This window comes from Heterodontus francisci, chromosome 16 (genome assembly GCF_036365525.1).
Source record: "Heterodontus francisci isolate sHetFra1 chromosome 16, sHetFra1.hap1, whole genome shotgun sequence".
Lineage (NCBI taxonomy): Eukaryota > Metazoa > Chordata > Chondrichthyes > Heterodontiformes > Heterodontidae > Heterodontus > Heterodontus francisci.
The window spans coordinates 65,312,846-65,449,940 of record NC_090386.1 but is presented as its reverse complement, the minus strand read 5'-3'; the positions used below and the strand labels follow the sequence as shown (position 1 = coordinate 65,449,940).

At 42.3% G+C, this 137,095-nt stretch overlaps 2 protein-coding genes across 4 annotated transcripts; one reads left to right on the top strand and one right to left on the bottom strand.

The window, feature by feature from the left end:
* Nucleotides 1-20,902: 20,902 nt before the first annotated feature.
* LOC137378160 (glucose-induced degradation protein 8 homolog) lies at nt 20,903-59,653 on the bottom strand. 3 transcript variants are annotated; one of them, XM_068048298.1, is made up of 5 exons: nt 59,524-59,653; nt 48,294-48,421; nt 42,908-43,104; nt 29,547-29,744; nt 20,903-25,173 (listed from the first exon to the last, which is right to left on the bottom strand). In XM_068048298.1, exons 1-5 carry the CDS (start codon nt 59,598-59,600, stop codon nt 25,000-25,002), a joined length of 774 nt encoding a protein of 257 aa, XP_067904399.1. In that variant the 5' UTR covers nt 59,601-59,653; the 3' UTR covers nt 20,903-24,999. The 3 variants fall into 3 exon arrangements, with proteins under 3 accessions (XP_067904399.1, XP_067904400.1, XP_067904401.1); XM_068048299.1 differs by lacking the exon at nt 59,524-59,653 and adding an exon at nt 58,924-59,156; XM_068048300.1 differs by lacking the exon at nt 59,524-59,653 and adding an exon at nt 50,159-50,213.
* LOC137378161 (dnaJ homolog subfamily C member 5) lies at nt 59,351-134,495 on the top strand. The gene is made up of 5 exons (XM_068048301.1): nt 59,351-59,480; nt 106,084-106,200; nt 124,772-124,985; nt 128,246-128,420; nt 133,393-134,495. The coding sequence occupies exons 2-5, from the start codon at nt 106,094-106,096 to the stop codon at nt 133,482-133,484; spliced, it is 588 nt and encodes a 195-aa protein (XP_067904402.1). The 5' UTR covers nt 59,351-59,480; nt 106,084-106,093; the 3' UTR covers nt 133,485-134,495.
* Nucleotides 134,496-137,095: the final 2,600 nt, after the last annotated feature.

Genomic DNA, 137,095 nt, shown 5'->3' with positions numbered 1-137,095 from the left:
CAAAACTCATTGCAATTTGGAAAACAGTTTATTGGAGTACAGGAGTTGGGAATTTTAAAGGTGTAGCAACATCTCTAGGATCGGTAAGTAGTTGCAGCATTGCACGTTTATATAAATGATTTCGATTATAAATGTGGACATAGCAATTTAGCGTGGAAAAAATGGGACAAAATCATAACAGAAATTAAGATTTTGTAAACAAGAACTACACACTTTTGTTTTAGTATTCTAGATATATCAACAACAATTACATACTCATACCAAAATCTAATGACTGCTGACCCCTGGGATCCTCTCAGGAATCCATTAGGGTCCAGTGACTACAGTTTGTAAATGTTGATATAAGTATTGTAAATTTAAGCATTCAGGTGAAAGATTTGGTCATTTTAGAATGAGTGGGGGTTAAGTTACTTCAGTTAGATATCTGTAATGTGGAAAATATTTCAAGCTAACACAAGGGCTGTACTACTGAACCCCTGGCAGCATAAGAAGGAAGCCAAACTGTTCTCCAAAGGGATAGCAAGGGTATGCGGGAACAGCAAAGTTACTTCAATCAACCAAATATAAACCAGTAAAACCCAAGTGTTTTAGAATCAAAGTTGGTAAATGAAATGAATGACTCTTTTATCACCCACAGAGTCAAGGAAGTAACAAGGGGCTGTTCTCATCATGGTCTGCAATTCTAAAGAAATTCCAGATAAGTTACAGGAAATTGAAGCTACAGCATCAAGTCTGATCATATTTAGCATGATTTGGCAATCAGAAATACCTGAGGCAGGCAATCACGATCAAGTATGAATTTAATGCAAATAAAAATTAAGATGTAAAATGTGTTGCCAATTATCACCCATTTTACATTATTGCACAAAGATTCTGACCTTCCCCCGTGGTGTGGCTTCTTCCTTGATGATTTGACAAGTAAGAGTTAAATCACTCACTTAGCAGCTTGAGGGTAACCTAATTGAGGTTAGTAAATTGAATTAATTTTGATCTGAACTGAGTTAAATTTAAAACAGTGCGATGAGCCGATTCTGGCATCATTCATTCCAAAGCCTATATTAGGAAGTAAAACCCCAGACAATTCTTTAGTGAGGAGTTAAAGGAGGGCATTAAGGATTCATCAGGTTCTTCGGCCTATTTTTGTTAGGATACCGAAACCAAGCATTCTTCCAGCTATTGAAGCAAAGGTTACAGTGTTTGGTCTGGGAGCTCCCTACAATAAGAGAAAGTGTCCAAAAGCCATCTACACAGAGAGAAATTGAGAGAGGGAAACAAAAGGAGACAAATAGGAAAACGGAAAGTGCCAGGGGTAGAAAGAATTGGGAGAGAATGAGATGAGCAGAGACAGTTACAGGAAAGGGAGATACAATTTTTGTTTCGTCCATGAGCATCAACACAGATGTTCAGCAGGTTTTGATAAATAACATGGGGGTGACCTTTGAAGATCCCTATCCAATGGTGACATCATGTGTTGACATCATGATGCAGCTTAGAGCAAACCACTAACATATGACGGACTCTTTGTGGGCTGTATTGCAAGACAACATCAGACTTATCCATGCATGGGGATCATTGTTTGGAAATTTCAATGCTCTTCTCAATTAGGGCTGTAGTTGAGCCATGGATATGATTGTAGCAAAGTACAGCCACCAAAACTGGACAGAACCAAAACAAATGTTTGTGGTTGAAGAGTTGATTGCTGCTTGGTTTTTGCACAGTTGGATTTTCAGGCTTTGATAAAGGTGACAAGAGCCCAGCCAGGAACCTCATTCATAAATGCAAATTGGGGTCAGTTGACATAGTTACAACTTCAATACATATTTGTCTCTGCCTACAGACCATGGGAGCGGCCCATTTTCAGCAATATTTAATAAGATTTCAACTGCTGCCCAGTAAAACTATAGAAAGATTGGGGAGAAATTTGTCTTGTATAAGATTGTGCTTTTTTTTTTCTACTTAGACAGTTTCAAATTGCTTGTAGGTGTTGTAGAATATTCTGACTCTTTAAGCGTCTTTGGCATTGCTCGTCCCAGGAACCCACATGGTGGCTGTACTTTGTTACAATCATATCCATGGCTTAACTACAGCCCCTAATATCTTGACATTTTTGATCAAATCACCCCTTAACTGTCTAAATTCTAGGGAAGACCAGCATTCCATTAGTCTTTTAAATTATTTTCTGTACTTGTTCATGACATTTAAATGATCTATGTATCTGGATCCCCAGTTTCTTTGGGCCTCCACTGTTTCTAGCGTTTTACCATTTAGAAAAACTTTGTTTCATCTAGGTCTAAAGTGGATGATCGACATTGAAATCCATCTGCCACAATTTTGCTCATTCATTTCATCTATTAACATCTCTTTGTAATTTCATGCTTCCATCTACCCTGTTTTATTTGGCAAGTAGAGCTCTTTCCGTAGGGGTAGGAACTGGTTTCTGTATTACACTAAATTGTTCTTTGAACACCTCCCACTAATCTTAAGAACAAAGAACAAAGAAAATTACAGCACAGGAACAGGCCCTTCGGCCCTCCAAGCCTGCGCCGATCCAGATCCTGTATCTAAACATGTCGCCTATTTTCTAAGGGTCTGTATCTCTTTTCTTCCTGCCCATTCATGTATCTGTCTAGATACATCTTAAAAGACGCCATCATGCCCGCATCTACCACCTCCGCTGGCAACGCGTTCCAGGCACCCACCACCCTCTGCGTAAAGAACTTTCCACGCATATCCCCCCTAAACTTTTCCCCTTTCACTTTGAACTCGTGTCCTCTAGTAATTGAATCTCCCACTCTGGGAAAAAGCCTCTTGCTATCCACCCTGTCTATACCTCTCATGATTTTGTACACCTCAATCAGGTCCCCCCTCAACCTCCGTCTTTCTAATGAAAATAATCCTAATCTACTCAACCTCTCTTCATAGCTAGCGCCCTCCATACCAGGCAACATCCTGGTGAACCTCCTCTGCACCCTCTCCAAAGCATCCACATCCTTTTGGTAATGTGGCGACCAGAACTGCACGCAGTATTCCAAATGTGGCCGAACCAAAGTCCTATACAACTGTAACATGACCTGCCAACTCTTGTACTCAATACCCCGTCCGATGAAGGAAAGCATGCCGTATGCCTTCTTGACCACTCTATTTACCTGCGTTGCCACCTTCAGGGAACAGTGGACCTGAACACCCAAATCTCTCTGGACATCAATTTTCCCCAGGACTTTTCCATTTACTGACAATCTTCTGTCTTTTTACTCTGTGACAGGTTTGCCCAGTTTACTGTCTCATTATATTGAAGTCAGCCTTGCCTAAATGTAGAATCTTAATAACTTTTGTGTTTCTTCCGGTCGAACACTATGTTGATTGCAATCATATTATGATCACTGTTAGATAAATATCATGCACCATTAGACTGGTAACAGAACCTGGCTCATTACTCATTACTAAATCTAACATGGCATGCCCCCTTGTTGGTTTTAGGACATATTGTTGCAGAAAATGATCCTGGACACATTCAAGAAATTCATTACCTTTCTGACAATCGCAATCTATATGAAAATTAAAATTCCCATTAAAACCACTCTGCCTTTGTTGAATGCTTGCCTAATCTCTGCATTTATACAATCTACCACTTCACAGCAGCTTCACAGCAGCTACCAGGGGACCTATATACAACCTCCACTACAGTCCTAAATACATTTTTATTTCTTAATTCTACTCGTAGTCGTAGTCTATGCTTACCTCTCATTATTTAAGAATGCAAGAACATGAGAATATAAGAAATTGGAGCAGGAGTAGGCCATTTGACTCCTCGAGCCTGCTCCATCTTTCAATAAGATCATGGCTGATCTGATTGTGGCCTTACCTCCACATCATTTTTTTAAAATTCATTCATGGGATATGGGCATCGCTGACTAGGCCAGCATTTATTGCCCATCCCTAATTGCTCTTGAGAAGGTGGTGGTGAGCTGCCTTGTTGAACTGCTGCAGTCCATGGGATGTAGGTACACCAACAGTGCTGTTAGGAAGGGAGTTCCAGGATTTTGACCCAGCAACAGTGAAGGAGCAGTGAAATATTTCCTAGTCAGGATAGTGTGTGGCTTGGAGAGGAACTTGCAGGTGTTGATGTTTCCATGCATCTGCTGCCCTTGTTCTTCTACGTCACGGGTTTGTAAGGTGCTGACGAAAGAGCTTTGGTGAGTTGCTGCAGTGCATCTTGTAGATGGTACACACTGCTGCTACTGTGCATCGGTTTATGGATGGGTGCCAATTAAGTGGGCTGTTTTGTCCTGAATGGTGTCAAGCTTCTTGAGTGTTGTTGGAGCTGCACTCATCCAGGCAAGTGGAGAGTATTCCATCACACTCCTGACTTATGCCTTGTAGATGGTGGACAGGCACACCACAGAATTCCCAGCCTGGACACGAGCTGTTTCTGTATCTGAGGAGTTGCGAATGCTGCTGAACATTGTGCAATCATCAGCAAAATATCCCCACTTCTGACCTTATGATGGAGGGAAGGTCATTGATGAAGCAGCTGAAGATGGTTGGGCCTATGACAACTACCATGAGGAATTCCTGTGGTGATATCCTGGGACTGAGATGATTGACCTCGAACAACCACAGCCATCTTCCTTTGTGCTAGGTATGACTACAACCAGTGCAGAGTGTTCCACCTGTTTCCCATTGATTCCAGTTCTGCTAGGGCTCCTTGATGCCATATTCAGTCAAATACTGACTTGATGTCAAGGGCAGTCACTCTCACCTCACCTCTGGAGTTCAGCTCTTTTGTCCATGTTTGGACCAAGGCTGTAATAAGGTCAGAAGCTGAATGGCCCTGGCAGAACCTAATCTGAGCATCTGTGAGCAGGTTATTGCTGAGCAAGTGCCACTTGATAGCACTGTCGACGACCCCTTCCATCACTTTGCTGATGATTGAGAGTAGACTGATAGGGTGGTTATTGGCTGGGTTGGATTTGTCCTGCTTTTTGTGCACAGGACATACTTGGGCAATTTTCCATATTGCCGTGTAGATGCCAGTGTTGTAGTTGTACTGGAACAGCTTGGCTAGGTGCACGGCTAGTTCTGGAGCGTGTCTTCAGTACCTTTGCTGGAATGTTGTCAGGACCCATAGCCTTTGCAGTCTCCAGTGTCTTCAGCTGTTTCTTGATATCACGTGGAGTGGATTGGATTGGCTGAAGAATGGCATCTGTGATGCTGGGGACCTTAGGAGGAGGCCGAGATGGATCATCCACTCGGCACTTCTGGCTGAAGATGGTTGCAAATGCTTCAGCCTTGTCTTTTGCACTGATGTGCTGGGCTCCCCCATCATTGAGGATGGGGATATTTGTGAAGTCTCCTCCTCCTATTGTTTAATTGTCCACCAGCATTCACGACTGGATGTGGCAGGACTGCAGAGTTTAGATCTAATCTATTGGTTTTGGGATCATTTAACCCTGTCTATCGCATGCTTTTTACGCTGCGTGGCATGCAAGTAGTCCTTTGTTGGAGCTTCACCAGGCTGGCACCTCATTTTTAGGTGTGCCTAGTGCTGCTCGTGGCATGCCCTCCTGCACTGTTCCCCCAGCTTGATGTTGATGGTAGAGTGGGGGATATGCCGGGCCATGAATTTACAGATAGTTGTTGAATACAATTCTGCTGCTGCTGATGGCCCATAGCACTTCACGGATGCCCAGTTTTGAGTTCTGTTCGAAATCTATCCCAGTTAAAATGGTGCTAGTGCCACACAACATGATGGTGGGTAGCTTCGTCTCCACAAAGACTGTGCGGTGGTCACTCCTACCAATACTGTCATGGACAAATGCATCTGTGACAGGTAGATTGATGAGGACAAGGTCAAGTTGGTTTTTCCCTCAACACTTGCCGCAGACCCAGTCTAGCAGCTATGACCTTTAGGACTTGGCCAGCAGTGGTGCTACCATGCCGCTCTTGGTGATGGACATTGAAGTCCCCCACTCAAAGTACATTCTGTACCCTTCTTCCAATTGGAGTTCAACATGGAGAAGCACTGATACATCAGCTAAGGGTGGGCAGTAGGTGACAATAAATAGGGGCTTTCCTTGCCCATGTTTGACCTGACGCCATGAGACTTCATGAGGTCCAGAGTCAATGTTGAGGTCTCCCAGGGCAACTCCCTCCTAACTATATACCACGGTGCTGCCATCTCTAGTGATGGTGGTGTCAGGGACATTGTCTGTAAAGTATGATTCTGTGAGTATGACCATGTCAGGCTGTTGCTTGACTAGTCACAAGCCCCCCGAAGTTAGAAAGGAGGACTTTGAAGGGTTTGCTATTGTTGTTTCCAGTGCCTAGCTCGATGCCAGGTGCTTTCATTCCTTTTCTTACCTTGTAGCGGTTTGATACAACTGATTGGCTTGCTAGTCCATTTCAGAGGGCATTTCAGGGTCAACCACATTGCTGTGGGTCTGGAGTCACATGCAGGCCAGACCAGGTAAGGACAGTAGATTTCCTTCCCTAAAGGACATTAGTGAAGCAGATGGGTTTTTACTACAATCGACAATGGTTTCATGGTCACTATTCTAGATTTATTAATTGAATTCAATTTCACCATCTGCCGTGGCAGGATTCAAATCCATGTCCCCAGAGGTTTAGCCTAGGCTAACTGGATTACCAGTGCAGTGACACTGCCACTATGTCACTGCCTCCCCCTCTTAGCTATGAAGTGATTTCATCCTTAATCGCTGAGGTTACTACTTTTTATTTCCAAAAATATATTATTCATAAAAATCCGTACAAAAAAATACATGACAAAACAGTTCAAAACAGTTCCAAGTTGACATTCCAGAAAGTGCAAAGGAAATCAGTTTTCTTCAATACAGAACGTGAGTTGCATCAAAACCTTTCCATTCCATTTTACATGCAAATGTACATTTGCATTACACAGCAAAACCATATTTTGGTGCATACAGCCTGAGGGGTTTTACACAAGTTCCAGCTCCTTGGTTCACTATGGCAGGAGGATCTTACACCGTGGTCTTTCCCTATTGAGCCTTTGCGGCGGCTGCCCCAAGCTTTAGTGTGTCCCTCAGCACAAGTAGTGGACCTTGGAATGTGCCAGTCTGCAACACTCAGTCGTGGACAACTCTTTGCACTGGAAGACCATCAAATTTCGGGCAGACCAAAGAGCGTCTTTCACTGTTGACGGTCCTCCAGCAGCAGTTGATGTTTATCTTGGTGTAGGTTCCTGGGAACAGACCGTAGAGCACAGACTCATGTGTTACCGAGCTGCTCAGGATGAACCTCGACAATAACCACTGCATCTCTTTTCATCCCTGCTTTGCAAAGGCACATTCCAGAAGGAGGTGGGCAACAGTCTCTTCCCACCACAGCCACCTCGAGGGCAGTGTATGGAGGCGGTGAGATTCCAGGTGTGCAGAAAGGTTCCAACGGGGAGGGCTCTTCTCACCACCAGCCAAGCTACGTTTTGATGCTTGTTTGAAAGTTCTGGCGATGAGGCATTCTGCCAAATGATTTTGGCAGTCTACTCGGGGAACCATCCGACAGGATCCACCATCTCCTTTTCCCTTGGGGCCTTGATGACCAGTGGCTACAGCAGCTTGGCTACAGGTGCCAATGCCAAAAACAACTCACAGCATCACTTGGCAGCTTCACATGTGGCACTCGTAGCAGAACCTACCTCTCAAGGATCGGCCTTCACAGCCATCAGCAAAGGTGCACCAAGAGAAGACACCCCATCTAAATGGATTGTTTGCTGCATGTCCATTATCTTTCTAATGGAAGGATGGCAATCAGTGGTATTTAAAGGGAATTAATGTTTATCCACCTGAAGTGGGTAAGGAAAACATGTCATATTTGCATTCATCTGTGAGCTACTTGTAGATCCCTAGCTTCTCTCCACATTCAAGTTAATGTGCACAATATGATTTCCCTTTATTTAAAGTGTTACAGAAGCTTTGGATTTGTGGCACACAAAAGGCAATAGATCCATTCCAAAACTATCATATATAATAGCAATAAAAACAAGAAATGCTGGAAATACTCAGCAGGTCTGGCAACATCTGTGGAGAGAGAAGCGGAGTTAACACTTCAGGTCAGTGACCAGACCTGCTGAGTATTTCCAGCATTTCTTGTTTTTATTTCAGATTTCCAGCATCCGCAGTACTTTGCTTTTATATATATTAGCAAACCTGCCGCAGCCTGCTCAATGCAAGTTGGATGACTAATTTTATAGACAGGAATGTGTTATTAAGCAATGCATGTTGTATTATTCTATTGCTCTGCTACTAAGCTGGAGTTGCATGCCTTTAAGGCCATGAGATCTAGCTGCTGTTATGCAAACAGCTTCAGGTCAGTTTGCTTTTTAATGCAGGGGCAGGAACTTTACAGATTAGAAATTCTTTGTACATTTCAGCCTCCCAGTCAAGGCTGGGCTTTCTCTCTTTTATAGATTACTTCAGTTGCAAAACAAATTGATTTGCTATTCACCCATTTTTCAGCTGTAAAATGGGCGCAAAGCATACCAATTTAACAGTGGGACTGTCTGCGCCCAATCTTCAAAGGCAATGTTCCCACTGCAAAATTCGTGGGGCACTTGTTTTAAATGTCTAAGCTGAACATCTAAAACAGACCTAAAAACAATGGCCTGGATAGTATGGTGGTAATGATGGTGAGCATTTGCAGTCATTATTCCTCTGAAACTGACAGCAACTTCTGGAGTCTGCACATGCACAGTTAAATGTGGAAATGCAGAAGTTACTGTCAGTGATTCTACGCTTCTCCACAGGGTGTGCTGTTGAGGTCCTCCCAGAATATAATCAATTATACATCTTTGAACTGATGAGCATGTCCACTGTTACACTATTAGTTTCATTGTAAAAACACTTGAAAAATTTACACCTTGTTGAATGAGGAGGGCAACTGGGTTTTTAAACAGTTTAGTCTTTCATAATTACGAGCCAACCAGCCTGACGGCCCTGAAGGAGCAATTTTGCATTTGTTGAGTGCCAAATTTCTCCATGGTAAAAATTCTATATATTTAAAATTTTAGGATATTTTAGCTTCTACATTCATATCATCTGCATGTCCCAGTCATTTATTTCGCTATCAGTAAAATCTAAGTGAACGGACTCAGTGGTTTATGCTTCCTGGTTTGCTGTCTGTGTGACTACTTCAATGTGATTGGCTGTTTACCATGCTTGATGAAATTGTTGCTGCTGGATGGCTAGAAATCCCCTTAACTTGATAGCAGATTCAAATTGAATTGGGGAAAGATAAAATTCACTACAAAGATTACTAGATTTTTGTGCGCAGCTTTCTTCAAGGTCAGCTATGAACACTGTTGCTTCAGCGCTGATGGTGAAATTCAGCCCATTGTATTAGGGACCTATTATCTGTTGAAGGACTCCTATTCAAAATGAGTCAGTAAACAGCAGAGCAAGCATCAGGCCTGCCCCACTCAGGATTGTTCAGTAATAAAAACAGAAAGTGCTGGAAATACTCAGCAGGTCAGGCAGCACCTGTAGAGAGAGAAGCAGAGTTAATGTTTCAGGTCTGTGAGCTTTCATCAAAACTGGCAAAAGTTAGAAATGTAATAGGTTTTAATCAAGTGAAGTGGTGGTGGGGGGGTGGGGGTGGTGGTGGGGGGGTTGGTAGTGGGGAAGAGAACAAAAGGAAAAAAAGGAAGGTGTGTGATTAGGGCACGGGTCAGGAGAGATTAATGACAAAGCTGTCATGGGACAAAGGCAAAGGGAGTGCTAATGGTTGTTTTGAAAGACAAAGCATTAGTACAGAGAGAGTGTTAATGGCAGAATAATGAACAGTTCTGTCCAAAAACATGAAAAAACAAGGCAGGCACATGGTTAAAAATAAAATATTTAAAAAATTAAAAAAGTATTGCTGAAGATAGAGACATTTTGTCGAAGCTTGTCTTGCACTCATCAGGACAATTTGCAAGAATACCAATGTAAGGGAAGCAACAAAGTTATACTGTATGAGAAGAGAGTGCTGATTGATTGGCAAGTGGACTCTGATTGGTACAGAGAATGGGGAATGGAGAATGCACCAGCTTATGGTGACTGACAGTTAACTGCCAAGCTTTGTTTGAAATTGAAACCAGGCAGCTTGACACTAATTGGTCAAGGCATTGCCCTGAGGAATGAACCAACAGATGGCTGTCACTTATTTTGCTTAGCTGAAATAGGTGCAATGTGTGTTCATGTTCTTTCTGTCTGCAAAGAAAAGGGCCCTGTGTATTAAAATATGCAGCTTCCAGTATGCGTAAATGCACAACACTGTGAGCCTGACTGACAATCTGAAATTAGAAATGAAAAATAAGTGACAGTCAAATAGATGGTCCAATATCCATCTAGTCTCCTTATAATTTTGGCATTTTCCAATTCTACAGTAAGGGGTTCAATTTGAGAATATTCTGGGTTCCCTTCCTCTCTTAGTTCGTCTTCACTAGTGTTGTCCTCCACTGCCTGACACACACTCATTGGTTTATCTGGTTCCCGACTGTGGTATCCTTTTCAGCATATTTACATAGCAGTCTTTGCTTTTCCCTCGTCTGGTGTGTTAATCAGGTAGTTCACTTCAATGACCTTTTTCCCTACATTGTATGGGCCACTGAATCTGGCTTTTAGGGGTTCACCTTGTAATGGTAGCAGTACCAGAACCTGCTACCAGAATGGCCCACTAGGTGGAGCACGACCTAGAACTGTACTCCAGGGAAAATAATGTCAGGTACCGCCCTCAATGCAGCCCAGTCTCTGCCAGTCATGGACGAGCTGAATGAACAGCCAATAAAATCGGAGCTCAGTAATGCCATTGATTCTCTAGCCAGTGGAAAAGCCCCTGGAAAGGACGGCATTACCCCTGAAATAATCAAGTGTGCCAAGCCTGCTGTACTCTCAGCACTCCATGAACTGCTTTGCCTGTGCTGGGATGAGGGAACAGTACCACAGGACATGCATGATGCCAATATCATCACCCTCTATAAGAACAAGGGTGACTGCAGTGACTGCAACAACTACCGTGGAATCTCCCTGCTCAGCACAGTGGGGAAAGACTTTGCTCGCGTCATTTTAAACAGACTCCAGAAGCTGGCTGAGCTTGTCTACCCAGTGGCACAGTGCGGCTTTTGAACAGAGAGATCCACTATTGATATGCTGTTCTCCCTTCACCAGCTACAGGAGAAATGCCGCGAACAACGGATGCCCCTCTATATTGCCTTCATAGATCTCACCAAAGCCTTTGACCTTGTTAGCAGACGTGGTCTCTTCAGACTACTAGCAAAGATCGGATGTCCACTAAAGCTATGTATCATCAGCTTGTTCCATGACAATATGAAATACACAATTCAGCACAATGGTGCATCATCAGACTCCTTTCCCATCCTGAGTGGTGTGAATCAGGGCTGTGTTCTCGCACCCACACTGTTTGGGATCTTCTTCTCACTGCTGCTCTCTCATGTGTTTAAGTCTGCAGAAGAAGGAAATTTCCTCCACACAAGATCAGATAGCAGGTTGTTCAACCTTGCCCGTCTTAGAGCTAAGACCAAAGTACGAAAAGTCCTCATCAGGGAACTCCTCTTCGCTGACGATGCTGCATTAACATCCCACACGGAAGACTGTCTGCAGTGACTCGTCGACAGGCTTGCGGCTGCCTGCAATGAATTTGACAGGACGTCAGAAAGGCTCCATCCATCAGTATTGGTGACCATATTCTGGAAGTGGTTCAAGAGTTCATCTACCTGGGCTCAACCATTACCAGCAACTTGTCTCTCGATGCAGAAATCAACAAGCGCATGGGAAAGGCATCTGCTGCTATGTCCAGACTGGCCAAGAGGGTGTGGGAAAATGGCACACTGACATGGGAAACAAAAGTCCGAGTGTTTCAAGCCAGTGTCCTCAATGCCTTGCTCTACGACAGTGAGGCCTGGACAACATATGTCAGCCAAGAGCGACGTCTCAAAGCATTCCATCTTTGCTGTCTCTGGAGAATCCTTGGCATCAGGTGGCAGGATCGTATCTCCAACGCAGAAGTCCTCAAGACAGCCAAAATCCCCAGCATGTATGCCCTACTGAGCCAGCGGTGCTTGAGATGGCATGTGAGCCGCATGGAAGATGGCAGGATCCCCAAGGACATATTGTATAGCGAGCTCGTCACTGGTATCAGACCCACCAGCCGTCCATGTCTCCATTTAAAGACGTTTGCAAACACGACAATGAAGTCTTGTGACATTTACCACAAGTCGTGGGAGCCAGTTGCCAGCGATCGCCAGAGCTGGCGGACAGCTATAAAGGCGAGACTGAAGAGAAGTGAGTCAAAGAGTCTCAGCAGTTGGCAGGAAAAGAGACAGCAGTGTAAAGAGAGAGCCAACTGTGTAACAGCTCCAACAACCAACTTTACCTGCAGCGCCTGTGGAAGAGTCTGTTATTCTAGAAATGGCCTTTATAGCCACTCCAGGCTCTGCTCCACAAACCACTGACCACCTCCAGGTACTTACCCATTGTCTCTCGAGAAGAGGAGGCCAAAAGGAGGAAGGAGGAGGACCAGAACCTGGTACCCTGGTTAAATTCTATTGCTGTAGCCTTTTTTTCTGCCTGCCTTTTCATGTTTTACTGAGATGCTTTCAAGTGTTCTTCAGCACAGGCTTAAAAAGTCTCTCACGAATTGTAATTTAGCAATGAGGTTTCCCCACTTTGATACAGGAATTTTTTCTTGATCAATTTCAGGGGGCCTCTTACCTCATGTCCAAAAACCAATTCAAATGAGCTGAAGCGTGTAGATTCATTTGGTGAATCTCTAGTAGCAAACAGCAAAAAAGCTATTCATTTATCCCAATCATGGGAGGAATTACAGCAATATGCCCTGATCATGGTTTTCAGGGTTTGATGGTATTGTTCCAGAGCCCCTTGTGACTGTGGGTGATATGCTGAACATTTCAGTTGGTCAATATTAAGGCTGCGCATCACTTCTTGGAACATTTGGAACATGAAATCAGTTCCTCGAACAGACTGAATTTCTTTGGGCAGCCTGTATCAGGTGAAAAACTGGGTCAGCCCCTCGACTACAGCTTTAGCTATAATTTTCCTCAAGGGTATAGCTTCTGGGAATCGGGTGGCCATATCCATGATGGTTAGGAGGTATTAGTAACCTGTCCTAGTTTTGGGTAGAGGTCCCACGCAATCGATCAGAACTCTGCTGAAGGGTTCCTCAAAAGTGGGATTGGAGATTAGTGGAGCAAGTTTGATTGTAGGTTGTGGTTTCCCAACAACCTGGCATGTATGGCAGGTCCTGCAAAATTTAACCGCATCTTTGTGGATGAAGCCTGTAAAAGTGTCGATTTATCTGTGCCTGGGTCTTTCAGATACCCACGTGCCCAGCCATTGGGATTTCAGGGGCAATCCTCAAAATCTCCCTACTATATTTGGGGAAGGGGAGTGGGGGGACACTACAATTTGGTGGACCACTGTCCACTCCTCCTCTGCAGGTCGCTGCAGAGGTCTCCATTTCCTCATTATTACTCCATTTCTGAAGTAATAACATTCAGTCATTTTCTCTGCAGTTGCCTCAGAACAGGCAGTCTGCTCTATTCTTTTAAAATCAGAGTCTGCCTGCTGGGCTTCAATTAAAGAGGATCTACTATATACCTCCATCTCCTCCCCTAAATCTCCAAAAGATGTTTCAGCCAGCCAAACCTCAGGGTCATCTGGCTGTATTAAAGGCTCACCTTGCTCTGGTGGAGCTTGCTTAGTCATGGACCTGGTTACCACCATCAGGAAATATTTCAGAGACATCCTCCTGTATTTGTTCTATCTCCTTGGCCTCATTTGGCTTGTCCAAGACCACTGGAGCTGCAATCACCATACCTCCCGCCGAATCATTGCCTAGCAGCTAATCTATTCCAGCCACAGTGTCATGCTAGGCCCCCACCTGCCAAGAATGAGACACATTAATTTTGCCATTAAAACATTGATTTTAAACTGTTACTGGAGTGAGGGGAGGACTTGTAGAGCAGATCAGCCATGGCTGGGAATGACATTTGCATATTAACAGACAGTGGTTGGAAGGACAAAGCAGCCATTCCCTGACATTCATCCACAATGGACTTTTGATCACCAGATGTTGAAGGTGGGGGAGCTCGCATTCCAGGTTGACTGCTAAGTTGGCCGAATACACAAACGGACATGGTCAAACCAGCTAGTCACATGACTAACCTGCTGGGCAACTTGAGTTTTTTGAATTTGTACCAACAGTTTCGGCAGAAAGTCTGTTTGCTCCTGGTCTGAGAAGATCTCTCTCCTGTCTGCTCCCATCTCTTTCATACAAGCCTCTAAGTCCACTGAAGACACAGGAACCCCAAGAGAGAAAAGTCTCCTACAACAAACAAGGCTTAAGAGGAATACTAGGCCCCAACAAAAAGCAAGATCTACCTACAAACAAGGACTCTACAGTGAGCTCGAAGAACCATAACAACAACTTTTCAGATATTGCCTCAAACTTTTCTTCTGCTCTTTTCTGTCTCTATTTGCATGTGTGTATCGCAAATGCATGCTAGCATGGGCGTGTTGTGTATCCGTAGGCGTCAACCGAATTAGAGTTTAAGTTTAATCAATTTCAACTTTTCTTCTTTAAACCTAAGAAAGCCTGTTGTGCTGGTTTCTTTGCCTTATAATTGGAAAGCGGTGAACAAGGATTCACCAAGGGTGAGCTGAAAAAAACACTGTTTAATAATAAAACCCTGTTACAGGAAGACCAGGTGAAGGCTGAAAGGGACCCCTAGACCTCTTTCTCACCTGGTCGTAACAACAGGCAGAATAGAAACAATCCCTACTGTACTCCAGACTAGATCACACTTCAAGTGGACCATATATAGGGATACGGACATGTACTCACCTTCAATGCCTTTTAACGGGATCCTTTGTTTTTGGCGAGCTCTCTGGTGGAAAGGTCATGCCTTTATCCAGCATTAAAGACTGAGTAGCACCTGTATCTCTGAGCAGGACAATGGACTTGCCTGTCTTAGCTGAGGGGCACAGGGATAACTTTCTATTTAAAACAAAATCCTGGCAACGATCAGGAATTTTTTCTTTTTCTGCCACATCCATGGCAGTATTCTTTGAGAGGACCATCACTGGGTTAGGGCCATATGCATGTCTGCTTTGCTGCCTGCTGAAGAACGCTTTTCTAGACTAGCCTTGTGAACTCCCACAAAACTCACTGGCTTCTCCTTCAATTTCCAGAAATCATCTTTCACGTGCCCTTCTTTGCTACAATAGGAACGCATGGGTCTGTGGAAAACATTCCTACCCTCTGCGTTTCCTTTCCTGCCTGCTGGCCAGCTCCGTGTTCTCAGCCTTAGTTTCCTTTGCACTAGCACCCCATCTTTTCTCATTATCCTTTCTGTCCTTCCCAGACCTCAGGGGATTACTATGGAAGGATTTTCCTTGATAAAAGGAATTATGCATGAGCTCATAATCATCTGCAATTGTAGCAACTTCTCTCACCCTTGTGACCCTTTGTTCAATATGTGTCGTTCTGTTTGTGGGAATACTGTTTTTAAATTCTTCTAATAGAATCACTTCTCTCAAATTTTCACGAGGGGCTAAATTTTAGGAACGCGCAGCTGATCGCAGCAGTGCGCTTTGAAGATGGCGGTCTGCCCATGTGGACTGCCCGTTGCGGAGCCGCTGCGATATTTAGTACGACAGATCATGAGCATCGTGACGACACGTCGCCCCACCCCCTCACAAATTACCTGGCGGGAGGCAGGACATCTGGCGCTGTAACGGACATCGGCTCAATGTGCTGGGGCCCTATTAAAGGGCAGCCAGCACATCAGTCGTGCCTCTACTTAAACTTCACATAGAAGGGCACAGCTTTCTGGTCTGCTGAGTGTGTATCCTGAGAGGGCAGCAAAACGTTACCTTCATGGCAACAGAGGGGCATTCCAGGGTGCCCACGGTTCAGTGATGTCTGCCTGCTCACTCTCCTCCAGGCTGCGTGGGCAAGGTGGGAGGTCCTCTTCCCAGTAATGGCAAGAAGAGGCCCTCCCGCCTGACTAAGGCAGCCTGGCTGGAGATGGCAGAGGAGGTCAGTAGCCGTGGGGCCATGCCGAAAATGGATGAATGACCTGCTTCAAACTGCAAAAGTAAGTGCCAATTTACATCATGACTCTACTGAAACTGGGTGTGCCACTGCTATGCTGAAGAAAGGGAGATTGGGCAGGGAGGAAAGACATGAATGCAGTAATGTATGATAGAACTTATCCTTTTCTGCTGCTCAGAGCATGGCATCTACGAGTGGCTCACTCAGTAGTTCGCACTGAGCATCCCCCCACCTTTATGCCCAGCACCCCTCTTATGACATGTCGTATGGTTGAAATACCACATGTATTATCTGCCTCCTTGCTCCTCCAGGGGAAGAGGGCCCACAATGTGAGGGAGATCACCCGTACCGGTGGAGGTGTTGCAGATGTATGACGGCTCACAGAAGCTGAGGACGCAGCCCTGGAAATCTTAGCAACCCTGGAAATCTTAGCAACCCATTTGATGTGATCATTTGGTGAAGTAGACTTTGAGGTCATGGTGAATATACTTCCTCAATTGATATAAACAATTATCAATGTGGAATTTATGTGATACAATGCTGTTTTAATTGTGACATGTGCTACATCAAGACTGAGAGTGTGCTCTTCCCATTCTGTCTTCCAGGTGAACGCTCTGAACCAACCCCGGCTGCGAAGGACACTTCCCACACCTCGGAGGAAGAGTCACCCTCTGAGGAACCAACGTCCCATGGCACTGAAGCACCTTCCACCAGCGCAGATACAGTCACCTTGGTGGGTATCTGTTCAGCCTTAGAGTGTGAGTCAAAAGCTGGTGAGAGCACTGCACATGCACCTGAGCAGCTGACTGAGGCTGAGACAGCCGAGGCCCCTGACAGTCGGAGGGCTGTGAGTGGCCAGGCCTATGCTACTGCTGATCTTCTGCTGTCAACAGCACAGGGCATGCGGGAGGTGATGTAGCAGAGATGCCACAGGCTGTGTGCAGCCTTGAGCGGACGATTGGGGAGTCCATCCAGACCATGACAGCTGCCATGTCCCAGGCAAATAAGTGCCTGGCATCATCCAAGGAGAGGATGGCAGCCCTTGTGAAGAGTCAGATCCATTAATATGCGCTGACCTGCAATCTCTCGCTGCTGCCATGACATCCATCAGCAGTAGCTAGGTGCGAGAGGGACCAGAGGCACGAAGACTTTCCCTGCCCCGGGTCCTTTCCGGGAGAGCAGATGGGTTCAGAGCAGGCGAGCCAGCGTGCCATAGCTGGCGGTTCCCCCTTCAGGGTGATTCTAATGTGGACGCCAACCCCTCGGCCCGTGAGTCATGCTTCAGCAGCCACGAAGAGAGTTCTGTGCTGAAGCAGGATTCTCTCAGCCAGCCAGGGTGCTCCAGGCCTTATGCGCGCAGAGAACGACCTCCAAAGGTCAATCAGATCAGCAGCCTTCCTGGAGTCAGGCTGCTAGGTTCTTAGGTTGCACGGAGAAGCGTTTAAAGAAAACAGACTAACACAAATGGGAATGCACAGTTGTTACCATTATGTAAATAAGTACTGTGCTAAATGTTCTTAACTAACTTGTGTTTTTTTTTTGTCTGAATGTAGTGTGCCGGGATGTGCCGCTCATGTCCCATCCCTTTTTATCATTGGCCTTGCATGAATGCCAATGTATGCAATATCATTTCCATGCCATTACTCGTGCGTCTCTGTGGATGCAGTAACACAGTCAATGGCTGAGTCTTCTGGTGCCTCCAGTGGTCGAGACAAAGATGTTGCAGATGCAGACTGCTGCACATCAGATGAGTGAGGGTGCTGTGTGGCTTGCAGAGCTCACGTTCGTTCGTATGGATTGGAGACCCTTTGATTGATAAGCTGCTGTCGTGCATCCCTAGCTCGCTGTTCACCCTGCAAGAGGAGCCTGGGTGCCCTCTGACCTCCCATGCACCTTTCCTGTTGTAAGTCCTCAGCGTCCTCGCAGTTTGAGGCGGCTTCCTGCTGTGTGTCTCCTCATTATGCCAGGCCTCCTCCTATTGAGTGCATAGTTGTGCAGAGCACAGCAAGCAGCGATGAAAGGAGCTGCCCTTTTCGGCTCATACTATAGGGCACCACCCGATCTACCCAGGCAACGGAAGCTCATTTTCAGCATGCCGCTCGCCTGCTCAATGGTGGCTCTTATGGCACCGTGGCTGGCGTTGCATCTTTCCTGCGCAGCAGTGGTGGGGTTTCTCACTGGCATCAGGAGCCACGCCTGCAAGAAGCCACCCCTTGATGTGAGTCAGTTCAATGAACAACAATGGCACCTGGGAGTGGCGCAGGATGCAGACATCATGGCAGCTGCCTGGAAAGCGAGCACAGATTTGCATGAAGCGTTTCCGGTGATCACATATGAGCTGTAAGTAGATTAAGTGGAATCCCTTACTGTTATGTATGCAGCTACTAGCCTGCCAGGAGCCCTGATGGCTACATGGGTGTAGTGACCTGTTGCACCTGTGGGAATCCCGCAATGGTGCTGAAACCGATGGCCCTCTGGGTCTGGCTCTCAGAATCCGTTCTGAAGCAGACATGGTCTATGGCCCTCTGGTACAGGGCATCAGTGACCTCCATGATGCAGTGGTTCACTGCTATCTTTGTGACCCCACAAAGGTCTCCGGTGGGCCCCTGAAATGATGCAGAGGCGTAAAAGTTAACAGCTGCTGTCACTTTGACAGCCAGAGGTATAGGATGATCACCAAAGTCCCTGGGCTACATGTTTTCATTGAGCAGGGCAGAGATGTGTCACCACCTCTCTCAACATCCACGGTCACCTCTGACACTGGTGCTATGACATTTGCAGGTATGTCATGTGGGACCTGTAAATGCACGGTGATCTGTAGTGGCAAGCTCTCCTTGGGGGCTGCTGCTGCTTACAACTGGGGGCTTCTATGTGGGCTGCACCTGTCTGCTGGTTTTGCTTGCGGCGCGTATGGATTCTCATGAGAAGCGGATCAGACAATAGGATACCCATCTCCACATGACAAAGTAATTTCCTTCACTTCTGAGGTTACTAACAGGGCAGACATTGCTGTTGACTGTTACATCAGATGCTTTCATGCATCAACCATGCGGCGTGGCATGGTATTGCCTGTCTAGCTCCCACTGAGAGGCACAGCATGACCACAAAGATTCTACCAGCTGCATCGAATGCCCCACTAGCCAGGTGGCCTTTAGACGCCTACCATTTCCACCACCCTTCCCACACAGGGTCACTGGCATCCTATTGCTCCCTCACTCACACGTACAATGGCGCAGAGTGGACACTGTTTATGGAGAGCGGGTACGCAGTACCTCCCTTCATGCCTGCAGAGTTGAGACCCCCATAACAGCATCCCTCCTCTCACGTCCCTTCAGGTATGCAGAGTTGAGACCCCAGTATATCCAGACCTACCTGCACCGTGTACACTTTCTCCTACTTTTGTTGTTTCGCTGGGTCTTCTTATTCATGAATGGGATGGCACGTGACAGTCACCCGTTCAATGAAAAATGTCAAATTGTGGAGCAAGAGGCAGTAGGATGCAAAGTCAGGCAAGGCAAGTAGCGCTTTACATGTTAATTGGGGTGCCGCCACTGAGTGGCGGGGTGGGGGGGTGCCCACACCGAGGTCCTACCACCGCCGACAAAATGGGGCAGGATATACCCAGCGTTGGTGGTCATATTGGGCCTCTCCAGGAAGTATTTTCTCGGCACCCCCCGCCAAGACCACCAGCATCAGAGAGCTGGTAAAATTCAGGCCGAGAGGTCTAATTTGAGAGATCGTATCGAGCAATCAAAAGCCATGTGTTTACGTTTCAAATTCAAGAAAGGTTTGGACAGGTCTTTTCCTAGCATTCCTAAACTTTTGCAGATAGACTTCAGGGACTAACTCATATGCCTTTAAGATAGTTTTAGTCTGTTCATAATCGAGGGAGCTTTCTTCTGATGACATGGAATGAGCTTCACGAGCTGTGCCCACCAGTTCGCCTTGTAAAAGGAGAGTCCAATATTCTTTTGGCCATTGGAGTCTGGTAGCTATTTGCTCAAAGGAGATAGGACTCTACCTCTTCCTCATTAAATTTTAGTACGAATCGTTGAGTGTCTCAAAACATCAAAGTTTTATTCTGAATGGGGATAATATTTGAGTTGCTGGTGGCATTCTGACCTTGTGCTTGCAGCCTGTCTAACTCAAACTGTCTCACTGCTGCCTCTCTTTGCATCCCCCTTTCCTCTTTTTCCTTTTGAAATTATAATTCTCTTTCCTCTTTGCTCATTTGCATCTTCTTTTCCTCTTTTTTTCCCTTTTGAAATTCCAATGACCACGTTTCAAATTGAATTCTAGCTAGGGCTTTTTTTTTTTAAGACTCATGTCTGTCTCCACTGGTTCTGGGCTAACATTAAAACAGCTAGCTATATTTTTAAAAAAAAGTATTTTGGGTTTCTTTGTTTTTTGCTTGAAAGTGACGCCCAACTGGGTAGCTGCAGCTTTTGAATCTTCACCATTTAATTAATTTAAATGCATCATAATATACCTCTCCTTGCTCTACAAACACTTTAGCATTGAACGTGGCCATGTCTTTTGTTTTTAGCACCGTAGAGGAAGAAAATACATGAAAGCGTGTTTCCAAATCTCTCTCATAATCTGATTGTTCAGAATCCCAGACGAGCCCCCAATCTGTTAGACAGGTGGGAAGCAATGTGGGTTACTCCATTTTTCACCTCTCAACTGACTGCAGATAGTGTTTTAAAGTTTTAGTCCCTGAATGTTTTAAAAGGTCAAATAAACAGACAAACAGGTTTTCTTGTAGGTTAAAAAGATATTTATTTATACACAATAACTGAAAAATATTCAGTTCACCCACTCACGCATTCACACACACACAAAATAGAGTACAATGTAACATGCAATTAGAGTCCAATGTTGTAAAAGAGTTTGTTGTTTTAAAAAAAAACCTTTAGAAGCTTTTGGGGAGGAAATCTTTCACTGGTGCAGGCCTGAATGTTTGTTGTCTTGAAAAGGATGAAGCGCTGTAGGCTGCTTGTGGTTAAGACTCAATCCAAAGTCGATGGTGGGAAATCCTGGTTCACCTTCGCAGATGGGGAGTTCCAAAGACACCTTGCAATTTCTCTGCTGCAGTAGTTAAAAGATGTTGTCAGCAGGGTTCTGGCTTAGCTGGAAGTGTCTTAGCTTTTCTGGCTGGAAAAGATTTTCTCTGGCTGTTCTCGCTCTCTCTCTCTCTCCCCAGAGATACCTTTTGAGGTAGAAACTGGTCAGGTTGGGCTCTCTCCCCTGGGGTGATTCATACTATGTTCCAGGTTATGGGAACCATTGTTAGCGGATGACATCTGATTATGGTCCATTCTGATAAATAGGTGTTTTTCACACCTATTATTTTGCCCTTGGCTTCAGAGTCAGTCTGTCTATGAAAGTCTTTGTTAACTCCATTCCTGTAGCTAGAGGTCGTTAGCATGGAATGGGCTATTTTTCCATTTCAATGGGTTTTCCACAAAGCTAATTCAGAAGTGAATAATGGGATTAGTTTTCAACAGACAAACATGTTTATTGACAGTACAGGAGGGATCACCTTATCTCTACTCCGTTTTGTCAGTGGCAAAAATATGTCCTTTTTTTGTAGCTCAGTGCATTAATTGACTTTAATTTCTCCAGTCTATTTCATGTTTCACCACTGTTCCCTTCATGAGCACACCACCACGAAAAGGCCTAGCTCTGCTAAAAGCCAGGAAAAGTATTTACACCATAATTGTGCATAAGAACATGAAAGAACTTAAGTATTTAAGATCATTGGTCAGTCAAACATAAAACTTTTATTTGTAAATAGTTATATTCAAATGGCAAATTATGAAATCCAAAAGAAAATTAAGTAAATTTTAGAATATCTTTCATTTACTATTAACTTTAAGCATTCACGGAAATTTTGCCACCAAAATAAAGCCAACATGCCTTTTTTTTTGAAGAAACATTATAATCTCTTCAGTTAATTCTAATGAAGTTTCTAATTGTTCAAATTGTACGTTAAAAGTAGTAGTCCACAACGCACAAGATTTCACAATATCGTTCTCCCCACACACCAATCGAATTAGTGCAGAGAACTATGTTAATTCGTCCAGATTTTAAAAACATACATTTCTGCTCCCTCACAATGTCCATCTCTCCAATGAGTTTAAACCCTTTTGCCTCCATTACTCTAGCTAGAAGAGCAATCTAAGTGGAAATCACTCACTACGTGAAGAAATTCCTCCTGACCTTTCACAAATTGCCCTTTCGCCTGTTTTTGTGTATGCCCCCTTGTCCTATTGTTTTCAAGTAATATTCTGGCTTTACCTTATCTCTATATCTTGTGCAATGATAAGATGTCCCCTCTCAAGGCTAAAAGCCTGTTTCTCTATGAAAACTGGGAACAAGACAAAGAAAGAATGAAAGATTAGAATAGAGTAAGCAGGGAATTTGAAAAAAGGAAAAGAATGATTGAGAGAGTTTGAGAATAAAGATCTCAAGTAAACAGTTGTAAGAAAAGCAAGTTAAAAGTCACATTTATGAACAAGGTTGTAATGTTTCTTGTGATGAGGTTGATGAATAGATGGAAAGGCTGCCCAGGAAGGTAGCTGAGACAAGTGTCATCAAATTCAAGCAGCAGCTGGATAGTTTTTCTTGACAAAGGATTCAGGGATATAAATGATATGTGTTAACTTTGTATTTGGGAAGATGAATCATAATAGTCCTTCTGGCTTAGTGCATTCTTTAGGAGTTCTGGCATGTGGTCAGCGAAAAAAGCCTTCATTCTACACACTGCTTGAGACAATACGTTACACAACACCACTTCCAACAAGAGGTGATTAGAAACCAAGTTTTCAAATTTTTTCATTATTCCATCAAATTAAGTCCTTACAAAGAGTAATTTACTAATTATGGACTTTCACTTTTTTGTATTTTAGCATTTGCTCTTTTTTGTGCTTTGCATTAATTTAACTGTAAAGTAGTTGCTTTAGTCAGCAATCTATAAGAGGACATCACCAATTGTGGGTTAAGTTGTCAATTATTTAGGTCATGATGTATAAAGGCTAATACTGTAGTCACCTTGCTCAATTGCTTTAGGGAGCTTGGAAAAAAAATTCCCATTAACTTTTGCTGAATTAATCAAAGGACCTTTAAGTCTCTCGTACAAGACAGCATTACTACAGAGATAGAAGAATTGCATGTATGGTTGTACCATTTACTACATGGAGAAGGGCGATGGAGCTGATGGGCTTTTCTATTCATTTGTAGCCCAAGTCTATGTAAGCAGTACTTGCCACTTGGTTGAGTAGTAAGCAAATTACTGTAGTAGGAGATTGTTAATCCCTTTGTTACGCACTTCAAAGACTGAATAGGAAAGCAGTACAAATTTTAGATTGAAGGAGACAACATATGCTTGCAGAGGTGTTAAAACTGCCCAGAAAGGGAAGATTTTCCACAAAAAAAATCAATTTCAACAGCTTTCCCATAGGATCTTAAATTTTTACCAATTAATAATGTTCAAGATGCAGTGCTTTCTCGCTGTTGTGCTAAGCTGCTCCTGATACAAGACCTGAACGTATTAATCTATTGTGAGGAAACCTTGAAAACAAAGGGCTTGGTGAGGGGGGGGGGAAGGGAAGAAAGAAATCAAAGTCCATATTTATTTCTATACAAATGTTCTCATCATTCTTGGACCAGCATTCATTCCATCTGCACCTCAGTTACATTTTTAAAGTCAATGTAGGGAATATTTACATGACAGATGACTGCATCTGGAATTTTCCTTCTGCTAAACGAACAATAAAAAGTTCTGAAAATTACATAAGTACTTTCAGCTACTTTGTTTGAAAAGTACCCGACATACAGAATCTGCATTCCTAAGCTATAAAACTAATTAAAATAGTTGTCAATGACTTTCCATTGTACACTCCCAAAGTATTCGCTGATATATGCAATGATAAATTAACATCTTAGTAATTTCATTAAAAGAACATATCAATAAGCTCAACACACACATTATGCACACATGGAGAAAGTGTTTTAAAGCACATTAGATGAATTTCAAAGTGTAAAACACTTCTGTTTTGGGAAATCATTATACTACTTCCTTTCTGCAAGGAATTGCATTATATACAAACAACTCATATCTAAGTAAGTCATTGTCACAAAATATATAAAACCTTGAGATTAAATACTATGACTTACAAGTTTGTGGATTTTAGTTTGGTAACAAGGCTACTTAATGAGAATTAACAAACAGGTGAACTTCTTCCTGGACAGTGGAAAATTTTAATGAGACTGAAAAAAATGTAAAAGGAATAGTTATCTTCTACTAATTACATTCTTAGTATCCATGTTACATCCACAACTGGCTCCAAATAAATTTAATAGCAGTAAGATACTATATTAACAATAAAGTTGCTGAGGATATTCCATCAGAAGAAATAAAGTGTAAGGTAGTTTCAGATGCAAGATGGATATTAGTAGAGAACAAACAGGCATTTAGTAAAGTTGTTTTGAAAATATATAAACATACACTTAAGAACTGATGGCATATGAAGCAAAGAAACTGCGAGTAGAAACTCTGTACAGCAGCCAAAAGTAAATACCAAATACTCAGTATTTTCAGTCCAATGTGCGAAGTCGGTAAAGTTATAAGTTACCATAAAAATGAATTTAGGACTGGGGTGAATCTTGCAATCCCTTGACCCTTCAGCAGCCATTTGGTGGCATTCCCCGATGTAATGCGTTGGTGATGCTTTGGACTGCATCCCAGCCTTAAATGTGATTAACCATAAAGTCATATTCACATGTTCTGTCATTTATTAGTGAACTTATTATAGTCCTGTCTGATATACTGTAACCAGCAAATGTACAGCAAGACACTTCATAATCCTGTTCAGTCCATTCATACAGCTTTTACTTGGGTTCCTCAATTGTTCCCTTACTGAGGTCTGTCATCTTAGGATATTTAACTTTCTTGTGGTCCAGCTCATTCTGTGCCCATAATAGAAGTTTCAGCAGTTTGGCTAGCTTAGGTGTTGATTCACGATTTTCATAATCCAAAATGGCCTGATTCACTTCACTCCAAACCTAAACAAAAAGAAAAAAAATAAATAAGACAGTAGTCAATTAAATTTGACAGTCAAATTTAGTTTCTATGAAAACAAATTCAGTAGGATTCCAGCAGTTTTCCATTCAAGATCACATGTTTAATGGCAAAATGAAAAAGCACCAGCTTTCCACAATTAGCATCTTTATATGCATACCCCCAAATATCTAAATGAAGACCCTGGATTTTATATTAGAAGTCATCAACAACTGGGTGGTTAAGACAATTTGTGGACTCTCAATGAATAGATAATATCCTTTTCATTATTTGATACACTAAACTTGACTGCTTCAGATTGACAGCTGGGAACAAAAGAAAAAAAGGACAAAAAAAATCTTCAATTTTTCTGCTGTAACTACTCAATAATGAAAGTGAGAATGTGAAAATCTGAAATGTGAAATTTCTGGGGATACAATTTTGTAGGTGTTCCATTAAATACAGGGGAAAAGTTCTTTGATAAAAGTCAAACTTAATTACCCCAGAATTGCTGTGCATCTTGTACCCTTTTGTAGCTCATTACTGCCTGAATAGCATTGTAACAGTAATAATGTAATTTCCAATGCATACTGAATAATAGTTAGACCAGAAACCATGAAAGCAACTTGTATTTATATAGCATTGCTAAGGAAGAAACATCTAATGATGCTTTATGGAGGAGAAACAAAAACCAAGTGGTAATAGAGTTAGGAGAGAAGGCCAACATAGGAAGATTTGCAGGATGTTGCCTGTTCTGGAGGGCATTAGCTATGAGGAGAGGCTGGATAAACCTGAATTGTTTTCACTGGAATGACGGAGGTGGAGGGGCGACATGATAGAGGTTTACAAAGTTATGAGCGGCATGGACAGAGTGGATAGTCAGAAGCTTTTTCCCAGGGTGGAAGAGTGAGTTACTAGGGGACATAGGTTTAAGGTACGAGGGGCAAAGTTTAGAGATGTGTGAGGCAAGTTCTTTACACAGAGGATGGTGAGTGCCTGGAACTTGCTGCCGGGAGAGGTGGTGGAAGCAGGTACGATAGCGACGTTTAAGAGGCATCTTGACAAATACATGAATCGGATGGGAATAGAGGGATACGGACCCCGGAAGTGCAGAAGATTTTAGTTTAGACAGGCATCAAGATCGGCGCAGGCTTGGAGGGCCGAATGGCCTGTTCCTGTGCTGTACTGTTCTTTGTTCTTTATTTGAGGTGGTTTTAAAAATAGAGACTGAAGTAGCTAGGCAGAGCGGTTTAGGGAGCAGTCCCAAATGGAACCAAGAAGGTTCTGTTACTGAACGGGAAGTGGAGAGAACAAACAGTGGCAAATATCAGAAGTCTGAACTGGTCAGTTCGAGACAGTATTAAGTAATCTTACATGCAAAATGTTTATTAAAAGAGTTTAATCCTAACCCAAATTGAAGAAAATCTAAAATAAAAACAGAGTGCCAGAAATACTCAGCAGGTCAGGCAGCATCTGTGGAGACAGAAGTAGAGTTAACGTTTCAGGTCTGTGACCTTTCATCACTGGCAAAAGGTTAGAAAATAATTAGGTTTTAAGCAAGTGCAGGGGGAGGGGTGGGTTGGTGAGGAAGAGAAAAAGAAGAGACGTTGTGTGATAGGGCAGGAGAGATTAAAGAACAAAGCTGTCATGGGACAAAAGGCAAAAAAACTGCGTTAATGCTTGTGGTGCAACCTTCCACAACAGCGCTTCTGACATGTCTTCCTTTTTCTTCAACCGAGGATTCTCCTCCCCTCGCCACCCCCACCACCGCCCCCCCCCCCCCCCCCCCCCACTCTGCCCATGGTGGTTGACAGGGTCCTCAACCATGTCTGACCTATTTCCTGCACTTCTGCCCTCATCCCTTCCCCTCCCAGAATGGTGACAGGTTCCCTTTGTCCTCACTTTCCACCCCACCAGACTCCACATCTAAAGGATCGTCCTCCACCATTTCCGCCACCTCCAGTGTGATGCCACCACCAAACACATCTTTCCTTGCCCTCCCGTCAACATTCCAAAGGGATTGTTCCCTCTGTGACACTCTGGTCCACTCCTCCATCACCCCAGACACTTCCTCCCCTTCCCATGCAATCACAGGTCAAACATCTACCCTTTTACCTCCTCTCTCCTCACCATCCAAGGCCTCAAACAATCCTTCCAGGTGATGCAGCCATTTACTTGTACTTCTTTCAATTTAGTATATTGTGTTCGCTGCTTACAATGGGGAGACCAAACACAGACTGGGTGACTACTTTGTGGAACACCTCTGCTCGGTCTGAAAGCATGACCCCGAGCTTCCAGTTGCTTGCCATTTCAACACAACTCCCTGCTCTCATGCCCACATTTCTCTCCTTGGCCTGCTGCAGTGTTCCAAATGAACATTAACGCAAGCTCGAGGAACAGCATCTGATCTTTCAATTAGGCACTCTACAGCCTTGCAGACTGAACATTAAGTTCACTAATTTCAGAGCATGACTGGCCTTTAAAAGGATTTTTCTATTATTTTATGTTTTAACCATGTACCTGTTTTTCATGTAGGCAGAGCTGCTCATTATTCTGCCATTAACACACTCTCTGGACTAATGCTTTATCTTTCATCACAAGCATCAACACACTCTTTGCCCTTGTCCCATGACAGCTTTGTTATTTAATCTCTCCTGCCCTCTGCCCTATCACACACCTTCCCTTTTGTTCTCTTCCCCACCAATCTGCTCCCCCACCCCCCTTCACTTGCTTAAAACCTAATTCTTTTCTAACATTTGCCAGTTCTGATGAAAGGTCATAGACCTGAAACATTAACTCTGCTTCCCTCTCCACAGATGCTGCCTGACCTGCTGAGTATTTCCAGCACTTTGTTTTTATTTCAGATTTCCAGCCTCTGCAGTATTTTGCTTTTATTTTATTGAAGAAAATCTACATAGGTGATCTGTTTCTATTGAATACAATTTAGTTCCTTCCCAATGTTACCATTAGTCTGTAAAGTCATAGAATTATGCAGCACAAGAGGCTGTTCGACCCATTATGCCTGTGTCAGCTCTCTAAAAGAACTGCAAATTAGTCTCCCTCCCCTGCTCCTCACCCAGAGCCCTAAAGATTTTTCATGTTTGAGTAGAGATCCAATTCCTTTTTGAAAGTTACTAATGAATCTACTTCCACCTCCCTTTCAGGCAATGCAATCCTGATCATAACTCTGAGTTAAAAATCTCTTATCTCCCCTTTGGCTTTTTTGCCCATTATTTTAAACCTGCATTCTATGGTCACTGACCCTCCTGCATGTGAAACAGTTTCTCAGAGGAAATGGCAAGTGTTTAGTTTCATGGCTCACTTAGACGTGCGCCTCGGGGGACTACATATAAAGTTTAAATCAATGATCTCATTAAGTTGTGCATATCTTAAGATGTGGATATTAACCAATTGTAGTATCCTAATGTAAAATTTATCTATCAATGGGGTTAAGAGCTATGAACAGCCATTAATGCGCACAAAATTTGAACGGGATAAATTAATGCGTTATTTGCACTCATAATTCTTGCAGTCATCTGGGGTTTCCTGACAAGATTGTAACAAATTACTATGCCAACAGCAAAACACTTCCTGTAAAAGTGTGGAAGACAAAATTTTGGAGAAGTTGAAATTTACTATTACCAGACATATAACCACATCCTTTCACATGTAAGTGGCTAAAGTAAGTTGTATGTCTACAGAACAGCTCTTCACCAAATAAATTGGCTGTAGTTGATGGCAGAAGTAGTTTTAAAAGTACAGTTTTTGGGGCGGGGTGATGGGGATGAGTGGTAATGGTGGTGGGTGAGGGGAAAGAATGCTGTATTATAGCTAGTAATTCTATCTTCCCCCTATAACTGCCTAGTTGCATAAATTGCTAGTTCGTTACAGAAAATAAATTCTACTGGCCTTAAAATGTAAAAGTTGCCTAAACAATTTTTACAGAGCAAAAAGTAGAAAAACCCAAGCAATGAAGGTAGACGGAGACTGGAATTCAATTAAAATATTCAAGAAACATACTACAATTAATGTAGAGGATTACATTTTTTAACAAAGGTTTTAAAAATTGATTCACAATTTGTATGCTTAGAGCCACTGTACAAAATTAAACACTTTTCTATCTATTTATTCAATAAATTTTGTCCCAATGTATAAATTTTTCAACTAACTTGTAGGTAATTATATGCAAAGTAGTATAATTACACTTGTGTCTAACATGCGATGTGACCATTTTATAGAAAGTTTTACCAGACATTTTAATTGCACAGAAGGAAGGAAATTAAACACCTCGGCATATTTACTATAATACATTGTTCTCAAACTATCTTACATACCTTTCTGCTATCAATATTTAATTATCAGATATTGAAAGAGTTACCTTTTGCCTCTGCATCATATTAAGCAGATCCCCAAATGGCGATTCTTCTGGATTATCAAAAGCTAGTAGGGCCAGCGTACGTTCCATCTCAGTAAGACACTCTCGACTCTCCTCACCCTGCTCAGCAAGCTGAGTTTGGGCAAACTCCAGAGCTGCTTCTGTCTCACGCTGGCGAATCAACTCAATCAAATGCTGTTGCTGTAGAAAGCACATTTACTAGCATTAACCAAACTATGCAAACATACAATCAATAATTTTATTGATCCACAATTTTTCAGCAGGGATATCCTGGTTCCAGTAGCTTTCTTCTTTTCTTAACCCCTTTGTTATTAGTTGTGTTATATTTCAAAAGTTTAGTTTACATGCTGAACCAGATTGTACTATCAAAATAACGGATAAAATTAACAGTGAATGCCATGAGCAAATGGTGGAGCAACTTCAGATGAGCAGAAGCATAGTTAAATGGTAACATCCAAAAGTTGCATTCAGAGTTATGCTGCTCCCAGCTAACTTTGTGAAAATGGAATTGCACTGTCTGCCTCACCGCTGACGCGCATTGAATGTCATGAAGTTGCTGTGTGTAGTAGATATGAACTTAAACTCACTGCAGAAATTTACAGCTTCTGATAAGCAGCAAGTACCCTTTTAATAACGTGATAACTGTTGATCACTGCCAATTCACCTCTCTAGCACTGAAAATTAATTACAAGTGTAGAGTCTCATTCCTTCAGATTTTGAATTTGAGGAGTTTTTTTTTTGAATACAAACTAACTTATCCCCTAGCTTTTCCTTTCTTTTTCTTCCCTCTCTCAATTCAAGCTTATTTTCCCCTCTTTATCTCTTATTGTACCTGAATTGACATTGAAATCACTTTCTTTAATTCAACTTCCTTCTCACACCGGCTGTTTATTTCCCAATTCTTAAATCGGATTGGTTAAGGCGCAGTGGTTAGCACCGCAGCCTCACAGCTCCAGCGACCCGGGTTCGATTCTGGGTATGGCCTGTGCGGAGTTTGCAAGTTCTCCCTGTGACCACGTGGGTTTTCGCCGGGTGCTCCGGTTTCCTCCCACAGCCAAAGACTTGCAGGTTGATAGGTAAATTGGCCATTGTAAATTTCTCCTAGTGTAGGTAGGTGGTAGGGAATATGGGATTACTGCAGGGTTAGTATAAATGGGTGGTTGTTGGTCGGCACAGACTCGGTGGGCCGAAGGGCCTGTTTCAGTGCTGTATCTCTAAATAAAAAAATTTAATAAACTTAGGGGAGGTGGTGGCGTATTGGTATTGTCACTGGGCTAGTAACCCAGAGACCCAAGGTATTGGGTTCAAATCCCACCACAGCAGAAGGTGGAATTTGAATTCAATGAATAAATCTGGAACTAAAAGCTAGTCTAATGATAGCCATGAAACCATTGTCAATTGTTATAAAAACCCATCTGGTTCACTAATGCCCTTTAGGGAAGGAAATCTGCTGTCCTTACCTGCTCTGGCCTACATGTGACTCCAGACCCACAACAATGTGGTTGACTCTTACGTACCCTCTGAAATGGCCTACAAGCCACTCAGTTGCATCTAACCGCTACGAAGTCAATAAAAAAATGAAACTGAATGGACCAACCGGCATCGACCTAGGCACCGGAAACGACAACGGCACACCCAGCCCTATCGACCCTGCAAAGACCTCCTTACCAACATCTGGGGGCTTGTGCCAAAGTTAGAAGAGCTGTCCCACAGACGAGTCAAGCAACAACCTGACAGTCATACTCAAGGGATCAAACCTCACAGACAATGTCCCAGACTGCCATCACTATCCCCAGGTATGTACTGTTCCATCAGCAGGACAGACCCAGCAGAGGTGGTGGCACAGTGGTATACGGTCGGGAGGGAGTTGCCCTGGGAATCCTCAACATCGGTTCCGGACCTCATGAAGTCTCATGGCATCAGGTCAAACAGGGGCAAGGAAAACTGATTACCACCTACGGCCCTCCCTCAGCTGATGAATCAGTACTCCTCCATGTTGAACACCACTTGGAGGAAGCACTGAGGGTGGCAAGGGCGCAGAATGTACTCTGGGTGGGGGACTTCAATGTCCATCACCAAGAGTGGCTCGGTAGCACCACAACTGACCGACTCCTAAAGAACATAGCTGCTGGACTGTGTTTGCGGCAACTGGTGAGGGAACCAAGAGGGAAAAACATACTTGACCTCGCCCTCACCAATCTGCCTGCTGCAGATGCATCGATCCATGACATTATTGGTAGGAGTGACCGCCTTATGGAGACCAAGTCCCGTCTTCACATTGAGGATACCCTCCACTGTGTTGTGTGGCACTACCACCGTGCTAAATGAGATAGACTGCGAACAGATCTAGCAATGCAAAACCGGGCATCCATGAGGTGCTGTGGGCTATTAGCAGCGGCAGAATTGTACTCAACAACAATCTGTAACCTCATAGCCTGGCATATCCCCCACTCTACCATTACCATCAAGCCAGGGGACCAACCCTGGTTCAAGAAACAGTGCAGGAGGGCATGCCAGCAGCAGTACCAGGCGAACCTCAAAATGAGGTGTCACCTGGTGAAGCTACAGCACAGAACGACTTGCGTGCCAAACTGCGTAAGCAGCATGCAATAGACAGAGCCAAGCGATCTCATAACAAATCAGATTCAAGCTCTGCAGTCCTGCCACATCCAGCTGTGAATGGTGGTGGGCAATTAAACAACTAACTGGAGGAGGTGGCTCCACAAATATCCCCATCTTCAATGATGGGGGAGCCCAACACATCAGTGCGAAAGATAAGGCTGAAGCATTTGCAACAATCTTCAGCCAAAAGTGCCGAGTTGATGATCCATCTCTGTCTCCACCTGAAGTCCCCAGCATCACAGATGCCACACGTCAGCCAATTCGATTCACTCCCCAAGATATTAAGAAATGATGAAGGCACTGGATACTGCAAAGGCTATGGGCCTTGACAATATTCCAGCAATAGTACTGAAGACCTGTGCTCCAGAACTTTGGCTGTGCCCCTAGCCAAGCTGATCTAGTACAACTACAACACTGGCATCTACCCAGCAATGTGGAAAATTGCCCAGGTATGTCCCATACACAAAATGCAGGACAAGCCCAGCCCGGCCAATTACCATCAGTCTACTCTCAATCATCAGTAAAGTGATGGAAGGTGTCATCAACAGTACCATCAAGTGGCACTTGCTTAGCAATAACCTGCTCACTGATGTTCAGTTTGGGTTCCGCCAGGCCTACTCAGCTCCTGACCTCATTACAGCCTTAATTCAAACATGGACAAAAGAGCTGAACTCCAGAGGTGAGGTGAGAGTGACTGCCCTAGACATCAAGGCAACATTTGACAGAGTATGGCATCAAGGAGCCCTAGCAAAACTGAAGTCAATGGGAATCAGGGGGAAAACTCTCTGCTGGTTAGAGTCATACCTGGCGCAAAGGAAGATGGTTGTGGTTGTTGGAGGTCAATCATCTGAGCTCCAGGACATCACTGCAGGAGTTCCTCCGGGTAATGACCTAGGCCCAACCATCTTCAGCTGCTTCATCAATGACCTTCCTTCAATCATAAGGTCAGAAGTGGGAATGTTCGCTGATGATTGCACAATGTTCAGCACCATTCGCGACTCCTCAGATATTGAAACAGTCCGTGTAGAAATGCAGGAAGACCTGGACAACATCCAGGCTTGGGCTGATATGTTGCAAGTAATATTCGCGCCACACAAGTGCCAGACAATGACCATCTCCAAGAGAGAATCTAACCATCTCCCCATGACATTCAATGGCATAACCATTGCTGAATCCCCCAGTATCAACATCCTAGGGGCTACCATTGACCAGAAACTGAACTGCAGTAGCGATATAAATACCGTGGCTACAAGAGCAGGTCAGAGGCTAGGAATCCTGCGGCGAGTAACTCACCTCCTGACTCCCCAAAGCCTGTCCACCATCTACAAGGCACAAGTCAGGAGTGTGATGGAATACTGTCCACTTGCCTGAATGGGTGCAGCTCCAACAACACTCAAGAAGCTCGACACCATCCAGGACAAAGCAGCCCGCTTGATTGGCACCCCATCTACAAACATTCACTCCTTCCACCACCGATGTACAGTGGCAGCAGTGTGTACCATCTACAAGATGCACTGCAGCAATGCACCAAACCCACGACCTCTACCAATTAGAAAAAGACAAGGGCAGCAAATACATGGGAACACCACCACCTGCAAGTTCCCCTCCAAGTCACACACCATCCTGACTTGGAACTAAAGCGGCGTTCCTTCACTGTCGCTGGGTCAAAATCCTGGAACTCCCTTCCTAACAGCATTGTGGGTGTACCTACGTCACATGGACTGTAGTGGTTCAAGGAGGCAGCTCACCACCACCTTCTCAAGGGCAACAAGGGATGGGCAATAAATGCTGGCCTAGCCAGCGACACCCACATCCCATGAATGAATAAAAATAAAATACCTTGTTGGTTGCCCTATTCACTCAGATCCCAGATTTCTCTTGTCCCTCGCTGAACTGTTGCCAGCTTGTACTGCCAGCAGCTCTATGAGCAAAAATCACTTTCAACTGAAGAGGTGCAGGAGCAAATCTAACTAACAGCAGGCACTGCAAGATGCCCTGCTATAGAAAAATCTGACCACTAGGTATGTCCTCATTTCTAGTAATAGCACCATGCCACCTAAAGGGCTGGATTTCAGTTTTATCTTTCAGTATATAATTGAAGTTAAAAACTAATGAGGTCATTGGGAAATATTAATTTATGGATGAATTAACTTAGAACCTTGTAGTTACAATGCACGGTAACAGCTTTAACCGGCAGGAAACAAAGAACAGTTGAAAACTGTGCTTGAAAGGCGGCTACTAGGGATACATATTTCTTTTTTATCCAGATTATTTTAAATGGAATTTTTTAAACCACAGAGGCAGCCTGACCAAGTTTGTTTTGCATCTGCAATGCTGTAGCAGAATAACCTTTATATCACTTCCAAAATAAATCTAATCTGGGGTTTGACTGGGCTCCTAAAGCTGCTAATGAGATATTTTGAAAAGCTTTTCCTTCAATGCTTTACAAGAAGTGTGAACTGTTAAACTTCTGGTACTGACTGTTAAAACAGTGTTTAGCCATAAGCTTCATCTCCAAAATGGATGGGCAGCACAAACAAATGTGGGTTTTTTTTTTTAAAAAAGGATAGAGAAAAAGCAGTTCAAATCCATACATAACTTGAAAAAATATTAGTCCCATTTACACAAACTGAACAAATTCGTTGTTAAAGTAACAACTAAAGATAAGAAATAGGAAGATGAATTTAAGAGAAATAGAAAACAGAAAATGATGGAAATACTCAACAGGTCTGGCAGCATCTGTTGAGAGAGAAACGGTTTCTTTCTCCTACTCTCCACCCCACGATAGTGTTCTCCTTGTTTTTAAACCTTCCACCCCACCAGCCTTCACATTCAGCGAATTATCCTCTGCCATTTCCTCCATCTCCAGCACGACGAAGGACCGTTCTCTCCGCGACACCCTGGTCCACTCAAGCGCCCCCAACATCTCTTCCCCTTCTCATGGCACCTTCTCATGCAAGCTCAGGAGATGCAAAACCTTCCCTGTTACCTCCTCCCTTCTCACCATCCAAGGCCCCAAACACTTCTTCCAGATGAAACAGCAATTTACTAGTAGTACTTTCAATTTAGTACACTGTGTTCGCCACTCTCAACGTGGTCTCCTTGATATTGGGGAGACCAAATGTAAATTGGATGCCCGCTTTGTGGAACACCTCCGTTCAGTCTGCAAGCGTGATCCCAAGCCTCTGGTCGCCTATTATTGTAATTCTCTGCCCACTCCCACTCCGACCTCTATGTCCTCAGCCTCCTTACACTGTTCCAATGAAGTTCAATGCAAGCTTGTGGAACAGCACCACAATCTTTCGAAAGACTAAAGTGTCCATTCAGATACATTGAGTTCAACAATTTCAGATTATAGCCTCTGCTGCTCCCCCCTCTTTTTTTTTTTGTGTTTTTTGCTTTTGGATGGCAGTTGTTGGTCATGATCCTGCCTTTCCCATTTACACCTCCTCTACACGTCTTTTGTTTCTTTACTTGTCCATTATCTTTTTTTTGCCATGTACCATCAACATGTTTCTCATTTAATCTCTCCTGCCTTCTTCCACTTTATCACGGACCTTACATTTTGTTCTTCCTCCACACCCTCGCTCCAGTGTCCCTGCCTTAAGCCTATTACATCTCCAAGTTTTCCAGTTCTGACGAAAGATCATCAACCTGAAACATGAACTCTGTTTCGCTCTCCATATATGCTGCCAGACCTGCTGTGTATTTCCAGCATTTTCTGTTTTTATATCAGGTTTCCAGCATCCACAGTATTTTGCAATTTTTTTTAAACAAAAAAGTAGTTGCATTACAAATATGCTTGGATAGCTATAAAGAAAAGCTTTTCTTGTTATGTTCCATGTTAACCGATATTGTTAACAGTTCTGTGTCAGGTATTGTCCCTCTCTCCATTAAATCTGCCATGGTTACCCCTCTCCTCAAAAAAACAACTCCTGACCCCACCATCTTTGCAGACCACTACTCCATCTCCAACCTTCCTTTCCTCCCCAAAGTCCTTGAACTTGCTTTCACCTTCCAAATCCGTGCCCATCTTTCCCGAAACTCAGTGTTTGAATCCTTTCAATCAGGTTTCCTGCCCCGCCACAGTAACAAAACAGCTCGTCACAGTTGCAAATGACATCCAATGTGACTGTGACAAAGATAAACTACCCCTCGTCATCGGTTTCGACTTGTCTGCAGCCTTTCAACACCCTCAACACCTCTCACTCTCATCCAGATGAGTGGTTCAGCTCTCACCTGGTTCCATCCTTATTTATCCAATCGTAGCCAGAGTATCACTTGCAATAGGCTTCTCTTCCCACTCCTGTGCCGTTACCTCTGGTGTCCCCAAAGAATCTATCCTCTGTTCCCTTCCATTTCTTACTTAGAATCATAGAATGGTTACAGCACAGGAGGCGGCCATTCGGCCCGTCTTGTCCATGCCAGCTCTCTGCAAGAGCAACTCACCTAGTTTCACTCCCCTGCCTCTTCCCCGTAGCCCTGCAAATTTTTTCTCTTCAGATAATTATCCAGTTCTCTTCTGAAGGCCTCAATTGAATCTGCCTCCACCACACTCTCGGACAGTGCATTCCTGATCCTAACCACTCACTGCATAAAAAACGTTTTTCCTCATGTCGCTGTTCCTTCTTTTGCCAATCACCTTAATTGGTGCCTCTGGTTCTGATCCTTCAGCCAATGGGAACAGTTTCTCCCTATCTACTTTGTCCAGACCCCTCATGATTTTGAATACCTCTAGCAAATCTCCTCTCCTCCAAAGAGGACAGGCCCAGCTTCTCCAGTCTATCCACGTAAAGTTCCTCACCCCTGGAATCATTCACATGAATCTTTTCTGCACCCTCTCTAATGCCTTCACATTCTTCCAAAAGTGTGGTGCCAAGAACTGGACACAATACTCCAGTTGAGGCCGAACCAGTATTTTATACAAGTTTATCATAACTTTCTTATTTTGGTACTCCATGCCCCTATTTATAAAGTCTAGGAGCCCGTATGCTTTATTAACCACTTTCTCAACCTACTATGCAACCTTCAATGATTTGTGCACATATAACCTCTGCTCCTGCATCCCCTTTAGAATCATGCCTTTAATTTATATCGTCGCTCCCTGTTCTTCCTATCAAAAGGAATCACCACACTTGCCTACATTAAATTTCATCTACCACTTGCTGCCCATTCCACCAGCCTATGTCCTCTTGAAGCTGATCACTATCCTCCTCACAGTTTGCAATACTTGCAAGTTTTGTGTCGACTGCAAATTTTGGAATTGTGCCCAAGTATACACCATTAATATATATCAAGAAAAGCAGGAGTCCCAAGACCGACCCCTGGGGAACTCCATTATATACCTTCCTCCAGTCCAAGAAACCACCATTCACAACTACACTCAGCCAATTTCATATCCATGCTGCTATTGTCCCGTTTATTCATGGGCTCTAACTTTGCTGACAAGCCAGTTATGCGGCACGTTATCACATGCCTTTTGGAAGTCCATGTACACCACAACAACCACATCAAGCCTCTGTTATTTTCATGCTCTCCCCTCGGCAACATCATCTGAAAGCACAGCATTAGTTTTCACATGTACGCCAAGAACACTTAACTCTACCTCACCACCACCTTGCTCGACTCCTCCACTGTTGCTAAATCATCAGACTGTTCAGTATTGGATGATTTCCTCCAATTAAATAAAGGGAAGACTGAAGCCATTGTTTTCATTCCCTTCTCCAAGCTCCATCCCCAAGCTACTGATTCCATCCCTCTCTATAGCAACAGTCTGTCATTAAACTAGCCTGTTCACAATCTTGGTGTCATGTTTGACCCCGAGATGAACTTCCAACCACATATTCATGCCACCACCAAGACCGGCTATTTCTACCTCTAACATCGCTCAATTTCATGCCCTCCCCATCTCAGGTCACCTGCTGCTGAAACTCTCATTCGCGCCTTTGTAACCTCTAGACTCGAGTATTCCAACATACTCCTGGCTGATCTCCCACATTCTACCCTCCACAATCTTGAGGTCATCCAAACCTCTGTTACCCATGTCTTACATCTCACCAAGTTCCGTTCCCCTATCTGCCCTGTGCTTGCTGACTTACATTGGCTCCCGGACAAGCAACCTCTTGACTTTAAAATTCTCATCCTTGTTTTCAAATTCCTCCATGGCCTGGTCCCGCCCTATCTCTGTAATCTCCTCCAGCCCCACAACTCTGAGATAGCTGCATCCATCTAATTCTGGCCTCTTTTGAGCATCCCGATTTTAAATCGCTCCACCAATGGAGGCCACACCTTCGGTTGCCTTGGCCCCAAGCTCTGGAATTCCCTTCCTACATCTCTCCACATCTTTAAATCACTTTCCTCCTTTAAGACACTCCTTAAACCTACCTTTATCACCAAGCTTTCGGTCATCTGACCCAATATCTCTTTATGTGGCTCAAGTGTCAAATTTTGTTTGATAATGCTCATGAGAAGAACCTTAGGACATTTCATTACAGTAAAGACACTATATAAAGGTGTATGACAATCTGTTCCTATAGATTGCACTGCAAATTAGTTCTGTACCATATTTGCATTTTTTTGACACGGTATGCACAACTCTATATGATAAACATCTAAACTACAGGCAGTAATCATTGAAAATTAACACTGTAAATAATCATCATTTCAGTAATGATGCAGTCTATTGTCACAACAGTTCAAGTGGCAAAATTGTACAGGTCTATGGAATGGACGGTTTAAAATAAAACTGAAGTTTGGATTAAAATACAGAATTTATTGCTGAAGCACAAATTAACCCAATAAATGACATTTAAGTTGAAATGCACACTTGTAAATTTTAAGTACATTGTGCCTCTAATTACGTAATTTGCTAATCAGATAACATAAAAACAGTAAAGCAAGTAACTTTTACATAAAATACAGATCAAACCCTTCATGTCAACATGAAAAATTGCTGTTGTCCCCATAACCAAGTCAAAATGTTCTAATTGTTCAGCTTTAATTTTTTGCAGCAAGAAACTAGCTGTTTATACTATAGTACAACCGTACGTAGAAATAAATACAAGTTGTATCTGTTAAGTTTCCACAAATCATGATGACTCAATATTCAAATGCAAATATTATATGTTCAAAAATAAGAATCAGATTTGTCTGAACTTCAGCATGTAAGCTTCAATGAAGTGCAATAAATTCCGTATATATGTGAAAAAAAAAGTCAAATATTTAATAACACTTAAAATATTTTTCCAGCGTATTTTTACACTTCAATGTGAACAAAAAGTCAGTGCAAATTAGATCAAACACTCACACATCAAATTACAATGTGAATAAGAAGATTTCTTTACATTGCATCCTAATATGTCTTTAACCCACATCAAAATAGCAGCAACTACTTCCCCATTCAGCCTCTCAGCTTCTCGAAAGAAGGATATTGCCAAATTGTGAATAGTTTTGGCTGATTGTCCACAAGCACTAAGAAATGGATGGACATTGCCCAAACGTGTATAGAACCTGTTCAGTTGCCTGTTCAGGCAACATGGGCGGCACAGTGGCGCAGTGGTTAGCACCGCAGCCTCACAGCTCCAGCGACCCGGGTTCGATTCTGGGTACTGCTTGTGCGGAGTTTGCAAGTTCTCCCTGTGTCTGCGGGGTTTCCGCCGGGTGCTCCGGTTTCCTCCCACCTCCAAAGACTTGCAGGTTGATAGGTAAATTGGCCATTGTAAATTGCCCCTAGTGTAGGTAGGTGGTAAGAGAATGGTGGGGGTGTGGTAGAGAATATGGAGTTAATGTAGGATTAGTATAAATGGGTGGTTGGTGGTCGGCACAGACTCGGTGGGCCAAAGGGCCTGTTTCAGTGCTGTATCTCTAAATAAAAAAATAAATAAAGGCATAATCCCAGAGGTGAAGGGATAATGCAATAAACTAGCTCTACTCCTTTCCAAACAAATAACATTAATGCATCACTAAATAATTATTGCAATTAAGGAAAATGATTTACTGAACACAAGTCAGATATACTGAAATCTAATCGAAGGGAATGAATTACAATGTAAAACAAAACTGAAGTTTACTATTGGTGCTACCATTCAAGCAGTAAGGACTTCTCTATCCCACCTCCATTCCATTTAACCAGCTACTTTAAAAAAAATATTTGGCTGAGACAAACAGACCAAAAAGAGTTGCCCAATTTTGTCAGAGCTCATATTTTTGTTAATGAATGTGGAACAGGCTGAAGGGACTGAATGGCCTACTCCCTTTCAGACTAATCTTAACAGTTTAGGTCAATTTCACCATGACACTCTGATTGAACGAGGTCTCGCAATGAACACAGAAGATTATCTTTTTTTTTTGCTGGCCAAAAACACAGCACAGTTTAGACTTATACATTTACTTGCCTTGATGCAATTCGGGCTCCCACTGAGCAAGATTATGTACAGCAACTTGCATTTATGTAGCGCCTTTTATACAGCCCACAGGCATGTTATCAATCAAAATTTGACATCAAGCCACATAAAGAGATATCACAGCAAATGACTAAAGCTTGGTCAGAGGTAGATTTCAAGAACATCTTAAAAGGGGGAAAGAGAAGTTGGCAGGTGGAGAGGTTTACGGAATGGATTCCAGGAGCTTAGGGCCGAAGGCACAGCCGCAAATGATGGAGCAAATAAAACTGGGGATGGTCAAGAGGACAGAATTAGAGGAGTGCAGAGGTCTTGGAGGGTTGTAGGACTGGAGGTGATCACATCAATTCGGGAGGGAGGTGACCATGGAGGGATCTGAAAACAAGGATGACAATTTTAATATTCGAGCATTGCTTACCCTTATCCTATGTGGGTCAATTAGTTAGTACAAGGGCAATCAGCAATGTTCCATCTAAATTTTTTTTGTCTGGGTGACTACAAACTCCTTTGAGCACTACATTTTTTGTCCATGGGCAGCTTACATTTTAAAAGTCTCTGAAATTTCACTAAGTTGTGAGTGGTCTGTTTACTTCAATACGTGGTACATTCCAGATTGCTCTGCAGTTGCACACACCTTCGAGGAAATATTGCTCTCCTCACTGGTCCCATTCCGTCCTCTTCCTCCTCCCCCTCCCGTCCCATCCCACCCTCCTCCTCCTGCCCCCCACCTGGCCCATTCTGCCCTCCTCCTCCTCCCACCCGTCCTGCCATCCCTTTATTCACGCAAGCCCCATTCTAACTCTCCAGTCATGGGTTGCATTCTTCTTCTTTTCATACATTACGTTTTACCCCTTCTCCCATCTGTCCCATTCTTCCCCCGCCACCTCCCCCCACCATCCCCCACACATCCCATATCCGGGCTGTTAAGTTCCCCTTTCCCGACACAAGAGTTCACACTTTCAGGAGAGATGATGAAATGTGAAAGAAGTGGGGTCACCGACAGAAACATTGGGCAAGTGGGGTGAAAATCTGGGCTTTGAACAATTTGAAAAATCCATTCCTCTCGCCAAACAATGAAAGGAAATTCACATAATCTGCTCACTCACCCATTAACCTAGACAGCTTCAATTAACCTGCAGTTTCCAGGCTGGTACATGTTGCTCAGTCAGTGCTAAAGGGAGGTGTTCTTCATCATAAACCTGCACTGCAGACAATGAGGTACTCACTGAGACTAAATTCATTAATTTCATCCAGGCTGTGTGTGTTTATACACCCATAATGAGCTGTGTCCACTGCGTTGTGGCTAATAGTTGCTGTGGGCCTTTCTGGGTCATTCAGCTCCAGGTTAAGTTGCAGGGCATTGACAGCTGCTGAATAGGGAGCAATCCCAAGTCTCATTCTAATCCAGGACTCACCAATCATCACTTTCATCCAGTTCAGCCCCTCCCCCCACAAGCCAACCAGTAACCAGCTCTGGAATCCATTCCCTAAACCTCTCCACCTGCCAACCCCTCTTTCCTCCTTTACGATGCTCTTGAAATCTATCTCTTTGACCAAGCTTTAGTCATTTGCTGTAATATCTCTTTATGTGGCTCTGTGTCAAATTTTGATTGATAACACGCCTGAGGGGCCTTGGGATGTTTTTGCAATATAAAAAGGCGCTACATAAATGTAAGTGGTTGTATGTATTGGTTAGGCCACAACTTGAGTACCGTGTGCAGTACTGGTCACCTCATTACAGAAAGGATGTAATTGCACTAGAGAGATTACGGAGGAGATTTACGAGGATGTTGGCAGGACTGGAAAAATGCAGCTAAGAGGAAAAATTGGATAGCAAGCAAGGTGATTCCACCCAGCTGGATTACAGAGAGGCATTGGACGAGGATGGTGTGATCAGCTGTGTCAAAGGCCGCAGATAGGTCAAGAAGGGATAGTTCATCATGGTCATTGTCACAAAGAATGCCATTTGTGACTGATGAGGATCAATGCTGGGCCAGAAACCTTATTGGAGGGATTCAAACATGGAATTACATGAAAGGTAGGCATGGATTTGGCAGGCAACAACACTTTCAAGGATTTTGGAGAGGAAAGAGGGGTTGGAGATGGGACGGTAGTTTACAGGGACAGAGGAGTCAAGGAGCCTCATAAATAAACATTCATAAATTTAAAAATGTGCACTGCGGTTTAAATTATGGTTGAAAATACATGAAATGTAAATAAATAGTTCATCAAATGCTACTAACAGTTTTCAAATAAATAGGACCTGGAGTTCCACTACCTTCTAAAAAAAATATATATACTTGGATGTGAAGACTTCCCTACCTGTAAGTGGAAGTAAAGATAACGATTTGTGTCCAACAGCTCTGGGTGCAGACTATTGATTAGTGCAATGGCTTCTTGAATTTGTCCATTAAGTATCACCTCACGAATTTTAATACGTTCATCAAGGGTGTCCAGATCAACACTAGGCTCTATCCCAGATTCCACTCGAAATTTTTCTGCTGCTTCCTTAAATCCTTCTGAAACAACATTATACATAAACCAAAAATAGCTGTATTAGCCATTAAAGACTGCAAAATATACTGGAAATTTTCACAAAATATTACTAAATTTTATTATTCCTAAGGTTTTCACATGCAGTTTCGTCATTTTCCAGCTTACATTGTATGGGAAGCAATTAGTGATTTTAATTCCATGCACCTCAGGCAGCAACACTTTGAAAGAATATCTAACGTGAACTGCAGCGTTTCCCTACTCACCACTCCACATCTTCATCATAACGTAAGTAACAAGAGACTCTCTGCTGACTTTGTGGTGACCAAATGACATTTCCCATTCATTTGCTAGTGCACCCATAGCCTTTTTGTAATACTTAACTACGATATCAAAGCATAGCCAATAAGACTTCAATTACATTTAAATTTAGTAATCCCAAAACAATCTAGACTCAAAGCAACATTAGGTTCTTTTCTATTCCATCTCAAATCCTTCATTATTTTTTCTTGATGAATCTGAGCTTTATTTTGTGCAGCATACCTTGGCTACTCCATTGATTAATTCTCTGCCCATACGAATTAGGAACAGGAGTAGGCCATTCGGCTCCTCAAGCCTGCACCACCATTTTATAAGATCATGGCTGATCTGATTGTGGTCTCAACTCGACTTTCCTGTCTACCTGCTATACCCTTTGTACTTTACTCCAAGTAAATTTTTTTTAAAAACAGTAACATTTGCCGAAAGAGACCAAAAACATATTTTTTAAAAATCAATTTCTGATGGGTTTCAAAATACCCTTGGCCAATCAAGAATCTAATAAGCTCATCATAAAAAATATTCAATGACCCTGCCTTCACTGCTCTCTGGGGAAGACAATTCCACAGCCTAATGATCCTCAGAGAAAAAATTTCTCTTCATCTCCGTCTTAAATGGGAGACCCCTTATTTTTTTAAAAGTGTGTCCCCTGGTTCTAGTCTCTCTCAAAGGAAAACATCCTCTCAGCATCTATCCTGTCACGTCCCCTCAAGATCTTATATGTTTCATACTGAAAGGTAGCTAAAAAGGCATCATGTTCCAATCTTAAGTCTTGGTGCACAGCTTATTCTAGTGAGATTTAAGCTGTGTTCTCATTCATTTCTGAGTGAGATCATTCTATCTCCTATAGGATTGATCATATATTGGCCTGCCTCCAACTTTAACCTCAAAAACTAAGTATTGAGGATGCATAACTGAAATGCAGTACATATTCTGAAAGTTTGATATTAAAAATTTGATTATGTTGCAATCAGAATAATTAAGTTGACCTCATTGCAGATCATTTTGGATTGGTGGAGGCAGGTGACGGCTGTGATCCTTCTGCCAAAATAAAATGTAGCACAAAACAAATAGCTTCCACTGTTCCGGTCTGGCAGCATCTGTGGCATGAGGAACAGAACTAACGGGCTGGATTTTGTTTTCCCACCTCCGGGAGAAGAAAATGGCTACTGCCCCGCGCGTTAACCACGCTGCCGTGCTTCTGCGGTGAGCAGCCTCTTAGCATATTCATGGCGGCCAACCCCTCCCCACCCCAATCACGTGGAAGCAGTGGCATTGGTGATGCCATTCACAATGTCATCTGATGCAGAAGCAGCTGCTGGTCAGCCTTGCAGACAGTTCAGCAAAATGCAAAGTTGACCCCTTCTCCTCCTTCCCTATACTAAAACTGCAGAGTTGACTGCTTCCCCACCTCGGGACGGGAAAGCGAAGGCGCGCGAGTGCCGCACATCACACTAAAGATCAGGAACTGAAGGTAAGATTGCTGTGGGTTACATCTAAATTAATGCAAACATTTAATTAGCATATGGAAAGCAGGGTTCTGTTGCAGAGTGGTGGAGGGGCCGCCACAGAGCTTCCCCGCCGCTGGGAAGATTGGGCCCGGCAATCCTGGCATTGGGTTCCGTGGCAGTCCGCTGCCACTCCGATTCTCTACCCCCTACACCCTCACCTCCCCCGGAACCTAATATCATGCTGGAAACAAAATCCAGCCCAATGTTTCTGTCGGTGACCCTACGTCAGAACTTCGACAGAACTGATGAAGGGTCACCTACCTGAAATGTAAACTCAATTTCTCTCTCCACAGATGCTGCCAGACCTGCTGAGTATTTCCAGCATTTTCTCTTTTTATTTCAGGTTTCCAGCATCCACAGTACTTTGCTGTTGTAGCTTCTACTGCTTAAGTGTGATCTAAAAGAAACAGCAGCATAATTATGTAAAAGAAGTTCTTTCAATTATAACATGCTCCTCCAGCCAATCTAATGGTTATAAACAACCACAGAACTAAGAACTATTTTGCAATACTCTGAAGGGTAGCAGCAAATATTTTATAAAAAGTGTATTTTGTGTTTTTATTTGCTAAATCTTCAAAAAGCATTGAAAAAAAAAATCACTAATCAAAACCACACGAGGAGGAACAAGAGGAACACTGAGCTATGGTCATTCCTGAAATAAAAAAATGGCACAGCTGTGATATTTAAGTGCTTACTGATTTCAATAAAACAAACCTTATGAAAATGCAACTATAAATTACCAATGTAAAAAAAAAGCTAATTTCATTGGACTAAAAGAAATTTCCGAATTACTTTCTACAGATAATTTTGTTTAATCAATCTTGAGTCCAATCTTTTGTAGAATAAGAATGATATAGCACAGGAAACCTGTGCCTCTTTAAAAGACTATCCAATTAGTCTTACTCCCCTGCTCCTTTCCCATAGCCCTGCAAATTTTCTCCTTCAAGTATTTACCCAATTACCTTTTGATGGTTAATAATGAATCTGCTTTCACCACCGTTTCAGGCAATGCATTCTAGATCATTACTGGCAAAACCCTTCATGATTTTGAACACCTCTATCAAATCTTCCCTTAATCTTTTCTGCTCCAAGGAGAACAATTCTAGCTTCTCGATCTATTGCAGAACTGAAGACCCTCGTCCCTGGTACCACTCTAGTAAATCACCTCTGCAACCTCTCCAAAGCCTTGATATCTTTCCTAAACGGTGGTGCCCAGAAGTGGACAAAATAGCTGCAGCCTAACCAGTGTTTTATGAAGAACTAGAATAACTTTCTTGCTTTTGTACTGTATACCACTATTTATAAAGCCAAGGATTCTGAATGCCTTTTCAACAGTTGTCTCAACTTGTCCTGCCACTGTCAAAGATTTGTGTATTGTTATGAAAGTGTTTCCATTTTTTAATATTTTTTTGAGGACTCATGTTTAAATTGCGGAAATTGATTCATTTGAAAGACTGACGAAATTCCATAGATGCTAGACTTGGCTATTTTAAAAAAAAAGTCACTGAAAGGACTACGGGCCTTTGTTTAAAAACACACACTGGAAATCACATGCCTTCAGCGAAGTAAACAGCAGGAGCCTTTTGTCTAAGGGAGTTGTTTACAGAGAAGTGACATGTCAAGAGTTACGGTGGTCAAGAGTTAGCTTTGTTTTGGATATTGTTTTGTTTCAGTTGGGGGTAAGCCTGCTAAGAAAGAAGTCACCAGCTCATCCTTTTTCCACCTCTTCGAGAAACCCTGAGAATCCAGTGTGTGATAGTTGAAACCCTTGATACCCCATTTCTCCTGGAAAGCCTACCAGATTAATCCTAGACGCCACCTGAAGAGAACTGCTCCAAAAAAGATCCAAGTGACAGCAGTCTACACGAATTTGGAATGCCAGAATAAAGGGAAAACTCATTTTCCTTTTCCTTCAAGAATTAACAAGTATTTGGCCAAAGTATTTTTTTTTTTGGGTCTTTTTATAGAGATCTCTGCAGAGAAAACTTCTTTAACTGGTGTGTGTGCGTGCATGTGTGTAGAGGTGTGTGCGTGACTAATTTAGAAGGAAAGTTATATATTTCAATCTGTGAGGTAACGCTTTGCATTGTTACTGAAGTGTCTTGTTTTATAATAAATTAATAAATAAACAACAAAATTAAGAAACCTGGTTGGTGAATTTTATTCTGAAATAAAAAGAGAGTATATAATTGGGTGCATCTGTAACTGGGTAAAACACTTAAATATATGTTGTAACCTGTGGAGAGGTGGAACTAGAAAAAGACAGTGCCCTCCTTCAGCTTCGGTTGTAACAGTAGGTACATTTACGCTCTTGCACCTCCTTTAAAATTGTACCATTTAGTTTATATCACCTCTCCTCATTCTTCCTATTCAAATGAGTCAGTTCACACTCCGCGTTAAATTTCATCTGCCAAGCGGCTGCCCATTTTACCATTCTATGCCATCTAAGTAAGTTACTATCCTCATCACAGTTTACTAATTTCAGAATTTTGGGTCATTTGCAAACTTTGAAATTATGCCCCAAATATCAAAGTCCAGATCATTAATATATATCAAAGAGAGCACTGGACCAAATACCAACCACTGAGGAATACCACTGCATACTTCTCGTTTGAAAAACTGTTCACTGCTACTCTCTGCTTTCTGTCCTTTAGCCAATTTTGTATCCACACAGCGATTGCCCCATTAATCCCATGAGCTTCAATTTTACTAACAAGTTTATTACATGGTACTCTATCAAATGCTTTTCAAAAATCCATTTACACAACATGAACTCTCTCCTTTTGAGGACTATACTATTTCTCTGACAATGAAAAGCTATTCAGAAATGCTCAATACAATTCTATTGCAGCATCTTACCTTGAAAGGAAAATAAGGAAAAATGCATTATTATGCACAGGTCCTCTAGATTTCACATTCATTCATGATGGCACAGTTTTAGAACCAAGTGTTCACCATAAGCTATTCCAAACAAAACTAAGAAACACAGCAATACTTCTAATCATTAATAGTATTACATTATTTATCACAGGTGTTAGTAGCAAAATACAATTTTTTTCTTTTTCCAAATTACAACTACACCCAAAACATTAATCTGCCTTTTCTCTTTACAAATCCTGACAAACTTGTGTATTGCCAACTTTATCCAGTTTTACTATTTGGAACTGCTTATTTTAAAAGTTATTTTTGTCTCAATGTAAAACTTTTAGTTGTCCCAAATGTTTAGGTAGTTTCAGTACTGAGAGAATTGACTTCCTCTTCAGATGTAGATGCTTTTTGGCAAAATAGATTTGTTAATAAAATGCTGTCTGCAATATGGCCTTTCTATTGCAAGGCTCTTCCAAAATCATGCATAAATCCTATACATTCCTTTGTATTACTCTTACCGGTAACTAGATAGTTCATTATGAGACGATTCATGTCAGCCCTTTGGATGTGTAAATTATTGAGTTTTTCCATCCATTCATCTTTAGTAATTTCATCAGGCTTTTCTGTATAACTCATTCTGAAACACCTGAGGAATATAAAGCAAAGAAGTATGTCACTGACAACCAATTAAAACAAGGTAAGGTAAGCTATACTCTTCAAAACTAAACTATCTTTAAATTGACAATTAAAGTGAACAAAAATATTTGATGGAAAACAAAGCAAAAAAAAAAACAGAAAGTGCTGGAAATACTCAGCAGGTCTGGCAGCATCTGTGTAGAGAGAAACAGAGTGAACGTTTCAGGTCTGTGACCCTTCACCACAACTGACAAACCATTCTGATGAAGGGTCACAGACCTGAAACGTTCACTCTGTTTCTCTCTACACAGGTGCTGCCAGACCTGCTGAGTATTTTTAGTACTTTCTGTTCTCATTTCTGAGTTCCAGCATCTGCAGAATTTTGCTCTTACCATGAAAAAAGAACTTGCATTTAGAGCATCTTTCACGACCACAGGACATCCCAAACTGTTTTACAGCCAACAAAGCACTTTTTGAAATGTAGCCACCAAAATTCCCATGGGTGTGTGACCATGTAGCAATCAGGACTGGGTTGCATACAAGACCAGCAGGTCGCACACAAGCAACAGTCCCTTTATGATGTGTGCATGTGCAGCACTATTTTAAAGGGACCAAGCAGTGCAACAATCAGGGCATGCAGAGTGAAAGAACATTAGAGAGAACATTGGTAGTCACTGTTGCAACGTAGGAAACACGGCAGCCAATTCGCACACAGCAAGCTCCCACAAACAACAATGTAATAATGACCAGATAATCTGTTTTTAGGATTGAAATGTTGATTTCCTCCAAATAGTGCCACGGGATCTTTTACAACCAGCTGAAAGGGCAGACGTGGCCTTGGTTAAATGTTTCATCCGAAAGACGACACCTCCGACAGTGCAGCACTCCCTCAGTACTGCACTGGAATGTCAGCATTGATTTGTGCACTCAAATCCTGGAGTGGGACTTGAACCCACAATATAGAAACAGCCATATAAATGTACTTGCATTATAGACACTCCCTCAAACATCTTTTGGGCTCCATCAAAATAAATGATTACTAGAGAATAAAACACTTCTCCACCAAGTTTTATATGAAGTTTATAGTACTGTAATATGGGTTTTTATATATTTTTCCTTGTACTATGAATTTTAGATACTGTACCTTTATATATGTGCTGTGGGTTCCTTTAGTAAGCAGTGAGTTAACTGCTGGTACATGAAAAGTTGTTTGATTAGGTTGGACGTAATAATTAGGGATAATATGTTGGATGAAACTAGAAGTTTATAGAAACAAAGAGCAGGATGTTAGAACAATTCAGGAAGATTGAATGTAAATGAGAACAGTTTAAAATAAGTGTCTGAGGAATGTACAGTTCAACAAGGGACAGAAAAACGACAGTCAAATGGTTATACTGTTAAAAGATCCCAACTGTGAAGGACAAATGTAAGCCCTTAAGGTGTCTGCATGCTAACTTCATCTATTGTAATCCAGGAGATGGCCACGATTATGTGTAATGGTCTGCTGATATAAGTGCGATTGGACTACTGATTGTATTAATTATGGTATGAATGGTGAGAGTTAATGAGTTAAACAGTATGAGACCAGAGACGGAACCACCAGAATACGTGATCAGAACTGTATAAAAATCCCCAGAGCCTGTCCGAGGTACTCTAGTTACTACTGAAGACCAGAAGAAGAGGAACAGAGGGGAGAATATCGCCTGGAGTCCAGCAAGGACCATTGCTCATTGCCTGTTAAGCATACCTTAATAAATTCTGATTGATTGACTATACTTTAGCTGCTACCCCGTCTCACCAAGCTGGTTGTTGTCTTGTCCAAACTAAAGTAAAGAAAAGGGATATTTTTCCCCACAGTACAGTAATAAGAAAAATGTTTTATATTTACAGAAACAAAAATGTTTTGACAACACAATTTACAATAAGCCATTCACAAAGATTGGAGTATTAAAGGCAGCTGTAATTGTTAGATTAATATCTATTTTTATATTTGTATTTATAATGTAATGAAAAATTATAAATCTCAGAACATATCCACGCAGTGTTACATTAGATAGAGAAAAGTTACTGTATACACTGTCAATCTTTGATTACTGTAATTTCAGCTGAATATCTTAACTGGAAAAAACCTCTCTCTTCACACAAGTGAACCAATGCTGCACACAAGTGAACCAATTCTTGCAGTACTGGTCAAGAGATTTGAATAAGCATGTTAAAATTATATTGCTCCATATTCTGTGAGAATGACTTTGATAGGCTAATGTCTTCTCATTTAGAAGAAGTTGATCAGAATATAAGAAACAGCAAATCAGAGGATGATAAAACTACATCAAAAAACATGCAAAACCAAAATATTGCAAATGCTGGAAATCGAAAATAAAAATGGAAAATGCTGAAAATAGCAGGTCTGATAGCGTCTGTGGAGAGAGAAACTGAGTTAATGTTTCAGGTCAGTGACCTTCATCAACTCTGTTTCAGGTTGGAAACCCTTAGTCAGAACTTCGACAGAGTTGATGAAAGGTCACCAATCTGAAACATTAACTCAGTTTCTCTCTCCACAGATGCTCCAGACCTGCTGAGTACTTTCAGCATTTTCTGTTTTTATTAAAAAGCATGCATATATTAACAAGAAATGATACTATCCAAACCAAATCAGAACATTACCATAGAAAAGTGTTGGCAACAATAAAAGTACATCTATAAATATGCAGGCACATTTTCTGTAGGATTCTGCACTGGAACTTGAAGTTATTAAAGTCAAAACAGCAGTGCCCTTACAGTTGCAGTCTCCTTAGCCAATTAAATTGAAAAATCTAAACCATTAAATGAAAGTTAAATAGTTTATTCCACATCAAATCAGGGGAGGTGGTGGCTTAGGAGTAATGCCACTAGACTAGTAACCCAGAGCCCCACGTTAATGCTCTGGGGATTTGGAATTGAATCCCACCACGTCAGACGGTGGAATGTGAATTCAATTAAGTGGTGGTGGTGGTGGCGGTGGAGGAGGAGGAGGAGGTGCCATTCTAAATTGCTATGCCAGAATTTTCTGTTCAATTCTATCACAATGCAGACTCTGTCACGGTGGAGGCCAACTTAAAAGTTGGGTCGAGCCAGCCAGGCCTGGAAGTGAAGCAGCGATCTTGCGTGGTCCAGGCCGGGACTGCCGCCCCTCTGAGGCGGGAAGTTTCACCTCCAGGAATTGCTGGCCCTCTACAGTGCCACCAGGAATGGTGGCCACTGCTGGGACTGCACCCAGCGTGAGGAGCAGCATGGATGACGGCACTAAAAGGCGAGTTGGATTTTGGACCTTGCTGGGGAAAATTCAATGGGCTCTGGTAACGGGGGGCAAGGGTCGATTGGGGGGGGGGGGGGGGGGGGGGGTAAGAACAGGGTGCCCAGAGGGGCTCCACAACCCCTCACCCAGCAAGGAGGCCTCCAGGTTTTACCAGGCAACAGAATCAGGTGAAGTGCCCGGCCACCACTGGTAAAATACCAGCGGCAGTGGGAGGAGGCCCTTAAATGGCAATTATTTTGACCACTTAAAGGCTTCAATTGGCCTGGGGCGGGCGAGCAGGCTGTTTACAACCTCCCTCGCTGCAGGTAAAATGGTAGTGGGGGCAGGTTGGTGACAGAAACAGCACCTCCCGCCTCCGACCTGATTTTACGCCCCCTGCCTCCTACTCGATTTTAGGCAAGCCCCACCCACACGCAGACACAGGGCGAACTTGCAAACTCCACACAGGCAGCACCCAGAATCGAACCTCGGTCCCTGGAGCTGTGAGGCTGCGGTGCTAACCACTGCGCCGCCCATAATAGTGGGCAACTTACTGGTATCTAAAACTTAAACCAAAGAGTTCAAGTTAGAACACAAATCTCATAGATGCTGCAAAAGGGAGGTTGCTTTTGAAAGATCACAATGGTTGCGTAATTTTAAAATTGTACCAATTAGCTTTATTTTATTTTCTATAATTTGAAGTCAGCATAAGATAATTATTTTAAATATTGTGTGTACCATGCCTCTTACTTTGAATTTTGCCCATCATCCTTCTGATTTTTTACACCAGTATTGGTGAAATATTCAGCCTACCTTGGATCCTTTTGTAAAATGTAGGTAAGCCTACTTATTTTCTCACAGTGCCCTTCTCAATGCTCAAAATGTACAGAAGCATTAAGAAATTTTAGCTGTTGCACAAATTAACAGATTTCAACCAGTGAAACTCAACAGCAATTATCAGAATTAATTTTGCTCAAAGGTTAAGTAGAATATGAAGTAAATTATAACACATTCACAGTTTTAAACAATCTTCTATATTTTAAACTGATTTTTAGTCAACTGGCTACACCACTTTTTTTTTTTAAAAAGTGATCTAAAAAGGAAAAACTTCCAAGTCACATCCCAAACTTACTTAATATATGGTACAGCCTGCCAATATTTGCAAGATAAATGTTTTCCACCTACTTGATGGCTGTCATTTATCTCTTTGTAAATTAACTGCATTGCATCACTGGGCGGCGCAGTGGTTAGCACCGCAGCCTCACAGCTCCAGGGACCCGGGTTCGATTCTGGGTGCTGCCTGTGTGGAGTTTGCAAGTTCTCCCTGTGTCTGCGTGGGTTTCCTCCGGGTGCTCCGGTTTCCTCCCACATGCTAAAGACTTGCAGGTTGATAGGTTAATTGGCCATTATAAATTGCCCCTAGTACAGGTAGGTGGTAGGGAAATATATAGGGACAGTTGGGGATGTGACAGGAATATGGGATTAGTGTAGGATTCGTATAAATGGGTGGTTAATGGTCGGCACAGACTCGGTGGGCCCGAAGGGCCTGTTTCAGTGCTGTATCTCTAAACTAAACTAAACTAAGTATTTGTAGATCTATTTGGAGGTTTGTGCCTCCTTCAATCTTAAGATCATCTTAATATGGGAATTCTAGATTGATATCTTACAAGAAGGTCCCCAAAACAGATATACAAATAAAAGCACATTCTGATAGGGTTAAATGAAGGTGGGAGGAGGTTCATATGAAGCATTGGCCAGTTGGGCCATTAGTTCCATTTCTGTGCTGTAGACTCTATGTAGTTATTGACATCAATAGTGACAAGAATCACTGGTCATGCTAACTGGTGCTTACAACAGAACATGCAGTATAACGAAATCCACAGGCAGAACCATATTTAGGCAATAAAAACAGGCTGCGTTTTCTGACAACGCAACCACTAGGTGGCACAGTACTAGCACATGCGCAAATGCAGCCTCTTCCACTGGAACATCACTTTCTGCAATTTTCAGGCAGCTGCCAGGATTAAAGATGGCGCTGCTCAATTTATCACAGGAAATGCTTATGGCTAGTTAGTTCTATCAAACTAACCTTACATTAAGTTGGATGGAAGCTCAATAATATACTAGTATATAGAATAGGATACTAACTGTAATCCTCAGATCCATTTAATATTCCAAAAACCCTAAGACAAAAGGAATTTTATGATTGAATTTCTATGTTCTGATATTTTTGGGAGTTTGTGAATTGGCACCCCGATCGATGGAGAATAAAATCGGGCAGAGTACAAAAATGTGCTGCCAATTTGTTATCTACATTTTATATGACTGACCAGGACTGATTTCACCCCAACTCAGGCTACTCGCTCCCGCCCCACTGGCCGCTCTCCTACCTTCTACAACTCGCTCCAGGCCTTGAGGCTTTCTCCCCCTCCCCCACCAGCCGCATCCCTCCCTCAGCCACTCGCTATTGACCTCGCTGCTCCCACCCGCCCATCTCCTGGCTGGCTGTTCCTCGCTTCATGCCGCCCTGCTCTCCGGCCGCTTGCTGCCCCCCCCCCCCCCACATGCCACTTCCCTCCTCTTGGCCACTCGCTCTCCGCTCGTCGCCTGAAGAAACTAGGCAGGCCACGAGGGGTGACGGGGCGAGGTAGGAGCGAGTGACCAGGAGGAGGGAAGCGGCATGGCCTACAGCTAGCAGCTGGAGGTGGGGAGCGAGTAGCCGGAGAGTGAGTTGGCATGAAGCGAGGAACAATCAGCCAGGGGAGTTGGGGGGGGGGGGGGGGGGGGGGGGGGGGGGGGAGAAAGAAAAGAATGGCCGGTTGGAGGGAGGGGGAGAAAGCTTCAAAGCTTAGAGCGAGTTACGCATTTGTGCAGCTTGGAGCTCTCTGATGTTGGCGGGCCGCTGCGTTGTCAGGAATCACTTTGTAACAAATATTATGTACACATATAAAGAAAGCATTTGCCAAAAGGTTTTTTTGCTCCAAGAGTTCATTGATGCATTAGATCACAAAACTTCATCTTATTCTAATTTAAATGATTCAAAAAAGTTAAGGCATCAGATTTAAGACCAGTAGGAATAGAAAGTGCCCTAGATCAAAGTTCCAAATGAACATTCTAAACATTATAATAGCCAATAGCATTGTTACTATGTCAACAATGCGCCAACAAATGTTCCAAGAGTAGCAACTGAACTCTGACAGTACACGTGGGACATTTACTATAGTTCTTAGGGTAACACCAATAGCGGTTTTCATAAAACTACTCATTTCCTTTAAAAACTTCTGGTTCATTACAGAACCTAGAGTATCCGAACTCAAAGCAAAAACAGAAATCATACAAATGACTGCATTAAACCCATCTAACTATTCGACTAAGTGCTCAAAATTCCCTGTTCCAGAAGAATAGTGTGATAGCATACATTCTTTTTTGGATTTTGCTGAACACTAATGTTTATTTTCCACCATTAATTCTCAATCCTAATCAGCACCTGTATAAAAAAAAAACTCCTTCAAAAGATAGATCTCATACCGGTGAAATTTTCAATGTCAGCACAAACTGGCAATGAAACTGCACAAGCTACTGGTACACCTATATCCCAGAATACTGCATAGAATCCTAGTCACTGTATCACAGCAAGGATATCAGGAATTGGGGTGGTGCAGACTTGATACCTAGATGATGGCATCTGAGCTGTGAGGAGAGGTTGGAGATCTTGCTGTTCATTCAGTTCATTCTGATGAAATTTCAGGGGAGATATTTTCCCAGTATTCAAGATTAGAGTCATAGAGTTATACAGCACAGAAACAGGCCCTTCGGCCCATCGTGTCCATGCTGGCCATCAAGCACCTGCTATTCTAATCCCACTTTCCAGCACTTGGCCCGTAGCCTTGTATGCTCTGGCATTTCAAGTGCTCACCTAAATACTACTTAAATGTTGTGAAAGTTCCTGCCTCTACCGCCCCTTCAGGTAGTGTGTTCCAGATTCCTTCCACCCTCTGCGTGAAAACATTTTTCCTCAAATCCCCTCTAACCCTCCTGCCTCTTACCTTAAATCTATGCCCCCTAATTACTGACACCTTCGCTAAGGGAAAAAAAAAGTTTCTTCCTATCTAAGCTCCTCATAATTTAGTATACCTCAGTCAGGTCCCCTCTCAGCCTTCTCTGCTCTAAGGAAAACAACCCCAGCCTATCAAGTCTCTTCATAGCTGAAATGCTCCAGCCCAGGCAACATCCTGGTGAATCTCCTCTGCACCCTCTCCAGTGCAATCACATCCTTCCTATAGTGTGGCGACCAGAATTGTACACAGTACTCCAACTGTAGCCTAACTAGTGTTTTATACAGCTCCATCATAACCTCCCTGCTCTTATATTCTATCCCACAGCTAATAAAGGCAAGTATCCCATATGCCTTCCTAACCACCTTATCTACCATGTGCTACTGCCTTCAGTGATCTATGGACAAGTACACCAAGGTCCCTCTGTATTCCTAGGGTCCTACCATCCATTGACATTCCCTTGCCCAGGCAAAATCTTGGCATAGTGGCAAGGTCAGCATTTACTGCCCGTCCCTATTTGTCTTGGATACAACTCAGCTGCTTGCCAGGCCACTCAAGAGACAACCACATTAGTGTGGGACTGGAGTCACATATAGATCAGACTGGGTAAGGATGGCAGATTTTCTCCCCTCAAGGACATTCCTTTTAATAATAGGTTGCCTGTGGTATTGTGCATAGTCAGCTGAATCATAGTTTCTTTAAATCCATTAAAAATGGAAATTGCACTCTTTTTAAAATATTATTTGTCATTTAAACTATCAAAGGGGTGTTCAAATGGTGATTCCCCAAACAATTAGCCATTAATGTCCAAACAATTCAGTTCCATTTGCATTTATATTTCTTATTTGATGTTTTGTTATAAGCTTAGAAAGAGCTACTTTTAGCACTAATGTCTCAATGATTGATATATCCTACATTAGAAGGCCAAGTTCCGAGAAATATATAAATTAACAGAAATATAGATTTAAACATACACAACTATGCAGCCGATTAAGTCAAAACATTTGACCACCTCTGACCCAAAGACAAGCCTTTTTATATATTCTGTTCAGGTTTCAAAAAGGGATGTAACAGCAACCTTTTTAAAAAAAAAATCACTCTCTCTTTAATCTTCTGCCTCAAATTAGCTGCCCAACATGTGAAAGCCATAACTGAACCTCCAGCTGATGAAGAAGCGATCGAGATCATCTCACATTATCTGATTGCCAATCTGGGAACACAAAGGAAATGCAGAAGATCCAGAACCAATGGCAATAGCCAGTACAGATATACCACATATGATGTACTTAAGCTTAAGTTATGTTGCCAAAACAAAGTTATGTTTCTTAGCTCCCACTAGCACCTACAAGTATCTGGCTTTGACTCCATTAACTTCTCAGGAGGAACATCAGATTATGTCCAGAAATGCAACATCTTGGCACAGTGCTTAACTGGGAGTGAGTTTTTTTTTTACCCTTACTGTTCCAGTACTAAGTCTGCTTTCTTCCACCTACATATCACCTATCTTACTTCTCCCCAGCTAGTTTCCAAACTCTAGCATCTCAAAACTTGATTTCTCAAAGATGGTTGTTGGAGGTCATTCATCTCACTCCCAGAACATCACTGCACAAGTTTCTCAGTGTAGTGTCCGAGGCCCAACCATCTTCAGCTGCTTCATCAATGACTGTCCCTCCATCATAAGGTCAGAAGTGGGGATGTTTGCTGATGATTGCACAGTGTTCGACACCATTCATGACTCCTCAGATTCTGAAGCAGTCCATGTCCAAATGCAGCAAGACCTGGACAACATCCAGGCTTGGGCTGATAAGTGGCAAGTGGCATTTGTGTCACACAAGTGCCAGGCAATGACGTCCTCTAACATAAGATAATCTAATTATCGCCCCTTGATGTTCAATGGCATTACCATGGCTGAATCCCCCTGTCAACATCCTGGGCCTTACCATTGACCAGAAACTGAACTGGACCAGCCACTTAAATACTGTGGCTACAAGAGCAGCCTATACCCTAACAAATTGATTTTAACACCTTCATCCTCACATACGAATTAGAAGCAGGAGTAGGTCACACGGCATCTCGAGCCTGCTCCGCCATTCAATATCATAGCTGATTTAATTTGCAACCTCAACTCCACAATCCCACCTACCCCCAATAACTTATGATGCCCTTGCTTATCAAGAATCTACCCACCACTTCAGCCCATCTCAGCAATCTCTTCCAACTGTACATCACAAACTCCATACCACCAACATTATTCCTTGCTCACAATACACCAAACAGCAGCTTTTCCTTCTAGCATTTCACCAGGTCTTTTCAAATGCCCTTCGTCTTGATACCCTTTTGACTAAAAATGTTTTGGATTGTACTTTCAGCCCAATTCCCTAACTCATCTTTTAAACGTATCCACTTTTCCCCCTCATTATTCCACAAAACATTGAGATGTCTCTAGTACCTAAAGACGTCTGTAAAAATGTTAGTAAACACGTGGAAATTGGGGAAATTCTGTTTGCTTACATTTAAAATGTATACACGCAAATAAAACCCTTTAAATTCCTACATTTTAAAGTATCTCATAACCAACTCCACGTTCCAGAGACCGAAAATAGCATAAGCTCTGTTCAACCAAAACGCTGTTTTTCATAAAATATAAGGAACGAGAAATTTTAAATTCGGAAGGCTGAAATTCTGCTTTGTATTTACTAAATCTAATAAATGTTTCAACTGAGGTACAGGAGTCTATTTCTCTTCATATCTCGACAAATTAAACCAAGTCCGAGATTTTCTTCGCACATATTGGAAGAAACACATCTACAAAATGATCAGACTTTAATCTCAAACTGTAAATTTTCTTCTTCATGACCCCAAAGCCTCCGTTATAATGAATCTTTAAAGCAAATTGTGATGAAGCAAAGTTCGTATTCGAGTCCAGTTTGCTCAGGCAATGAAAATAAAAGTGAAAGGATCGTACTGCTCTATCAAGATTTTTGACTCTAGGGGTTAGGGAAGTCACTGCGTCGCCGAGGCCTACGTACAGGAGGAAAAAAATTGTCCCACATTAACAACATTATCAGCAAATACAAAATCTCAGGAACACTTAAAAGCCTCGTTTACTTTCATTTGTACACGATGGGTTGTAAAGAATAGACGTTTTCAGCCAGAAGCTGTATTTTAAACTAGCCAACGTACCTCAAATGTGGAAGATTTTGTTTGTGCCCAAAGACGCAAGCAGGAAAGCTCGCGATCTTTCAATGAAAAGTTTGGTTGAACGTGTTACGGTTCAACCGAACTTGACTGCTACCTTCTGTAGCGTCTATTGGTGATTTACCCGATAGGTGCCAGGCGACTACATCATCAATGCGGCTTGCGGTTGGTGGATACAGCTGTCAATCCTCTGTCGTTACCTGAAAGCTATTTCTCACACCCCTCCCTGATTGCCGGTGAGAAAGATCTCCGCGCATGCGCGAGCGTCTCGGCGCATCCGCTTAACGGTTGGCGAATGGGCGGTATTCCAATTCCCAGGGTGCAGAGCGCAATGCAACACGAAAGTTTTTTTTGGGTCAGCCGACAGTAAATGGGCGCTGGAGCGCGAGGGGCGGGGTAAAGGGGAGGGGAGTGGAGAGGAAGTGAAGAGACTCTGACGTTGTGCGAAAGGTGAAGTACTGACGGAAATCTTTGATATGGTTCATGTTGTGAGAGGTTGACGAAAACCAATTCACCACATAGAGACAGAAAACGTATAAAAGGTAAAGAAAAAAGAGACCGGAACGGTTAGAGTTAGTTTTGTACCGTATTGCCCCTGCTGCCGCCTTGCCTTTGTCCCAGTGTTTAGTGGCTGCCTGTTGTTCCTGATCCGAGTGATGCATGATGGCGTTCGGTCTAATCCGCTGCCGCAGACAGCGTGATAAATCGATGCCGCTCGGTGGATTTGGAAAGGATTTAATTCGGTTAAACTATGCCGTTTTTTAATTACCTCCTCCTCCACCCATTTTGTAACGGCTTATTAAAATGAGGAACCGGTAGGCTAGTATTGAGATGATTAGTCGGAAGGAGGTAAAAGGGACGTTTTTGAATGAGAACCTCCAGCGTTTGGATCAAACGCAACAGCAGCATTGCAGGTTTTTCTTGCACACACACATAGAATGAGAGTGAATGCAAACTACATATGTTTCGGGATTAATTAGATTACTGTTGCCAATGGCAAATCCTTCGTGCTATGATTTTTATTCATGGGGAATGAAATTCCATTAGCCTTTCTGAACAAAAATGCGTCAGAGATCAGATGAGATGGGGCATCCCAGATTTCTGCAAATGGTGAACATCGGCGAGCTGAGTAATCCCTGCTCGTTTCAGTCCGCCGGGGGGGGGGGGGGGGGGGTGCGGGAATGGAGGAAGTGGGTTGCAGGAGTTGGTTAGGTTGCTAATCATTTAAGTTCAATTAACCTTATTGCTTGATGAGATGCAGTATAGTGCTCCGTAAAAACTCACGATTGTTCAGATTTTAATCGCATGCAAGGATCCTTTATAAATGTTTCCACTTCTTTTGCTGTCATTTCAGTACCTAGTGGCGATTCAAGATGAAACATTCATGATGTACATATATTTAGGATAGCTGCAGAATACGCATGAACTGCTCTTACGAGAAAATGCGTGTCCATTTTTAAGTAAAGCATTAACAGTTTATTGTTGAATTTCACGAAAAATATAGGAGAAAGGTATTTGTGTGTATATAAAGAAGTCATGTTGCTGCAACTTCTAATGCTTTTGGTCTAAATTGGAAAGTATGTTAATGATGTAAAATTCTACTATTGAATTCGAGCAACAGGTTTGTTACTTTATAATGGCTGAAGCTGATACCAAATTTGAAGTCGATATAGAAATGCCAAGCATTAACAGTAATTGAATAATGCAAAGTGAATAGATTTTATCAGTTTGCTGATGACACCAAACCCTGAGGTGCAGCAAACAGTGAGAATGATATGAACTGCCTGCAACAGGTCATAGGCTAGCAGAATGGGCAGAACGATGACAGTTGGAATTGAATATTGACATGTGAGATGATGCATTTTGGCAGAAGGAATGGAGAGAGGTATATATATATATATATATATATTCTTCTTTGGCCTCCTTGTCTCTGGAGACAATGGGTAAGCGCCTGGAGGTGGTTTGTGGAGCAGTGCCTGGAGTGGCTATAAAGGCCAATTCTAGAGTGACAGACTTCCACAGGTGCTGCAGAAAAAATTGGTTGTCGGGGCTGTTACACAGTTGGCTCTCCCCTTGCGCTTCTGTATTTTTTTTCCTGCCAACTGCTAAGTCTCTTCGACTATATATATATATATATACATATACACATACATATATATGTATGTATATGTGTATGTATGTATATGTGTATGTATGTATATGTGTATGTATGTATATGTGTATGTATGTATGTGTGTATATATGTATGTATGTATATATATATATATAATTAGTAAAGCATATGGGATCTTGGGTTTCATAAATAGAGGCATTGAGTACAAATGCAGGGAAAATATTGAACTTTTATAAAACTCTGGTTAGGCCCCAACTGGAGTATTGCATTATTGGTTTGGTACTGAATGAAAGTGATGCTATGTCTGGAATGAAGCTGTAAACATTTGTAATTCTATTTTTGAGGATTAATATGTAGCAAACCTAGAATCTAGTTTTCTACTATTAATAGAATCTCTCTGCATAGAAGGTGGGCATTTGGTCCATTATACCTGTGTCAGCTCTTTGAAAGAGCTATCCAGTTAATCTGACTGCCATGTTCCTTTGCAATTCTCCTTTCGAGTATATAATCCTATACCCTTTTGAAAATTACTATTGAATCTGTTTCCACCACCCTTTCAGATAGTACATTCCAGATCACAACTTACTGCATCTTTTTAAAAGAAAAACTCCCCTGCTCTCCTCATTCTGTGCCCAATTGGATAAAGAATTGGTTTATGGGCAGAAAACAGTGAGTCGTAGTAAATGGTTGCTTTTCAGACTGGAGGATGGTAGACAGTGGTGTTCCCCAAGGGTCAGTGCTGGGACCACTGCTTTTTTTTTAATACAGAGTAGAATCTCAAAATTTGCTGATGACACCAAACTTTGAGGTGAGGCAAACAGTGAGAATGATGTGAACTGCCTGCAACAGGTCATGGGTTAGCAGAATGGGCAGAGAAATGACAGATGGGATTGAACATTGACATGTGAGGTGATGCATTTTGACAGAAGGAATGGGGAGAGGCAATATATATTTAATGGCACCGTTGTAAAGAGTGTGCAAGAACAGAGGGACTGGGGGGTGCATGTGCAGCGATCTTTGACGATAGGACATATTGAGAGAGTGTATAGTAAAGCATATGGGATCTTGGGTTTCATAAATAGAAGTATTAAGTACAAATGCAGGAATTGAGCTGGGGATTGGGACTGAGAGTCCTCGGATCCCTCTGTTTCTGCACCCCCTTTAAACCATTTACTTTATAAAACTCTGGTTAGGCCCCAACTGAAGTATTGCGTCCAATTCTTGTCACCACGCTTCAGGAAGGATGTGAGGGTCCTTGAGAGAAGTGCAGAGGAGATCTACCAAAATGGTTCCAGGAATGGAGGATTTTAGTTACAAGGTTAGGTTGGAAAAGCTGCATTTGTTCTCCTTAGAACAAAGATTATGGGGAGATTTAATGGAAGTATACAAGATTATGACAGGCTTAGATAAGTTATTCAAGGAAAAGTTGTTCCCATTAACAAATGGTACAAGGACTAGGGGACACAGATTGAAGGCTTTGGGCAAGGGATGCGGGGTAATATGAGGAAATGGGTGGTAATGACCTGGAACTCGCTGCCCACAAGGGTGGTGGAAGCAGAGACAGTCACTGACTTCAAGAGGAAGTTGGATGGCCTCTTGAGAGAAAGAGACTTACAGGGCTATAGGGATTGAGCTGGGGATTGGGACTGTGAGCCCTCGGATCCCTCTGTTCCTGCACCCCCTTTAAACCATTTACTTTATATTGCCTGATTCTTCCAAAATGCATCACTCACACTTCTGTGTTAAATTTCATCTGCCATCTGTCTGCCCGTTTCAGCAGTGTGTGTACGACACCTGAAGTAGATTACTATCATACTCCGTGGAGAGCTGGCATGGACTCAGTGGGCCAAATGGCTGCCTCCTGTGCTGTAAATTACTATATGACTCTTAATTATATTAAATCTGTGTCCTCTAGTTATTGACCCCATTGACAGTTTTTTCCTATTTACTCATCAAAATTCTTAATTTTGAACACTTCTATTTAATCTCCCCTTAATCTTCTCTGCTTTAAGGAGAATAATCCCATCTTCAGTCTATCCACATAACTGAAGTGTTTCATCACTGCTACCATTACAGTAAACTTCCTCTGACATCGATATTCCAGCTGAGGCTGCACCAGTAATTTATAAAAATTTAATATAACTTCCTTGGTTTTGTACTGTATGCTCTCTTTATAAAGCCCAGTCCATATGATTTTTTTGATTTTTAAACAGCCTTATCATGTTGTGCCACCTTCAAAGATTTGTGTATGTGAGCCCTCCGATCCCTCTGTTCCTGCACCCCCTTTAAACCATTTACTTTATATTGCCTCATTCTTCCAAAATGCATCACTCACACTAATTTGTTAAATTCCATCTGCCATCAGCCTGCCCATTACAGCAGTGTGTCTATGACACCTGAAGTAGATTACTATCATACTTACTATTTGCTGCATTTCCAAGTTCTGTTATCTCCAAACTTTGAAATTATGCTTCCTATACCCAAGTTTAGGTATTTAATGTATATCCAAAAGAACTGTGGCCCTAATACGGACCTCTGGGCAAAACCACAACATACTTCTCTCCAGTCTGATATACAACTGTTCACCATTTGCTTTCTGTCTTTTAACCAATAATGCATCCATACTGCCATAGCCTCTTTAATCCTATGGACTTCAATTTTGTGAGCAAGAGTATTATGTGGCACTTTGTCAACTGCTTTTTGAAAGTCATATACATATCCACTGCACAGCCATCATCGACCCTGTCAGTTGTTTCATCAAAGAACTCAGTCAAGTTTGTTAGCCATGATTTGCCCCTAACCAATCCAGGTTGGCTGTTATTTATTAACCAGTATTCTTCCAAGTGACAAGTTTGCCCCAGATTATGTACTCTTGAAGTTTACCCATCTCCAATGTTGGGTTGAGTGGCCTGTAATTACCATGTGAGCCGCATGGAAGATGGCTGGATCCCCACGGACACATTGTACAGTGAGCTTGTCACTGGTACCAGACCCACCAGCCGTCCATGGCTCCGCTTTAAAGACGTCTGCAAACGCGACATGAAGTCCTGTGACATTGATCACAAGTCGTGGGAGTCAGTTGCCAGCGATCGCCAGAGCTGGCAGGCAGCCATAAAGGCGGGGCTAAAGCGTGGCGAGTCGACGAGACTTAGCAGTTGGCAGGAAAAAAGACAGAAGTGGAAGGAGAGAGCCAACTGTGTAACAGCCCTGACAACCAATTTTATCTGCAGCGCCGATGGAATTGCCTTCGTAGCCACTCCAGGTGCTGCTCCACAAACCACTGACCACCTCCAGGCGCTTGCCCATTGTCTCTCGAGACAAGGAGGCCAAAGAGAGAGAAAGAGTTACTAGGATTATCCCTCTTCCCCCTTTTTGAACTGTGGTGTAGCATTTGCAACACTCCACTCTGGCATCATCCCCATATGCAAGGAAAAGTGAAAGATTGTGGCTAGAGCCTCTGCTATTTCCACCTTTTACTTCCTTCAACAACCTAGGATGCATCCCATCCGGACTAGGTAACTGATATACTTTTAGCATTGCATCTTTAAGTACCACCCCATTATCTGTTTTATCTAATCCAATTTCTCTATCCATTCGCCTTTGCTATTAGATTGGCAGCATCCTTTTTCATGAAGCCAGATGCAGTATTGTTGGTTGACATATAAATGTTTCTAATTTTTCCCTCTTCCTTTTCAAAAAAGCTATTGATAACTTTTTAATACTGTATATAATCCTTAAATAGCAGACTTTACGAATTATTAGGATTGTCGATCTTTAATTTTTGAAGAAATGTTTATCTTGATTTTTAATTCACATCTATTTGCTGTTTACTTTATTTTAATGGACAAAAACAATTTTTATTTATTCATTCAACGGATGTGGGCATCGCTTGCAAGGTCAGCATTTATTGCCCATCCTTATTGCCTTTGAGGAGGTGGTGGAGAGCTGCTGCTTTGAAATACAACTGAATGACTTGCTAGGCCATTTCAGAAGGCATTTAAGAGTCAAGCACATTGCTGTACAAAGGCCAGACCGGGTAAGCATGGCAGATTTCCTCCCCCAAAAAAGGACATGAGTGAATCTGGTGGGTTTTTATGACGTCACTGTACTTCCATGGTTGCCAGATTCCAGATTTTTTTATTTAAATTCTCCAGCTGCAAGGTGGAATTTGAACTCTTGTATCCAGTTCATTAATCCAAGCCTCTGGATTACTGGTCCAGTAATGTAACAACTATGCTTCCATGCCCCTAATTAGCAATGGTCTAACATGTAATATTCAGTTGGCACTGATTCCATGGGTCAAGTGTGTGTTTTCTTTCTTAACATAAATGCAAACAAGTAAGGACCATTTTTTGCTGTAGATCCATACCCACTAGGAATTAGTTTTGAGACTAAGTGCAAAATCTTACACTAATGCAGTAAAGGGTACTTATTTTGCATAAGGATTTTACAGCCAACAGGTAGGGGAGAGTTTAATTTCAGCAGTCTGGGCAAAATTTGAATCCAAAGCTGCAAGGCTACTGTCTAACCCACTGCCACCCATTTTCTATGAAGTCAGGTTTTTAAAAAAATGCATACAATTTAAGTTTTTGAATTTATTTTTCAGTCAGCAAATATCTTGAATTCTAGTTCCCTTGAATTTCGCTGCTTAAATAATTGTTGATTTTTGAAGTTGGCCTGCAATTGCTGAGTTAAATAATTGGACATTGTGTTGTGAAAAAAGCACCTTTAACCATTTGAGTAATACTACAACAAAATAGTAAACCTGTCACGAGTCCAGTTTTTTCTTTGTTTAGAGAATACAGTAAACGTGTTGTACTTATTTCTTTGATTTTATGGCATTGTATTTAATAGAATTGCAAAGAAAGCAACTTATAGCTTTGTATATAATTAATTAAAAAATTGAAGTGATTGAGCAATAGGCTAGCGATGGTGTGAATATGGTTGGTCCTGTTAATAGGTGAAAGTATTCTAAATATGTGCTAACTGCACGATACTTTCAACCCACGGGAAGCATCTTATGCAGAATTTTAGTTGCTGCCTTCACCAAAAATGCATTAAAGTGCAGAATTTAGTTTCTATTATATCAATAGGCCAGTAACGTCTATTAGCAATTGGTCCTACAGTCAAGTTGTTCCACAGCCTTAATTTGTACCTTGAAATAGTACTCATTTAAAAATGTGTAAGAAAGTTAAGCAATCACTGGGAAGAAACGTCCTTCTGAAGTTTATTAACAAAATCTTTTAAGAAAAAGAGGTCAAGAAATTTATTTTGAACTTTTTTGTGTGATTTCATCTTGGATCAGTATCATTCTTGCCTGAGACAGAAAGCTCAACCTCCCTTCCAGGACTTGAGCATATAAACTAGGCTGAAAATTCAGTGCCATACTGAGGAGTACAGAATTCTCATGATGTTTAACCAAGCCCCTATCTAAAGAGAGTTTTCCCAGTTTGCTGATTAAATTTCCTCAACAAACACCAATTTTCATTGATATGGTACCTTTAGTGTAGAATATCATTCCAAGGCACTGGACAGCAACATAAGCAGAAATAAATGAATTAAGGCTTTATCTTCCATTGCATATTGAAAATGAACAGTGAGTTCTTCAGTGGCCGGGCCATGTTTTCCCTGAGCCAACACCACCTAAAGTTGTTTAACTGGTCATTTATCTCATTAAGGTTAAAGGGACAACTGGATTTGAAACCTGGTCCCAGAGGTGAAAACTCAGTGTCTAAACACTGTGCAACTTATTTGCCTAGCATGCTTCTCCTATTCAATGTCAGAAATTTTACAGGATTATTTTTGCAGATGATTTAAGATCTGGTTAATTTGAACTCCGCAAAGGAGTCTTGTAGAGGGTGAAGTGATTGGATATTGAGACATGGTTGGTTCATTAATTTCATCTACAGTAACTTGTAAATTTGATGACAAATGTAACTGCATGAATCAGCAACATGAAAAACACTAACTTCTTTAACTATTAGAGCTATGTATCTTTTCATTCATTTAGAGAAGAAACAAACCTGCATATAGCACAAAATGTTTAGTGTTTTTATAGGCCATGTATGATGAGTTTGGTAAGTCTCAGCCATATTCCCAATAGACGTAAGTGGAAAACTTCTAATTTGGCACTAATTCAGACTTGGCCTGAGAAAGAAAAACTTGTATTTAATGGTGCTTTTCATACCCTCGGGATATCCCAAAGCACTTTATTGCTAATGTTCATTTGAGTGTAGTCACTGCTTTAACGTAGGAAGTAATGAGGTGTCTGGATGTGGAAAAGGAAATAAATGTTGCCCTGATGCTGTTTGTGTTCTTGTGAATTTTAAACTAAAGCACAGTATTGTCAAATAGAGAGAGCTTTACACCGCATTTCATGTTGATGGTGGGTGCCTGAAATAGAAATATATTGCTCAGCATTAACATCCCTCATTCTGAGCACAAAATTAAAATAAAATGATTAGGACATTTTCATGAAGCAAGTATTCTCTATAGTTATGCAATTACAATTTGATCAAAATTGCATTTTTTTTTTATTTGCCAGAAATTGCACCTGTGAGATAGTAATGAGCGTCCTATATTGGTGATTCTTCTCAGTGGTTTTGCTTATGTTAAGGAGGTAATCTATATTATTGCAACTGAGATTCTCATTAGTGTCATGATTGATTAAAAACTCTCATTCTAATAGTTTGATTTCTTGCGGATGGTACGTAAAAATGATTCTTCCAATGTAACATCGAATTGCAGGACACAGAACTGCAGTATGGTTGAATTGCATTAACCTGAGATTACAGCTACCTAACCAAGAATTGAAAACAAACTGGCCTCAAACCATTTCCTTGTCCCTCATCACCCCTCACCAGCACCTCTACCATGGCATCTGGAACTCTTTTTCTCACCGCCACCGCCCCCCCAACCCAGTTTCTTCACTAAATCTCTCTTCCAGAATTCTCAGGATGTGGATCCTTATACTCACTTATTCCCACTCCCTATGTACAGTACTCACTTTTGCTCACATCCATCAGAGGCCCACAAATTCGAGCAAAGCCAATGCATGATCTACCTCCATCGTATTAAGCACTGGTATTTGCTCTCTCCTTGATCAATTCTGATTTGCTTGAGTTGATCAAGGATGATGCTGGAAGATAAATTCTTTACACCATGATGATTCAACTTCTGAAATCCCTTTTCCCAAGGACCTGTGCCCTACCTTTTTAAAATATATTTTAAAAGAACTCATGGGTTTCTTTTTTCCCCCCAATGTCAATATTGTGTAGCTGCCTGTGCTGCTACTTCTCCCTGCCCTCCCCATACCCCCCACCCATCCAAACCACATGTGATCTGCATCACATTGGAGATCTCGTCTTCCAGTGCCCCGTTCTTCCCAAACACATTATCATTCTCTCAGTCCTCTACCAAATCTACTGTTGGTTCCCATAGTTGGCAAAAAATTTTATTTGTTCCTTTTGCTTAGCTAATGTCCCTCTCCATTTCAAAACAGTTGTCATAACCACCTCTGCAAAAAATCCATTTTTGGACACATCCAACCATCAAACCATTTCTAACCACCATTCCCCTCATAAATTTGTCCTCAATCTGTACTCATTGCTTCCAAAAGTGTCTCATCCAATCACTTCTGATCAACTTCAGTCCTGCTTACAACATTGCCACCCTGGCCAAAGTCATGAATGATATTCTCTATGACTACATTATATCTATGGCCTTTGACACATTTAACCACACCATCATCCTCCATTACTCTAATCTCAAAGCTTTCTGACTTGAAGGCAAGAGTGCTTCCAAGTGAGCCAACCTAATGTGCTGCAGAAAATGCAGTATACAGCAATCCATGGAATAACAACTTGCTGCAAATATGTTACTGAAGCAGCCATTTTTGTTGGCCAAATTGTCAAAATAATTATATTAATCCTGAGTGAGCAGTTTGGTTAAAATGCATATTGTACGCAATAGGCTATGAAAGGGTTGCTTTCACTCATATTACAGATGTTCGCTGTCTACTACACTGCTGCTAGGACTGGTTGGTAAAAGCTGTTGGAATATTCCTTGCTGTGAAGCTGCTGTCATCAAACAGATGGTGCCTGCTAATGTGGAAGGGCTCTTTTTGCTTCAGCACAATTTCACTTTTTATTTCTTCACATTTCTGCCCTGCCCCAACTTCAATTTTAGTAGCAAAATATGTTGATACCTTCCATCAGGTATAGGGAGCTTTTCTGAAATTTAGATGTACAGAATCAATTATGTCAAAACAATGTTTTTTAAACCATAGTTTCTCAATCAATGGACATGCTGTATTAAGTGGGAAGTATTTATAATTTTGAAACATTTATTGAAACAGATTATGGAAAGATGTAGGAGCAACAGGGTGGTGGTGATAGGAGATTTTAATTTTCCCAACATTGACTGGGATTCACTTAGTGTTAGAGGTCTAGATGGAGCAGAATTTGTAAGGAGCATCCAGGAGGGTTTTCTAGAGCAGTATGTAAATAGTCCAACTCGGGAAGGGGCCATACTGGACCTGGTGTTGGGGAATGAGCCCGGCCAGGTGGTTGAAGTTTCAGTAGGGGACTACTTTGGGAATAGTGATCACAATTCCGTAAGCTTTAAAATACTCATGGACAAAGACGAGAGTGGTCCTAAAGGAAGAGTGCTAAATTGGGGGAAGGCCAACTATACCAAAATTCGGCAGGAGCTGGGGAATGTAGATTGGGAGCAGCTGTTTGAAGGTAAATCCACATGTGATATGTGGGAGGCTTTTAAAGAGAGGTTGATTAGCATGCAGGAGAGACATGTTCCTGTGAAAATGAGGGATAGAAATGGCAAGATTAGGGAACCATGGATGACAGGTGAAATTGTGAGACTAGCTAAGAGGAAAAAGGAAGCATACATAAGGTCTAGGCGGCTGATGAAAGACGAAGCTTTGAAAGAATATCGGGAATGTAGGACCAATCTGAAACGAGGAATTAAGAGGGCTAAAAGGGGTCATGGAATATCTTTAGCAAACAGGGTTAAAGAAAATCCCAAAGCCTTTTATTCATATATAAGGAGAAAGAGGGTAACTAGAGAATGGATTGGCCCACTAAAGGACAAAGGAGGAATGTTATGCTTGGAGTCAGAGAAAATGGGTGAGATTCTAAACGAGTACTTTGCATCGGTATTCACCGAGGAGAGGGACATGACGGATGTTGAGGTTAGGAACAGATGTTTGATTACTCTAGGTCAAGTCGGCATAAGGAGGGAGGAAGTGTTGGGTATTCTAAAGGGCATTAAGGTGGACAAGTCCCCAGGTCCGGATGGGATCTATCCCAGGTTACTGAGGGAAGTGAGAGAGGAAATAGCTGGGGCCTTAACAGATATCTTTGCAGCATCCTTAAACACGGGTGAGGTCCCGGAGGACTGGAGAATTGCTAATGTTGTCCCCTTGTTTAAGAAGGGTAGCAGGGATAATCCAGGTAATTATAGACCGGTGAGCCTGACGTCAGTGGTAGGGAAGCTGCTGGAGAAGATACTGAGGGATAGGATCTATTCCCATTTGGAAGAAAATGGGCTTATCAGTGATAGGCAACATGGTTTTGTGCAGGGAAGGTCATGTCTTACCAACTTAATAGAATTCTTTGAGGAAGTGACAAAGTTGATTGATGAGGGAAGGGCTGTCGATGTCATATACATGGACTTCAGTAAGGCGTTTGATAAGGTTCCCCATGGCAGGCTGATGGAGAAAGTGAAGGCGCATGGGGTCCAAGGTGTACTAGCTAGATGGATAAAGAACTGGCTGGGCAACAGGAGACAGAGTAGCAGTAGAAGGGAGTTTCTCAAAATGGAGGCGTGTGACCAGTGGTGTTCCACAGGGATCCGTGCTGGGACCACTGTTGTTTGTGATATACATTAATGATTTGGAGGAAAGTATAGGTGGACTGATTAGCAAGTTTGCAGACGACACTAAGATTGGTGGAGTAGCAGATAGTGAAGGGGACTGTCAGAGAATACAGCAGAATATAGATAGATTGGAGAGTTGGGCAGAGAAATGGCAGATGGAGTTCAATCAGGGAAAATGCGAGGTGATGCATTTTGGAAGATCCAATTCAAGAGTGAACTATACAGTAAATGGAAAAGTCCTGGGGAAAATTGATGTCCAGAGAGATTTGGGTGTTCAGGTCCACTGTTCCCTGAAGGTGGCAACGCAGGTCAATAGAGTGGTCAAGAAGGCATACGGCATGCTTTCCTTCATCGGACGGGGTATTGAGTACAAGAGTTGGCAGGTCATGTTACAGTTGTATAGGACTTTGGTTCGGCCACATTTGGAATACTGCGTGCAGTTCTGGTCGCCACGTTACCAAAAGGATGTGGATGCTTTGGAGAGGGTGCAGAGGAGGTTCACCAGGATGTTGCCTGGTATGGAGGGCGCTAGCTATGAAGAGAGGTTGAGTAGATTAGGATTATTTTCATTAGGAAGACTGAGGTTGAGGGGGGACCTGATTGAGGTGTACAGAATCATGAGAGGTATAGACAGGGTGGATAGCAAGAGGCTTTTTCCCAGAGTGGGGGATTCAATTACTAGAGGACACGAGTTCAAAGTGAAAGGGGAAAAGTTTAGGGGGGGTATGCGTGGAAAGTTCTTTACGCAGAGGGTGGTGGGTGCCTGGAACGCGTTGCCAGCGGAGGTGGCAGATGCGGGCACGATGGCGTCTTTTAAGATGTATCTAGACAGATACATGAATGGGCAGTAAGACAAGAGATACAGACCCTTAGAAAATAGGCGACATGTTTAGATAGAGGATCTGGATCGGCGCAGGCTTGGAGGGCCGAAGGGCCTGTTCCTGTGCTGTAATTTTCTTTGTTCTTTGTTCTTTGAAACACAGTAGAAACACTTTCAGAATTGTTGAACCTAGTTCTTGACCTGTTCAGAAAGTGTCATTGGGAAGAGTCAAAGAACTGTTGACAATTGATTTTAGTTAATGAATTTATTAATTGAGTATTAGTTGAATTAAAAACTGACTTTTTTTCCAGTTTTGGTTTTGTCATACTGACAAACCAATCTGTACTGGAGAAATGGTGTGGGAGGGAGTACTTCAGATTCCTGGGGAATTGGGACCCATTCTGGGATGGGAGAGATATGTTCAAGGTGGGCAGGTTGCACTTCAACAGAGCTGGAACCAAAGTCCTCGTTAGAAGGCGAGCCAGTATTGGGGAAAGAGTTCCAACTAATTTGGCAGGTGGAAATTGGGTTGAAACAATGGAGTAGAGAAACCAGGTGCACAGAAGACTGGGACAGGCAAATAGCACTAGAATAAATTACAATTATGAATTAGGAGGGATCAGACAGAGGCAAATAAAAAGCAGTCTAAGGTGGTTTGATGTGCATGTACGTAAATGCATGGAACATGGTCAGTAAGGTTGGTGAGCTGTAGGTGCATGATATAAACAGAGACCAGGCTCTCAGGAAGGAAGGATTGGAAACCTATTACTGTCTACAAGGTATTCAGAAAAGATCAGCAATGGGGAAAAAGAGGAGGGGTTGGTGGTATTGATCAAGGGAACTATTAGACCACCAAATAGGAGAGGGGCTGGGTGGGAAAGGAGATAGAGGAGCAAATTCATGGGCAAATTTCAGAAAGATGCAAAAATTACAAAGCGATAATGGAAGACTTCAGATTTCCTAGTATATACTGAGATAGTAAGTGTAAAGGCCAAAGACGGGGAGGAATTCCATAAATGTGTGCAAGAGAACTTTCTTGATCAGTCTGTTTCCAGTTGAACTAGAAAGGAAGCAGTGCAAAATTGAATTCTGGGGCATGAAGTGAGGCAAGTGGAGCATTTTTAGGAGATCATTTGGAGAACGGTGATCACATCAAGTTTAGAATAGTTATATAAAAGGACAAGGTACAATCAAGTCTAAAAACACTTAACTGGAGGAGGGCTAATTTCATTGAGCTGAAAAGGGCTCTGTCCCAGGTAGTTTGGAATCAGAAATTGATACCCAAAACAGCTATTAAACAATGGAAAGCTTTTGAAGAGAAGATGGCTCGGGTAGAGTAGACACATTCCTATGAGAGGGATAGAGGAAGGGAAGGGTATCCAAAGCTAAAACTCCTCATGTAAAGCTATAAAGGTTAAAATTACACAGAAAGGTTTATGACTATTGTAAAGTTGTTAATGCAGTTGAAAACCAAGCTGAATATAGAAAGTACAGAGGAGATCTAAAAATGGATAAGCAGGGCAAAGAGGAAATGAAAATAATTGGCTGACATAAAAAGGGAACCCAAAAGTCTTATAAAATACAGGTAGTAAAAGGGTAATCTAAAGAAGGGTGGGGCCAATTAGGGACCGCAAAAGAGAGAATCTTGTGGAACCAGGGCATGGCTGAGGTACTAAATGAGTACTTTGGATCGGTCAATGCTAGAAAAATGAATGCTACCAATATAGCAGTAAAAGAGGAGGTGGTAGTGATACTGGATAGGATAAAGAGGAAATTCTCTAAGTAGAAAAGTTACTCATTCCCGATAGAATGTATTCTAGTTACTGAGGAAAGTAAAATTTGATATTGTGGAGGCTCTGGCCATCTTCCAATCCTCCTTTGGATATGAGGGTGGTAGCAGAGGACTGGAGGATTGCAATTGTTACAACACGCTTTTTTTAAAAAAGGGAGATGGATAAAACCAGGAAATTAAAGGTCAGTCATCCTAGCATCAGTGGTGGGGCAACATTTAGAGACATTGATCCAGAGAACATTAATTGGCATTTGGAAAAGTATGGATTAATAAATGAAAGTCAGCATGGAGATGTTAAAGGCAACCAGTGTTTGATAACTTGATTGAGTTCTTTGATTAAGTAACAGAGAGGGTTGACATGTAGATGGACTTTCAAAAGGCATTTGACAAAGTTCTACACAATAGAATTATTAGCAAATTTAAAGCCCATGGCATTAAAGGGACAGTGACAGTTTGAATAAAGAAAAATAGCCATGGGACAGAAAGTAGAAGGGTGATTTGGACAGGAGCATAGAGTGGTTTTCCCTAGGAGTTGTTATTGGGACATTGCTCTTTGTGATGTTCCAGGCATAATTTTAAGCTTGCAAATAATAAACTCGGAAATGCAGTGAACTGTGAGGAGGATAATAACAGACTGTAGGAGGACATAGACTGGTTAAATTGGCAAACACGTGGCAGATGAAATTTTAACAAAGGTGTGAAGTAATACACTTTTCAGTAGGAAGAATGAGTAAAGGCAGTTTGTACAAAATGGTACAATTCTAAAGGGGGTGCCGAAACACAGACTTGGGGTTGTGTGTACGCAAGTATTAGATCCTTTGGCTTTATTAATAGAGTACGCAATCAAGGAAGTTTTACTAAACCTTTATAAAACACTAGGCCTCAGCTAGAGTGTTGTCTAGTTCTGGGCACTACACTTTAGGAACGATGTCAAGGCCTTGGAAATGGTGCAGAAAAGATTTACTAGAACGATAGCAGGAATGAGGGGCTTCAGTTATGTGGAGAGACTGTTAAGGGTGGTGGTATTCTTCTTGGAGTAGGGCAGGTTAAGATGAGATTTGATACAGATGTTTGTTCATATTCATGAATGGTTGGTTTTGATAGAGTAAATAAGGAGAAACTGTTTCCAGTGGTAGAAAAGTCGATAACCAGAGGGCACAAATATAATTCGAATGGCAGAAGAGCTAGCGATGAAATGAAAACTTTTTAAACAGTTAGTTGTTGTGATCTGGAATGTACTACATGAAAGGGTGGCAGAATCAGATTCAATAGTAACATCCAAAAGTGAATTAAAGAGAAAAAAATATTGCATGGCTATGTGGGAAACAGTGGGGAGTGAGGTTAATTGGATAACTCTAATAAAGAGCTGGCACAGGCACAATGGGCTGAATTATCTCCTTCTGTATTGTATCATTTTATGCTATGTGGAAAGACTTAATAGGAAGAAAATTAACTTCCCTAATTGGAGAAAGCAGAAATAGCTACAAAATGGACACCTTCTGCTGAATAAATTGTGTGATGAGAAAGACGGAGTGGTGATGTATATGGGAGTAAATTAATTGTGGTGATGGTGAGAGTATTTTATTAATCAAATTTTCATCTTAATTACCAAATATTTTGCTTATACTGGCAATTAGAGACTGCATTTTCGTAGACTTTGGATTTGTTCGATGATTCATTTTGGGGGACAGCCTTTCATTGCACATTAATAAAATAAACTCCCATGAGTTTTAATTTGAGTTATTGCTATTTGCAGAAGTATATTCGTGAACTACACAGTCTCTCCTCCTACCACCCCCCACCCCCGGCCCCTGCCACCACCAGCTAAGCTAACAACCTGAGATCAAATTATGTTGATGCGTAAGTGCAGCACTGAAACGTACTTTCCTGGCTGCCATTAGCTAATTAGACTGCATAAGATTTCTATAGGTCTGTGTAGCCATTTTATTTCTGTTATCTATGGAGGATTGTGTTACAAAGCAGGAGAGATGTGACCAGACATGTTGAAATGCAGCATTAACAGAAGTTGTATTTTTATCATCCACGAAACCAATTAACTTTATTCCAGCTATGCAGATTTTGCTCAGCACTGTGTATGTAAAATGGACAAAGGATATGTTGATTTTTTTTTTTCCTCTACTGTTAGGCTGAGTTATCCCACACTGCAAATAAATAGGAAGTGAGAACAAGTTACCTTAGTTATTATTGAATTGAAACTTTATATATTTAAATTGTACTCCGAACATTTAACTCTGTTCATGCTATGTCCCTCAGTCATAGCTTTTTAGATTCCACCGATGCTACATCATAGTGAATTATTCATTTAAAATCTTTCTGTTCACAACTAGTTACTCATTTTTTGGGATCATAAAATGTGCACAGTTGACACAATCCATTAATTTTTTGGGAAGTTCTCTCTTCTCTCTCTTTGACCTCCTTGTCTCGAGAGACAATGAGTAAGCGCCTGGAGGTGGTCAGTGGTTTGTGGAGCAGCGCCTGGAGTGACAGACTCTTCAACAGGTGCTGCAGTAGAAATTGTTTGTCGGGGCTGTTGCACAGTTGGCTCTCCCCTTGCGCTTCTGTCTTTTTTCCTGCCAACTGCTAAGTCTCTTCGACTCGCCACACTTTAGCCCTGCCTTTATGGCTGCCGCCAGCTCTAGCGATCGCTGGCAACTGACTCCCACGACTTGTGATCAGTGTCACAGGACTTCATGTCGCGTTTGCAGACGTCTTCAAAGCGGAGACATGGACGGCCGGTGGGTCTGATACCGGTGGCGAGATCGCTGTACAATGTGTCTTTGGGGATCCTGCCATCTTCCATGCGGCTCACATGGCCAAGCCATCTCGGGCGCCGCTGACTCAGTAGTGTGTATAAGCTGGGGATGTTGGCCGCCTCGAGGACTTCTGTGTTGGAGATACGGTCCTGCCACCTGATGCCAAGGATTCTCCGGAGGCAGCGAAGATGGAATGAATTGAGACGTCGCTCTTGGCTGACATACGTTGTCCAGGTCTCGCTGCCATAGAACAAGGTACTGAGGACACAGGCTTGATACACTCGGACTTTTGTGTTCCGTGTCAGTGCGCCATTTTCCCACACTCTCTTGGCCAGTCTGGAAATAGCAATGTTGCCCAAGCGTCAAAACCCCCCTCTTGGCCTTTCTGGTGGGGTCCAAAGGAGTGCAGAGCATGATGTTTGGCACCAGTATGGCTGCAGGAACTGCCGGAAACATGCCAAAGGTGACATGACCGCCTACGGGGTTCCGCTCCGGATTTTCTGTTAGGGTTTACTCCCTTCGCCTTGGTCTCTCCCGAGACGCCCACAAGGCAGTGGGGTTGTTAGGGCCCCTACACAGGGGTAGGAGGATGCCGGTGGAGGGAAGGGGGTGCGAGGGGGAAGATGGGGGGAGCTGGGAAGGGGAAGAGGGGGGGGAAGGGGGTGCAGGTAAGAAACCATTTCATCAGTTCCCACCATCGGGTAAGCTCATCCGCATCCTCCAGGAGGTGAGCAACAGCCTCGGGCGCCAATACCAGCAGGAATTCGCCGACATTGCGCTGCAGATGCACTACGAGCCTCGCATCTCCCGCGGGCGTTTTGAATTTGTGGTCGAGGAGCCGCTCGTAGATTTTTACGTATTCGGGGCACCTTTTTCTCAAGGCTTCCCCTCTGTAATAGTCTTATTACCCTAGGGTTCCGATGGAAGTAAATCCATTAAAATTGAATTTTCCTCAGATTTGTCAGGGCAGAACTTAGCTTCCAGTTGTTCAGAGTTGCATGTGCATCACCTCCATGACATCAGAATGCATATTCGATCCTATACCCGGCGTTGCTAATATGAATGCAATGTGCATGCGCCTGTGTTAAAATTGCTCCCTTGCTTTTGAACCAGATTGTTAAAAGGAAACTCTACTTCAAAGCAGTATATTATTCCCCTTGTTTTTAGTTTAGAATATTGTGATAGGGGCTGGGGTGGAAAGGCAGGGATAAATAGCACATGCTGTAAACCTGCAAGAACAAAGCAAGTTTCATTTGTTAGATTGCTGTTTTCATGACCACTAGTTACAAATAATATACAGATATAAAAGGACCAACATCAATAAGGGGGGAAAACGGGAGCAGGTTACTGAGTTGGATGATCAGCTATGATCATAATGAATGGCGGAGTAGGCTTAAAGGGCCGAATGGCCTACTGCTGCTCCTATTTTCTATGTTTCTATAAGTATCATCACCATGCACCAGAGTAGTGGACCTTGTGGCTCAGGAGCAGTCTGTGGTTGTGTTTCTTTGATAGTTTTTATGTCTCTATATTGTTTTGAGTCTCTTGAAGCCAAAACCACTTTGCTCCCTACTTGAGCAGAAGCTCAACGCCAACTCACAGACACCTCTTCCTACCTCCCTCTGGACCATGACCCCACCACCGAACATCAAGCCACCGTCCAAAGGACTGTCACTGACCTCATCTCCTCTGGAGATCTTCCCTCTACGGCTTCCAACCTCATAGTCCCACAACCCCGGACAGCCCGCTTCTACCTCCTTCCCAAAATCCACAAACGGGACTGTCCCGGCAGACCCATTGTGTCAGCCTGCTCCTGCCCCACTGAACTTATTTCTTCCTATCTAGACTCTATCTTTTCTCCGCTGGTCCAGTCTCTTCCCACCTACATCCGTGACTCTTCTGACGCCCTACGTCATTTTGACAATTTCCAGTTTCCTGGTCCCAACCACCTCCTCTTCACTATGGACGTCCAATCGCTCTACACCTCCATCCCCCACCAGGATGGTTTGAGGGCTCTCCGCTTCTTCCTGGAACAGAGGCCCAACCAGTCCCCATCCACCACCACCCTCCTCCGCCTGGCTGAACTTGTTCTCACATTGAACAACTTCTTCTTCAACTCCACGTACTTCCTTCAAGTAAAAGGTGTCGCTATGGGTACCCGCATGGGTCCTAGTTATGCCTGTCTTTTTGTGGGATATGTCGCGCATTCTTTGTTCCAGTCCTACTCAGGCCCCCTCCCCCAACTCTTTTTCCGGTACATTGATGACTGTATCGGTGCCGTTTCCTGCTCCCGCCCCGAACTAGAAAACTTTATCAACTTTGCTTCCAATTTCCACCCTTCTCTCACCTTTACATGGTCCATTTACAGGGTGGCGCAGTGGTTAGCACTGCAGCCTCACAGCTCCAGGGACCCGGGTTCGATTCTGGGTACTGCCTGTGTGGAGTTTGCAAGTTCTCCCTGTGTCTGCGTGGGTTTTCTCCGGGTGCGCCGGTTTCCTCCCACAAGCCAAAAGACTTGCAGGTTGATAGGTAAATTGGCCATTATAAATTGTCACTAGTATCGGTAGGTGGTAGGGAAATATAGGGACAGGTGGGGATGTTTGGTAGGAATATGGGATTAGTGTAGGATTAGTATAAATGGGTGGTTGATGTTCGGCACAGACTCGGTGGGCCGAAGGGCCTGTTTCAGTGCTGTATCTCTAATCTAAGCTAATCATCTCTGACACTTCCCTCCCCTTCCTCGACTTCTCTGTCTCCGTCTCTGGGGATAGGTTGTCTACCAATATCCATTATAAGCCCACCGACTCCTACAGCTACCTCGACTACACTTCTTCACACCCTACCTCCTGTAAGGACTCCATTCCATTCTCCCAGTTTCTCCGTCTCCGATGCATCTGCTCTGATGATGCTACCTTCCATGACGGTGCTTCTGATATGACCTCCTTTTTCCTCAACTGAGGATTTCCCCCCACTGTGGTTGACAGGGTCCTCAACCGTGTCCGACCCATTCCCCGCACCTCTACCCTCACCCCTTCCCCTCCCTCCCAGAGCCGTGACAGGGTTCCCCTTGTCCTCACTTTTTATCCCACCAGCCTCCATATCCAAAGGATCATCCTCCGCCATTTTCGCCACCTCCAGCGTGATGCCACTACCAGTCGCATCTTCTCCCTTCCCCCGTCAGCATTCCGAAGGGATCGTTCCCTCCGCAACACCCTGGTCCACTCCTCCATTACCCCCACCACCTCGTCCCCGTCCCAGGGCACCTTCCCCTGCAATCGCAGGAGGTGTAATACCTGCCCATTTACCTCCTCTCTCCTCACTATCCCAGGCCCCAAACACTCCTTTCAGGTTAAGTAGCGATTTTCTTGTACTTCTTTCAATGTAGTATACTGTATTCGCTGCTCACAGTGTGGTCTCCTCTACATTGGGGAGACCAAGCGCAGACTGGGTGACCGCTTTGCGGAACATCTCCGCTCAGTCCGCAAGCAGGACCCTGAGCTTCCGGTTGCTTGCCATTTCAACACTCCCCACCCACCCCCCCCCCCCCCCCCCCCCCCGCTCTCATGCTCACATCTCTGTCCTGGGATTGCTGCAGTGTTCCAGTGAACATCAACGCAAGCTCGAGGAACAGCATCTCATCTACCGATTAGGCACACTACAGCCTGCCGGACTGAACATTGAGTTCAATAATTTCAGAGCATGACAGCCCCCATTTTACTTTCATTTTTTGTTATTTTTCCTATTTTTTTTTACATTCTTTTTTACATTTTTTACAATCTTTTTTTGCATTTATTTCATTTCATCTTAGTTTGTTCAGTTTGCTTACCCACTGTTTTTTTCAGGTTGTTTTTCTTCAGGTTTGCACTTGCTGCTGTTCAATATTCAGTATATTCACACCTAATCTGTACTAATGCTTTGTCTTTCAACACACCATTAACATATTGTTTGCCTTTGCTCTGTGACCTTTTGGTCAGCTATGTGGCCTGGTCCAATCTGCACCTTCTCCTTTGTTATCTCTTGCCCCACCCCCACCTCACTTGTTTATAATCTGTGACTTTTCTAATATTTGTCAGTTCCGAAGAAGGGTCACTGACCCGAAACGTTAACTCTGCTTCTCTTTCCACAGATGCTGCCAGATCTGCTGAGTGATTCCAGCATTTCTTGTTTTTGTTTCAGATTTCCAGCATCCGCAGTATTTTGCTTTTATTGCTCCCTACTTTTTTGCTTTTACAATATATTAAGCACAGACTAGACATGAGCAATCTCTTGTTTGTTAGGGTAGGGACCATGAGGTGTATATGAAAATGCAGCTTTCTAACTGACCCGTTGCTACTTTTTAAAAAAAAAAACTCTTTTAGGGGCAGGAAAATCCACTTTAGTATACAAGCTAATCAACACATGATGATAATGTGAGCCAATCTATTGTGCTGCTAACATTCCTACTGGTTCGATGTATTACCAGGTCAGCCAAGATACCATACCTTTTTCCTATTTTGTTCCTTGTTTGCAATGAATATTTGGTTTGTCTTTGACTAAGTATTTTTTTTAAAATGTAAAACTAAATTGAACACAAATATCAAAATTAAAATTCTAGGCTGCAGAAAGGCAGTAGTCTTACTATTAATTCCTCTAACTTTAAAAGAAAAGCTTTGATTCTATAGGAGAGTTCTTCTCATCTACACCTTTTCTAATTGGTTCTTTTGTATGGTACTTTACTTTCTAGATATTATTTATGGCTTGGGTCTGGTCCTCCAGAGCCATCTTCATACTCTGTTGGGTTTTCTTTTAACTTTTAACAAATTCCATAATAAAAATTTAAAGTTTTGCTCATAAAAACAAAGTCACTTATTGGGTTTTTGTAAGTGTAGTTTGATTAAGTGATTTAGGGATTCAGTTATCTTCATTTACTGTTGATCACATTGGTTGACAAACCATTAAGGGCATATTCAGCAGCAGCAGCACCCAGAGTAGCTAGAGTGAAGTAGAATGGTAAAATTGTGGTTTTGATCCCAGTTTTTCTGCAGCTGCTGAAGGCGCTATATGCTTTCCATTACTAATTACATAACATTCTGTATTTAGAAAAACTGGACCTGTTAATCTGAAGTGGATTACCAAGTCCTCATACTGCAGAATGGCTATAATTTGACCAAAACTGACATGCAGCAACAATAGAATTTCTGCATGTCTTTGCAGATATTTTTAAAATATCTTTCTACTGACATTACAAAGATTCATTAATTTTTTTTTAAAGTTTGCAGGCTGTTACACTGAACTGCCTGGCTGCTTTTCAAATGTTAAAATTTGAAGCAGCTATAAAGAGATTTTGTACTGCTTACAATTGTTAGTATCTGAATATTTTTCTTGACACTAATGGCTGATTAAAGAAGCCTTCTCAGGAAAGTCCTAATTCTTTGCATTTTGGTTTGGTTTTTCATGTGTTCATTTTATTTTTGAGTATTAGATTGGGAGTCGAAAGTGAAGTTGTACTGCACTTTCACTGTCCAGAAAAGAGAGTGACAATATAATAACAAAAGATTCATCACAGGTGGAAAGAACTGTATATGGGTATTGTAAGATCCATTCAAATAATCTAGATTTCATTCATGCTCTGATAATGCAGAGGATCTCAATTTTGCAATCAATCCTTGTGTGGAAAAAGAGGAGCATTAAAGAAATACCCCAGGTTAAAGTTCACAAAAGTCTTGCTCGAATAGTAATTTTGTCATCACTCACTATCTAAGCTCACTAGTGGAGGTACCAGAGGATAGCCAATGCTATTGGAATAGTATCCTTGTGAAAATCAGCATCTTCAGGAAAGGAAGAGAATGGAAGAAAAGTTCTGTCAAAGTGCTGTTGCACTGTTACTGAGGCCACAACCGTCGTATAAATTCCAATATTACCTGAATATTAGGAAAGAACATTCATGAACTGTTGTGTGGTATTGTATGCATTATATACAAATAACTAGCCAACCGCTTGTTCAAAGTTGTTTGTTTCCAATTGATATGATTAGACAGTATGCATTTGACTTTAAAATATTTTGTGTAGAATCCTTCAATTTAGTTAGCTAGGAAGGAGACTTCATGTTGAAAGAAAATAAATCATGATGAATTGTTTATTGCAAGGTAATGCAGTTTGTTGCTGGTTACTCATATGCATACTAGCTAATCATATCAGTTGGAAACAAACAATTTTGAACAAGCAGTTGGCTAGTTGCTAGTAAAGGGATTGTAGTGTAGCTGTTAATTCCCTGCTGTGTCTGGATGTATGGCATATAAACAGCAGACTGGAACCAGACCCTCTGGTCTGTCCAGCCTATCCCACACAATAGTGATGCCTTGTGTACCACAATATGTGCATTCCCCACCAATGTCTGCTCCAATTTTTTTTGTGTGTGTGCAGTCTGTTCATTTGAATGCACAGTATGTCCCGCTCATGGAGAGAACAGTATTGAAATATGAAATGAACTGGAGGAATTATGAAGTAAAAGTAAACTGTTGAACTAAGCTACAAGAAAATGGACTCTTTGCTACCCAGCAACATGGAGGGAGAGCTAAGGTGATCCCTTCCTTTGCTGCCAGTCAGCATCTTCATCTGTCGAAGATGAGACCATTATTAATGTCTGAAATTGTCTTGAGGCACATTGATATATAGAACAGCCAGTTCCATGCTAACAACTCCTATCGTCAAGCAAAGGCTTTTTTAAAAAATTATTTCATGGGATGTGGGCGTTGCTGGCAAGGCCAACGTTTGTTGCCCATCCCCTAATTGCCCTTGAGAAGGTGGCGATGGTGCATCTGGTGCAGGTACATCCACAGTGCTGTTACGGAGGGATTTCCAGGATTTTGATCCAGAAATGGTGAAGGAACAATGATATATTTCCACGTCAGGTTGGTGTGTGACTTGGAGGAGAACTTGTGGTGTTCCCGTGTGCCTGCTGTTCTTGTTCGTTAGGTGCTAGAGGATGCCAGTTTGGAAGGTGCTGGTGAAGGAGACGTGTTGAGTTGTAGATGGTACACACTGCTGCCACTGTGCGTCTGTATTGGAGGGTGGATAGGATGCCAATCAAGTGGGCTGCTTTGTCCTTGATGGTGTAGAGTTTCCTGAGTGTTGTTGGAGCTGCACTCATCCAGGCAAGTGCAGAGTATTCCATCACACTCCTGACTTGTGTCTTGTAGATGATAGGCTTTGGAGAGTCAGGAGGTGGATTACACCCCGCAGAATTCCCAGCCTCTGACCTGGTCTTGTAACCACAGCATTTATGTGGCTGGTCCAATTCAGTTTCTGGTCAATGGTAACCCCTAGGATGTTGATAGTGGGGGATTCAGCAATGCTAATGCCATTGAATGTCAAGGGGAGGTGTTAGATTCTCTTTTATTGGAGATAGTCATTGCCGGACATTTGTGTGATGCAAATGTTAGTTGCCGCAAGCCTGAATGTTGTCCAGATGTTGCTGCATGTGGACATGGACTGCTTCAGTATCTGAGGAGTTACGAATGGTACTGAACATCGTACAATCATCAGCGAACATCTGCACTTTTAACCTTGTGATGCATCCGCACTTTTGACTCCGAAGTCAAGGCCAAAATAATAGGTGTGAAATAGCACTTAATTATCACATTCAGATGCTGTTATGTAACAATGGCCCCCACATCCTGGGACATTGTATGAACACCCCAGTGGGAGCATCTTGAGTCACCCGACTAAAACCAAAACCTGATGAGCTTTTACCTTAAAATAAGTAACTGCTCTGGAAGAGGGGCACAGAAAGCCTTTCCAGCCAGAGAAGCTGAGATTGATCCAGTGAGTCAATAAGCCCTGCCAACACCATCTTTAAACTACTGAGGCCGAGAGATTCCAAGGTGACCTTGAAAACTCCCCATCTGAGAAATTAAACCAGGACTTCCACCACCAACTTCAGACTGAGTTTTAACCAAAGAAGTTATCACTTTTTGAAAATTCCTGCTGGAAAACCAAGAAGGTTTCAAAGTGAACGCTCTTTACAACAATCAGCATGCTACCCTCTTGTGTATGTGTGAATGGGTGAGGTTGCGAACATTTTTGGGTATTGTTTAATTTTTTTTTTAAACTTACGAGAAAACCTGCCATTTGTCTGTTTGTTTGACCCCTAAACACTCTGATTAAAACAGTTTTATAAAACACTATCTGCAGTCAGTTGAGAGGTGAAAAGTGGGAGCTACCCACATCGTTTCCCACCTGTCCGTAACAGGTAGCTTTAGATTTTTCTGTTTGGTTGCGCACGTGTCATATCTTGAGAACATCTTGTGAGTCGCTTATGTGGTATCTTCCGGGATACTGCACAGCTTACAGGAAACATTGCTTCCCACCCCACCCAAAACCACATGATGTCCTGGGAGGGTGGAAAACCACATTTTTAAAAGCCCCAGCCATATTGGGGAATAAATCTGGGAAATTCTTCTCTGACGTTCCCTAAAACTATTCCAGGAGATCACTCTGGCCCTGATGATATTATGCAGCACCTATCTTTTATAACAGATGACCTGTGTCCCAGCCAGAAACAGTTCCAGCGCTCACTTGAAGGAATTCAGAGAATCAGTATTCACTGCAAGATTGGCAGCCTGTTCCAGAGGTCCATTATTCTCTGGGGATAGAACCACCTCTTGACTTCTAATCTAGATCTGACCATCTAAATCTTAAAATTGTAAAACCTTGATCAAATCACCAAGTTTACCCTTCTCCAGTGTAGAATCCTAATTCTTTTTGGCTATTTTAACTAAAATGCTTCAAACTGTAAATTTAATCTGGTAGCCGCCCTCTACACCCTTTTCAAAAGCCTCAATATCACCAACCGTGTAAAGAGACCGAAACTGGACAGTATTCTAACTGAGGCCTGACCAAAGTCTTGACATGGTGAAACATGCCATTGTATTAATTTCCACTGTCCAGTCACTAGACTTTTTTACTTCTATCTGAATAATCAGCACTGCTGCTAATTAAACTTTAATAGGTTGCTCTTCAATTCTATTGTAGTGTTTCTTCTAAAGTGACAAATGCTGCGCATAGTGAGCCAACTAAATAATTGAAGGCTTAACTGTCATCACTTTATATTTTTTAATGTTGCTGTATTTGCAAATGCTGGTTTAAACTATATGTGCTGCTAACATTACTAAAGAAATTTGACTATAGCTTTTCTTAGGGAAAAATACATTTTGAGGCAAAAATTATTTGCACTTGACATAAGCACTCTGGAAAAACTTCAGAAATGGTGGATGCTTGCATAGATGTTACAGCACAGACACGGGCAGTCCACTCAGCTATTCAGTGTTTTGTTTATCCCCCCACGTCAACAAGAACATTTTCATCACATTTACCCACCTTGTTCAATGGAAATGAAAATCTGGAGCAATTGGAAAACGTGTTGCTGATTTGCTATCACCTGTTCCATGCCGTTTGAGTTGTCACACTTTCACCTCTGGTATTTGGATTTGAATCCAGTTTAAGTCGTTGGGATGAAAATCTCTCATCTTGTAGTGTCCTCAACAAAATGAGTTTTGTGTTCTCTATCCAATTCTAGATGGATGTGAACAACAGCTGAAACTGTCTATAATTCAGCACTTTTTGGCGCTAGATCAAAAATCAGAGCGAAAGAGCACTTGGATGGCTGGTGGAGAAAACCAAAATGTTTCAGTTAGGGTGCCACTTGCATTTGGGGTTATGGCACTTTGAAACAGAGTAAAGAGCCATAATCTAACCAGCAAAATATCTGATTCTAACTGTTGTGTATTTGGGTCTTTGTTTTTTTTTCTTTTTATTACTTTAACTCTCATATTTGTGTCACTGTTGAGATGAGAGTGGCTTCCCTTGACATCAAGGCAGCTTTTGACCAAGTGTGGCATCAGTGAGCCCCAGCAAAATTGAAGTCAGTGGGAATCAGGAGGGGGGAATCTCTTCACTGGTTAGAGTCATACCTAGTACAAAGGAAAATTATTGTGGTTGGTGGAGGCCAAGGTCCTTGCTGCAGAAGTTCCTCAGGGTAGTGTCCAAGGCCCAACCATTTTCAGCTGCTTCAACAGTGACCTACATTCCATCATAAAGTCAGAAGTGGGCATATTCACTGATTGCACAGTGTTCAGTACCATTTGTGACTTCTCAGGTACTGAAGCAATCTGTGTCCACGTGCAGCAAGACCTAGACAACATTCAGGCTTGGCCCGATATGTGGCAAGTAACATCCATGCTGCACATGACCACCTCCATGAAGAGAGAATCTAACCATCTCCCCATGATGTTCAGTGACATTATCATTGTTGAATTCCCAAACATCAACATCCTGGGGGTTACAATTGATCAGAAGCTGAACTATACCAGCAATATGAAGACTGTGGCTACAAGGCCAAGTCAGACGCTGGGAATTCTGCAGCGAGTAACTCCCCTCCTGACTCTCCAAAGCCTGTCTACCATCTCCAAGGCACAAGTCAGGAGTGTGATGGAATACTGTCCACTTGCCTGGATGAATGCAGCTCCAACAACAGTCCAGCTTAACACAATCCAGGACAAAGCTTGATTGGCACCCATCCACTACCTTAAATATTTATTCCCTCCACCACTGGCACACAGTGGCACCAGTGTGTACCATATACAAGATGCTCTGCAGCAACTCACCAAGCCTTCTTCAACAGCACTTTCCAAACCTGCAATCTCTACCACCTAGAAGAAAACAGGCAGCAGACGCATGGGAGCAACACCTGCAAATTCTCCTCCAAGCCACACACCATCTGACTTGGAACCACATTGGCATTCCTTCACTGTCACTGGGTCAAAAACCTGCAATTCCCTTCCTAACAGTACCTCTGGTGTAAGTGCTCTCTGTGCTGCCGCAGTTCAGGAAGACGGCTCACCACCACGTTCTCTAGGGCAATTAGAGATGGGCAACAAATGCTAGCTTTGCCAGCAATGATCACATCCTATGAAAGAATTTTATAAAACAGATGTTATCCCCAGTGTCTTGATCAATATTTAACTTCTAATTAGCATCAGTAAAACAGATTATCTGGTCATTATCGCATAGCTGTTCACAGGAGCATGCTGTGCACAAATTGCTGCATTTCCTAGACTTAAACAGTTACTACACTTCAAAAAGTTCTTAATTGGCTGTAGTGCTTTGGAAAGTCCTGTAGTCATGAAAGATGCTATATAAATACAAGTCTTTCTCCATTTTTATTAAGCCTATCCAATCCTCCTTCATAGCTGCAATTTCTAGTCTTGGCAACATCCTCGTAAATCTCCTCTCTACCCTCTCTAGTGCAATTACATCATTTTTGTAATGTGGTGACCAGAACTGCGCACAGTAATCAAGTTGTGGCCTAACCAATGATTTATACAGTTCCAGCATAACCTCTCTGCTCTTATATTCTATACCTTGGCTAATAAAGGAAAGGATTCCATATGTCTTAACCACCTTATCGACCTGTCTTGCTACTTTCAGTGATCTGTGGACATTCGCTCCAAGGTCCCTCACTTCCTCTGCACCTCTCCGTATCCTCCCATTTATCGTATATGCCTTTGCCTTGTTTGACCTCCCCAAATGCATCACCTTACACTTGTTTGGGTTAAATTCAATTTGCCACTTTTCTGCTCACCTGACCAGTCCGTTGATATCTTCCTGCAGTCTATAGCTATCCTCCCCATCAACCACGTAGCCAATTTTTGTGTCATCTGCAAACTTCTTGATCATTCCCCCTTACATTTATGTCCAAATTGTTAATATATACCACAAAAAGCAGGGGACCTAGTACTGAGCTCTCGCATAAACGCCTATCAATAATTACACTTTGTTTCCTGCCACTGAGCCAGTTTTGTACCAGCTTGCTACATTCTCCTGGATCCCATGGGCTTTTATTTTTCTTAAGTACGCAAAGTAATATAAAGATTGCAACTTTAAGAACTAGGCTAGCTCTTTGCCAATAATTGTTCAAATACATTCTCTTGTGAGCTTATCACTGTGGAAGCCAGGAATGACCCAAACTTTTTCTTGGAGATTCTAAATCAATATTTTTTTTCGCCCCCTCAGGAGTTTCAAACTGACTTGTTCTTTTATTAAATGCAGTGCCACATTGACTTGATTCAAAGAATGCCTTTTTTAATGAGAGTTACTTGGACTTTATGGATTTGAATATCTAACCATTCAAATTTAAAAAGGAACTGGTAGTTATTTGTAAACCAAGCCAGTCACACAGTTGTGTTTAAGTTTGAATTTATTCTGTTCTCGAGTCTGTAACAAGCAGATCTTGCAATGTTCTATTGCAGCATATGGCTGTAAAGACTATTTTAAGTCTGTGCACATTCACTTGTTTTTAAGCTGGATCAAATTCTATGTTTTCCCAGTGTTTTTCTTATTTAAAATGTCCATCTGTCCTGGTGGGAAACGATAGGGTCTAATCCAAAACACAGTTCCTGGTCTAAGGCAGCACCTTCAAGAAGCAGGGTAGTAGTGGTTCCAGACAGACAGTGCACATGTACAGGTTACGGTGAGGATCTGATGAGCTAATGTGCATCTTTTTAACATATGAAAAAGGCACAAGGCAATCAATGCTCATAAAATCATTGAATGGTTAAAGCACAGAAAGAGGCCATTCGGCCCATTCTGTCTGTGCCAGCTTTCTGCAAGAGCAACTCACCCAGTTTCACTCCCCTGCCTTTTCCCCGTAGCTCTGCAAATTGTTTTCTCTTCACGTAATTATCCAGTTTTTTTTTGAAGGCGTCTACTGAATCTGCCTCCACCACACTTTCGGGCAGTGAACTCCTGATCCTAACCATTCACTGCATAATAAAAGTTTTTCCTCCTGTCGCTGTTGCTTCTTTTGTCACTCATTCTGTCTTGTTTCTTGCAGCATTCTCTCTAGCTGCTAGTTAAAATGAAAATGACTTGCCTATTGTATAATTAGAAACTAACAGTCTCCAATGTGTGTCGTATTAGAACATTGAATGACACTGACCAGATAGAAGGTCTAATGATAAAGATATTGGGCACTTCTATTTTTTAAAAAAAAAAGCTAATGCTCATATTGGAAACAGAATATGGAAATGGTCTTTGTATACAGACATGTGTAAGTTAAGGTGATCTGCAGGCTCATCTGATCACTGTGTGGGAACACTGGTTGAGTGGAATGTACAAGATTCAACATTGACCATTGCAATTCTCCAGGAGTGTCAGGTTTGCTCATTTGTTACAAAGTCACAGGGTTGTGGATTCAAGCCCCAGTAAAAGATTTGTGTGCATAATCTAAGATAGTGCTTTAGCGCAGTACTGAGAAAATACTGCATTCTTGAGCTTAAGTTTGTTGAAGTGAAAGTAAAAGATCCTATGGCCTTACTTTAAGAGAAGGGACTGGTGCCTTGGCCAGCATTCCTCCCTCCACCAACATTGCCAAAATTTAAGATTAACTGATGATTTATTTCAGCTGCTCTTTGTGGGACCCTGTATGTAAGTTGGCTGCAGTGTTTGCCTACATTGAATACACTTCTTCGAAAATAAATTAGTTGCATGTTAAACACTGTGTGATCTGAGGACGTTAAGGTACCATATCAGAGTTTATTTCCAGGAGAAAGCTGATTTGAGAAATGTGCAGTGTCAGGTCTCTTGAAACACCTTTAGTGGGCTTTGTAGTAAGATTATAATGCAATTCACAGGGCATCAGAGATGGGTAGTAGGTAATATATAATATATAGCTTGCTAAAATCAGAGTTGGATTTCTTTTGAATCTGGTTTTTATTTTTTTGCTGGTGTACTACTTGTTTTAAGCAATGCTTTTATCTTTTGTACTAAATAATAGTGCTGTGCAAGTTTTGTTTGTATTGTTTCCACACTGTGTAAAATGAAGCCCTTTCATCATAGTCATATGGCTAACAGTCTGGGCCATTAAATTAAGTCATAACCTTATGCTCAAACTGGTTGCGATATCTATATTTTCTGCATACAATTTGGTGTTTCTCCCCACAATCCTTCCTTCATCCTAATTAACTGTTAACTCCATGCGCAAACATAGTTTAAAGACTATCTGAACAGCAGCCTGCAGTTGTATAGTGATATAGAAAAAGTTCCAAACCAAAGGAGGAGATGTGAGGCAGGTAGAGGGGTTTAGCAGAGGAATTCCAGAACATGGGGCCTAGGTAGCTGAAAGGCATGGCCACCAATTGTGGCGGTATGCCGGGTACGCTCGAGTCAATGCCCTTGGAGTTGAGGGCGTAAAGATGATTGCTGCACAAGGGGAAATGACTGGGGTGGGATGCGGTGAAGATTTTTCTAATGGCAAGGGAATTGGAAGTAAGGGTGTACTTGAGCAAATCATCAGCTACAAAGGTATCACGACCTTTGGAAAGCCAAAGGCTGGGCACTTGGTTTGAAATTGCAATGCTAAGCGACTTCAGGGAGAGTTTTTCTTTGGGGTGAATACAAGAGATTGGAAGAGAGTAGGGGAGCTGTGGATGGTGAGGGGTACAAGCAGAAGGTGAGAGATGGCCTTGTCAGTGATCAAGGCCATGTAAGATGATGCGGCTGAGGGATCATGTGCATGTAGGTAGGAGTGTTTATATACAGGACATGATTTAGGGATGACCTGAGGGAGAAAAGGGGAGCGGAGATGTAGATTGAAGCTACTGATAAGTGGCTTATTACAAAGGGAAGAAAGGAAAGAGGATATCTTCAGCTAAAAGGGAAGGAAGTTTAAAGAAGAGTGAAATCCTGTATCAGCATGCACCCGAAGAAGAATATAGACGACCAAGCATTGTCATTGAGGGAACCGAGCTGAATGCTGTCAAGCCGTTTACTTATTTGGTGAGTGTCATCTTGTTTCATGCCACCATGGACAAGGAAGTGGACAATAGGCTCTCAAAAGCAAACTGTACAGTCGGCAGACTCTACAAACGAGTGTAGAGCAGCCACAGCCTCAGAGCACAGACCAAACTCTGTGTACAAAGTCATAGTCCTCACCACCCTTCTGAATGGCACCGAGTCATGGGTCCTATACCGCCGTCATGTATGCCTCTTAGAACCCTTCCATCAGTGTTGCCTCTGCAGCATCCTCAAGATCCGCTGGTAGGACTGCATCACAAACATTGAAGTCCTGGAAACAGCCATCGAGGCCATCCTCCTGCAATGCCAACTATGTTGGGCAGTTCATGTTGCCCAGATGGAGGACAGTCGCCTGCCCAAGATCATGTTGTATCGAGACCTGACGTAAAAGGAACAGAGGGGCCCCATGCAAACGTTTCAAGGACTCCCTGAAGTCCCTCTCTCTGCCACATCGACCACCGCCAGTGGGAAGTGCAGGGCATAGGTAGTGATGCCTGGAGATGCTATATCAGGAGGGCTACAGACACCTTTGAGCGAAGAACAAGCATGAAAGAGAAAAGCAGGAGAAGGATAGATCCAATTGCCCCAGCAGCCACTACACATTCACTTGTACCCACTGCAGGAGAATCTGCCGGTCACAGGCCACCAGCGGGCCTGCAACCGATGAGTACAGCCTTCCCAAAATCTTCGTCTGCGAAGAAATGCCAAGATTGGAGGGAGAAAATGGGAGTAAGCTAGGGGAGCTGAGATGCAGATTGAAGCAAAGGTTGAGGGAAGAAAGGAGAGGATATCTTCAGTTAAAACTGGGATGGCGCAGGGGAGGAGGGGGGCGATTGTTGGACAATAATGATTTAAGAGTCATTATAGAGTTGGAACAGGGTGAGATACTCGAGGGTGCCAGAGGAGTAAAAGGAGATGCCATTTGCTGATTGGGGATGGGGGTGGCGCCACAGTCACTGTTGGGAGGCTTCAGTAAATGTCAAGGTGTAGCACCTGTGAAGCAGGTTTCAGCCAAAGCCAGGATGATGTAATCATCCATAATAAAGTGTTTGATAGCAAAATCTCAGTATATTTTAAGTATATCAGTTGCTGTTGTAGAACTGTCAAACAGATTCTTTGAAAATGATTAACACTACAAAGCAAACCTGTGGCAGATTCTGGATACTTTTGATCTGTATTACATCTGGAAAGTCTCCAACCTTTGCCAAGTTATGATTGCTGTCTTTCATAGGAAGATGGTCGATAGTCTATCATCAAGGTTGACCTGGAGTACTAAAAAGCTGCTGATTTGGGGATCAGATTGTCAAGTCTGTCATAAAAGGTTGACTTGATTGGAGCTTCCATCATTGTGTTACATTTTGAGGTCCCTTAACCCTGGATACTCTGCTTGCCCTCAAAGAAAAATACTTCAGCGTTAAGTTGCATTAATTTTCTATTAAATGGTCACTGCACAAATTTTTTTATATCCATTTATGGGATGTGGGTGTCGCTGGCTAGGCCAGCATTTATTGCCTATCCTTAATTGCCCTTGCGAAGGTGGTGGTGAGCTGCCTTCTTGAACCGCTGCTTTCCTTAGGGTGTAGGTACACCCACAGTGCTGTTAGGAAGGGAGTTACAGGATTTTGACTCAGCGATAGTGAAGTGTATTATTGCTCCAATTAGTGTTTAAAATTTTTGTGCATGATACTTGGTAACCTTCTTTCAGATGTGAGAGTGACTATTCTTGTAGAGCTACCATATCACAGATTAGTTAACTAGCATTGATAGTGTCTTTGTACAGTAGCATTTATTTTGGGGTAAGCAATTCCTACAGAGAATTGCACTTAACTGTAGTGGGGAGTGTGACAAAATTTGAATAATTGCATAATGCAGATTTCCAGACTCCAGCAAATGCCATTTCACTAGTTTTTTCTTCATTCTGAAGGCTTTCCTCACAAATGCTACTGTGAAAGTTATGTATAGCGTGTAGTGCATCACCTTGACTTTAAACATTAATCCAGTTACCCAGTCTCCTACTGCATTGATTTATGTATCAATGTTCATGGAAAAAGGACCAAAGTTACTTCTACCACAAATAACATGTTCCTACTTTTAACTTTTTTGAGCTTCCCTAATTGTGTGTACAAACACCATTATGATGCTGTACTGAGCCATACAGACCGGGAATGTCCTAAATGTTATCCTTGGCCTTCGTTAATGACACTCAGTTGAAACAACAGCACAGCAGTGAGGGCGAGCTCTCACCTACATCAGCTAATTGCTTAACAGCCTGGAGACCAAGTTAACCTCACAGAAGAAAGGTCTCTTAGCCAGCCCCTCGCCTGAGGGCATGCATTAAACAGTTAGTGATGTATAAGACAAATACACAAGATCACATCTAGGACATAAAAATGGCTGGCACATTGCAGGTTGTCCTGAACAAATCCTCTATTGCTGTCAGATGGCTATAAAATAACAAGACTGAGGTTTGGAGGCCAGTTATGCAAACACGCTGATCGATCTACAGTTTGTTGCCTGCCTTGATTTAATGCAAAGAGTAAAGCAGTTGCTGAATCTTCATGTTTGAATTTAATGGAATCACCAGTTTTGTTGGGTATCCATGCTTTGATCAGGAGTATAGTGATATCTCACTAACAAAAAAAGTGCATTATCTCACTCACTGCCACTTGATAGGAGTTCCTGTTAAAAGGCCTGCTACCCAACCCGAATCCGATGGGACCCGACGACGTGTCTGGTTCGGATCGTCCCCCTCTTCCGGGTTCGGGCTCGGGTCGGGTTTGGGTCTGGTCGGGCCGGACACACACGGTAAGTGCTCTGCCGCTAAGTATTAAAAATAAAAAAACTTACCTGACCTGGGAGTCTGGGATGAAACTGAGTCTGCACAGTGAGCGAGTGACTGTCAGTTATAGTTTAGTTTAGAGATACAGCACTGATACAGGCCCTTCGGCCCACCGAGTCTGTGCCGACCATCAACCACCCATTTTATACTAATCCTACACTCATTCCACATTACTACCACATCCCCACCTGTCCCTACCACCTACCTATACCAGGGGCAATTTATAAAGGCCAATTAACCTATCAACCAGCAAGTCTTTGGCATGTGGGAGGAAACCGGAGCACCCGGAGGAAACCCACGCAGACACAGGGAGAACTTGCAAACTCCACACAGGCAGTCCCCAGAATTGAACCCGGGTCGCTGGAGCTGTGAGGCTGCGGTGCTAACCACTGCACCACTGTTCCACCACTGCACCATTGTGACATCACTATTACATCATCACGCATGTGCTGCAGCTTCGTGGAGCTTCCCAGTCGGAAGGTAAATAAAGGGATGGTTGGGTTGGGCTCGGGACAAAATTGGAGGGGCCGGGTCGAGCTCTGGTCTGCTGTGGATCGGTCGTGTTCTTTTTCCTGACCTGTGCAGGCCTTTAGTTCCTGGTGCCTGCTGTCTGCACAATAAGAGCTCAAGTCCACTCTAGTCAATTGTATAATAATCAACTGCTGACTAACCTGGTTTGTTTGTAGGTGGGGTGTGATGGTTTTGGTGTTAGAGAAGCAAACAAAGTCACTGAAGTTAAGTTAACCCCAAGATGATCTGCTTAATATTAGGATATTGGGGAATCAATCATCTTTGGCAAGATAATCAGATACCTCATCTGGGAGGTGGAGGCAGGAACAGTAGCGACATTTATGAGGCATCTGGACAGGTACTTGAATGAGCAAGGCATAGAGGGATATGGAATTAATGCAGGCAGATGGGATTAGTATAGATAGGCATATGGTCGGCATGGGCGCGGTGGGCCTGTTTCTATGCTGTACGACTCTGTAACTCTATGGCAGTACTGTAAGTTGCTGTTGTTGGTTGACCAGTCAATTTTGATCAGTAATGGGACCTGAAATGGAAGACTTGTTGATGAACTAGAATTCTTCCCACTTGAATAAATGATTTGGAGGAAAGTATAGGTGGTCTGATTAGCAAGTTTGCAGACGACACTAAGATTGGTGGAGTAGCAAATAGTGAAGGGGACTGTCAGAGAATACAGCAGAATATAGATAGATTGGAGAGTTGGGCAGAGAAATGGCAGATGGAGTTCAATCTGGGCAAATGCGAGGTGATGCATTTTGGAAGATCCAATTCAAGAGTGAACTATACAATAAATGGAAAAGTCCTGGGGAAAATTGATGTACAGAGAGATTTGGGTGTTCAGGTCCATTGTTCCCTGAAGGTGGCAACGCAGGTCAATAGAGTGGTCAAGAAGGCATACGGCATGCTTTCCTTCATCGGACGGGGTATTGAGTACAAGGGTTGGCAGGTCATGTTACAGTTGTATAAGACTTTGGTTCAGCCACATTTGGAATACTGCGTGCAGTTCTGGTCGCCACATTACCAAAAGGATGTAGATGCTTTGGAGAGGGTGCAGAGGAGGTTCACCAGGATGTTGCCTGGTATGGAGGGCACTAGCTATGAAGAGAGGTTGAGTAGATTAGGATTATTTTCATTAGAAAGACGGAGGTTGAGGGGGGACCTGATTGAGGTGTACAGAATCATGAGAGGTATAGACAGGGTGGATAGCAAGAAGCTTTTTCCCAGAGTGGGGGATTCAATTACTAGGGGTCACGAGTTCAAAGTGAGAGGGGAAAAGTTTAGGGGGGATATGCGTGGAAAGTTCTTTACGCAGAGGGTGGTGGGTGCCTGGAACGCGTTGCCAGCGGAGGTGGTAGACGCGGGCACGATAGCGTCTTTTAAGATGTATCTAGACAGATACATGAATGGGCAGGAAGCAATGAGATACAGACCCTTAGAAAATAGGCGACAGGTTTAGATAGAGGATCTGGATCGGCGCAGGCTTGGAGGGCCGAAGGGCCTGTTCCTGTGCTGTAATTTTCTTTATTCTTTGTTCTTTGACTCCAGAGAACCAAATAGGCCGGTTGCCAGTCCCAGCTAGTAAAGCTGGGGCAAATCCATATCATACTTTAAAACTCGCGTGTATATTTCTTGGGGTTGATGGTCCTAGCTAGTGCTTGGTAGATCGGAAGATGTGATGAGGTGGGTGATGAGATACTTTGGGAGTATGGTACAAAAACCACAAACAAAAAAATAAAGGGTGCTCTATTGGGTAACAGTCGAGCCAGTGCAGAATGTCTACTATTAGATTTTTATTTTTGAAAGGTGCTGTAGAAGGAGCCTTGGTGAGTTGCTGCAGTGCATCTTGTAGATGATGCACACTGCTGCCACTCTGTGGCAGTGATGAAGGGAGTGAGTGTTGATGGGATACTAATCAAGTGGGCTGCTTTGTCCTACTGTTGTAGCCACAGTATTTATGTAGCTGGTCCAGTTCAGTTTCTGGTCAATGGTAACCCGAGGATGTTGTTCGTGGAGGATTCAGCGACAAGAATGCCATTGAACATCAAGGGGAGATGGTTAGATGCTCTCTTTTTTGAGCTGCTCGTTGCCTGCCACCTGTGTGGCGCGAATATTACTTGCCACATCAGCCTAAGCCTGAATGTTGTCCAGGTCTTGCAGCATCTGGACATTGGCTTCTTCGTTACCTGAGGAGTCGTGAATGGTGCTGAACATCCCCTCTTCTGACCTTATGATGGAGGGAAGGTCATTGATGAAGCAGCTGAAGGTGGTTGGGCCTAGGACACTACCCTGAGGAACTCCTGCAGTGATGTCCTGGGACTGAGATGATTGACCTCCAAAAGTCACAGCCATCTTCCTTTTGTGCTAGGTATGACTCCAACGAGCGGAGAGTTTTCTGCTGATTTCCATTGACTCCAGTTTTGCTAGGACTCCATGATGCCATACTCGCTTAAATGCTGCCTTGATGTGGTAGAGGCAGGAACCCTCACAACATTTAAGTATTTAGATGAGCACTTGAAATGCCGCAGCGCACAAGGTTACGGGCCAAGTGCTGAAAAATGGAACTAGAATAGTTAGGTGCTTGATGGCCGGCACAGACACGATGGGCCAAAGGGCCTGTTTCTGTGCTGTATAACTCTATGACTATGACTCTGTCACTATCACCGCACCTCTGGAATTCAGCTGTTTTTTGTGAATGTTTGAACAAAGGCTGTAATGAGGTCAGGAGCTGAGTGGCCCTGGCAGAACCCAAACTGAGCATCAGTGAGCAGGTGCCGCTTGATAGCACTGTTGATGACCCCTTCCATCACTTTGCTGCTTCTGTAAATATTGATTCTGAAGTGTCATGGTTTTTGCTGTGGTTGATCAATCCACTGCCAAAAATATGGCTCCTGCTTCTCCTCTGGCCACCTTCCAGATGCCTGCCTGAGCTTTTTATTTTTATTTAATTTATTTATTTTATTTAGAGATACAGCACTGAAACGGGCCCTTCGGCCCACCAAGTCTGTGCCGAACATCAACCACCCATTTATACTAATTCCATATCCCTACCACATCCCCACCTGTCCCTATATTCCCCCACCTATACTAGGGGCAATTTATAATGGCCAATTTACCTATTAACCTGCAAGTCTTTGGCTGTGGGAGGAAACCGGAGCACCCGGCGAAAACCTTTCAAGGCCTTATTGATCAAAATGGTGTCACCTCAACAATGGACACTGACTCTTCTAATCACAGACCCTTCCTCTTATTGTGAGCAGATTTTACCTGCAAAATGATAGACATCATTTGATTAGGTGAGTCTCCCCTGATCATAAGCTTTTCTCCTGCAGTTTGCTGAGGATGGAACGTTTGGCATCAGATGCTACATGTCCTGGCAGTGGGTTTCTGTGGCCTTAGGTGAGCATGCTAACAGTGGGATGCTGAGGGTTTGTAGTGACAGTGTAGGACAAGGCTATGCTTGGTGACCTGGGAGATGAATGTGAGAGACTTTAGTGTTTGTGCGAGAACAGAACAAGCAGAAGATCAGTAGTCCTCTTGACTTTTCCTCTGGTAAGGTTATTACATTTTTTTGTAGCAGAGACCAAGTCCTCTGAGTATTGCTTACTGCATTGATATTTGTTTCCTGCCATCTGCCAAGTATTTCTCCACAGAATTTAATTCACAGTCTCCCCGCTTTGAGGAAACAAATTTCTCTTATCCTTCTTGAAGCAGGTGCTCCATGTTGTAATTGGCGAAAGGCTGCAAGAACTTGGGAGCCACCATCATCTGCCATTATTCTACTACAGTCTGTTAAAGTAACTAAATTAAAGAAGGAAGTTTCAAGAGTTTAAAAACTCACCAATGTGAAATCTTTCCTGAACACTTACTTTCGTGCAAACAAGTTGTCTCTCGCTCCCTTTACTGTCTGCAAGCTTTTAAAGGCCTGTCACTGCCTAGCTGTTGTTTTGTCTGTCAAAATGATGAGTTCAGTCAGCAGCGACTGTGCCTGCCTGAACAATGCACACCACCGTCCCCGTCAGCCCGCTGCACCCTAACTCTAGTCTCGCCCATCAAAAAAACTAGCATGCTAAATAAGAAACATGAAATTTGGGTTACCTCAAAGTTCTTCACAGGCAGAGGATAATTAGAGTGCTGACAAGAGACCCAGGACAATGGGCTACTCCATCTGCACATCAAAACTGGATTTGAACCCAAGTCTGCAAGGTGAAAGTACATTGTGCTGTCTGATCCCTTTCCTAGTTTTGTATTATTTGTGCAAAAGCAATTTGGAGCTCTTTCACTGCTGATGTCAGCCTTGCTGGTTTCCACTAATTATTACCTGGGTGGGTCTTTACCAGTTATAATCTGTGCCTTCAAAAAGTGAGAGATTTTTGTTAAGTGCTGTAACAGTTACCAAATTTATATTAAGATATTCTTTCAAATAATTAGATGTTATAGATTATGCCTCTAGGCTTTGATTTTTGAAAGTACAGCATCCATTTCTCTGGTGTTGCTGCCTTCCTGGGTTTACATCTCTTTGGTAGCTGATTTGGAAAATGCAATTTCATGTAATAGTGTAAAAGACAATAGCTGCTTTAAATACTGAAATAGGAAATTGGATTTTTAGCCTTTGTTTTATGTGCTTTAATAATTCCAGGAGAGGGATGCACTAGATTTTTTAAGTTTGTCTTTTTTTGTTAATCTGTTGAAATACCATTCCTCAAAACAAAAGGCAGATTATTGGAATTTAGGATTGAATTTTCGTCATGGAGGTGGGAAAAAGGAGCCGGGTCAGTTTTTAGGTCAGAACCCCGCCTCCAGTGGGAAACTGATTACATTTCAGATTTTCACGGGTTTCCTGCCCACTTGGAGCCAGTGTGGGCAGGAATGGAACTGGGTTAGTTGAAGCGTGGGACTCAATTAGACACCCTCACGGCAGTCATCACTGAGACTTCTGGTTGCCCTGAGGAAGAGATCTGCGGTTTGTGCCAAAGCCTTCCACTTCAGAAGGAAGTGAGAGGTCACGGGAGCTGGAGGACTGGCACCCGGAGCAGGGCAGACCTTTGCTTCATCAGTGCTAACCTGAATTTAATGCTGGAGACTGTGAGGGAGAGGAGGGAGGTCCTTTTTTTGCTGGAAGACTGCAGGAGGAGGACACCTTGTGCAGCAGGGGCACCCCTCTGTTCAGTGTCATCTCCCTCTGTTTCCAATTCCTTCTCCCCCGCGCTTACCTCCAGCGCCTGTTCCTCCCACGATGAGCTGTCTTCTTTCAGGGGCTCATGGTGCACACCTCCCTGTAGGGCCATGTTATGGAGAGCACAGCAGACCACCACAATGAACCTTGCAGGAGAATATTGAAGGGTACCACTGACTGTCAAGGCACTATAATTGCATCTTCAGAAGCCCGATGGCCTGCTCAATGATTGTCCTGCTGAGCAGACAGCATTGGTTATATCTCCTCCGTACCTCTGTCTGGGGCTTCCATAGAGGGGTCAACAGCCATGTCTTCAAGGGATTTCCCTTGTCTTCTAGGATTCTTCTGTGCACTTTGGACATTGTGAAGATCTGAGGTAGTTTGAACTGGTGGAGGATGGAGTCATGGCAGCTGCCAGGAAAGTGAGCACACACATGGAGGAAGCTCTTGGCGTAGTCGCAGACGAGTTGGACATTGAGGGAGTAGAAGCCCTTCCTGTTGATGTATTTTACTGGCCAGTCGCTGGGTGCCTTGGTGGCCACATGGATGCAATCAATGATGCCCTGCGCCTGGGGAAATCCAGCGATGGAAGTGAAACCCAATGTCCTCTGACTCTGCAAGGCTGTTAAATGAATGTGCTGTCCAGCTCTGGCAAAGTGGGCTTCAGTGACCAGCGAGATACAGTGGTATGCAGTCATTTTTGAGTTGCCACTAAGGTCCAAAGCTGATCCTGGAAGGAGCCAGAAGCAAAGAAGTTCAAAGCCACAGTGACTTTGATGGCCACTGGCAGGGCATGGCAACCAGTGCGACAAGGGCATAATGTCTGTTCTGGTCAAATGAGGAGGGTTCGAAGGGCTTCCCTCTTTTCCTTCTGTGTTTCTGTGAATTCTTTATTAAAGTGGATGTACTGGCCAATTCAGCAGGTTTTTGATTTGGTTCTTGTTATAATCATAACATCGGACAGGTTTTCTTGAGTTAACAAAGAAGAGGTTAACTTTATTGTATCTAAACTGAACTATAAAATAATAAACACGCCAACTTGCTCTTGCGCGCGCACGCACATATAAATAGGTTACAGGGTAGGGAAAGCAGATTGGTTGAGTTCGAGTCCATAAAAATAAAAAGGAGTACAGTCTGTGAAGTTTGGTGATTTGGCTAGTTTCTACCTGAATTCAGTGGTCCTGAGGCTTTTCCTTTTGAAGAGGTCGATGATTGGTTCGATGTGTCTCTTGGAGATAGCAATGAGGATGATCTCCAACAGGATTTCTGATTACAGTGGAGTATGCAAAGTATGGTCAGTCAACAAGCAGGATTTGAAAGCTTTCAAACTGGAATGGAGAGAGGGAGCCCCACTTAGGGTCTGCTCATGTCAGAGTCCAGTTGCTTCTCCTCTGCTACAGAGAAAACGCTAGCTTAAAACCACAGATGGGGAGGGGCTTGTCACTCAAGCATAGCAGTGAGCAGTATTTCTCTGCTTGCTGAAAAGAACAGAGCGCTCCATTTTTAAACTTCCTGGGTCTTGGTTGTTGCTGGGAAATGCACAGACATTTCATCTCCCTCCTCATAGTCCTTTGTGTTGTAGGTTACAGTGTAGCAGACTAGGTGATCATCTTAAGCTGCCAGCAAAGGCGTCCTTTTAGCTGGTCTTTTTAATTGTCTTTAAAAATTATATAAATTCAGATCTGCAGTCACTGGGGCAAAGAAAATTATCATTCATTCAACAAAACACATTGGTATAACAGTCTGACCATATGCCTGGAGAGTCACAGTCCCCCGCAGCGCTGGTTTCTGGACATCTCCAGGTAGCTTCATCTTCGGCAGTCAATCCTGTGCTGAGGGTTTAGCCTCGGTTGCCTTCCTGCTCTCCTTTCCTCTCCTGTACCCCTGTGATGTCAGAGAGGTGCCAACCACCTACAAAGCCTGGACACTGAGTGTCCACTCTCCGTCACCTGTACTGCGCCAAGGGTACCCCCTGACTGACAGCTGAATCCCCCTTTGCCGTGATGCTCTGGGGGAGCCAGTCATGGCTCCCCACTCTGTACCTGCCTCCCCCCCAGCTGGTCTGTTTTAGAAGGCATGTATTACCTGTGTGCCTCTTTCAAAATCAGAGCTGCACCCCCTAAAAAGCTCTAAATGAGCTTTTAAACTAACTTAATTGGAAGGCGAGTGGGATTCCTGTTCCACTCTCCTCCCACGCTGTTCATTATTGCTGGTGCCAAAATTGGCACACCACCTGCTGCCAGTATTTTTGGGGTGGGTGGGGGGGGTACCCACCTCTATTTCCATCTTCGGGGGCCCTTAAAGTTCAGTCACTAGAGAGTCCCTTAAACATACTCAGTAGGGTGGGGGGCTGCAGTGGTGTGAGGGGAGGGATAGTTTTAAGTATATATAGTGTTTTATCATGGGTGTTGCATCATCAAGAACTTTCCAGAGTTTCTCCTGAAATTGACTATGATTTTTTTGCTTCTCCAAGGGATTAGCATTATTAGTGGTTAGGAAGGGTGATGCATGAGGTTACACCAACTAATGGATAGGGTCTTAATGGCACTGATTTATAATTTATCATTTTTTTTCATAACTTTATTGCCAAGATCTAGTTTTTTTTTGGTAAGGCACTGGGCAGATGGTAGAAAGATTGCAAATGACTGGCTACATGTAGCCATTAATATTTCCTGCGTCACTTCCCATCCTGTGTGTCATTGATGTTTAATTTAGCCTACAGACATTGATGCTCCATCTAAGCAAAAATGCAAGGGCGTTAGGAGATCTCTATTTCTAGCCTTTCAGTCAAAGAGGAATTTATGGAAGGTATCTCCATTTTGAGGTGGTCAGGATCTTCTAACTGCAAGGCATATGCAAAAGATGCACATTCATTTCAGTATTAATCCTTATTGCACATCAGTGTGATTATGGCTAATTTGAAGGACTATTCAGGTTTTTATTTAGCACATGATGGAGAGTCAGTATCCGTGGTCTGTTTAGGGAGTGACACTTAGTTGAATTTAGCAAGGAACCCATCAGATGCTGAGCATGTCCAGATTGGTGGCAGCTTTACTGCTCTTTGGATCTTCCTGGTCAAGATTAAACAGCCTAGGTCCGGTCAATGTAATCAAGGTCATGCATCCCAAAGTAAATTCAGGCAGTTTTCTTATTGGCTGGTGCCTGTACTAGTATTGGTTCAGGTCTGGTGTCCATTGATTTTGGTTTGGAGTAGGATCAGCAAAATGGTGTACTGGTGAGTCACTTGGGGGCAAAGCTAGAGAAATCTGCCTCTTAAGGAAGACCAATTTCATGGGGCCTTATTTGCGTGAACCTGAAGTACTTTGGTGAATTCCACATTATTGAACTGTACTATTCACTTTCATACTTCATGTTGATATTTAAATTTTGAAGCGGTCTGGTTTGATGTATGTAACCTTGTATTGTTTCCTGTCTGCAAGATAGCTGACTTCCAAATTCTGGATTTTGTTTTTATCACCTTACTGAATTTTAAGAGTTATATGTAGACATAGCATTATATATGGACATAGCATTTTCTGGAAATTGTAATTTGTATATAAATCCATCTGAAGGCTATTTGGGATGACCACTGTTTAAATCAAGATTACAATTTGTCATATATGGGAAAACTATAGTGTGACCTGTTTTAGAAATATCTGCCTTCTGTGCTCATTTTAAATAGCTACATTGCCCTTGGTGATAAATAGAAAGATGCAATTCACAGATGAATTTGACAGCACATTCAAACGAGCTTTATAATCATGTAATAAAAACAAGAAATGCTGGAAATACTCAGATCTGGCAGCATCTGTGGAGAGAGAAACCAAGTTATCGTTTCAGGTCAGTGACTCTTCATCAGAACTCAGAGTACTTACCTTTATAACTGGGCGTGAGGGATCAAGCAGGTGACACGGGCTGTATTGTGAAGATGCACGGGAGTTTAAAATATGCCCACACAGAGCGGACTCTGCATGGCGAGCGACAAAGAGAAATGGGTCCTCCAGCAAAATGAATAAAGTATGAAGCTGGTTTCAAGTTAAAATTTGTAACGTTTGCCAACTCGTCAAATAACTGCTATAGTGAGGGAATTTGGTTTAGTGAAAAACAAAGAATGGACGAAGGAGGAATCTGCTTTGAAGATGCCCAAGACAAAATACAGCATAAGAACAGGGAGCAGTCACTGGCCTGATATTGAGAAGCATATATTGGAATGGGTTCTCAAATTGTCAGAATGGTTACATCATCGCCAGAAATGCACTTGAGTGGGTTGAATCAAACCCTGAGTCTAGCAAAGATTTCAGAGCAACAGCTAGTTGACATAGCCGCTTTTATGGAACAAAAATGTCTAGTGTTGTGGCAGAAAACCAAGGTTACTTGGAGACTACCAAAAGACCGCAATGCCAAAATTGCCAATTTCTAGTGAATCTTCATCAGACAGTGGCAAAAACACAAGTACCCATTATGCCACATTGGCAATATGGATGAAATGTCCACAAATTTCAATTTGCCAGGCAACCAAAATGTGTGGAGTGGAAAGGTTTGAAAACCATTCTAGTGAAAACTATAGGACATGAGAAGACTAGTTGCACAGTGGTACCAGTCTGCATGGCCGATGGAATGAAATTAAAGCCTATGATTTTCAAACACAAAACTATGCCAAACATCATGTTCCCTGCAGGAGTTTTGTGCATGAACGTGACAGTGTTTGGATGGATGAGGATGAAGTGAGGATCGAAAATGTGTGGAATAGGTGCCCCAATGGCCTACATAAAGAATGCAGCTTTTAATGTGGGACATGTTCAGGTCCTATATAACTAATGAGATCAAGAGTTTCCTGCATAGAAATAACATCCATATTGCAATTATAGCAAGGGGTCTCGTCTGTAGTTCAAGCTTTTGGATGTGTGCCTCAACAAGCCATTCAAGGATCATATTTGTGCCAAATGGAATAGGTGGATGGTTCACAGGGGGAAAAACCTTCAGAGTGGAAATTTACATGTGACCTCGCTTGATGTGTGGTTTCGTCATCAAAAGATGGGGTGCTATTAGTACACAAACTGTCATTGGATCCTTCAAAAAATGCAAAATATTCAATTCAATGGATGGCGAGGAAGATGATTTGTTGTGGTGGGATGATTTGTGCAACTGAAAAGCTCCACATCTGACCCAGAGTGGGATCCTTACGATGCCATAGCCAAAGTGACTCAGAATGAATTTGATTAACTGTGTTTGGTTTTGAAATGCTTTGATTGTGTTTAAAGGAATCTTTTTGTAGAATTAATTTATTCAATAAACTGTACTGCATTGATTTTTAATATGAATTACCAGTTTGTTTCTTCACATTACAAAATGGTGATCGCCCACACTGGCAGTTCACATTTTGTACTCTGCGTATAAGACAACCCCCATTTTTGGAATGATATCTGGAGGTTTTAAAGGTCGACTGATAGGCCACCATCCACAGTAACCACAACAGTAATGTAAGACATAACTTATGAATTCAAAATCTGGTTTAAAATGGCTAACCTATGGAAATATACAATTTTTAAACCACTCTTAAATGCACAACCAAATTGTATAACTGCTTAAATGTACATTTTGTGAGTGTGCATTGGTTGCAGCGGTAACAATTCCACAAATGGGTATTGTGAAAGTGTGTGCAGTGTTGGTGTCCTCTGATATCCATCTGCAAGTAATATTTGTAGATAGGGTGGAGTGAAATCTATATCTGAGAGTATAAAATCTTGGTTTACAAACGGTTGTGTCTGGGAGGTCGTTATCCCTCATTTTGCTAGGCAGAAGTTTAGCTTTAGGTATTTTCTGTGTGGAAATGTCGGAAAAGCTCAAATCTGTTTGAGTCTTGTTATAAGTTGGGATGTATATGAATTGTGTAATGCAGCATATTTACTGTACTATGCAGTCATGTACAGTATAATCAGTAAAGAGCATATACCTACTGAATAATTATGTATTATCTGTAATGTACTGTTCTACATGAAAAATTTTAGTTTGTCAATACCCATATCCAGCAAGTTTAAAGCATTCCATGCAATTAATTTCACTGTAAACTCAAAGATGTGAATATGCATCGCACTGTTGGTGGTTTCCAGGCTACCATTAACATCCCTGTTAAGTAGTATAGGATGCAGTTTTTAATTAGTGCAGGTATAATAAACTGGAAGGTTGAGGTCCATTTTCTTTCCATTTGTTTTGTGTGTCCAGTAATCATGTTATTTCTGAAATGCTAACTGAATGCCTTACTGTAGTACATTTCCATTTTATTAAAATTCATTATATGCAGTGAAAAATGTTAGTTGAACTAATTCTTCATTTGCTGGGAAACAGCCTCTTGTATCTAATAACTTTTTTTTCTCTTACAGTTAGTGCAAAATGGGTGACCAAAGGCAGCGCTCATTGTCCACCTCAGGGGAAACACTATATGTTGTTCTGGGACTTGATAAAAATGCTACACCAGAGGACATTAAGAAATCATACAGGTAAATGCCTAAATAATAGAGAAACAATGAAGATCTGGAGCCAACATAACTAACTAAACTTTATGTTGCATATCTATTGACCATGACACATCTTTCAAAACAATCACACCTGAAAGTGTGGCCTCTAATGTTAACCTGACGCGACACTACTGAAGTTTATCAGAATTCAAAGGGCAAAAATAAATGAATGACTAGCTAAAAAGCATGCTGATCATAAATCCAAACTGGTAAAAAAAAAAAAAAAAAAAAAATTTTAGTTTGATTTCAGTTGGTAAGGACCATTAAGCACTGAGTTAAGAGCAGAAATTAGAGAAATCGAAGTGCTCAAATGTTTTTTTTTAAGACTGCCAATCCTGAATCGGAAAGTAGCCAGAAAAAAAGTTACACATGTGAACAATGGTTAGAGAGACACTATTTTTTTCATCTAGCTGAAAGTAGGTTTTTCAATGTTGATAACCCATTTAAACAAAAAAGTTCAAAATAAAATGCTGCTTCTTACTCGTGGATTTGCCTATACAATTTGTAATTTCCTGGAAAATGCTTTCTCGGAGGGCTTTTTTGGGGACTTGATTTGAAGTACTTGTCTGTGGTTGAATTTTTGAAATGAGCTTGGTTACCCCTTTTTAAATTTTTTTTTCATGATTTGTTTTCTTACAAACCATGCTGATCATGACAAGCCCTTCTCATCTTTGGTTTGGCTGATTTGAAATTCTGATTACCTGCACTTGCTGTTCTTCAGACTGACCCAACCTGGACTTCCATGCTCCTTTTTTAGTGCTCTTAGTGAATGCTGGTGCTCCCTTCAGCGATGCGTTCCTACCTTGTCTGCAACAGTTGCCAGTCGTTCCTGTACTGCAGCTGGTTTTCTTCTGTACTCTTAAGAAGATGATACAAAGTGGTCAAAGATAACTGCAGGGAAAGAAAGGGTAGAAGGTGAAGATGGATGGGCATATGCAAGACAAGTTTGATTATGGGAAAGAAGCAAATTTAGTTACAGAAAGAGAACAATGTTATGACTGGCCAACTGTATTATAATACAATAGCAGATCTCCCTTTGGTGGCCACAGTAATTCAGATAGTGTGATGCCTTATCACAGAAACATCATACCATATTAACATAGTATTTTGCTACAAAGGAGCAGCTTTGTTTAATAAGGTATTTAAGGACATATGTAATTGAGGTAAATAGCAAGATCCTGTTAAATTAACTTTGGATTCACAAGTGCTTTCAAATTCAAAGTGGAGGCGAAACCAGCTGGCAGTTGCCTTTTTTTCTCCATTTTAATACGTTTGGCACTTTCAAGTGTGATGCATGATTTGTGTGGGTGGGTGCGTGGTTGGGGTAGGGTGGTGGTGGGAGGATGTAGGGTTATGTGTGTTAAGTTTTGCATATAGTGCACACTTCCTGTAGCTATCACATTCCAGTAACACTTTCCTGTTACACTTGTCTTTTATACTGTATCTGTTTGTTATCTACTGAGTCTTTCCAGCTCCATTTTCCATTATAAACCGCACTTCCTCTACAGTACCACCTGAATCAAAGCTGGGGAAATCTGTCCTCTTTAGCCCAAATTATCTCCTCTCTCCCCTTCAACCCGCCCCCCCCCCCCCCCCCCTCATTGCTCCCCACTCTTCTGTCTCAGTTTTGTTCCTCAACCCCATCCACTGCCTGCTCTCCCTCTGGTTTCGTTTCCCCCTCTGGTTTTGTTTCCCCCTCTGGTGCTTACGCCCCTGCCTCCCCAGTATTACCACACATCAGGATTTCATCCCAGTCCTTTTAGACCCAATGACTTTCTCCCAGGGCCATTCTCTCAACACGACCAACACCACACTACCTTCTCCCACAACCTATCTACCTCTTGTCCATCTCTAATGCAGAACATTTTCCTACTACATGCCTCTGTATCTTGAGTTCTTAATAGCAAAGTAAACAAAGTTAACAATGGAGTTAAATATACAATGATAAGCTACAGACTTGTTTCAGCACAAAGATTAACATCATGAAATAAAAAATACAATTTCATTTATGAAACCACTATACATCAGGAAAAAAAATCTACTTGGTTCCTGGGCAGTCAACTCCCTAGGGAGCTCCTCATCTGTGGCCATCTGCTGCCATCCATTTCTCTTTATCCCCACTGAATCCTCTCTTCTGCTGTTAGAATCAGTGGGTGCATTTTTAGCCCAAACTTCAAGTTAACTGTTAATTTAAACAGCCTCTGTCTGATGGTACAAACCCCATCCCCTGACCTTAACTTGTGAGCTCTGGTAAAGATCTGGATAAGACCTGGATGTGGTTTTCTCTCCAATCTGGCTTCAAATTCCTGGCTTCACTGGATATCAAGATCATGCTTCTGTGCTGGACTACATTGGAAAAATGTTAGACTCTGCGTCCATCTATAATCTGCCTTTTCTTTGATTTTCTGATCTTTTGTGAGCTGTGGAAAAGATCTGGAAAAATCTAGATCATCCTTGAAATTCAGCTTCAAATTTCTGGACTTATCTCAACATCAAGAAGATGCTTCTGCTCTGGACTACACTGGTTATAACCCAATTTTGTCTCTGAATTGCTGTTCTGTTGTGATATTTAAAGTAACTTTGATCAGTTCACTGCCCTTCCCCACCACTGCTGTGATTGGGAGACTTCAGCCTCCTGCTGCGCCTGTGATAGGCCACTGGTTGTACTGGCTTTTCTGCTTCAGCCTATTTCTGCCAGCCCCATGAGGGGTCCGGGGAGCCCTTGTCGCAGGATCCCATGGATCCTGGCTTTTCAGCTACCCCTTCAAGAAACCCCTGATGCAGGTCCACACGGCCTGCATCCAGGCTCACTGCTGGCCATGTGTATGTATTCGTCCCTGTCCATGTAGCAGAGCCTGGTCTCCAGTCGTCTCGGCCATCCCTGCCATTGGACAAAGACCTTGCTTCACTCAGACCGTGTGGTAGTCGGTGTGCAACAGCCACCCCACATTAAAAGAACCCATGCACAGGCATCTTCCACTCCCTCAAAATGAACTTCGGGACTTGGAATATCAGGACTGTTATGGACAACCTCAGCAGTGACGGACCTGAATGTTGCACCGCTATTAGAGCCCAAGAATTCTGCTGCTACAACATTGATATTGCTGCCTGAGTGAGACACAGTGGGCAGGAGGAGGCCAGCTCAAGGAACAAGGTGATGGATACACCACCTTCTAGAAAGGTAAACCAGAAGAAGAGTGCCAACTCCATGGGGTTGGCTCTGACATAAAAAATGAACTAGCTGAGTGCCTCAGCGATCCCCTTGTGGATTAAACGATTGTCTGATGATCCTCCAGCTCTCCGTAACCCAGAAACAGCAAGCCACAGACATTGGAGCCCAGGTAGAAGCAACAGATGAGGCCAAAGAGAAATTCTGTTCCAACCTTGATCACTTGCTGTCCTGTGGTCTCAAGGAAGATAAGCTGATCCTCCTCTGAGACTTCAGTGCCAGAGTTGGGAGTGACGCAAACCTTTGCAAAGGTGTGATTGGCAAGGAAGGTGTTGGAAGGGCTAACACCAACGGAGTCCTTCTGATGAAATGCCTTGAACATGGTCTGATCATAATGAACTCCCTATTTCGCCAGAGAGACAAATACAAGACCTCATGGCAGCACCCTCACTCCAGGCGTTGGCATTTTCTTGACTATATCGTCGTTCGAACAAGGGACCGCAAGGATGTTCGCATCACCGTGCCATGATCGGAGCTGATGACTGCTGGACTGACCATCGCCTCATCCAAGCTACTATCTCCATAAACCCAGTCCAAAAACTGCAGTGGCAGCAGAAGCACTGCTACGGGAAAATCAGTGTCAATGTTATCAAGGACTCTGTGAAGAAAGACCTACTCGGGCAGCATCTTACAGCTTGGTGGCGCCGAACGAATAGGAACAACATAATGTTCACAATGCCCGGTCTGCCCTCAAAGCTACCATTATCAGCACTTGCGAAGATACTCTTGGTTTCTTGAGCAGGAAACATCAAGACTGGTTTGACAAGAACAACCAGGAGATCCAGGAGCTATTAAATCACAAGTGAAAGGCATTCCTAAACTGGAAGCATCACCAAAATTCAAGGGGGGGAAAACGCAGGTATATAGACAATTGAAAGCCGAGGTTCAATAAAAAACCTGCTACCTAAAGAACAGCTCATGGGCTGAAAGAGTGCAGAAAGTACAGCAACTCACTGACAACCGCGATATGCATGGATTCTTCAGCGCAGTCAAGACTATTTACGGCCCAAGGACCTATCCCACTGAGAGCAAAGATTGACCAAGGACAGAGGCAGTCAGTGTTCGTTGGAAGGAGCCCTTCGAAGATCTTCTCAATCGCAACTCAGTCCTTGCAGCAAGTGCCCTCGACCACATTCCATTTGCTACACACCACTACCTCCGCACAGCCCCAGCCCGACATGAGATCGAAAAGGCCATCTGCCAGCTTAAAAAAAAAACGATCAGGCTGCTGGCGTAGACTGAATTCCCGCCGATCTTCTAAAATATGGCGGAAAGGCACTTTTGACACAAATACATGGTCTCAGCTCCCTCATCTGGAAGGAGGAGAGCATGCCAGGGGATCTCAGAGATGCTGTAATTGCGACCATCTTCAAAAAAGATGCAAGACCAACTTTGGTAACTACGGAGGAGTATCCCTGCTATCCACCGCAGGGAAGGTCATTGCAAGAGTCCTTCTCAACCGCCTCCTGCCTGTGGCTGAAGAGCTCCTCCTGTAATCACAATGTGGATTCTGTCCAAGAGACACAGTGGACATGATCTTCACAGCAAGACAACTCCAAGAAAAATGTAGGGAGCAGCAGCAACCTTTTATACATGATCTTTTTTGACTTCACAAAGGCCTTCGACTCTTATCAATCGGGAGGGATTATGGAGCATCCTTCTCAAATTTGGCTGCCCGGAGAAATTCGTCACCAACCTCTGCCTGCTGCATGACGACATGCAAGCTGTAATCCTTGCCAACGGATCTGCCAGTGACCCAATCCGGTGCAAACTGGGGTCAAACAAGGCTGTGTCATCGCACCAATGCTCTTTTCCATCTTGCTTGCCGCAACACTCCACTTCATCTCGTTGAAACTCCCTGCTGGAGTAAGCTCAACTCTACAGGACAAGCAGGAAACTATTTAACCTGCAACCAGCCCAGAACAGAGGCCACTCCAACCTCCTGTTATCAAGCTGCAGTATGCTGAAGCGCTTGCGTATGCACACACTCGAGGCTGAGCTTCAAATCCTTGTCAATTTATTCACGGAGGCGAATGAAAGAATGGGCCTTAAGCTAAACATCCAGAAGACAAAGGTCCTCCACCTGCCTGCTCCCGCAGTGCAACACTGCCCCCACCCACCCCAGCCCTGACCATCCAGATCCATGGCAAACCACTGGACAATGTGGATCACTTCTCATACCTTGGAAGCCGCCTCTCAGCAAGGGCAGATATCGGTGATGAAACTCAGTGTGCCAGCACAGCCTTTGGTTGTCTGAGGAAAAGAGTGTTTGACGGCAAAGACCTCAAACCTGGCACCAGGCTCATGGTCTACAGGGCCGCAGTGTTACCTTCCTCGAGTATGCGTCGGAAACATGGACACTGTACAGCAGATATCTCAAAGCCCTGGAGAGATATCACCAGCGATGCCTCTGCAAGATCCTGCAAATTCAGTGGCAAGGCAGGCGCTCCAATATCTGTGTCCTCTCAGGCCAACATCCCCAGTCTTGAGACACTGGTCATGGCTAGTCAGTTACGTTGGGCAGGCCACATCTTCTGCATGTCTGACACACGACTCCCAAAACAAGCTTTCTACTCCAAGCTCCTTCACGGCAAGAGGCTACCAGGATGCAGAGGAAACACTGCAAGGGTGTCCTTAAAGCCTCCCTGAAAAAAATGCGACATCTTCACTGATTCATGGGACTCTCTTGTCCAAGACCACCCAAAATGGAGAAGAAGCATTCGCGAAGGTGCCAGCCAGTTTGAACAACGTTGACGTGCCCAGGCAGCGACCAGGTGCAAAGAGCAGAAGGAGCGCTCAGAAATTCGAGCATCCCATTCACTTAACTCGCCAAACACCACCTGCCCCACCTATGGCAGAGTGTGCAGATCTAGAATTGGACTATTCAGTCACCCATCGACCCACAACCCCAGAGTGGAAGAAAGTCATTCCCCTCCCCGAGGGGCTGCCTAACAAGATATATCAGAAGCCAAGATAATTTATTATGCATTGCATAGGATAAAATATTACATCTTTCAGCTTGCCATGCGCATCTTCATTGGTGACCTCTACAGCGTTGTTTGAGATTTTTCTACGGTATCTGTAATTTTACATTTTGCTGACTGGATGATCTATGTTTGGTGTTGTAATGACCTGTGTGCGACCATTGGGTGGCACAGTAGTTCTTGAAGCTCAGAATGGAGGCCAGAGTCAGTTTGTGGAAACTTCAGGATAGGAGTGGAGAGTGTTTGTTTCTGTGTCTTTCGATTAGGAAAGAACTGGGTTGGGGAGACCTGATTATTCAGGTGATAGGTCAAGTCAGGAGTAGGTCCAAAGCTCCAGTAATCAAATGGGAAGTAAGGCTGGCAGTTGGATCTGTGCCTGTAATAAAAGGATTGGGCTTCCACGTCATATAAACTAGGGAAGGACAGGCACTAGTGTAATTGGGTGGGACGTCCAGATTGGAATTTGGTATAATACAATAAGCCTGCCCTCCCCCCCCCCCCCCCCCCCTCAAGTCTGAGGCTGAACTAGTGAGGGGTTGTGTTCAAAGTAATCGGGGTTGAGGTGGGGATGAAAATGTTGCAAATGGGTAAATAATTTGAGATTGGCAGTAATAAGCCTGAGAGAAAAAAACATTTTGAAGTGATTTGCAATCCTGTTCAGTTAAGTGCATTATTAAGAATACATGAGATTTGGAATTTTTCAATGGGATTGTTATAAATGTTTAGCTGTTTTTTTGGCTTATATGCAAATTTCTTCAACTCCATCTGCTCGAAAAAATTTACCTAAATTAGATATTTAAATTTACCAATGCTTCGCTCAATCCTGAAATGTGCCAGGACAGTGAATGAGGTTTTAGTTTAGTTTAGAGATACAGCACTGAAACAGGTCCTTCGGCCCACCGAGTCTGTGCCGACCATCAACAACCCATTTATACAAATCCTACACTAATTCCATATTCCTACCACAATCCCCACCTGTCCCTATATTTCCCTACCACCTACCTATACTAGGGGCAATTTATAAAGGCCAATTTACCTATCAACCTGCAAGTCTTTGGCATGTGGGAGGAAACCGGAGCACCCAGCGGAAACCCACGCGGTCACAGGGAGAACTTGCAAACTCCACACAGGCAGTACCCAGAACCGAACCCAGGTTGCTGGAGCTGTGAGGCTACAGTGCTAACCACATGGGCAGAAATTTTCAGTCACTCATTCTAACAAGTTGGAAGATGCGCATGTGATTTGCGTTTCTGCTGCTTTTATATAAAATCTCATTTGTCAGGGAAAATGCAACTTGCATTGCTTTTTAAATTTGCAGTGAAAATGAACATTTTTTTTAAGTTATGTGCTTGTGTTTGAGCAGCCACAGTCTATTTCTCTTCAGTTAGTTCAAAGTTTCTTCAATAAAATTTAACACTAAATTCCCACTTTGCTATGTTATTTACTATATGTATTTCAAGTTAGTGGATATTCAATTTTTTGTTAATGGAAAAAAGCGACTTCCAATTATCAGCTGTTTGCAGATTAACATTTTATCAAATCCCTCATGGTATCCATTGGTTTGGAGTAAGGAGGCTAACATTTAAATGAATTAACTTAAAGGCTTTCATGGCAATGTTGAGTAGGGTGCCTGTTGTGGAACTGAACTATACATACTAGGAAGGCCTCAGAGTTTGCCCACTTGTCTGTGCTGAGTTGGTTGATCACAACTGGTTGGTAGCAGGTAGCATGGCATGTGGTCCTAGTGCTTCTTAAAAAAAAAGAAAGAAAGAAAACTAAAATCCCAGTGAAAATAGTGTGCGCGCGCTTGGATTTGACTGATGTCTCTGTGGTAGATTGTGTTGTCAAAGAATGGCCACTAGGATGAAGTACAACAGGGTAGCTAGGCAACATTTCAAAAGGAGTGGGATGGAGAGGTGACTTCAGAAATGGCCATGATTTCCCCCATTTTAACCAAATAAAGGTGTAATTATCTTCTGTTAGGACTCATGGAATTGGGGGTAATATATTGGCATGGATTGTGGATTGATTAATGGACAGAAAACAATGTAGGAATAAACAGGACATTTTTGGGTTGGCAGGCTTTATCTACAGGGGTACTTCAAGGATCAGTACTTGATCCTCAGCTACTTGCATTCTATGTGAGCCGCATGGAAGATGGCAGGATCCCCAAAGACACATTGTACAGCGAGCTCGCCACTGGTATCAGACCCACCGGCCGTCCATGTCTCCACTATAAAGACGTCTGCAAACGCGACATGAAATCGTGTGACATTAATCACAAGTCGTGGGAGTCAGTTGCCAGCATTCGCCAGAGCTGGCGGGCAGCCATAAAGACAGGGCTAAATTGTGGCGAGTCGAAGAGACTTGGTAGTTGGCAGGAAAAAAGACAGAGGCGCAAGGGGAGAGCCAACTGTGCAACAGCCCCGACAAACAAATTTCTCTGCAGCACCTGTGGAAGAGCCTGTCACTCCAGAATTGGCCTTTATAGCCACTCCAGGCGCTGCTTCACAAACCACTGACCACCTCCAGGCGCATATCCATTGTCTCTCGAGATAAGGAGGCCCAAAAGAACTTACATTCTATATATGACTTAACTGAGGGGACTGAGTGCATCCTGTCCGGGTTTGCAGACAGTACAAAGTTAGGTGAGAAAGTAAGTAACGAGGGTACAAAGAGGCTGTAGAGAGATATAGACAGGTTGGGTAAATGGGCAAGAACATGGCAGATGGAATACAATGTTGTGAAGTGTAATCTACCGACAATGTGGAAAATAGCTCAGGTATTGCCTGTTTACAAAATGCAGGACAAATACTGCCCCATCAGTCTACTGGATTATCAGCAAAGTGATGGAAGGTTCTTTTGACAGTGCTATCATGTGGCACTTACTCAACAATAATATGCACACAGGTGTTCAAATTAGGTTCTGCCAGGATCACTTCGCTCCAGACCTCATTACAGTCTTGATCTGAATATGGACAAAAGAACTGAATTCAAGAGTTGAGGTGAGAGTGACTGCCCTTGACATCAAGGAAGCATTTGACAGAGTATGGCATCAAGGAGCCCTAGCAAAATTGAAGTCTATGGAAATCGGGAAGAACTCTCCACTGGTTGGAGTTGTATCTAGCACGGAAAATGATGGCTGTGGTTGTTGGTGAAACATTAAGCCCCAGGACATTGTTGCAGGAGTTCCTCAGGGTAGTATCCTAGGCCCAACCATTTTCAGCTGCTTCATCGATGCCATCAATAGGTCAGAAGTGGAGATGTTCGCTGATAGTGCTCAGTTTGCAACTCCTCAGACACTGAAGCAGTCTGTGCCCGCATGCAGCAAGACCTGGACAACATTCAGACTTGTACTGATAAGTGGTAACATTTGTGCCAGGCAATGGCCATCTCCAACAAGAGAGCATCTAACCACCATCCCTTGATATTCAGCAGCATTACCATCGCTGATTCCATCACCAACATTCTGGAGGTTACCGTTGACCAGAAACTGAACTGGATTAGCCATATAAATACTGTGGCCACAAAAGCAGGTCAGAGGCTGGGAATTCTGTGGTGAGTAACTTGCCTCCTGACTCTGAGCCACAAGTCAGGGGTGTGATGAAATACTGTCCACTTGCCTGGATGAGTGCACCTCCAACAACATTCAAGAAGTTCAACACCATCTGGGATGAAACAGTCCGCTTGATTAGCACTCATCCACTACCTTAAACATTCACTCCCTCCGCCACTGGTGCATAGTGGCAGCAGCGTGTACCATACACAAGATGCAATGCAGCAACTTGCCAAGTCTCCTTCAGTAGCACCTTCCAAACCCGTGACCTCGACCACCTAGAAGGACAAGGGCAACAGACACATAGGAACACCAGCACCTGCAAGTTACCTTCTAAGCCACACACCATCCTTATTTGGAACTATATTGCTGTTCCTTCACTGTCTGGAACTCCCTTCCTACTGGCACTGTGGGTGTGCCTGCACCAGATGGACTGCAGTGGTTTATGAAGGTGGCTCACCACCACCTTCTCAGGCAGTTAGGGGTGGGTAACAAATGCTGGCCTTGCCGGTGACACATCTCCTGAATAAGAAATATTATCTACTTTGGTAGGAAAAATAAATAAAGCAGAATATTTTTTGAATGGTGTGGGACTGGGAAATGTTTGCATTCAGTGGGACCTGGGTGTCCTATTGCATGAATCAGAAAGTGAACTTGCAGATACAGCAAGCAGTTAATTAGGAAGCCAAATGGTATGTATGTTTTTTTACTACAAAGGGATTGGTGTATAAGCGTAAAAGAAGTTATTACAATTATACAGGGCAATTAGTGAGGCCACATCTGAAGTACTGTTTGCAGTTTTGATCTCCTTGCCTAAGGAAGGTATATACTTGCCCTAGAGAGAGTTCACTAGACTGACTCCTGGGATGACGAGTTTGAGTAGACTAAGCCTATATTCCCAGGAATTTCAGAGTGGTGATCCAACTGGAACACACAATTCTGAAGCGTCTTGACAGGGTAGGTGCTGAGAAAATGTTTCCCCTGTCTGGGAATCTGGAGTCTTAGAATAAGGGGTCGGTCACTTTGGACTGAGGTGAGAAATGTCATCACTCAAAGGTTGTGAATCTTTTGAATTCTCTACTCTGGAGAGCTGCGGATGCTCAGTCGTCGAGTATATTTGAGACAGAGGTCAATAGATTTTTGGTTACTAGGGGAATTAAGGGATATGGAGATAATGCAGGAAGGTGGATTTGAATTAGATCAGCAGTCATGATTTTATTAAATGATGCAGCAGGTTTGAAGGGCCAGATGGCCTACTCCAGCTCCTATTTCTTATGTTCCTATGGTAGAAAAGTTGGGGGGTTTTTTTGTATCTTTTTATGTAATGGTGAAACCTTTCAATTTTCACGGTTTTAAAAAAAAGCGATATTAAAAACTGTAATTATTAAACAAAACACCAGAGGGTGCAATTTGTTCAAAGATGCCAGTAGTTTTAGTGATGGTATACATGCACAGTAAATTCAGTTCCATTTACTTACATGTTTCCAAATTGTTTTCATTGAAATCTAGAATTTCTTTTGGCTGAATATATTTAAAATGAGTCAAATATTGCAAAGCTGCAATCAACTGGAGAATGATCTGAACATACTAAGAATATTGTTTAAAGTTTGGTCTAAAAAACCTTTTTAAAGCTGATGGTAGATAGGAAAGTGTGGTTTATCTCAGGTGATGTGCTACTATATAATTGGATTGTTACTGTATGATTTACAATACGTTATACAGCTGTAAAGGAGATGCTCAGTTTAATTACAGCAAGGGGCAGGTCAGCTTTAAACACAGTGCACAGCTTGAGATAAAATTCAGTTTAATTGCTACTTGAGAGAAGCTTACAAATTGGAAAAAACTTGTCAAGTTCTGACTAATGGAAATAAAACAGCATGAAATGGCAGCCTGCCTTTTCTCTCTAATACCTTTGGCTCTTTCAAGTTTGATGTCATGAGCACGTTTGACATGCTCAAAACTTCAATGAAATTAAACAAATGCACATTAATAAACTGAGGGCGGTGGAAAAATTTTTGGGAAGGTATTACCCCTTCCAATTTTCCTGAGGTGCTAATTCTTACCAAGTTTTGTTTCCCTGGTACTAGCAGCTATCTCACCAGACACACTTTCAGTTCCAGTTTCTTCTGCATCTGCCCTTGGAGGTGGAGTGGGGAGAGACACCCAAGATTTTATAACTGCACACTCTAAATCCCAACTGCCTAACCTTTGTCCTGTGTATTTTTCAAAAATTAATTCTCTGAATGTGGGTGTCAATGGCAATTCTGGGATTTATTCATCATCCCTAGTTGCCCTTGAAAAGATGATGTGCACAACCTCTGCTGCATCTTCAATCCTAATCTGAGTTTCTAACCCCATATCCTCTCCATCAAGTCCACCTGTTTCCATCTCTGTAAAATCACCTCCTGCCAATCATCTCAGCTCTCATTTAGGCTTTGTCACCTCAAGACTGTATTATTTCATTAGTGCTCCTGGTAACCCTCTCATCCTTCACGATCTGCAAACTTCAGCTTATCCAAAACCTTGCTGCTGCTAACCCATCCCATACCAAAATCCCGCTGAAGTTGATAATTCAAAGTAGCTCCTGGGCAGTTAGCTCTTTGGGGAGCTCCTCGCTATGCATGTCTATTCGTGGCCATCTGTCGCTCTTTTTTCCCCCCCTAAATCCCCTCTCCTGCCTTTTTAAGTTCCTCTGATTCTAATAGTGGGTGCATTTAGTCCAAATTTCAGGTTGGCTGTTTAAATAGCCTCTGTTAGTTCAAATCCCAACCCCCAACCTTGTCTTGTGAGCTCTGGTAAAGATCTGGATAAGACCTGGATGTGGATTTTCTCTCATCCTGCTTCAATTTCCTGGACTTCTCTGGACATCGCTGGACTACATTGGAATGAACTGCAAGACCCTGCTTCTGTATATAATCTGCAGTTGTTTCTTTTTTGAGCTGTGAAAAAGATCTGGCAAAATCTTGATCTAGATCCTCTTTCAAACTTGACCTCAATTCCTGGACTGCTCTCGACATCCCGAAGATTCTTCTGTTCTGGACTACACTGGCTATACTATTAGACCCAACTTCTCTCTCCAATTTGCTGCTCTTTTGTGATATATAAAGTAACTTTCATCAGTTTACTGCCTTTCTTCCACTCCCCACCCCTGCTGTGACTGGGAGACTTCAATCTCCTGTGCCTCTGTTCCTCCTGTGATTGGCCACTGGTTATACTGGTTTTTCAGCTTCAGTCTGTTCCTGGCCAGCAAATCACTCACATGGGCCAGACAACAAACCTCTGCTGCTTCTGGATTTAATTATGTCCTCCAACTTCACCATCATCTTTTTGAGCCTGCAACTGACTCTGTACACCTCCTGGATTTTCATTCCTACAAAAATACCTCCTTCAGTGCACCTTCTGATGCTCTACTGCCCTCAGATAGTTTCTGGAATTCTCGTTACATCTGTCTGCAAACTTGGACAAGAGCTTGTTGATGCTCCATGCTGACTCTATCTGTGTCATTGTTCTCCAACCACGGGACTTCTGACTTTACTCTGGACTCCTTCCGATTATTTCCTACCTATTTCCCGTTTACTATCAAGTTTTTATATACCCTAATTTTATGTAACCAGACCTGAATCCATTCATCTACAGATTTTGGCTGCTGCTCTGGACCCAAGCACATCAATCTATTTCCACTATTGCTCTTTTTAACTTTTCTCTTCTCATCATACCTTCTAGACCCCTCTCTTCTACTGTTATGCCTCCTTTCACTTCTTCAATCTCAGGAACTCGGCCTTCCCAATTCCCTACCCCAACCCTTCAGTACTCCTGAGCCTTCCTGCTCTCTAGCTGCTATTCCAGACTTGACTACCTCCTAGTTAAGCCTACAACTTCCCTCTGTTTTTTTTGGCCTCCTCCAACAGGCTCATGAAGGCATTTGGCTCAGGCTCATTATGAGCAGCAAGCCCAATTACCCTCGTCCACATTCTCGTCCTTTTAACAAGTGGGCTCACTAGATGCTAACACTGCTGACCCTGTCGTCTCTGTCAGCGGAGCAGCTCTCGCCGCCCCTCTACGTATCTCCCTCCAGAATGTCCATTCACTTGTGAACAAGGCCCTTACCTTCCATGAACTTATTGTGGATGATTGCATCAACATCATGGCCTTAATGGAAACCTGGCTGAGGGGTGATGACACCTTGCCCCTTGATGAAGCCTCCCCACTTGGCTATATTTCCACCACTTGTCCCATCAAGACCATTGTGGTGGGGGTGTGGCACTTATCACCAGATCACACTTTGGTCTGATCCCCTCAGGCACTTCCTCCTCCTTTTGAGTTTGTTGCAACCAGGTGAGATAGGGGTCTAGGGCTCCCGTCTCAGCCTTTTCCTGGTTTAGCCGTAGCAGGGTTTAATTTTTTTAAATGCTATGTTTTTAGCTTCCCCTCAGTGAGTCCTTGCTCACTGCTCTCTCATTGTAATTGTAAAGAAATCAACCAGGCAGGTTTTCTCCGATTTAAACAAGAAAGGTGTAAGTTTATTAACCGTAAAACTTTAACTCAGTTAAAACTACTAAGAATATGTGACACGACCACCCTAGCATGCATAAGCGATAAACACGCACAAATAAAGACAGGAAGAGAGAGAATTAAGGGGGAAAGGTTTTAAGTAATAGATGGAATTCAGTTACTGGTTCTGATTTGGATGTTAAGTCTTGCAGTTCTTGTTGGGGCCCATTGCACACTTTCAAGCTTGTTTCGCTGGTACCAGCAGGCTGCAGGAGTCTTCTGTCTTGAGGCTTGAGTTACTTCCGTGGATCCCTGGAACTTTGAGAGAGAGAGAGAGAGAGGGATTGCTCTCTTAAAGTTCAATTGTAGTCTCTTCCTTTCTGTGTAACGCACAATTCAAAAAGCCCCAGGTTGGCCAGCAGGTTAGTCATGTGACAAGCTCCTTGTTTGGAGCAGTCTCACCTGCGAGGTTTATGGATTCCTCCAAGCTTACCAGACACACAATGGGGGGAATGGAATCATGGCTCTTACATGTTCAATGACTCTCAATGTCTTTTGATCATCGCTATTGGCGTAACCCATCTGGCTAATTGAATCCGGGGGTACTCCCATTGTCTCTCCATGCCACTGTCTTTTAGTATGCAAATGTGCAGCCATGTTTTCTGCCACTGTTCTGTGATCTTTTTAAAACAGGTTATGTTCAATGTCCAGTAACAGTTCAAAAATGATGTTCCATAATGACGAAATTAATATGTTTCATTTTGGCAGGTATGCTTTCCGTCACAAGTATTTCACCTTATTCCACCTCTCTCTTGCCTCTTTCAAATCATTATTCTCTACTGCCCTCCCAAGTACAGTAAATAAATTTCTCATACCTTCACTGCTTTCCACCCTCAGCCTCTGCACCGAATGACTTCTCATCATGCGTGATTTCAATCTCCATCTTAACTCCTCATGCTCTGTCTCCTAAGTTCACTGCTGTCTTGTCTTCCCTAAATCTCGCCATCCATGTAAACTGCACAACCCATAATCATGGCCACCTCCATGGCCTTGCCATCTCGTGTGATCTTGCTAGTCCCATCATTTCAATCACAGATAAGGCCATCTCTGGTCACTTCCTTGTATCACTCACCACCCACGTCCAGCTTTCACGTCCCAATCCTACCTCGTTCTGTACCCATCCCTGGAAGAAAAAGCATTCTCAACTCCCAACAACACTTTCAAAATCCCAACTGTCTAGCCTTTGGCCCTTTGTTGGCCGCAACATTTCTGCCACAACTGATTTGCTCAACCGCACCCTTACCTCCACCTTTGATGCCCTAGTCCCCAATAAAAGCATTACTCTCTCTCGCCCTGGCCATTCCCACAGGTACAGCCCTCATTTCCACTCCCTTCAGTCCAACGGACGCAGATTTGAAAGGATATGGCAGACCACTGGTTTAGCCATCCACTGCCAGATCTGGCTGGACTACAAATGTCATCAGATCTGCTAAAACTGCTCACTATTCCAGAATCATCCTGGAATGCGAAGGTAACCCACAGCTTCTTTTCTCTACTGCAAACTGTCTTGAACCCTTTCCCCTCTCTCCTCCACCTTCATCACCAACAATAAGTGCATGAAGCTCATAAACTTTTTTGTCACAGATCAAAACCATCTGGTCAGCTGCTTCTACCGCGTCCCTCCCTTCCACTAGCCCACCTGGCCAAATTTCCTCATGTGCTCTCCCCTGCCCTAGTCCTGAACTCGCATTTTTCTCTAGTTTCTCTCCTATCTCCCCTCATGCTCTCTCTGAGCTCATCTTGTCCATCTGACTCATCTCCTGCTTCCTTAATCCTATTCCCACTAAACTGGTGGTCACCCAACTTCCCCTCCTGTTCCTCCATGCTAGCCGATCTTGTTAACGGTTCTTTCTCTTCAGGTGTTCTCCCTCTCTCATTTTAAATCTGCTGTCATCACCCCTCTCGTCAAAAAAAAAAAAAACCCTTGATCCTACAGCCCCTCTCCAACCTCCTTTTCCTCTCAAGTCCTTGAACGTGTTGTCACTTCCCAAATCCATTCCCACCTTTCCCAGAACTCCATGTTTGAATCAGGTTTGCACCCCTGCCACAGTACCGGAACAACTATTTATCAAAGTCGCAATTGACATCGAATGTGATTGTCACAAAGGTAAACTTTCCCTCCTTGTCCTTCTTGACCTGTCTGCAGCCTGTGACATGGTTGATCACACCATCATCCTCTTAACGCCTCTCGACTGTCATCCAGCTGAGTGGGACTGCCCTTACCTGGTTCCATTCTTATCTGTCTAATCATGGCCAGAGAATCACTTAAAATGGCTTCTCTTCCATGCTCCTGCACTGCTAGCCTGTGTCTTAACTCTCACCAAGTCCCGTTCACCAATCACCCTGTGTTCGCTGGTCTACATTGGCTCATAGGAACATAGGAAGATAGGAACAGGAGTAGGCCATTCAGCCCCTCGAGCCTGTCCCACCATTCAATGCGATCATGGCTGATCCACGGCCTAACTCCATATACCTGCCTTTGGCCCATATCCCTTGATATCTTTGCTCTGCAAAAATCTATCTATCTCAGATTTAAAATTAACAACTGTTCTAGCTTCAACTGCTGTTTGTGGGAGAGAGTTCCAAACCTCTACCACCCTTTGCGTGAAGAAGTGCTTCCTAACCCCTCTCCTGAATGGTCTGGTCCTAAATTTTAGACTATGCCCCCTAGTTTTAGAATCTCCAACCAGTGGAAATAGTTTATCTTTATCTAGCCTGTCTTTTCCTGTTAATATGTTGAAGACTTCGATCAGATCACCCCTTAACTCCTTGCTCCCAGTCAAGCAATGTCTCGATTTCAAAATTCTCATCCTTATTTTCAAATCCTCCGTGGCCTCACCCTACTCTATCTCTGTAATCTTCAGCCTCACAACCCTCTAAGATATCTGTGCTTCTCTAATTCTGGCCTCTTGAGCATATTGATTTTAATTGCCACCATTGGTGGCTGTGCCTTCAAATTGCCTAGGCCCCAAGCTCTGGAATGCCTTCCCAACATCCCTATGCCTCTCTACTTCGTCTTCCTCATTTAAGACACTCCTTAAAACTTGAAGCTTTTGGTCATCTGACCTAATGTCTCCTTCTGTAGTTGTTGTATTTTGTTTTATAATGCTCCTGCCAAGTGCCTTGGGACATTTTATTATGTTAGAGGCGCTATATAAATATAAGTTGTTGTCAAACGTTAGCCCTGTCGTTTCTGACTCTCAGTATCTTCTGGTCCCCCAATGCTTCAAACTTAAAATTCATATCTATGGCCTCTTCCCTCCCTATTTCTAACTTCAAGCAACTGCATAATCTCCTTTTATCATACAGTGGTGCAGTGGTTAACACCACAGCCTCACCGCTCCAGTGACCTGGGTTCGGTTCTGGGTACTGCCTGTGCGGAGTTTGCAAGTTCTCCCCGTGACCGCGTGGGTTTCTGCCGGGTGCTGCGGTTTCCTCCCACAGCCAAAGACTTGCAGGTTGATGGGTAAATTGGCCATTGTAAATTGCCCCTAGTGTAGGTAGGTGGTAGGAGAATTGAGGGAAGGTGGGGATGTGGTAGGGAATATGGGGTTAATGTAGGATTAGCATAAATGGGTGGTTGTTGGTCGGCACAGACTCGGTGGGCCGAAGGGCCTGTTTCAGTGCTGTATCTCTCTGACTCCTTTTCTTCTGCCCTTTCCCAAGCTCTCCATTTTTCTAACAATAACCTCTTATGCATCCCGTTCCTTCGGCCCACCATTGAAGGCTGTGCTATCAACTGTCTTGACCCCTATGCTCTAGAATTCCCTCCTTAAATCTCTCCTTAAAACACCTCTTTGATCAGGCTTTTGGCCATCCCTTAACATTTCCTCCTTTGGTTCAGTATCCATTTTTACTTGTCGCAATATTTCACAAAGGTGCATATTTCTACATTTAAAAACACTATATGAATGCAAGATGTTTTGTTCCTTTTCATTGTCAGTGGCACAGGACCCTGATTATAACCACAGATACCAGAGGGAAAATATGGAGGTGCTCTGTTGGAGAGTAAATATTTTCAGCATAAACCTTATCAAAAAATATCTACATCACAATGTAAAATTGGCTAGCATTCTGAAGTTAACAGTTCCAAAAAGGATTTTTCACATTATCCATCTGTGGGAATATTGTTAATTTATCATAACTACTGGTACAACTCTCAATGTTCCATTCTTGACCATTCACAAAAGACCACTCTTCTAAATATTTTGTGTATGTTGCCTTTTTATGCAGAAAACTTGCACTGAAATACCATCCGGACAAGAATCCGGATAATCCTGAAGCTTCAGAGAAATTTAAAGAGATAAACAACGCTCATGCAATTCTGACTGATGCAACAAAAAGGAATATCTATGATAAGTATGGCTCATTGGGTCTGTACGTGGCAGAGCAGTTTGGTGAGGAGAATGTAAATACATACTTCGTCCTGTCTAGCTGGTGGGCAAAGGTGAGGATCTCTGATGGTGCTGGAATATTTAGCAACAACGCTAACCATTTCACTTTTAAAAGGACACGTGGACCTAGATTTTGCAGTCAGCAGCAAAGGAACAGCTGCCCACAAAGATTTAGTGGGCTCTCGTGTCCATTTCCTCTATTCCGACATGACTTTGAATTTGGTGCCATCTGTGGCGTAGTGCAAGCAGGCTGATCAGCCAGTCAGGTTGAAGAATTCTCACACAGCAAAGCAGGAAGTAAAAAGGCTTTATAATTCAATTTAAATAATTTTATGAAAAGTAAAATAAAGATTAGGGCATACACATGGGATCAAGGTAGATGCTCAAATATCATAAACTTCAAGAAAGTAAAAAAAAAATACATTTTTTAAATGTTCTTCTGAGGGATTGAGACTCCAACCTGGTTAAAATTAATTTTTCAGGACCAGAGGGGTTGTTCACTAATAATTATGACTTGGTATGTTGTTAAAGACTTAGCTACACAATATTAATTGAAATTCATGACGATTCATTGTAGGGTATCGCTGATAGTAACTTCTGAATTTCCACGTTTAACTTTGCATGTGCATATACCATAAAGTGCTGCCAGTTTTACCAAGAATGACAGTTTCGCTATCATTAGAACTGCAAATTCCAGACCATGGAATTTTACATTTTCAAACATTTTACATTTTCAGAACTACTGACTGATTGATTAAATTGTTGAGATAATTGGATACTCAGGCTTAGGGTCTTGAGCACAAAGTCTAGGCTACACTCCAGTCAGGGTGCTGTCTTTCGGATGAGATGTTAAACCGAGGCCCTTTCTGCCCTCGGGTGAATGTGAAAGATTCCATGGCACTTAATCAAAGAAGAGCAAGCGAGTACTCTTGGCCAATATTTATCCTCAACAAACAGACTGCCTGGTCATTACCACAGTGTTGCTTGTAATAGGTATCATATAAATGCAGGTCCTTTGCTTTTTTCCCCTCTCTTTGCCCTTTCTCTTTCCATGGTCTCTCTGCAATTCCCATAAGTGAGTTTCACATCCCTTTTGAATCAAAAGCTGCAGAATTTCCTTTTTGACCTTCAGAGATCTCATGCCTTCTGCATAATTCTCATTTGTCAGTGTGCTGTACTTTATTTCTCTCCAAGTTCTTTGACGCACAGTATTTATACTAAATTTGGGTTCCAAAGTAAATAAATTAGATTATTGACCAGTTGAGCAAATAAGAGACATAAGGAGAATACTGGTTTTGGTAGAATGACATAAGTAAGTGGCCTGATTGTTGTCATCTAAGCTGAAATCATTCCAAACAGTAGTCAGTATAGACCTTATTTACCACTAGTATATTCAATTCAAATTTTACATTCTGTGATCAACCAAATAGCGTTGTTTACATGTTCCAATCAATATCATGCTGCCTTAATAAAGGAACCTGAAAATTGAGGACAAAGGTCACCTTCCAAGGTTTGACTGGAGCCAGGCAGCCAACTTGAGCCTTCCCTACTTTAGCTTTAAATTTATTCAGAATGCACATTATTCCTATATATTTATGCACCCTGCCAGTCCTGCTCACATGGTTCAAAATGACAAGACAGTGGAATTTTTCAGTTTTATAAGTGCTTTACAGCTTAAAGCACAAAAGCATTCTGGAAATTTGTTTTCTCCCCTTTCCCTCTCCTGTACAGCTCCTAACCCCTTTCTTCTGTCCAATATGTATTTGCAATGATTACATCTTGTTAGGCAAAAATCCCACATTACTTGCACTCCTGAGGAAATCCAGGATTTCAGACAAGGATATCAGACAAGTGAAGTATTTTCTGCTGGCATCCACCAGTTACTTATTAAGTATCTTTATCCAAATGGATTGGCTATCCTTCATTACCAAATGCTTAGCTGAAACTTCCATTCATGACTGAATCCCCTCAATATCTTTTGCAAAGACTCAACCTTGAGATAGCACACAAAATACAAACTTAAGCTGACATGGATATTTTGAATTTATCCATCTTTTACCAAAAAAAAACCTTTTCTGCATAACTTTACACCAATATTTTTATCATTTGACTGCTTCAATATCCTCTTCCTCTCCTGAAGATATGAAGACACTGATCCCTGCTGGGGTACAGTTATATAGGCGCATGTAGCCTTCTGCTGCTTCATCCAAATTCTCATTCTAATCAGAGTTTTGGCAGCCTACTCAATTAAAGGGGTCTTCAAAGCCAGCACCAACAACCAGGCATTTTCTACCAAGGATCACAGGTGCAAGTCAAAATGTCCTTTGCTGATTTTTTTTTTCTCCCTGCCTGAATCCAGTGCCATTAAAGCCAGTTGTGCCGTTGCTGCCACCTCTGGCGAGATTAGCTGTTTATGTAGCTCAGTTATACCAATTCAAATTTACCAATTGAGGCATTAAAGCAGCTGGATTTTACATTTTTGAAATAAATTTAAGGGCTGATATTGAGCATTAAATGCTGCTGGTAAGCAGTCTTTCATATTTACTGCCTCTCTTGGAATCGCTAATGTTTACTGATTTTTAACCATACAATCAAATGTACTTTAAAAACTTGGAAGATAGAGCAAATGTTATTATTAGTGTTCTAGGTGTTAACCAAGTCCTTGGACAGAAATAAATATTTTGATAAATGTCTCAATTTTCTGTAAGAGGCCCTAATTTATGTTGCTGTTAAAATTACACAGAAGGCCCCTACCGAAATGCGGATGTTTAATTCATTATTCTTTCTGCTGCTCTATTAATGTCAGTCAGTCTTTTCTTACTCCACCCCCATGGTGCTATCCATATTAGCTGGTTATTTAATGATCAGGGAAGTTATGTAATCAATTTTGAAATACTTTGCCCTAATTTTTTTTTTCCCCTTTCAATTTCCTGCCTGCTCCTGTTCATTGAGAGAAAAATTAGCAGACGAATATAGCAGTCTGTAGCATATTGCTCAGATTCTTCCCATTCAGTTTCTTCATTCTTTTCTCTCCTCCTTCCACCCACTGTTACCCCACAAATGAAAGAAATGGCAGTATAGGATCTTGAGCATTGAATTTTAATCATTGCCTATCAGTTTCTGAATTTAGGAATGATTTAGATTTGAAGAATGTTATTGATGGTTATTTTGAAAAAATAACTCTGTGCCTTTTTTGTAGAATTCTCCAGAACTTAATACTACTAGAACATTCAATCAGTGATAAGCTTTTATTTTTAAAAACCCTATTAAATTTGACTACCATCTATTAATGACCTTTTTTTTGTAACTGCAGGCTTTGTTTGTCTTCTGCGGAGTGATTACTGGCTGTTACTTCTGCTGTTGCCTCTGCTGCTGCTGTAATTGCTGCTGTGGGAAGTGTAAACCAAAGCCTCCCGAGGGGGAGGAACATGACTATTATGTCTCACCAGAAGATCTGGAGGCACAGCTACAGTCAGACATGGAAAGAGGTAAATCAAACATCTAACTTGCCCTCTGTCAGACACAGTCTTTCTGATGACGAGAAAAACCTTAAAGCAGTATTGTACGAGTGCCAAAACTATTAATCAGTTTAAAACATTTAACTAGTTTCATAATAACTGTAAAAGTATATAGTATTGTAGCCAATTGAGACTTTGGGGAATTAACCAGACCCTCAGTAGAAAAAATACATTTCTTAAATGAATTCATGTCTTTATCAATACCATAAGTTTATCCCAGTTGTGTTGGAAGTCCACCATTAATTTGCAGTTTTGCCATTTATGAATTCTACAAGTCAATTGATAGGATCTGGGAATGCAATGTTTTATTACATGAATGAGTTATTTAGCTGAGCATTTCCAGCATCTGTCACATGGTTCATAGCAGTGCCTCGGATGCCATTGAAGTGATCAGAGTAAAGGTTTTGATTAGATTGATTAGATTAGATTAGAGATACAGCACTGAAACAGGCCCTTCGGCCCACCGAGTCTGTGCCGAACATCAACCACCCATTTATACTAATCCTACACTAATCCCATATTCCTACCAAACATCCCCACCTGTCCCTATATTTCCCTACCACCTACCTATACTAGTGACAATTTATAATGGCCAATTTACTTAGCAACCTGCAAGTCTTTTGGCTTGTGGGAGGAAACCGGAGCACCCGGAGAAAACCCACGCAGACACAGGGAGAACTTGCAAACTCCACACAGGCAGTACCCGGAATCGAACCCGGGTCCCTGGAGCTGTGAGGCTGTGGTGCTAACCACTGTGCCGCCCAAAATTCTTGTTGCAAAAATTCTTTGAAACCAGTTTTAAGAATGACAACAACAACAATTTGCATTTGTACCACAATTTTTAATGTAGAAAAACATCACAGAGGCATAGGAAAATGAGTTCTCTAGTATCTTGGCCAATTTTTTTCTTAAATCAACATAGCCAAAATTATTTAACTGCTGTGGGATCTTGCTGTGTGCAAAATGGCTGCCAAGTTTGCCTATTTAGCAGCAGTGTCAACATTTCAAACTAGTTGTATGAAGTACCTTGGGACATCCTGAGAGATGTGATTGGTGTTATGTAAAAGCATGAACTCTTTTTCAATATGAAACCAAATACTGCCACAATCAAGTTTGACATTTGAATATCCGATTCCCAATCTAGTGAAACTAACTTTTTGTTTAAACTTGCTTGTCATCGCTGAGCAAGGTTTGCCTAGTCTTAATGCAAAATACATTTTTAGATTGCTGATCAGAGGAAGAAAAAAGTGATCCACACCAATCCCACCTATCGATCAGTCAAGGAGCAATGTGAATGATGGCCAATCATTAGTATTCTCTTAGCTGGCAGGCAGTCATGGTGTGGAGGTTGATGGAAGGTGGGAAAATAGTTACAGGTTCATGAATCATAAAGATGACAGCGCAGTTGCAAAGGGGATGCTGAGCTACCCATGTAATGTTCTTTCACTGTTTTTTCCCCAATTTGTAGACTTAGCTATGTGAGAGAATTTCACTATCCGAATCCATTTTAAAAATCCACCAATTAGAAAATAATTATATTAACCACTTCAATTGTTTAATTCACTTGTATAAAAATAACTTCAGGTGTGTGTTTGTTGTGAAATGCTAATTCGAAAGAGTTATTGGTACCATCTGTGAACAAACTGAATTATCTGTGGAGATACTTCCATTCTAAACTCAAGGATGGTTCCACATTCTGTGTATGCCCACATAACTCTAATAATGTGCCTGCCTTAGTGATCCTTCCAAGCCTTTACTTCCAACATTGACAACAGTTGGTTTGTAATAAAAATTATTTGTTAACCCTGTTAATTTTTTTTTTAATAAACAGGAGTCTGATGATTAGTCTGACACTTCATATTTAAATGTTGCTTACCAAGCCCTTTACACCAGCTTTCCATAAAAAGTGTTGATGCTTTCCTATTCCAAATCCAAGCAATATATCTTCTAGAGGTAGTACATTTTAAATATAACTTTGGTGTCCTGTAATTTTACTGGACATAGGAACACAGGCTGAATGGCCTACTCCTGCTTCTATCAAGCCTGCTCCACCATTCAGTTTCGATCATCGATCTATCTGAACGCCACTTTCCCACGTTATCCCCATATCCCTTGATGTCATTAGTGTCTCGATATCGATCAATTTCTGTCCTGAACATGCTCAATAATTGAATTTCTACAGTACTCTGGGGTAGAAAATTCCAAAGATTCACCACCCTCAGAGTGAAGAAATTGCTCCTCCTCTCAGTCTTAAATGGCCTACCCCGTATTCTGAGACTATGTCCCCTGGTTCTAGACTCACCAGACAGGGGAAGCATCTTATCTAAATCCACCCTGTCACGCCCTGTAATCCATGGAGAGAAAATAGGCAACCATTTATTGTAGTTGGTTATTGCCATTTTGAGAGGGGGTGTGTTTTGACAACTGACATTACTGTTGGAGCATTCAAAGAAAGATTTTTTTTAAATTGCAGTAAAAAGGGCAACATAGTTTGATTACAGTGAAGTAACTGTTCTTCTGGTGAAGTTAATTACCAAATTCAATACAGTATAACTTTAGAAAAAGCTGGACAGTTTATTTCTAGAATTTGGTCCATGCTAAGAGATCAAAATAAGCAAGCCCAAGTGTTTTTATTTTTAGCAACCAGCCTTGTGGACTTGGGTTTACTATAATTCAGCAACTCTGTAAATAGTCTTTGCCACGTTCACTGGTATAGCTGTAGTAAAATAAGAGATACTTAGTGTGCCTTGACCTGTAAACTAAGTCACATCCTGGGACTGTAGAAACAGTAAAGCATCAACCTGTATTAAAGGAGTACAGACCATATTTTTATCTAATTGTTTGATCATAAATTTGTGTAAGTGAAGAAAATGAACTTTATAAGCTGTGTTGCACCTTATAAATAGAAACTGGCCATGAGTAATATCAACTTGTAATTGCTGTATAATCAGTACTTTGACTGTAACTATATGTATCAGAGCTGTGGACATGATTTTTGCTAAAATGTTGGTGTAAAAATTTGAACTGACGCTGTAAAATTGCTGACTTCGCTGACACAAACTGCTGGTACTGTGGTGTCTTAATTCTCTTAGCAGTAGATTTATGGTTGGCATAAATAGTTTTTCTAGGTTTCAAATAAATGCCCTGAAATCTAATTCCTCCACTTCTTGGATGTTGGAATTTTAATATTCAGAATATTAATAGTACCCAAATAACTTGCAAGTATCCTATTAAATTTTTCAATAATATAGTGCACCTTTAATACGATGGAACTTGGGACTTGGCAGTGTGCCGTAGTAGTGGTACTTATTTAACTGCATCACATAATAGTGTTCCCACTTTTTGGATTTTAGGAATAGTCAGGGAAGAAGAGAAAATGCTGTTGAAGCTCTTTTTTTTAGATGCTTAAACACCATAATTGAAATGCATAACAAGCTGCCATGGAATATGAAAAATATTCCATTGTTTTCAGCATGTACTTTTTTTTCAAAACGTGTAATCACAGAAAAGTCAGCTCCTAGTTTGAAATGGTGCAAACAGATGGAGAACAATTGGATCAGTGCGTGTCACGGTATTTTAGCAGCTGCTGTCTCTTGAGCAGTCATTCATGAACACTTGAGTCTGGTAGTTAGTGTCATTTTGCATCTGTTACCTGTAAAAGAAATCTTCACAAAAAAAACCTAGTGTATACACCTCACTGGTCATTCATACATCTGGATATGAAGCAGCATTCAGAATCCTGATGAGTATAGAATGGAAAGTCACAATAGTGTACCTGTTTTGAAGTTTCCTTTTTGTTTATAGATGATGCATTTCGTAACATGAGTCTAATTGCGGGTGCGCATTGAAATGTCAAAGAATTCTTCTGATAAATTGGTATCCTTAGGGGCACTTATTTCCACATAGCCGAAAACCAGACTGTTTAAATGTATCAATCACAAAATATGAATTCTGAAGATAACAATTCCCTGAATACAGACTTAAATGACATTTTCCTTTAGTTCTTCAATTTTTTAAGACATTTTAGAGCAGCAATGATCTTGGTGTTGTCGGGAAGTGCTAATTCAGAGGTTGAAATATTATTGCAGTGGGTTAAGCATAATCATGATCTGGAATGTCGACTTGTCAAACAGGCCATGTAGTGTGAAACACAGAATTCATGGCTTTGGAAATTATGCTTCGTTGCCTTGGTTATATAAAAAAAAAATATTGTTTATTATGCATTTAATGCTGTAATCCTATTGTAGTTATCATGGCCCAGATTTTCTTGTAATAGCAAGATTGGTGACATTCACAATAAATTTAGATATCTAGCATGCCTGTCTTGCCCTCAATAACTTCCTCCATATTTTCCTGCATTCTGATTAGAATATTCCACTGTGAACATGAGGGTGAATCAAAAACGACGCACTTTTCCCAGTGATTTGCTGAATACATTCTGCTTTTGTCTCTGCTTTTTCACATAACTGGAGTAGTGCCCTAAGCTGGGCAGGACTCCAGGGTGGACTTGCAAATCATTCAGAGAAGCAGGTACATTCACTATACCTATGTAACTTATACTTTGCCTTTCTGCTGGCAAAATTCTTAGTTTATGCTGGTGCCATGTCCAAATGTAGAAAATGAATTTACTGCCAACAGTCGCAAACTTAACAATTCACCACTGGTGATATCCTTGACTGTTTACCCATAGGAAATCTAAGCTAGTAAAATGTATTTTGACAGTTAACATTGCACTAAATTTAGGTAACAGTAGTTTTGTTTTGTTCTTTGTTTGAAATATATTCAGGTGGCGCTTGAATTTAAAATCTGGGACTCCAAATTAAGCTGCTTTGCAGTGCATGGCACTTGCAAGTATCCCTGAAGAAAATAAAATTTTGGTTGATGCATAAAAGATATAGAAATTGGTTTGTTTATAAAGGTTTATTCTGTTTTCTTCTTCCAGAGGGAGATGGAGCTATTGTGGTACAGCCAACATCGGCCACAGAAACAACCCAGCTGACTAGTGACAGTCACCCCAGCTATCACACCGAATGATTTAACGAAACCAAGTTTGCTCCTGTAATTAAAAATTATATTTAAAATTCATTTCAACACTGGGATAGTTAAAGCTATAGATAGGGAAAGAACTTTCACAAGATCGTCTGCCAAAATGAGAGCAGCCACCAACATTGAGGAGACCACCTTCCTTTTATCTTGCCTTTTTCCACTGTACGTTACGTTCATAATACTGTAGCATACAGTATTGAAAGATGTTCACTTTTTTATTACGTATTGTAAGGTGCATTTGGGCTAATGTCTCATAATTGTTAACTAACAGAAGAACTAGTGCACATAAACAACCAAAATAGATATAGCCAGAAATCCAGTGTCAGATGTGCTGTCCTTTCCTACTATTAGCTTTTGTAGATTATTGCCAATCATGAGTTTTTTTAATGCTTTTTATTTGTTGGGGGGAATGGGTAAATATTGCTAATAACTGTCTTTGCCATTATGACATGTTTTGTGCTCAGGATTCAAGGAATTTTGTTATAATTTGTTCGCAACAGGAATTATATACTATCCATTTGCTTAAAGAAGTTTTTGAAACTTCTAAAATATCAGATGTAGCTCTATATTGAGGCCCAAAGTAATACTGACACCCAAACTTAGTATAATTCAGTGTGGTATTTTGAGATGGTGTCTAACTGCCAGTTTATGATATTCATGTAATGCTAAATTCAGTATCTTTACAGCAAAGTATGGTCTGTTTCAATAGCTCTGCTGCAAACAAACATTCACCCAAGAATGAGAATTGTTTTTAAAAGGAATCTTATTTTTTCAGGGGTTGCAGTAGAAATATTTATCAGGTAGTATCAGTGAGCCAGTGTAACCAATTATGTGAATGTAAGAAGAGCAGATTTGGGACATAGTTTAAGAATAAAGTGTTTACATTTTTAAAAAATTGTAAATGATTAGCTTTTCTGGAAAATGATTCCTACTGCACTTTTTTCCTCTGTGGGTTCCTTGTTTAATTGAAGAAAATAGAAGGCTAAGCAACAAATATAATGCATTTGTACATCTGACATACTTATAATACTGATGTGTTATGGCTGTTAAAAATCCTTTCCCCATTTCTCCTTTTTGTTCTTAAAATGTAGAACTTTTCTTGCCTTTTTGAGTGTGTTTGCTGTCAGGTTAAAAACTAAACTTCCCCAAATATACATGACCCTTGGCAGCAGTATAAATTATTTATCTACCAATTCATCACTTTAGTGTATAAAAGTATTCTAAATTTATTTGATGCAGGACTTGTGAACCTTCCCATATGAAGTGCAAGATAAGTTTTAAAAAACGTTGTCATTTATTATATTATAACAGCAACCAATGTATCATAAGAGCTGCAGCAAACTGCTGGACAGAATTCAGATCTGACGCGCAACATTTTCTTATAGTTAACTGTTTTCTTCAGGCATTGCTGAGACTTTTCATAAAATATTCAAAAGTACTATCCACTCATTTCCAACACCTGAGTTTGAATCCTGTCTAGACTGATGAGAAGAAAGCTTTCCATTTTCTGCTGGCTGTAAAAGTCTTATGTGAAGTGAATCTGGGTACTCGCAGCCCAGTTCTGAGAGTTTTGGTCCCACAAAACTGCCCAGAATTCAAAACCAGCAAGCACTGAATTGATGGTATTATTCAGATCACAGGATAGCTGATGTAGGAAGTAAATAATTGTCAAATTAATGCTGAAAATTATGCTCTTCTGAAGAGGCTGAGGTTTATTGAGAGAGCCAAGAGTGCTTAAGGCTAATACTGGGTGAAATGGAAAATTATGATTCAGAACTAAAGTGAAGAAATGCTGAACTTTACTTGCAGCTTTTGCATCATCAAGTTTTCATAGTGGTATTGATTTTATATACATATATTTAACATCTTTCAATTTCACAAATGGTCCAAGTGTTTTTAGCTTTAGACAGGATCTAGAGAAAAGGTTTCCTGTGCACTACTTTTCTCCCATGTACTCTCTTTGAAATCCGGGTTTTATTTTCTTGTTCTTTTTCCTTGTAAAATGTGTAGCTGCTAGAGTTGAAACTTTAGCCTTACTTGCTTGTTGCAGAAATGATAGTTGGTTGTATTTGAGCGGCCAGATTTGAATTAAAAGTGACAGAGGGAAGCTTAGATGGTTTTCTGTAAGGCCATAAAGTTGCTTGCGTTGTGTTGACTTGGTTAGTTTTACTACTGCTGAGCTGTATGATTTTTTTGTGACCTTCACACAGTCCTTTTCCACCAAATCCTCTGCTGTCATGTGTGTTGTGACCAATAGGCTTTAATTAACCCTCATCTTTACTGTTCTCTGTATAAATTATATTTTGTATTATCATTGTATTGAAAAAGAAGCACTACAAAAGAACCACAAAATATTCAAAAATTGTTCCTTAACCATTATAACATTAAAAATACTTGTCTTTAGGAGAACACTGTTGCAGCGTGACCAAGTTCCATCCCATCTCTAATCAATCGTGCTTCATTCCATAATTGCTGTTTTTGTGGGAGTAGATAGGAGAGCTAGTGCATTTAATTTTTGACCTTAATGAGCCTTCATCTAGTACATTGAGATCTGAACAGAATGTTAGCAATTATTTGCGAGGAAGCAACAATAAATAAAAATTTTTATTTAACTTATTTATGAAGAACTGCATCTTTTAGACAAGTGACTACTTTAGTATGGATGATTCACTCTACTTACTGCACTGGATATTTGATCCCTGTTTTTCGTGTTTAATTTGTTTTGGATGTAAAATTACAAAAAATCATATTTTGTGCTAAGATTTAACACAGGCTATAAATAGTGTTGAATAAAAGATTCTGGCAGAAGTGAGTTTGTTGTATTTGAGTTGCAGAAACAGATTCATATTTTTAAAGGCTCCTACTATTTGTCATTCTAAATATTTTTCCACTTTGATGACTTACACGTCAGTGCTTAATTCGTAAGAACTACATTGTAATCTTAGTATGTCTAGTCTGCAGTCACTTTGTGTGTCATTGCTAGTGATCTTGGTGTCATAATTTTACAGATGGAAAGCAACAATGAATAGTATTTAACATCCATTATATTGCTGATCTTATTTTTCCTTCAAAAATACTGATTTTGTTTGTGGTTAAAAGGGTGCCCTGAATTCCTGCACTGTTTAATTCAAACCTCCATGTATCTAGTTAAAGTTTCCTTGAATGTTGAACCTCAAAGATAATTATGCAAGTCCTGCTTTTATCCAGATTGCTCAATGTTAAACTGAGACCACCTTCTCCCTGCTCAGATGGATATAAAAGATCCCATGGCATTGTTTCAAAGAAGAGCAAAGGAATTATCCCTGGTGTTCTGGCCAATATTTAACCCTCAATCAACATCACAAAAACAGATTATCTGGTCATTATCACATTGCTGTTTGTGGGATCTTGCTGTGCGCAAATTAGCTGACTAGTTTCCTACATAACAACAGCGACTACTCTTCACAAGTACTTCACTCGCTGTAAAGTGCTGTGACATCATGGTTGCGAAAAGCGCTATATAAATGCAAGTCTTTTAACTGTATTTAGCGATGCCATTGCTTCCATAAGTTGTTCAGAAGTGGATTTTCTGATATTTTAGTACCTTTGTCAACAAATAA

What these genes read in the sequence shown, in the direction of transcription:
- LOC137378161 (XM_068048301.1), top strand. Translation starts at nt 106,094, where the DNA reads ATGGGTGACCAAAGGCAGCGCTCATTGTCCACCTCAGGGGAAACACTA. An exon ending in GACATTAAGAAATCATACAG is followed by an intron (nt 106,201 to 124,771) that starts GTAAATGCCTAA and finishes CTTTTTATGCAG; the next exon opens with AAAACTTGCACTGAAATACC. An exon ending in TGTCTAGCTGGTGGGCAAAG is followed by an intron (nt 124,986 to 128,245) that starts GTGAGGATCTCT and finishes TTGTAACTGCAG; the next exon opens with GCTTTGTTTGTCTTCTGCGG.
- LOC137378160 (XM_068048298.1), bottom strand. Translation starts at nt 59,600, where the DNA reads ATGCATCACTCGGATCAGGAACAACAGGCAGCCACTAAACACTGGGAC. An exon ending in GCGGCAGCAGGGGCAATACG is followed by an intron (nt 48,422 to 59,523) that starts GTACAAAACTAA and finishes TATATTCCTCAG; the next exon opens with GTGTTTCAGAATGAGTTATA. An exon ending in ATCTTTACTTCCACTTACAG is followed by an intron (nt 29,745 to 42,907) that starts GTAGGGAAGTCT and finishes TGCTTTCTACAG; the next exon opens with CAACAGCATTTGATTGAGTT.